The 143,700-nt window shown below is 49.3% G+C and overlaps 1 protein-coding gene across 1 annotated transcript; it reads left to right on the top strand.

Moving 5' to 3' along the window:
- Window positions 1-30,286: 30,286 nt before the first annotated feature.
- On the top strand, window positions 30,287-130,767 carry INSYN1 (inhibitory synaptic factor 1). The gene is made up of 3 exons (XM_030578747.1): window positions 30,287-30,806; window positions 31,343-32,170; window positions 130,071-130,767. The coding sequence occupies exons 2-3, from the start codon at window positions 32,012-32,014 to the stop codon at window positions 130,764-130,766; spliced, it is 855 nt and encodes a 284-aa protein (XP_030434607.1). The 5' UTR covers window positions 30,287-30,806; window positions 31,343-32,011; the 3' UTR covers window position 130,767.
- Window positions 130,768-143,700: the final 12,933 nt, after the last annotated feature.

Raw genomic sequence — 143,700 nt, 5'->3', positions numbered from 1 at the left:
AAATATAAATAAATATCACATATTGTGATCTCATTTATCCTTTTGAATTAGCTACCCTCCAATTCTGGTTTGGCTTCAGCCCATCCCCTGCTTTACTGCGCTTTACTGTGGCAATTCTTTTCAAGATGATGATACTTCTTTTCCTTCCCCTCCCTCAGGGGTATAGATGCTGAAACTGGGGTGCTGGGAGTGTTGGCTTGAAGTGGTTTCCATCATATACAGGGTTACAGTTTGGTTCAATGGCTCTCAGCACCCCCCACTATACAAGTAGTTCCAGCCTCCCTGCGCTGAGGTAATTTCTTGGTGGCACAAAAGGGGATCCAGTTAAAGCTCTGCTAGAAGATGTAAGTTGCTGAAAAAAGGACTCTTATGATGATTATTTTTGTGCTGGCAGGATGACCTACATTAGAGGAACCTGCCCGGCATACTCAATGATGCTGCGCTGGCTTGTTAGCACCCTAGTGGCATTGCTGCCTGATCTGAGATCACTGCCTGTTATCTGACTGCTTGCTGCAATTCAATTACATTCATTCATTGCTCTTGGTAAACTGCATTTCCCCTCTCTCCCCTTCCCATATTTCTCCTTTTCCCCACTCTGCTTTTTGCTACCTCCTCTATTGATCCTTTATTCCCATCACCTCCAGGACGTGCTTACCACACCACGGGGCCAAGGGTCAGCTAGGACTCCTGGTTATTAAAGGAAACAAAGGAAAGAAACAAAGTCCACAGGCCAGATAATTGCATTAGGGACTGTTATTTTTTCAGACTAACATTTGGTGTCATTCACCAGCCCAGGGAAACCATACCTGAGAAGTAGCCTTAGAACAACTCTTACACTGAGGCTATTGCTTCTTATAACATTTCCAGCTGGCTTCACTAAAGCCCTGTGTTTTGTGAAGGCCACACAGTGAGTCAATAGATCACCAGAACCGGGGATCGGAACTGGGAAAACACAACAACAAACACAACAACAAACAGGGGATTTGTGAATGAATTCACTTCCACCATCCGCACACCCTCTTTGCCTTTTGCTTGCTGCAGTAGTCTAGCAATCAGCTAGAATGGATAGTACAGACATTTTTGGTGAGTATTTCCAGGTTCAGTTTGCTAAGACTCATCTTTATCTTCCCACATCCTCAAATGCACAGGGTGTCCATCATTTTCCATACCTCCTCTATTAACTCCTTGAGTATTCTAGGATGCATTTCATCAGGCCCTGGTGACTTGCAGGCATCTAACTTTTCTAAGTGATTTTTTACTTGCTCTTTTCTTATTTTCTCTTCTAAACCTACCCTCTTCCCGTAAGCATTCACTGTACTAGACATTCCTTCAGACTTCTCAGTGAAGACCGAAACAAAGAAGTCATTAAGCATCTCTGCCATTTCCAAGTCTCCCGTTACTGTTTCCCCCTCCTCATTGAGCAGTGGGCCTACCCTGTCCTTAGTCTTCTTCTTGCTTCTAATGTATTGATAAAAAGTCTTCTTGTTTTCCTTTATTCCCATAGCTAGTTTGAGTTCATTTTGTGCCTTTGCTTTTCTAATCTTGCCTCTGCATTCCTGTGTTATTTGCCTATATTCATCCTTCGTGATCTGACCTAGTTTCCATTTTTTATATGATGCCTTTTTATTTTGTAGGTCACGCAAGATCTCAAGGGTAAGCCAAGGTGGTCTTTTGCCACATTTTCTATCTTTCCTAACCATCGGAATAACTTGCTTTTGGGCCCTTAATAGTGTCCCTTTGAAAAATTGCCAACTGTCCTCAGTTGTTTTTCCCCTCAGTCTTAATTCCCATGGGACCTTACCTATCAGCTCTCTGAGCTTACCAAAATCCGCCTTCCTGAAATCCATTGTCTCTATTCTGCTGTACTCCCTTCTACCCTTCCTTAGAATTGCAAATTCTATGATTTCATGATCGCTTTCACCCAAGCTTCCTTCTACTTTCAAATTCTCAACAAGTTCCTCCCTATTTGTTAAAATCAAGTCTAGAACAGCTTCCCCTCTAGTAGCTTTTTCAACTTTCTGAAATAAAAAGTTGTCTGCAATGCAGTCCAGGAACTTATTGGATAGTCTGTGCCCCGCGGTGTAATTTGGTCTGAACCTCTTTGCCTGTGATGAGTGGCTTATACTGCAGTCTGCCCCAGTGAACGGGGGCTAGATGGAGACTGGGCAGCAGCTAAGACTGAGGTGAAGTGGGGATAGTGGGTGGAGCATCCCCTGGGAGGGGGAGACCCAGAACTGTGGGGTTACTGCCAGGGGGTATCACCCAGTTAAAGGAGCACCAGGGTCCTAGGAGGGACATGGGGGCCAGCAGTGGTGGCGAGACACTGGCCTGAAGAGGGCGCTCTGGAGGCTGGATGCTAATTCCCGAAGACTCCCAGCAGGAGGTGCTGCTGGGTGAGTCTGCACACCTCTACAGTGGCATGCTCAAAGTGTGTACTAAATATGTCCTTTGTTGTCCTCTTACCATATTTGATGCTTTAGATTGGTTTGCTCACCTTAGAATGTCTGATGTTTCAAGAAACTCTTTCCAATGGACCCTGAAGATCTTCTGCAAGCATTTACTTTGGAACGAGTTGATCTTCTTCTCAATTTCTGTTGTATATTTCCATGACTCTGCTCCTATTACTTTGTTATTCACAATTATTTGGATGAACATTCATGAAAGCTTCAGCAAATCTCAAAGGTTGCCAGAATTTTAACACAAATGATCATTCATCTGGAACTTTGAACCAGAAAATGCCTCATCTGCTATTTGTTGCTCTTCTGTTTGAAAAAGTTTCAGTCATCCAATCTAGGAGAGGATCCAATGCCACAAGACTTAAATGACTAGCCGCGCAGCACAGTCAGTGAAGAATTGGCATAAACAGCATGTGGATGTGTCGTCTGAAAGGAATCCCCCCTCAGAGTACTTGGGGCAAATGCACAGAGGTGTTCCTAGGAAATCAGGATCCATTTATAAAGGTTTCACTAATTGAAAACCAAAGGGCGAGATTTCAAAAGCACCAGAATGACTTAGGAGCAGAAGTCCTGTTGACATCAATGGGTCTCATCTGCCTAAGTCACTTCAGTGCTTTTGAAAATTTCACCTTAAATTCTTAGGGGCAAAGTATGATGACTTTGCTCACACTGAGTAGAATCTTGCTCTACAAATAGGTCAATGGGACCACTCCAGGAGTCAGGTGTTCCTCACCATACCCCAGGGCAGTGGTTAAGGTATATTGGTGGTGTTGAGGGCAGGGGTGGCTCCAGGCCCCAGCATGTCAAGTGCATGCTTGGGGCGGCATGCTGCGGGGGACAATCTGCTGGTCGACGGGAGGGCGACAGGCAGCTCTGGTGGACTTCCCGCAGGCGTGCCTGCGGAGGGTCCGCTGGTCTCGCGGCTCCGGTGGACCTCCCGCAGGCTTCCCTGCTGAGGGTCCACTGGTCCTCCGGCGGACCTCCCGCAAAGCCGCGGGACCAGCGGACCGCGGGACCAACGGACCCTCCACAGACACGCCTGCAGGAGGTGCACTGGAGCCACCTGCCGCCCTCCCGGCGACCGGCAGAGTGCCCCCCGCGGCATGCCTCCCTGCTTGGAGCAGCGAAATGTCTAGAGCCGCCCCTGGTCGAGGGATAGTCGTGAGAAGAGAGCTATTTTGTTCCTATCTCTGGTGTAGACTGTGTACATATGTACAAACTTCCTATGTGTTTAAATAGACCACGGAGTTCCTTAGGAAATGTAATGGCCAGCTGAAGGTTGTCCTTATCTTTGTCTGAATGAAAGTGAGGAATAGCTCTCTGTGCTGGGAATGGCACCTCAGACCAGCGAGTGAGCGGGAGTAAAAGTTCTTGTGAGAAAATCAGTAAAGGGCAAGAGGAATTTTCGTTCTGGGTTTTTTTAATTAATATGCTTCCTATGCATGCACACACACATGCTCCCCATGCACACACATGCTACAGATGTGGCCTTGCTGGAACATCATGTCCAAGCCCCCACCTCTCCCATGCATTCTGGGCAAGTTCAGATCCCCAGTTTCAAACCTACCTCTGTGGTTCTGATCCTGAGCTGGAGCTGCACCCAGGGTCTGATTTGGTTGCAGCCCCAGAGGGTGGAGGCACTTGCAGGGTAGCTGACCTGGTGAGACTGCCATTGTCTGCGGCTGAAATCTGGGAAGAACAGCTCTCTGGAGCTCAGCAGGATCTGAACTGACCCCTAGTCCAGTTTGGCTTTGAACATACCCTCCAGAGGCTGTCCTAACCCTACCCCAGATCCACACGCCAACACCTGGACCCATACACAGACACTCCTGCTGAACCCACTCCCTCCCACACAGTGCACATACCACAGCCATAGGCTCACATGCTCTCTCACATACTTCCACACAGACACACTCTAGCCCATACACAGTGTAAACACACCTAGACACCGGCTCCTTACACACACACACTAGATAGACACACACACACACTCGTTATCTCTCTCTCTCTCACACACACACACACACGCAGTGCACACATAGCCTGCACATAGACACACCTCCACAGCATGCAAACGGAGAGGGGGAAGGGGCGGAGAAGACCCTCTGTGCTGGACACTGGGCAGGCGGGAGCAAGTGGCAGTCATCTCAACGCCATTGCAACTTTACTTGTGAGCCAGGGTTGTGGGGTGAAGAAGCTAGTGAGACCACAACAGCATCATGGAGCCCCTCCTCCTCACCTGTCACGAGGGGAGAAACATCCTCGCAGCAGCTGTTTGCCAGGCAGCTGGGGTTGCTTGACAGTGCAGGTTTTAAAGGGACTGTCAAGGATTTCAGGTGCCTCTTAAAACTGGCCTTACTGGGCAAGGCAAATCCTATGGGTCAGAAACCCAGCCCTGGCTGTGAGAACTGAGGAAGAGCTGAACCAGGCCAGATCCCATTCCCAAGTACCCCAGCACCACTGCAGGCTTCACCCTGGGGTTCCTGACAGCAGGATCTGCCCAACGGCCTCAGCTATGTGTCTCATAGCCAGAGTGTGATGTGTAGCAGGTCCTGTGAACTCTCTGGGCCTCGGTTCCCCCTCTATAAAATGGGGGCACAGTAATTCACAGAGATATTGCGAGGTGAGTTCATTACCACGTGTGAACTGCTGGAGGCCCGGGAACTGTCTGAACAGATCACATGAGTCCTGACCTTTCCCTAGCTCTGCTCTCCCAGCACTGGGGGATGAGGCTCCAGCCCTGTGTTTGTTTGGCAAGAGATTTAATGCAGCATCGCTGCCTTTGTGTAGCCAGATGTGATGGAAGGGGACAGTGACAGGCACTTTCCCCCCATCTGTTTCCATTTGCTTTTCCCCTCCATTGCTTCCAGCCCATTGAGATGTTCAGAAAGAACACTTCATTCCTTGCCACTTCTCTTTGTCTGTTGCTTTGTCAGCATCTGACTTGGCTGCTTCTTTGCTGCGGCTGAGACCAGCACGGCTGCCTTCAGATTCCTTCTGTCTGGGCACGAAAGAGATGATGCAAAGGACATTGAAATCAGTGAGCAGCTTTCCATTGATTCAAAGGAGCTTTGGATTGGCCATAACTTCACAGTATCAATGCAGAGGGCAGCAGTCGGGGGCTTGGGAATCTTAGTGTCTCTTGGCTTATCTGGTAAATGGCCACAAGTTTTGCCTAGATTAATGACTCTTCTCAGATACAGTATCTTGCAAACCAGTAGGGCTGGAAACTAATCCACTTGCTTTTTCTACCTCCACTGGTTTATGCCATATTGGGCCTTGAAATCACTTCATTCTGATTACCATCTTGCATTCTGCTGTTCCAACTCCAGTCTGATTTTAGTGGCTAATCTTAACATCTGAAACCAAGGGTGGGTGACATCCGACAGTTTGTATTCCAAGCTTACAAATGGTATAAAGCCTAAAGGATTAGTGAGAAGAATGGCTGGTAATATCATACTGCAATTTAGCTAGTAAGGTGGAAGTTGGAATGAACGGACTGTAGTGTGTGTATTGCCTAATACAAGGGTTCTAAACTGAGGAGCGCTTTCAGGGGATTGTAACCACTCTCTCTTGGTTTTGGTTAAATGGCAGGGAAGGCTTGGAACTCACGGAGCGGTGTGGGGTTTCCCAAAATTCATTTTGCTTGTAACATAGCGTTAGTGTCTGCAGGAGGCAGAGAAACCTTGACCTAGTATACTCCTAAAACTTTTTTTCAATATTTTTGTCACCTCTGTAAAATATCTCCGTAGTTGCACAACTCTTTAAAGGAAGTGAACAAACCTGGGGCTAGCCAAGGAGTTTCTGGCAAATGCTCATTCACACAGGAGGTAGTGCAACTTAGTGATTAGTGCCTCAGACTCTAGTGACCCAGGTTCTATTCCCAGCTTTGCCCCTGGTCTGATGTGCGACCTCAGACAAATCACTTCATCTCTCTTTCACAGCTATGTGTACCACAGTGTTGTGAATGGTGGCTAGTCTTCACTGGATTATACCAAGTTCATTGGAAAGTCAAATTTTTGCATTAACACAGATGATGATGGTGTCCTTAACAGCACAGGATCCTAAATACTCCATTAATTTTTATTAATAATAATCAGACATGTTATGGTAGTGCCTAGGGGCCAGCCAAGAAGAGAGTCCCATTGTGCTTGGTGCTGTACAGAGGAGCAGACATTCCGCTCCCTCTCCCAGTGAGTTTACAATCTAATAGACAAGTCAGACATGGGATAGGGGAAAGGGATATAACTCTCAATCTCTGTTACTCATGTAAACAGTGCTTGGTTTATGGCCTGGAGTTATTGGTTGTGACTCCCCAAATGAAAAAGGGTTTCTCTGTCCTAAGGCCTGATTCCATGAGCTCCCTGGGCACATCCCACAAAGCCAATGGCTGCTTTGCTATGGGGAAATCAATGGGACTTCTTACGTGAGTAAGCAATACTCTGGGAGGGAGGGTTTGCAGGTTTTAAAGGTCACAAGGGGGAGTTGGGCACTGGGGACAGAAAAAAGCAGATTTCAAAATGAAGCTTTAAGCAGAGAAATCTGAAGAGAAAACATTTTTTTTCTTTCTTAATGTATTCTCTGCAGGTTTCCTTCTAGCTCCTGGAATCTGAGGCTCTCCCAGGTTAGAAGCTGACAGCAGATATTTATATATTCTCACAGATAATCTTTAGGGAAAGGGAAATTGACAAATGGGTGAAAAACTGACTGACGTTCTGATCAAAATACAAAAGGCACAGAAATAAATGGCTCTGAAAAGAATTGTAATTTAATTGGAAATTACATCTCTGCCAGTGAATCACAGCAGAGTGCAATGCTGAGCGGAGAGAGGCACCTGCCACTAGTATGAGGGCTGACACTAAAGCCATGCAGTGAGACTGCTAACACTGGTCTTTGTGTGTCAGTGCCCTCTGCCTACGAAAGTGGACCAGCTTCATGTGCTTTGGATTCTCTTGCTCTCTGGTGGCTGGTGGCCTGAGAAGAGGTCTCACAAGAGTGACTGGATATCAGCACACCATGTGCTTGTGCAACAGCTGACCTCAATCGCAGGGGGGAGGGAGAGTTCAGTGGTTTGAGCATTGGCCTGCTAAACCCAGGATTATGAGTTCAATCCCTGAGGGGGCCAGTGGGGAATTAGTCCTACATTGAGCAGAGGGTTAGACTAAACAACCTCCTGAGGTCCCTTCCAACCCTCATAATCTATGATCCTCCAGGTCATTAACAAAGGTATTGAACAGGATCAACCCTTGGGGCACTCCACTTGATGCCAACTAGACATGGAGCCATTGATCACTACCCAATGATTTAGCCAGCTTTCTATCCACCTTATAGTCCAGTCATCCAGCCCATACTTCTTTAACTTGCCAGCAAGAATACTGTGGGAAACTGTACCAAAAGCTTTGCTAAAGTCAAGGAATAACACATCCACTGCTTTCCCCTCATCCACAGACCCAGTTATCTCCTCATAGAAAGCAATTAGGTTAGTCAGGCATGACTTGCCCTTGGTGAATCCATGCTGACTGTTCCTGATCACTTTCCTCTCCTCTAAGTGCTTCAGAATTGATTCCTTGAGGACCTGCTCCATGATTTTTCCAGGGACTGAGGTAAGACTGACTGGCCTGTAGTTCCCTGGATCCTCCTCCTTTCTTTTTTTAAAGACGGGCATTATAGTAGCCTTTTTCCAGTCATCCGAGACCTCCCCCGATCGCCATGAGTTTTCAAAGATAACGGCCAATGGCTCTGCAGTCACATCCACCAACTCCTTTAGCACCCTTGGATGCAGTGCATCCAGCCCCATGGACTTGTGCTCATCCAGCTTTTCTAAATAGTCCTGAACCACTTCTTTTTCCTCAGAGGGCTGGTCACCTCCACCCCATGCTGTGCTGCCCAGTGCAGCAGTCTGGGAGCTGACTTTGTTTGTGAAGACAGAGGCAAAAAAAGTATTGAGTACATTAGCTTTTTTCACATCCTCTGTCACTAGGTTGCCTCCCTCATTCAGTAAGGGGCCCACACTGTCCTTGACTTTCTTCTTGTTGCTAACATAACTGAAGAAACCTTTCTTGTTACTCTTAACATCTTTGCTAGCTACAACTCCAAGTGTGATTTGGCCTTCCTGATTTCACTCCTGCATGCCTGAGCAACATTTTTATACTCCTCCCTGGTCATTTGTCCAAGCTTCCACTTCTTGTAAGCTTCTTTTTTGTGTTTAAGATCAGCAAGGATTTCACTGTTAAACCAAGCTCGTTGCCTGCCATATTTACTATTCTTTCTACACATCAGGATGGTTAGTTCCTGCAACGTCAGTAAGGATTCTTTAAAATACAGCCAGCTCTCCTGGACTCCTTTCCCCCTCATGTTATTCTCCCAGGGAATCCTGCCCATCAGTTCCCTGAGGGAGTCAAAGTCTGCTTTTCTGAAGTCCAGGTTCCGTATTCTGCTGCTCTCCTTTCTTCCTTGTGTCAGGATCCTGAACTCGACCATCTCATGGTCACTGCCTCCCAGATTCCTATCCACTGATCCTAGTTCTCAAGGGCTTCTACTTCAATCTGTCAGTGTATGATGTCATGGGTAAAACCTGAATTCCATCACATTCCAATGCCCAGAATGAATTGGAGGCATTTTCCTGGCCTGCAGGCTTGACTTTGCAATGATAATAAATTGTGCAACTATTCAGGAGAGCAAAATTCCTAGCAGCTTCCTGAGCCAGCTCCATGCTGCATGGTGCACATGCTGTCACAACAATCCAGAGTGCATTTATTGTTTTCATGGACTGGGTTTGAGTCCTTGATTCGAATCCTGATCAGCTCATTAAGAATCAAGAAGTCAAAGCCACTGACAGCTTTTAGGAGCTGACAGAATTCTCTGCTGGGCTTTCCAGCTCCCTGTATACTGGGGCAATCTTGCAATACAAAGGCCTTTAAGGTGATGGCTGATTTGGAGGTGGATAGATCCACAACTCCAGAGGAGAGCTGAGTTCTTAGCACTCAACAGGAGGCACTAAGCACCTCATAGGATTGGGCCTCAGGTATCTAAAACATCTGGAAGGTCCAGGATGCATGGAATGCTAATCCCACCGAGGTCTGGATTAGCCATCACCAACACTGTGTGCTCTTTCCTAGGCTGTTACTATGCAGAGTAAGGAATTCACTACAGGCCTTGTCTGACTGCCACTCTGAATACAGAAAGTCAAAGGTCACCCAGAACATGACAGCGGAGGAGTCCAGATTCCTAGAACCTGGTAACAGGCAGGAGAAAATGGCTTAAAAATTTACAGTTTAAGAACCCGTTAACGCTGGCACTGATTTAAATAAGCCAGCAACAGGGTGTTAAAATCTGGTACTTCCAAACCAGAGGCAAACAAAACCTGATGCCCAAAGAGCAAGATTTGTGGCTGTCAAGGCTGATTCCCCACTCTGGCACTTTGAGTGCAGAAGGTGGGGCATGCAAGGATTTTAAAAATTAATACTGGCATCTCTAGGCTTGTGTTAAACTCCCAAAGTTACAGCTTCTCTCTGACCTTGGATGGGTAGATGCTGCCACCACCCAAGTGCAAAATAGAACCAATCCTTTGGACCCAGGAAGGCGCACTTGGGAATTCCTCCCTCTGGGGTACCCTCAAGCCCTTCACTCCCCCCAACCCCTGCCCCATGGAATAGCCGAGAAAGAAAACAAAGGAAATCAGCTGTTGCCACTAGCTAGTTAAACATGTGCACAAACCTCTTAGGACACAAAAATCTAATCCTGTTCTTAAAAAAAAAAGTAAAGTTTAATAAAAACAAAAAGAGAAAATACATCTAAAAACTCAGACTATTGCTAGATTTTAAAAAGAACTACTTATAAGGATTAAGCATCAAAATAATTTTCTTTAGGTCTAGCTTAAAAGTTACAAGCAAAACAAAACCACCTGGGGTTAGCACAGAGGAGTCCACAAGCCTTACAAAAATAAAAGATTGAAACCTAATCATGCCTTCCTAGACATTGCCTGATCTACTTACATATCTGGGGTTTCAAATAAGTAGTTCTAGGTATGATTTGAAGATTTTTCATACCTGGTGCAAGCTTCTTACAGCATTGCTGCTCTGTGTCTTCTCTCTGGAGAGAACAACAGACAGACAAAGGGAAAGTTTTTTCCCAATTTTAAAAAGTTCTAGCTTTCCCATTGGCTCTTTTGGTCATGTGCCCACTCTCTTCATTTTACCTATGGGCTTTTTTAACCCTTTACAGGTAAAGCAAATAGAGAACAGCTACTGACAGGGATTTTGGGTATGTCTACACTATGAAATTAGGTCGAATTTATAGAAGTCAGTTTTTCAGAAATTGTTTTTATACAGTCGATTGTGTGTGTCCTCACACAAAATGCTCTAAGTGCATTAAATCAGCAGATTGCAGCCACAGTACCGAGGCTAGCATCGACCTCCGGAGTGTTTCACTGTGGGTAGCTATCCCACAGTTCCTGCATTCTCCATTGCCCATTGGAATTCTGGGTTGAGATCCCAATGCCTGATGGGGCAAAAACAGTGTCACGGGTGATTCTGGGTACATGTCGTCAGGCCCACCCTCCCTCCCTCCATGAAAGCAATGACAGAAAATCGTTTCATGCCTTTTTTCCTGGGTTACCTGTGCAGATGCCATTCCATGGCAAGCATGGCGCCCACACAGCTGACCGTCACCATAAGTCTTCTGGGTGCTGGCTGACATGGGACTGCATTGCTACACAGCAGAAGCTCATTGCCTTTTGGCAGCAGATAGTGTATTAGGAGTAGTAGCCATCATCGTCATACTCCTGGGTGCTCTTTTAACCAACATTGGTGAGGTCAGTCGGGGCCCCTGGGCAGACATGGGAGTGACTCAGCTAGGTCATTCCCATCTTCTGCTGAGCACCCAGGAGATGATGATGGCTAGCAGTCCTACTGCACTATCTGCTGCTAGCCAAAAGATAGATGGAGTGGATCAAAACAAGAAATAGACCCGATTTGTTTTGTATTCATTTGCTTTCTCCCTCCATGAAATCAATGGCCTGCTAAACGCAGGGTTTTGAGTTCAATCCTTGAAGGGGACATTCTGTGTGACAGTTGTCTGTGTTTCTCCTTGATGCAAAGCCACCCCCTTTGTAGACTTTAATTCCCTGTAAGCCATGTTGTCAGTCACCCCTCCCTCCATCAGAGCAGACAATTGGTTTGCACCTTTTTTTCAGCCCAGATGCCATAGCACTGGGATCATGGAGTGCACTCAGATAACCGCGGCAATTATGAGCACTGTAAACACCATGTGCATTATCCTGGAGTATATGCAGAACCAGAACCTGCCATAGCAAAACCAGGCGAGGTGGTGATGAGAGTGATGAGGACATAGACACAGACATAAACTTCTCACAAAGTACAGGCCCCGGCAATGTGCACATCATGGTGTTAATGGGGCAGGTTCATGCTGTGGAACACTGATTCTGGGCCCAGGAAACAAGCACAGACTGGTGGGACTACAAAGTATTGCAGGTCTGGGACGATTCCCAGTGGCTGCAAAACTTTCACATGCGTAAGGGCAGTTTCATGGAACTTTGTGACTTGATTTCCCCTGCCCTGATGTGCCAGAATACCAAGATAAGAGCAGCCCTCACAGTTGAGAAGCGAGTGACAATAGCCCTGTGGATTCTTGCAATGCAAGACAGTTATCGGTCAGTCGGGCATCAGTTTGGAATGGGCAAATCTACTGTGGGGGCTGCTGTGATCCAAGTAGTCAACGCAACCAAAGAGCTGCTGATCTCAAGGGTAGCAGCTCTGGGAAATGTACAGGTCATATTGGATGGCTTTGCTGCAATGGGATTCCCTAACTGTGGTGGGGCGATAGAAGGAACCCATATCCCTATCTTGGTACTGGAGCACCAAGCCAGCGAGTACATAAACCAAAAGGGGTGCTTTTCAATGCTGCTGCTTCAAGCACTGGTGGATCACAAGATACATTTCACTGACATCAATGTGGGATGGCCAGGAAAGGTACATGATGCTTGCATCTTCAGCAACTCTGGTCTGTTTCAAAAGCTGCAGGAAGGGACTTTCTTCCCAAACCAGAAAATAACCATTGTGGTTGTTGAAATGCCTATAGTTATCCTTGGGGACTCAGCCTACCCCTTAATGCCGTGGCTCATGAAGCCGTACACAGGCAGCCTGGACAGTAGTCAGGAGCTGTTCAACTATAGGCTGAGCAAGTGCAGAATGGTGGTAGAATGTGTATTTGGACATTTAAAAGCTCACTGGCACAGTTTAATGACTCGGATAGACCTCAGCAAAACCAATATTCCTACTGTTATTACAGCTTGCTGTGCGCTCCACAATATCTGTGAGAGTAAGGGGAAGATGTTTTTGGTGGGGTGGGAAGTTGAGGCAAATCACCTGGCTGCTGATTATGCACAGCCAACACCAGAGCAGTTAGAAGAGTACAGGAGGGCACGGTACACATCAGAGAAGCTTTGAAAACCGGTTTCATGACTGGCCAGGCAAAGGTGTGAAAGTTCTGTTTGTTTTTCCTTGATTACCCTCTTCCTCCCCAGGTTCACTCTACTTCCCTGTAAGTTAGCCACCCTCCCCTCCCCCCCTTAAATCACTGCTTACAGAGGCAATAAAGTCATTGTTGCTTCACACTCATACATTCTGTTGCTTGGGCAATCCTCTGGGGTGGAGTGGCTGGGTGGCTACAGGCCCCCCCACCGCGTTTTTGGGAGTCTGGGTGAGGAGGCTGTGCTCTGTCAGTGTGGGAGGACAGCAGGAGCTCAGAGAACATTTCATGCCAAGTTCATTTTTTTTCGCTTTCTAATCTTCGCTAGCCTCTGCGAAGGAGAAACATTTGTAGCTGGTGGAGGAAAAGGGAGAGTGGTAGTTAAAAAGGCACATTTTAGAGAACAATGGGTACACTCTTTCATGTTAAACTTTGCTCTTCACATTACACAGCACATGTGCTTTCGTTACAAGGTCACATTTTGCCTCTTGTATTGAGGGCCTGTCGGTTTGGTGTGAGAGATCACTCACGCTTCATCCCTCCCCCCCACCACTTGGCTAACAGCAGGAAACATTTCTGTTCAGCCACAGCCAAACAGCCGAGCAGGAACGAGCACCTCTGAATGTCCCCTTAATAAAAGCACCCTATTTCAAGCAGGTGACCATGAATGATATCACTCTCCTGAGGATAACACAGTGAGATAAAGAACTGATGTTGTTTGAATGCCAGCAAACACCGGGACCATATGCTGCAATGCTTTGTTATGCAGTGATTCCCGACTACATGCTACTGGCCTGGCATGGTAAAGTGTCCTACCATTGTGGATGGAATAGGGCTGCCCTCCCCAGAAACCTTTTGCAAGGGCTTTGGGAGAACATCCAGGAGAGCTTTATGGAGATGTCCCTGAAGGATTTCTGCTCCATCACCATACACGTTAACAGACTTTTCTAGTAGCTGTACTGGCCACAAATGTCAGGGCAAATTAACCATTAAACATGCTTGCTTTTAAACCATGTGTAACATTTACAAAGGTAAACTCACCAGAGGTCCCTTCTCCACCTTCAGGGTCCAAGAGCATGCCTTGGGTGGGTTCGGGGATTACTGGCTCCAGGTCCAGGGTTAGAAACATATCTTGGCTGTTGGGGAAACCAATTTCTCCGCTTCCTTGCTGTGAGCTATCTTCAATCTCTTCATCATAGAATCATAGAATATCAGAGTTGGAAGAGACCTCAGGAGGTCATCTAGTCCAACCCCCTGCTCAAAGCAGGACCAATTCCCAACTAAATCATCCCAGCCACAGCTTTGTCAAGCCTGACCTTAAAAACCTCTAAGGAGATTCCACCACCTCCCTAGGTAAGGCCTGGCCAGTAGCATGCAGTCAGGAATCATTGCATAACAAAACATGGCAGTGTATGGTTCCGGTGTTTGCTGGCACTCAAACAACATCCGTTCTTTATCTCACTGTGTTATCCTCAGTAGAGTGATATCATCATCTTCCTCGTCCCCAAAACCCGCTTCCTTGTTGCATGATTCTCTATTGAAGGAGCATGGCATGCAGCTCATCATAGAAGTGGCATTTTTGGGGCCTCTGATCTGCTTTTTTGGTAGGCTTGCCTTAGCTCTTTAGTTTTCAGGCGGCACTGCTTTGCATCCCTGTTATGGCCTCTGTCCTTCATGCCCTTTGAGACTTTTTCTAATGTTTTGGCATTTCATTGTCTGGAACAGAGTTCAGCTAGCATGGATTCGTCTCCCCATATGGCAAGCAGATCCCGTACCTTGCATTCTGTCCATGCTGGAGCCCTTTTGTGATCCTGGGACTCCATCATGGTCACCTCTGCTGATGAGATCTGCACTCACCTGCACCTTGCCATGCTAGCCAAACAGGAAATGAGATTCAAAAGTTCATGGGTCTTTTCTTGTCTACCTGGCCAGTGCATCTGAGTTGAGAGCGCTGTCCAGAGCGGTCACAATGGAGCACTCTGGAATAGCTCCCGGAGGCCAATACCATTGAATTGCATCCATACCCAAATTCAACCCAGCAAGCCCGATTTCACCACTAATCCCCTCATTGGAAGTGGAGTAAAGAAATCGATTAAAGAGTCCTTTAAATAAAAAAAAAAAAAAAGGTCTTCGTTGTGTGGATGGGTCCAGGCTTAAATTGAGATAACGCTGCTAAATTCAACCTAAAATTGTAGTGTAGACCAGGCCTTTGTAGCTAACTGGCTAGCTGGGTGTCCTTAAAAGGGAGCTACCCGCCCCCTTCATTCATCACAGTGACCAAATGACCCCATGTGAATTGCATGCTAGTTGGCTGCATTGCCTCTGATATCACCCTCTTCCCACTCAACAATAAATAAAAAGTCTCCCAGTCTAAAGCCGGGAAGGAGAGATCTCATCTGAGATACATCTCTCCCGTAAAGGGAAAATCTCCAATAAAGCAGCGCTAATGAAAATCATAAATAAACGCTGCGGCATGGAAAGAGAGAGAGAGAGATCCTGTGCAGAGATATGTAAAAATGCATCTCTCATTACAGTCCAGAGTGATTCATTTAGAGGCGGGCCCGAGTGACAGAGGTTGGATCCACAGCCGGAGTCTGACTTTCCCAAAGTTCGATAGTGCCCAGATATGGAGTGTGCGGTTCATCCTTGTTACAGAGATGGGGCCGGCTGTGGATTTTGAGCACAGCTCAGTTCTCCTGCAGCTCAGGCGGGAAAGGGGGCCTGATGCAGGGTTTGGTATGGATTTGTCTACTGGCCACTTTTGAATCGCAGTAAAGGAATCAGGGGAGCCTAACCCCAGTACACAAACTCAGTACAAGCCCCCTCGCCTGCACGACATTAGTCCTGAGGTGGGAGACTGCAAGAGCAGCAGCCGGGGGGAGCCTCTGCCCCCACACTGCTGTGAAGGGGTGTGTGACGCTGGCAGACAGCAGGACACAGGGTGCCTGCCCAGCCCAGGCTCTTTCGTGCAGAGGGCAGTCATGAGAGCCAATCCATGTATAGTGCCAGCAGCCCAGGGGCAAGGGTGTTCTTGGAGCACATTGGCTCGTAGGGTGTCTGCATGGCAGCTCTGCTCCAGCATTAGGAAGATGCAGTCACCACCCTGGCCCTGGTTCACCTGGGGGCCAAGTAGGAGGGAGGTGAGACTGGGGTCAGAGTAGGGCTAAGCCAGGTGTCCTTGAGGCCTGCTACTTGGTATGGACCTGCTCACCCCATCCTACTCTGCCCTGTCCTGCCCCCGATCCTGTCAGCAGCACGGGGATACAGCTCATCTCCTTCCCCACTGGCAGTCAGGCAGGGCCTGAGGGGCAAGCTTGGGGCAGTGGCTCCAGGGGGAAGAAAGGGCATGTGGGTGAAATGGCAGGCCAAAGGGCAGGTGTTCAGGGAGGTGAGGGAAGGGCTGCAAGCTGTGGAGCAGAGGGAGAAGGATGGGTAAAAAGGCAAAGGAGGGAGAAGTCCAAATGGGTAGAATTGTAAGGGGCACAGAAGGGGAGAAGGAGAGATGGGCAGGGAGGCTGGGCACCACAGGGGCAGGTGAGTGCAGGTTGAGGGGAATGGATGGCACTGCAGGGGATAGGCAGCCTTTTGGGAGAAAGGGCAGGACTGCTGAGGAAGGGATGGGCATGTGGGGGATGGGTGGAACACCAGGAGGAGGTGCAGCCTGGCAGGAGGAGGGGCAGACAGGTAGGGAGTGGGGGGAAGAGGCAGATGGGTAACACAGCAAGAGCAGTCAGGTCAGGGGAGAGGAAGGCAGGCAGGTAGGGGGTGGGTGGCACAACAGATGGAGGAGCAGTCAGGTGTGGGGGGATGGGGCAGGTGGGTGGCACAGCAGAGGGAGGGGCCAGTGTGTAGAACTGTGGCAAAGCAACACTAAGGCACTGACAACAGTGAGCTTGTATTATTTTCCTGGGCAGACAGGCTGTTCTCTCCCGGCCCAGTCACCTCTCAGCCCTGGGGCATGAGCTGGCTCGGAGCAGCATCACTTTCAGTGTGATAGGGGAGGTCAGCATGGAGGATCTGGCCTTGGAGTTTATGACTGTCATTCAGAGGAGAGAGGTGGGTTTGTAAAGCTGCAGCTTTGCCAGTGTAAAATCCCATCTTTCTATTCTATCTCCACAAATGATGAACTCATGAGCAGCTGGGCTCTTCCACTGTGTAGCCAGTGGAGCCAGGAGAGACCCGTGCAGTACTGGAAAGCCCCAAGGCGTTCCTGGCAGCAGGACTGCTGTCATCACAGGCATGGCTTTTTCCTGGGTGTGGCAGTGCAGCCTAACAGATGTGGTGCTAGATGGGAGCCTGTGTCAAGGCTAATTCCCCACTCTGGCACTTTGAGGGCAAGGATTCTAAAAATAATAATGGCCACTCCAGGCTTGAATTAAACTCCCAAGGTTACAGCTTCTCTCTGACCCACCCAAATGCAGAACCCCTTTGAGAGCCCAGGAAGGCACACTTGGGAATTCCTTCCTGTGGGGTATTCTCAAGCCCTTTCACCCTCCCCCCCCGCCCCCCGAAGAGCTGAGAAAGGAAAAAAAAAAGGGAAATCAGCTGTTGCCAGTAGCTAATTACACAACATGTGCACAAACCTCTTAAGACACAAAAATCCAGTTCTGTTCTTAAAAAAGGTAAATTTTATTAATTAAAAAAAGAGAGAGAATACATCTGGGAACTCAGGATATTGCTATATTTTAAAAGAGCAATTACAAGGATTAAGCACCAAGATTATTTTTCTTGAGGTCCAACTTAAAGGTTACAAGCAAAAAAAAAGCACAGAGAGGTTAGCACAGAGGAATCCACAAGTGGTAACTAATTAAAAGGGATAAATCTAATCGCATCTTCCTAGACATTCCTGATGTACTTACATATCTGAGGTTTTAAATGAGTAGTTTCTAGGTATGATAGTGATGATTTTTTCATACCTGGTCCAAGCTTCTTACAACATAGCTGCTGTCCTGTCCGCCTCTCCCCAGGAGAACAACAGACCGACAAAAGGGGAGTCTTTTTATAATTTCAAAAAGTTCTAGCCTTCCCATTAGCTCTTTTGGCCAGGTGCCCACTCACTTCCTCTTACCTATGCATAGCAGTGAGACTTTTTAACCCTTTACAGTTAGAACAATTGAAGAACAGCTACTAAGAGGGATTTTATAGCTACTGGCAGGTTGGGTGTCCATAAAAGGGAGCTACTCCATTCCCTTCATTTATCACACCCTGCAAACCTGTGTTCTTTTCCCAGCTGTGCTGGCTGACTGTGGGCAACTCACTTCCTCTCTCTGTGCCTGTTTTCCCTCCCACCCCTTTTTTTTTTTTCAGATTGCAGGGACTGTCTTAATAGGTCCCATAAGTAGTCCTGAACTCAGTAGGGACCCATAGGTGCTACTCTAATAGTAATCAGAGCTGGGGGATAGCAGGGGTACTACAGGTACCACACCATTTTTGACTCTTACATCTTAAAGGTATAGCTTGGACTGCTGGTGTACAGAACTGACCTCTGGGTTGGGGGGAGGCATGGAAGTAAGCGTGTGTATTTATTGGAGTGTATGGGGTGTGGCTGCATGCACATGGGTGTCTGTATTATTTGTGTATTATTGTATGTGTGTGCATATTTGTGTATGTGTTGGAATGTGCATGTGAGGGTTATATGAACATGTATATTTGGGTATGTGTTCACGGGGGAGATTGTATTGTCTGTGTATATTTGTGGGTGCAATTTAATGTATCTCTGTGTATGTGTTTCATTCTCTCTCTTCCAGGGCCAAGTCAGTCACCCAGCCAAGCTCTCACCCGGCTCCTTCCCTGGTCACTTGAACAGAAGAGCAAAGGCAGGGAGGAGATTAATCATCGCTCATTTGCATGTCTGGCCTTGGAGTGGCTTTGGCACCTTCCTTTTCTTTCATGTAAAATAGACCCTGCTTAGCGAGAAAGTCCTAGAGGACAGAATACAAACTGAGCTGGTGGGGCACGGGGGTGTAGAGCAGCCCCACACTGAGGGTATATCTACAGTGGCAGAGTTACAGTGCCAGGAGTTACAGCAGCGATCAGAGAGTGTTGAAGGGAAACTGCTGTTGTGTGTTCACACTATCAGCTGCCTGTGCAATAGCATGTTCACATTTGGGGCACTTGCAGCAGTATTTGGAGAGGTGCACTCTGGGAAGCTATCCCACAGAGCATCTCTTCCTCTTCTGCCGCTCAGAGTTGTGAGAAAACAAAGGGAGTCATGGGGCATCCTGGGTCCTGTCCCAAAGCCCTGTGATGCATTGCTTCACATCCCAGCAATCCCTGTGCTTCCGTCCGCATTTGGCACCATCTTTCAATGGTTTGTGTACTCTGTGCCCTGCCTCTTCGGTCTGCAGAAATGGATCCTGAACTGTTGACCAGTATGCTGCTCGCTCTGACCAACATGTCATGAGTGGCAGTGGAGTTATTCCTTAAACTAGGAAGGCAAGAGGTGTTTGATGTTGATCTCGCCATGTGTACTTGCTAGGACACGAGATTGCTTGTGGCATTCACGGAGGTGCTGACCACAGTGGAACATCACTTTTGGGCTCAGGAAACAAGCACTGAGTGGTAGGATCACATCGTCATGCACATCTGGGATGACAAGCAGTGGCTGCAGAACTTTCGGATGAGGAAAGCCACATTCAGGGAACTTTGTGATGAACTCGCCCCAGCCTTGTGGCACAAGGACACGAGAATGATGCCTTGAGGCAGCAAATTGAAGCTGGAAGCAACTAATATTTGTTGCTATACGTGGTAGTGCAGTGTTTGTAATGCTAGGAGGTGATTGTGATTGGTGCAGACGATGCAATATGAAGGTTTAACATAATTGTTGCTTTGCAGAGCTCTTTTTGCTTTCAATTAATAGAATAAAGATTGCTTTCAAACCAGCACTTTTTTTTAATTAAAAAACAACAACCCAAGGATAGAGTCAATCAAAGAAACACATCAGCACTAAAGGGGATGGGGAAGGTCCCATGAGGAGGGGGGGTCCCAGGATGGCTAAAGATTTATGTATGTCCCAGAATTATATCCAACCTTCTCCTTTGGAGTACAGTGCAGCGCATACTGTACTTCAGCAGGGCCAAACTGCAGAGGGCTGGGTCTTGAGTGCAGTGGGTACTGGAAGTCCGCAGTGCTGGACCATGAGGGGAGAGGAATGGAATGCCGTGGGTACAGAATGGAGCCAGGAGGTTGATAAGAGTGTGTTGGCAGTGTCTGGGGGCGCATGGAAAAGAGTTTTGCAACAGTGGCTGCAGGGGAGGGCGGGAGCAGAGCTGCTTGGTTTGCAGTGCTTGTATCGCCTGGAGTGTGCTTGCTTAGCTCTCCATAACATTTAAGAGCTGCTCCATGGCTTCATTCTGGTGTGCTGTGTTCTCCTTTCGGTCCTCTTCTCCCTGTCCCACCACTCCTTCAATTCCTGTTCAGCCACGGAGTGTTTCATAATGTCATGCAGAAAGTCCTCCTTAGTTCTTCATGGCTGCTTTCTAATTCTGTGCAGTCATTCAGCTGGCAATAACAAACAGGGATGCTGGGCTCCCAAGGTCATCTCTGTGAAGTTTAAACGCAACATTTTACAGAAGCAGTATTGTTTGCAACACAGACAACACTGATTCAGTGATTTAAAACATAGCCAGTATTCACACACCTGTCACTAACTGGTTGACCCCAGGCAAGCACACATGAGCCACAGGACCCCCAAAATGGTGAGTAGCTACCGGGGAAGAGTAAATCACTCTTCCCAGAACCTGCTGTACACTGGATATGTGGCTCTCGGGGAGAGCGAGCACTGTAGGGAGGCCTGATAATCATTCCTGTCCCCACATTTTCCGCAGAATGTGATCATTATGGAAGATATCTCACTGCTGAGGATGAGCAGGGAATCAAGGGAGGGTCTTCTCCAAGACTGCGGCTTCCGCCCTGGCCTTTATGCAGCTCGCCTGTGTGCAGCACAGGAAAGTTACCATTAATGGGGCAAGAAACAAAGCAGCTCTGCCAAAGAAACTGAGGCAGCAGATTGCCCAGTAACTCCGGGAGAGTTTCCTGGAGGTCTGAGACAGATTCCCGTGAAGTGAGGGAGTCAATCAACAGCCTGTTTCGCCTCTCAGACTAGGCATGTGGTACCTGCATCATAGAGACAAGCCTGCTTTCTGCAACCCTCCTGCCCACAACAACATGCCTCAGTGATTCCCAAAATCAAATCCACTTACCAGGGGCCTCTGTTTGTGCTTTGCCAAGATCTGACAGCTGTGACGGGCTAGCCTCCTCCAGGTAGAAAAGAGCTCCTGGCTGCATGCATCTCTGACCTCCGAGTCATCCTCTGCTTCTGGGTCCCCCTCCCCCTCCATATCCTCATCCAAGATTTCTTCCTCCTGGCTCAGTCCACTCTTGACTGGCACACGAGCCACCGAAGTATCCATGGTGGCCTTCACAGTGGAGGTGGGGTCACCACTGAGTATCGCGTCCAGCTCTTTGTAGAACCGGCAGCTCGTGGGCACAACACTAGAGCAGCGGTTTGCCTCCCATGCCTTGTGGTAGGCATTCCGCAGCTCTTTCACTTTGACCCTTCACTGCAGTGTGTCCCAGTCATGGCCCCTTTCTGTCATGCATCGTGAAATCTGTCCAGAGGTATCATAATTCCTACCTCTGGAGCTCAGCTGGGACTGGATAGCCTCCTCTCCCCAAATGCTGATGAGGTCTAGCAGCTTCGCATTGCTCCAAGTGGGGATTGCCTGGTTCATGGAGCAGGCATGGCCACTTGGAAGATGTGCTGAAGCCACTGCACAGATCACCGAGCAAACAGGATGACTTTCAAAATTCCAAAGGCATTTATGGGGTGGGGTTGATGGTTGGTCACTTGAGGGCAGAGCAGTAGAATTCAAACCAATGACCAGAGAGGCAAGAACAAGCATTGTGGGACACCTTCTGGAGGCCAATTGCAGCACTGTAATCAACTAGGGTATCTACACTGGCACTACAGTGCTGTAAAAGCTGTACAGCTCTTGTTGCAGTGCTGTAAAAAAAACCCTAGGGCTCTTCCTGTGGTTTATTATGAAGCGAGTACTGGGTGGGCTGTGCTCACTGGGCAAGGCTTAGGGTTGCCAATTTTTGTTGGACATATTCCAGGAGATTTCATTACATGACAACCTTTAATTCCTGGAGACTCCAGGACAATCTTAGAGGGTTAGCAACCCTAGCCGAGGCTTCAGGGACCTAGTGACACTAGGGCAGGGAACCCCTTTCCTGGCTGGGGGGCAGCAGGAATAAACTCGGGAGGCTTTTGAATCTGACCCCTGCCTTAGTCTGCTCTGTAGTTTGCCTTGCAGCCTGCAGGGTGCGGTCACGTCCACCTTCCAACAGTGGGTTGCACCCACATGCAGGAGGTAGGGTTGCCAGATCTCCATTTTTTGACCAGAACGCCCAGTCAAAAAGGGACCCTGGCAGCTCATGTCAGCACCGCCAACCAGACTGTTAAAAATTTGGTCAGCAGCGCAGCAGGGACCCAGGGCTAAGGCAGGTTCCCTGCCTGCCCTAGTTCTGCGTAGTTTCTGGAAGCAGCCGCCACGTCCCTGCAGCCCCTAGACACATAGGTGGCCAGGGAGGTTTTGCATGCTTTTCCCACCCTGAGTACCCATTGGCCGGGAACCATGATCAATCGGAGCTGCAGGTGCGGTGCCTGCAAGTGTGAGGGCAGCGTGGAAGGCCTCCCTGGCCACAGATGCATCTAGGAGCTGCAGGGACCCCACACCCCAAACCCTCTCCTGCAATCCAAACCCCTTCCCCAGCCCGCAGTCCCCTCCCACATCCAAACTCCCTCCCAGAACCCTCTCCCACAACCCAACCCCCTGCCTCAGCCCCCCCTTTACCCCAAACCCCTCATCCTTGGCCCCACTCCAGAGTCCACACCCCCAACCAAAGCCCTCATGCACCCCAACCCCTTGCCCCAGCCTGGATTCCACTCCTTCATCCCAAACCCCTCATCCTACACCCCCACAATGAGCCCTCACCCCATCCTGCACCCAACCCCCCTGCCCCAACCCAGAGTCCACACATACCCTGAATCCCCCACTTCTGGCCTCACCCCAGAGCCCACATTTCCAGTTAGAGCCCTCACCCTCTCCCACACCCCAACCAGCTGCCCAAGCCCAGTGAAAGTGAGTGAGGGTGGGGAAGAGTGAGCCACTGAGGGACAGGCAATGTAGTGAGCAGGGGACAGGGCCTCAGGGAAGGGGTGGGGCTAGGGTATTCAGTTTTGTGCGATTAGAAAATTGGCAACCCTAGGATGGCCTGGAGAACACTAAGCCTGGTGTTAAGGTGGCTCCACACACCTACATAAAGGCTCTCGCTCCCCAGTAACGGTTATTGCCATCATTCTAGGCCCCTAGAGCACTGGAGCAGGCTGTTCCACAAGGGAACAGGGTTAGGGCTGTTATTACTGAGTTGATTTGTGATGCACCAACAGGCTGTGCTGGTCACAGAAAGAGACCTGGAGCCTGATACAAATCCCACACCACAAGGGGCCCTGTCCCAACAGCTTGTGCTCCCAAGACTGTAGAGGATTAAGGGGCTGGAACACATGACTTATGAGGAGAGGCTGAGGGAACTGGGATTGTTTAGTCTGCAGAAGAGAAGGATGAAGGGGTATCTGATAGCTGCTTTCAACTACCTGAAAAGGGGTTCCAAAGAGGATGGATCTAGACTGTTTTCAGTAGTACCCAATGACAGAACAAGGAGTAATGGTCTCAGGTTGCAGTGGGGGAGGTTTAGGTTGGATATTAGGAAAAACTTTTTCATTTAGAAAGTGGTGAAGCACTGGAATGGGTTACCTAGGGAGGTGGTGGAATCTCCTTTCTTAGAGGTTTTTGAGGTCAGACTTGACAAAGCCCTGTCTAAGATGATTTATTTGGGAATTGGTCCTGCTTTGAGCAGGGGGTTGAACTAGATGACCTCCTGAGGTTCCTTCCAACCATGATATTCTATGATTCTATGCTGCCCCTGCACCCCTCTGTGGCACATCACCTGCTCCCCACACATCCATGCATGCATCCATGCAGTCAGATAGATCCATGGGCTGGTGCTGGGGGGCACAGCCAGGGCCCTGTCACTCCCTTGCCCATCCCCACTCCCTGGGGGGCACAGTGTGCTCCCAGTGGAATAGGGAGGGGGCAGCTGCTGTGTGCAGGGACTGCAAACTTGACTGGCCCTTATGCCTGTCAGTCAAAGTGTGGGGTGGGCTCTTAGCTCCCTCTCCAGGACCATTGAGCACCCATGTCAGGCGCAGGTAAGGCCCTAGAGGCCATTCCTGTTGCACTTGGGACATCATCAACCAACTGGATCGAGCCTGGATTACGCCTGGATGAGCAGCAAAACTCTCCAAACCTTCTGCTGAACTCACCCTCTCTGTGAGGTTCCCCCAACCTTGTCAGGGCCTTGAGGCCACAAAATCACTGGTGGGAACATCAGCTTCCAGGAGTTGTGCCTGCTGCCCAGCGCAGCCACTCACCTGCGGATATGCTGCTTTCTCCATCTAGCTAGTGGAACAAATGACCGCTGTCCGGGAGCTGCTTTCACAGGTCACTGGCCTGTCACAGGCAGTGAGGCAGGAGGGATCTCCAGGTAAATGGTCACTCTGGGCCTCCAAAGCGTCAGCTGCAATACAGTGTCCTCTAAATTACAGTTCTCTGCTGCCCGCAGCTCCTGTCCCTGCAGAATAATCTGTGTGCATCCCCAAATGTGTATGGGCCCGATCCTGCTCCCATGGATGTCAATGAGCGTTTGGCCAGCAATTTCAGTCCTTGGGCTTTCTGCAGAGACTGCCAACAGTGGAGCCAGTTGCAGAGATGTATTTATGTCATGTAGACACTTGCCTGCTAGGAACTGACTTTGAGATCCACCAATCCACTTCACCTACACACTGAACAGACAGACAGACACCTGATGGGGTAATTTTCAGGTGGTACCATCGTACTGTTGAATGGGAAACAATGGCTTAGTGTTAAGAGAATCGTCTAGCTACTTCCCTATGCTATCCATCCCTGAACTGGATTGGAGCTAGTGCAGAGACCAAGCATTCACTCATATAACAAGATGGCCTGCCTTTTAAAGGCCAGATGGCAGCCAACTCTAGTTACTAACTAGACATACCTGAGCAGGGATCAGGTGATGCCTCCTGAAGAGCAGAAGGAAGTGGCAGACAGGGCCTCCACAGTGTGGTGAGAGAGATGATAGCTCCTGCTGGGAGAACCCTGAGACATCAGGGAGAGTAGGCTCCAGCAGGCAGCCTAGCTCAGGGAGTGAGGCTACAGGCAGGAAAGGCCTGGGAGTGACCCGGTAAGGGGATGAGTGGCTGGACTTGAGAACTTTATTTTGGATGTTTGTTAATTGAATAAATCACACCCAAAAAGGGGTGACAATGGACAAAATGATCTGGATTATTGAAGAAGCCCACTGAAAGGAGAAACTAAGGCAGGGACTACTTGCGAGACCACCCTGAGGTCATGAGGGGGCACATGGGAAGCTCACAATAACCTGCTACTAGAGAAAACATCTGCATCAGGGCTGAGTGCAGATGGCTTTTATAGTTGGGGGTATTTGTGTGTTCATTTGGGGTTTGGACCAGTTGAGGTTTGGGTACAAGTACATAAAAATGATCATCTGAAATGGCTGGACATCATCTGGGTTTAAGTCACACCCTTAAGGAGCTGTTGATTTGTTATCCCAGCTGGTCCTGTGTTCAGAAACCTTCATGAAATTTAAATCATTCTGATCTAAGGCTCAGGTCTGCAACAAAACCTAAGATCAGGTGAGTTTCCTTTGTGGGTTTCAGGTTTCATTGTGAAAACATCACATCAGCTGTGCTACACAAATAAAATGCATCATGTGCTTGGCTACCCAGAGCTTTGTTATGGTCAGCGTGTTAACACACAGCATCACTGATGCATTCCTAAAAACCTACTTTTTGTTTATACTCCATGCTGCTCTCCAGCTCACTTCTCCTGCCTCTTCACATCCTGATACAGACAGGCTGTGTCCACAGTGCTGTGCCACTGTGGCTCTCTAGGTCATCATTGCAACAGTAAGGCAAGGCATCAGATGTTCCTGCTCCAAAAACAAAGGTGCCTATAACAGGAGGATCAGCAGGATCTGGACCCATACAGGTGCCTATAACAGGAGTCAGAGGATAATCTGTTAGCAGTGCAGGGTGTATGACACACTGTTGAGCAATTTGATTCCATCCAGTATGTTGTGTGTACATACACTAGCCAGTTAATTATAGACAGTAGGTAGCAGCATTTATAGGTAAGGTTGCCCAACATTTCCCATTATAAAACCTTGGTTTTGGTTTCTTATCACTTGGCCAAATTTTAGCAGTTTGGGCTGAAATTCCCCATGCCAGATGTCTGCCTCAGGCTGATTATATTGTTGGGTTGGTTTTTTAAAGTTTCAGCTAAAATGGTTCAGCTATTTCCAAGAACAAGGTTAGGGGAAATACATTGTTTTGTCCATGATAAAAACAAAAAATACAACTGAAGCAGGGACTCAGATTTGGCAGACGAGCTGCCCTGGTGCCATGGATGTGCTTTTTGCCATCCCCATGAAAGGTGGCCAAGTTCTGAACCTCTGCAAGATCTAGTTTAGCAGCTAAAATCTCTGAAGTTTGTTTGCACTGAGCATGCTCCACTCTCTCCCAGCTCCTGTGTGCTAGTGGCATAACACATCTAGCATCTCCTGAGAATGGCTGTGCATGCTTCATCTTGAGGTTGCAGCAGCTGAGTGGGACTCCACGCAATTACTTCTCCTGGCCATAAGAACTGAGAGCAGGGAGTCTGTTTGTCCTGGGCTCTTGATGCTCTCCCCTGGCAGCAAGGCGGAGAAGGAGAAAGCCACCTGACTGACACACAGAGGGGGGAAGAATGGGGCAGGAGGTTGCAGGGTCTGGAGGGTGGGGATGAGCAGAGAGAGAGGGGGACAGGAGTTGGTGGAGGGATGGATGGGAGTAGTGGGAGGGGTGTATAGATGCAGAGAGGGGGAGGGAAGGAGCTGGCGTGTGGGATATGTGGATAGGAGCAGAAGGGGTAGAGGCAGAAGCTGGGGGGATGAGTGTGATGGGGTGCAGCAGGCATCTGATGCCCCATGGCAGATGCCCTGGGACACTCTGCCCTATGAAACTCTCCTTGTGGAAGAGAGGACCAGCAAGAGAGAAAGGCCTCCTAGGATCAGCTGCGGGTGGAACCAGTGAGTCTTGATCTTCCAGTGGCTAGAAGGGCAGGGACATGCCAATCAGGGTCCCAAAGGCCAGATAAAAAGGACTGGCTGCTGCTTTCAAATGCCAGTTGTGGGTAATGCTGTGGCTGGGATGGGAGCCTCAGGAACTCACCCTGGTCCAGTGCTCAGCTCTGATGGTATTTGGTTAGGATCAGGGTCTGCAAATGCCTGGTGCACCCTATAATACTCCTGTCCACTCCCAGCTCCTGCCTCCCTGATCTGCATTTTGGAATTTAATGCCCATGTGAAGTATTACCTTAATTTTATGGAAAATGAATTAAGACTGCTCCATGGGATGCTTGGCTCAGGCAAACTTGTTACAAGGAGTGGAAGTTCAGGGTAGATACATGGGAGGGGGAACCAGGCTGATGAGTCTACAATCTCTAAAGCTCATTTCCCTCCTGAACCTGGATTTGAACCCAGGCTTTCTGACTCTGTACATTTCTGTTCCTGTGGCAGAGGCAAATCACCTAAACCAAAATGTTCACAACTGGCCACTAGTTGTGTATGGTTTGTTTTCTGGGTGTTCAAGATGAGATGGCCATGGAGGTGCTCAGATACTATTGTGAAAGCACCATACAAACGCCCAGGAGGAAATTAATAATTCTGTATTCATTGCAGGATTTGGATGGCATGTGGGTCACACACTGAATGAAGAGGATTAAAAAAAATTGAAGAATTCCTCATTCACTGAAAGCGGCAAGGGTCCTGTGGAGGAAGTGGTATGTGATTGTGTCATTAAAGACTGTATCATCATGTGTACATACACAGGGGCTGAATTAAGGTGACACAGGCAGCCTTAATTCTGGCATTTCCTAACTTTTGATTGCTGAAATGTGAAACCTTAGTGTTCTTTTCACATAGCATTTTGGGGGATGTAATTATATAGCTCACAGCATTCCAGGTATGTATAGCACACTACGGAGAGAGTGAAAGCCTGGTCCATGCTTTAAGAAGCTGCAGTCGAAGGGAGGTGCAGCAAGAGGTGATGAAAGGAGGATAGATGACACTGGGCCAGAGTCACTGTCAGAAAGAAGTAGGGTTTGGAAGTGAGATTCGGAGGAAGGATGCAGGTTGTGTGGTGGACAGGCCCAGGGATTAGTCCTCAACTATCATTGATGAGCAGCATTATGAACCTCCAGAGAGGCCAGAGACAAGCTAGGCGACCCCTCCTTCCCCCTGCAGGGAGGAGTTGCCTTTCATTGAGTTTGTCCATTGGTATGCCTTGCTCTTTCCTAACCTGGCCCTTATTTTAGAGATCTTCCAGGGAAGGCTGGGGGCATCTGAAAGCAGGACAGTGAAACTGATAGACAGAGGCTCCTCTGAGGTGCATCTACACTGCATCTGCGACAGTGTTTCCCGGCTCAAGCAGACAGACATGCTCCCTTTGCTTAGGCTAGCTGTAACCAAGAGTAGCATGGGCAGGGCTTGGGCTAGCCACCAGCCTCCAGTGCAGCCTGACCAGTGAATACTCGGGTATCTAGCCTGAGCCTCTGCCCATGTTAACCCCAATATGCAGCTAGAGCAGACCTAGTGTGTGCCTGCCAACCCGAACTGGTCACACGCTCCCAGTTGCAGTGGTGGCTCCCCAACACATGCATGCACCTACCTTGTTCTGAATCTCACTACTATCGTTACCCTTCCTGGGAGCTGCCTCTGGGTACCCCAGCTCCTTGCAGCTGGACGGCTCACTGCTGTGTGTTTTCACAGATGAAGAGCTTAAAAGTAAAGGGCTGATTGCCTCCTTGAGCCCAGCAGCTCTGAGGTTCTACTTTGTACAGTGTGCCAGTGCCACATGGCCTGAGTCTCCTCTTACTCCCAGCAGTGTAAATCAGACCAGCCTATGACCAATCTGGTGGGAGAGGAGACCCTTTAACCCTTCCTTGACTGCAGCAGGGCAGAGTCCACATGGGCATGGGAGAGAGGACCCATGGAAGAGCAGGACCGTCCCTTCCCCTAAGCAGTGGTTCTCAACCTATTTACCATTGTGGGCGGCATCCAATACTACCCGTGTGGCCCTGAGGATGTCACATGGGCCGCCGATTTTGTGCTGATTGGGCTACAAGCAGCCCATGGGCTGCAGATTGGGAGCCACTGCCTGAAGGGAGGGCATGGGCACCTGTGCAGCAGGGATGTAGCTGCTTTACAGTCCATGGTAGGTAGGTGTGTTCAGGGCTAAGTGTCAAATCTAGGGGCCTCTCTCTGGAGCACCACACAGGCCCCACTCTCCCCTGCACTTTTGCAGTGGCCAGAAGAGGCTGCTGACCGCAGTTATGTGGCTTCTTTGCAGGAGAAGAGGAAGGCCTTGGGTGGGCACAGCAGGGTGGGGATTTGCCCTGGGAATGTTAATTAATTCCTGAAGCACCATGTAACTAGTGAGTTTGGTCCGGTGGTACACATGGGGAAACTGAGGCAGCGAGTGTGACTTGCCACAAGGCCACCTACCAGTTTGTAACAGAGGCAGAATTAGGCTCCAGGTATTCCTGGCAAGCAGGTCTGTGTGCAGACCACCAGCCAAGATGCCTTCCCCGTGATCGAGGAGATAGACCATGGGGCAGCGCAGACAGGGCCTCTAGTCCCAGCTCTACCATTGGCTGCTGGGGGACGCAGCATGGTTCTGCCCCTCTGTATGCCTCAGTTTCCTGCCTGTCAAGTGCCACCGCCCTCCGTTGCGCAGTGGTCCAGCTGAAGCTGACCAGCCCTGCAGCCAGCCAGGGGCGGGAGGGGTTCTCGCCTGGCAGAGTCGGGCGCTGCCCCTCCGCCGTAGGCGGCCAGGCGCGCTCTGCCCCTTTAAGGCCGGCTGCTTTGCCTGGCTCTGCCCCCTCGCTGACAGCACCAGCCACACGCCCGTGTGCTGCAGGCGGCACCAGCCCGGCTGCAGGCAGGACGCGCGGCGCGCTCCCACTGCAGCTCCCTCCATGGCCGCCCCTGCCCGCGCGGAGCCGGGCGCCAGGGGCCGGGCAGCAGCCTCCCGGGGCTGGCGAGAGGGCGGGATCTGAGCCGCTCGCCGCCGGGCCCCCAGCCATGTGGGCAGCTCCGGCGCCCCCCCGCCAGCAGCCCAGCCGGGGGCCGAGCCCCGCGCTCAAGGAGCGGCAGCTGCAGCGGGAGCCGTCCGGGCTGCCGTACCCAGCCCACTAGCTCCGGCGAGGCGCGGAGCCCCCAGGAGGGCGGTTTGTCGGCCGGAGACCCTGGCACCTGTGGAGCGGCCCGGGGCCTCCGTGCGCACTATGGGCCACCGGAGCGAAGGCGGACGAGTGGCACTGCACCGCGGCGCTGGCGGCGGGGGGAGCGCGGCCGCCTCCCCCGCACACGGCGTGGCAGCTCCCCTCCTCCTGTGAGCAGGTTCCGCTCCTCCACTCGCGGCGATCCAGCCAGAATAACAACAGGGCGCTCCCCCTCCCCCGCCTGTCTCCCCTCTCCGCGTTTCCTGCCCGCCGGCAGGCTCTGCTCCAGGGGGCAAGGAGGGGACAGATCAGCATGGCATCTCCCGGGAGCAGCAGCCAGGAGGAGCCGCCGAGCTGGCCCTGGTGACCCCGGGGCAGCCGCAGCCGGAGCCCCTGCGCTGGAAACGGGAGAGCCGGACCGGTTTTGCTCGCTGCTGGGCTAGTAAGTGGCTGATTTCCGTGGCTTGTGGCTCTCGCGGGGTGGCTGATAAATAAACTTTGCTGTAGCAGAGCCGCCGGCCCGGCGGCGTTTGACAGGCCGGTGTTGTGTGGTTACACTGGTGCGGCGCCCCAGCTGCGCGCAGAGTCGGCAGCCAGAAACTGGGGTGCAGCTTCCTCGTTTAACCTCCCCCAGCGATGGGGGCTTGTGCCTGGATACGGGCATGGAGAGAGTCCCGGGGGGGGGACTGGTTCCTTTTGCTGACACGAACAATACCTGCGGAGCCGGCCCCAAATCCGGGTCACTTCCCCCCTCCCAGGAAAGAAAGGGTGGGGGATGGGAGGGGGGACCCTTGCGATCCTGGCTCGGAGGCTGGCGCCCCGGCGTCCTAGCTCAGGGGCTGGGCTCCGGGCGCTCCGCTGGCCCTGGAAGGGATGGATGGGGCGAAGCTGTCCCGCCCCGCACAGCCAAAGGCCAGCCCGGCCCTCGGGGCCCCTGCCCGGCTCGCACCGTGACGCGCTGCTTGTCTCTCTCCGCAGGAGGCCGGAGAACTCCAGAGCCCCAGGACACCCGCCCCAGACGTGGAACTCTCCGTGGATCTTGCGAGGCGTTTTCCGAGCTCGCCCCGCTGCGAATATCCCAGGATCATCGGTCGGTGCCCTTGAGCCAAGTGGGCGAAGCTCGCCAGGACAGGTGGCCGCCGTGCCCGGAACCGGCCCATGGGGGCTCCGTGCGCGGCACAAGCGAGGCGGGGAGGCTGAGCAGGTGGAAGAGGCGGCGCTGCTTCCAGCCTCTGCCGGACATCCGGAGCTATGCCCTCTCCGGCGAGCCGGCGAGCCCGGGGCAGACGGGCAGTGCCCGCCCTCTCTTGCTAGCCGGGAGCAGGGAAGGGATCGCTCTGGGCCCGTCTGCCAGTGGATCTTTCCCGGCCATCGGCTGAAGGCTGCTCCCTGCGCGCGGGCAGCGCTGCAGTCCCATGGCCGTGCGGCTGGGTCCCGGCGCGGAGCTCGGTTAATCTTGCCCCGCGCCCCGCTGCTGTGAACTGCCGGTGCGGAGAGCGGCGGGAGGCAGAGCGCGGCTGCGGCTCTCTGGCGCGTGGGACGTTAAGATGGTGAGCTCTCCCCGGCCTAGAGCGGCTCCGCAGAGGCAAGGCCGGGCTGGGGGAGAGCAGCATGGACAGCGCCGGGCGCCCAGGCAGCTTGTGAAGGATGAGCTCCGGGGGCTCGCAGGACACGCAGCCCAGTGAAGACCCCGCCGGCAGCAGCAGCAGCGAGAGGGAGCGGATCAGGTGCCGCATGAAAATGGTGATCGGGCAGCTGGAGGGGATCCTGCAGGAGCTCAAGGAGGTAGCCAAGGAGCTCCGGGAGGTGAGCGCCGCTGGGGTGGGAGCGCCATGGGAAGCCCCAAAGCGGGCCAAACTTCCAGGCTTTGCCATGCCTAAAGAATTCCCCTCATGGAGCAGGGCTGGCTCGTAGAAGCAAACCGTTGTGGGCACAGCCTGTGTGTGTGGTACTGTGTGTCTGTTTGCTGTCTCCCCCGCCCCTATTGTGAGTGCAGCTTGTGTGTGTCCATCCCCTCCTCTATTGTGGGTACAGTGTGTGTGTGTCTCCCTGGCCCTATTGTGGGTACAGCTTGTGTGTGTGTGTAGGGGGCAAATTAGATTCCCCTGTTGCCCTGAACCCCAGACAGTCAAATCACCAGTGCATATCCTGACTGCTGTCTGATTTGCACTCTTTGGCAGAGAAGGCCATGACACCCCCCCCACATACCATGTCAGTGGAAATCTGGCCCCCATTTCTATGCTTTCCTCTATCTCCAGGTTCAGGATAGCCTTTCACAGGAGAGGTGATGCCCCCCAAATGAGCGAATGCAATAGCTCAGTCCCAGCAGTGCCCTTAGCATGGCCACCTGTGCCCGTTTTGTATTTATGGTGGATGATTTCCAAGGAGCAAGAAGGGCTCCCGATTGCCCTTGACTCCATTGACTTCAATACCATGGGTCTGCCCAGTGCTACATAGAATCAGGCCCAGTGTAGAGCTAAGGGCATCTGATCCCTGGTGGATTCGGTCCTAATATACCAAGGTGTGCCTGTGAATCACAGAAGTAACCTAGACGTTGCATCTGTGTGAACAGTGTAGTAGAGCTAGGGCTTGGCTACACTCGAAACTCCAAAGCTCTCCCGCGGCAGCGCTTTGAAGTGCAAGTGTGGTCGCGGTGCTAGCGGGTACTCTACCTCCCAGTGGGGATTAGGTCTCCCAGTGCTGCAGGTACTCCACCTCCCCGTGGGGATTAGCTTGCAGCGCTAGGGCATTGTTTACACTGGCGCTTTGCAGTGCTGTAACTTGCTGCTCTCAGGGGTGTGTTTTTTCACACCCCTGAGTGAGAAAGTTGCAGCGCTGGAAAGCGCCAGTGTAGCCAAGGCCCTACTGTTGTTTGGGTTCCCCACTGGATGTTGTGACTTGCTGTGCTTTGGACTGTTAAGTGCTGCAGTTGGGTCATTTTTTTACATTTAATTTAAGAAAGAAAGAAAAGGGAGTGGAAAGAGGAGACACATTCCCTCTTCTTAAATGATACAAATAGACATTGCTTCCTTAAGGTTGATCTGATGAATCCAATTGAATGTTTAGCTACGGTTTGCTGCATGCTGCCCTGGGTGAAGAGAGTAGCAGCCTGCGAGTTTGGCATTGTGAAGACTGGATCTTTGCAGCAGAAAGAGAGAAACTTAATGATTTGTGGAGAGGGAGAGTTAATTGGGAGTTGGCATAAAATTGTAGAATGCAGCAAATCTCATAGAGAAACCCTGAAATCAAAGGATCCAGGAGGCCCCCGCCTAACCCTCAGGCCAACAATTCTGTTCCCCATACAAGTGAATTTTGCCATGGATGCAAGTTATTTCCAACCTCCCTTGGCTGGTTTGTCCAAATGGCAGGCCTGCATCTATCAGGCCAGGCAGGAAGCAAGTGCTCTGATGTCACAAACTGGGTGGTGCATCAATAGGGTCAGCTAAAATCTCAAGGCCAGATTCTCAGCTGGTGTAAATCAATGTAGCTCTGTTGATTCCCACAGCCTTTTGCTGGTTTACACCAGCTGAGGATCTGGCCCTTAGATGGTGAATAAGCATGCTTCAGGGTTTTTGTTCCACTTCCCTGGCCATGAAGCAGCAGTAGCTGAAAGGGCTGGCTCAGCTTTTCCAAAGGGTGTGGCACCAGCTGTGGGCAGAAAATTGGGACATTTCCCTGTGTGAAAATAGAAGATCCTACTGGGAATCATTTGGGCATGACTAGCTTTTTCTATAATGTGTCCATGAGAAAACATACTGAGCCACATTCAACTCTGGCTGACCTCCAAGGGTATCCTTTTTTGCTCTTGCTGCCCGTCCTCCCAAGGCTGGATTGTGCCAGGGCCTGTGTGGTGGGCAGCATTGCAAGGAATTCCCCTCCCAAACCTTCCACCCCTGTGCTGGGGAAATGCATAGAATGGCTGGGAAGCAGAGCTGCTGCTCCAGGGACCGATCCAAACCATTGGAGTCAATGGGATTCTTTCCGTTGACTCTAGTAAGCTTTGGATCAGACCCCATCTTAGGACAGCTGGCGACACTAATGATGTGGCAAAGGCAGGGCCATGGATGCAAAGGGGAGTGCACACAGCTCGCAGTCAAAGTGGGGAGGAGCTGGCTGAGCCAGCCAGCTAGCCAGATCTCCACTTGGCATTGGAAGCTGTATACCTCTCCGTGCCTCTTCTTGGCCAGAGCTTACAGCTACAGTCCAGCTCTGGTGCCTTGCCCAAAATAACCCATGTTGGAAAATAATAGCACAGAGCTTTAAAAAACCAGCCAAGGATCAATGACAGTGTGGGGAGATGCAAGCAGCAATTGGATAGGAATTTGTGGGGTAAATCCTGCTGCACTTATCCCTTGGCTCACTGGAATTCCATCGAGGTGAAGAATCTGTGGGCATGAAGGTTGAAAAGGGTTTGCAGAGGACAGAGGGGCAGGTTGCTTATTGTGGCTTGTTGCTTTTCATCTCTCTCCTGACTCAGCCCAGCCTGTGCTGTGGGAGGTGCAGGCAGCAGGAGAAACCCTGCATGTCTGAGCAATGATCAAACCCTTCTTGAATTACTGCTTTCAGCACCAGAGAGTCAGTGAAACACAGGCAGTCCCCTCTTTGCCCTAAGGGCCACTTTGGAGCTTAGAAGGCATCATGCACCATCAGGACCATCCAGCTGATATTTGCCTATGAGGTCACATTTGTTTTTTTGGGGGGCCTTTAGTCAAACTTGTAGCCCTGCTGTGGAGATGCAGTTGGCCAGAATCATGGGCGGCTTGATGGAAGGAAAAGGCCAGCCAGCTTGCCATGTGTTATGTGACTAACAGCTAATCCTTCTCCCGTTTGGAGAGTGATCGATACCTGCCAAAGGGGAAGATTAGAAATGATAACACTAGACTGGGGAGCAGAGTTAGGGCTTGGTGGGAAGGAGAGAGAAAGCAGGAGCATTGGTAGCTGCTGTCCTGTGGCTGGAAACACAATAACCACTCTACAAGAGAAGTGTCTTTCAGCTCCCCAGAAAGGAGGCTGGGCCACGTGGTTAAGGCATAGGAAGGTGTTCTGGCCTAGTCCTGGCTCTGTGGCCTTCAGCAAGTCACTTGGCCTTTCCATGCCTCAGTTTCCTCCCCCGTAAAACAGGGAGAGTGATATTTATCTGCCTCACCAGCGGAGGCAGCTCCAGGCACCAGTGCATCAAGCACGTGCCTGGGGCAGCAAGCCACGGGGGGCGCCCTGCTGGTCCCTGAGAGGGCAGCAGTCAGGCGGCCTTTGGCGGGATGCCTACGGGAGGTCTGCCAGTCCCGCGGATTTGGCAGCAATTCAGCGGTGGGGATGCTGAAGCCGCGGGACCGGCGGACCTCCTGCAGGCATGCCGCCGAATCTGTGTTGCCAGTGGACCTCCTGCAGGCACACCGCCGAAAGCCACCTGACTGCCCTGCTTGGGGTGGCAAAATACATAGAGCTGCTCCTGCTCACCAGGCTAAATCCTGTCATGTCCCTAATGTGCTTTGAGATCCTCAGAGGGAAGGGCGAAGCACTGTTCTTGTAACAAATCCTGAGAATCGGCCTAGCAGAGGGATTCAGACAGAAAGCTCTAGTAATGGAGGCTGAGCTGGGAAAGCGCCTAAAACGGGGCACCCTTGCGCTGGAGATGATGTCAAACGAAGTCTCCCCAATGGGTTTCCATGTGGGCACATAGTTCATGCCCACTTGAGATGATCAGATGCTCTTGCTTAGTTGGAGTCCTTCATCTCGAGGCAGGATTCTTGGCTCCTGTGTGTTTTTGACTGCAACTGAGACTCCCGTAGGATCCTGTCTGAACTGATAAACAGAGTAGGGTGTGGTCAGCTCAGTGCAGGGATGAGGCCAGGTCAGTGGTGGAATGAAGACCTCCAGGGAAAAGCCTAGGGGTGGGGTTGGATGATTCAGTGCCTGAGTTGCCCTGATTCTGCCAGGTCGTGATTCTGAGAGAATGCACATGTGAGCTGCATGGCAGAAGCCAACCCTCTTCCATCTAACTCAGGACTGAACCAACGCAGTTGCAGTGTTTAATGAGTGAGATGTTACATGGAAATCCTGAGCACTTGTGCACTTTCAAGGCCTGCTGGAGCTTTTCACAATAGCAATGGGCCTTATCGCCAACCTCCTGGCCAAATGCCACTATGGCTAATTATACCCAACCGCTGCCGTTTCAATCAGATGCATTTTTCTTCTCTTCCTGGCTCTATAGCTATAGCTCATTGTTGCTCCAAGCTGTCACAAGTAACACAGCTGCCAGCCTCAGCCAGGAAGAGAGAGAATGTCAGGGGCTGCTGAAGCGTTTGCTATATGTTTAATCTGTAACGTGTTTTAAGATCCTTCAGACTGGAAGGCAGCAAGATCTGTGGGGAAAAGTGCTCAGTAAGAGCCAGTAGTCATTATTTATTACCACACAAAGTTTCAAAGAAGCTGCCTGTTCCAAGCTGAAACCCCCAAGAGCTGGGATAAGCCTTCCTCATCCGCACCTAGCACCCCAGTTTTGCCAGCAGGTTGGTCATTGTCTTCCCAATGTAATTCCCCTCCTGGGAAAGTGCTTTATGGTTAAAATAGGGGACATGGTCAATGTCCATTAAGCAAAGCTTGAAGTGGCACTGGCTCCCACTGAGATCCACAGCTTGGCCTACTTCTGAAAGGCTGTGCTCTGACAGGGGCTGACCTCAGCACTGGAAGCACTGTTTTGAAAGGGTAGTTTGAAAAAGCACATTGTGCCTGACCATGGAAGCCAAGGCACACCTATGATTGCTGAATCTGAAAGGAATACAAGGGAGAATTTTTCTTCCATTTGTTTTCTTTGTGTACTTGAACCCACTTGGTGTAGAATCAGTTTCACTGATTTCATGGTATACTCCATCAGTCGTTATCTCCCTTGCAGAAAAGACCCTTCTAAACATCCACAAAGGAGCTGAAAAACCGTTATAAAAATCTTATAAAGGATTTAAAAAAATATTCAGAACTTGAAGCTTGTTTTTCATCTACATGAGATCTCTGTACACAGTCCCAGCAGCTTAAAGGAGGCTTACAATGAGAGTGGATGTAATTTATGCTCACTTTAAGGCCCCTTTCATAGATTCATAGATATTTAAGGCCTAGTGGGACCATTCTGATCATGTCTGACTTCCTGCATAATATGGCCAGAGTCGTGTACAGAGGGCTGAATGTAAAGGACAATCTGGGCCATGCTATTTAAAGGGTGCACTCGCAGAATCAAAGTTGTGGGGGTTTCAACTGGAATTACTGATTTAAAAAAATGAGGTGGATGATGTTCCGTTGGAGAAGAACGAACACTTGATCACCCACTCACGGACTCTGCCCACCAGTTCACCCCTGCCATGTCATAACCAAGACTATTTGAATTGGGCAAAATCATTCTTGAGATTCTGCACTGAAATTTTTAAACTTTTCTGTGTGTTTGTGACCCATTTGTGTTGCTGTTGCCCCAAAATTGCAGACAGTTGCTGTATTATTTATATTACACTAACACCTAGAGGCCTCAAGCGAGATTGGAAATTGTATTAGGTGGCTTTGTGGTAGCTATTGTACAGACATCTAGTGAAAGATAGCCTCCTGACAAAGAGTTTACAATTTAAACAGAGACAAAAGGTAAGAATGGAAACTGAGTCACAAAGAGAGGAAGTAACTTGACCAAACTCAGCAGCTCAGTGGCAGAACTAGGAATAAACCCCATGTCTCTTGAGTCCCAGTCCAGTGCCCTGTCTACTAGACCACAGTGCCTAGCAGTTGGGGGGGGGGGGGGTTGAGGGAACAGCTAATAGTCAATAAATAGTGCAAAATATTTCTGTAAAGTGACTTTCACTTTTGTAATAAAACCACAAAAATGAGTTTAGAATAAAGTTTGTGAAATCAGAGCTCTCTAGCTTACCATATGACTTATGTGGCCAATCAAAACAGCTAGAATTTTGACAACACACTGCTCATGTGTGAGGTACAAGCTAAGCATACTGAGTAATGAGTAAATCGCAGAAAACTCCATTAAGGCCCCTTTACGGCTCTCTGGTTAAAGGAACGAGGAGTACTTGTGACACCTTAGAGCAGGGGTAGGCAACCTATGGCACACGTGCCGAAGGCAGCATGCAAGCTGATTTTCAGTGGCACTCACACTGCCCAGGTCCTGGCCACTGGTCCGGGGGGCCTCTGCATTTTAATTTAATATTAAGTGAAGTTTCTTAAACATTTAAAAACCTTAGTTACTTTACAGACAACAATATTTTAGTTATATATTATAGATTTATAGAAAGAGACCTTCTAAAAACATTAAAATGTATTACTGGCATGCGAAACCTTAAATTAAGAGTGAATAAATGAAGACTCAGCATACCACATCTGCTGACCCCTGCCTTAGAGACTAACAAATGTATTTGAGCATAAGCTTTCATGGGCTAAAACTTACTTCATTGATGCATAAAGTGGAAAATACAGTAGGAAGATATATATACACATAAGACATGAAAAAATGGGTGTTGCCATACTAACTATAACAAGAGTAATCAGTTAAGGTGGGCTATAATCAACAGGAGAAAAAAAAAACTTTTGTAGTGATAATCAGGATGGCCCATTTCCAACAGTTGACAAAAAGGTGTGAGTAACAGTAGGGGGAAAATTAGCATGAGGAAATAGGTTTTACTTTGTGTGATGACCCATTCACTCCCAGTCTTTATTCAAGCTTAATTTAATGGTGTCCAGTCTGCAAATTAATTCCAATTCTGCAATTTCTCGTTGGAGTCTATTTTTGAAGTTTTTTTGTTGGTGTATTGCGACTTTGAAGTCTGTAATTGAGTGGCCAGGGACATTGACGTGTTCTCCAACTGGTTTTTGAATGTTTTGATTCTTGACGTCTGATTTGTTTTCCATTTATTCTTTTGTGTAGAGACTGTCCAGTTTGGCCAATGTACATGGCAGAGGGGCATTGCTGGCACATGATGGCATATATCACACCGGTAGATGTGCAGGTGAACGAGCCTGAATAGATATGTGGACAGAGTTGGCAATGGGCTTTGTTGCAAGGACAGATTACTGGGTTAGTGTTTTTGTTGTGTGGTTGCTGGTGAGTATTTGCTTCAAGTTTGGGGGCTGCCTGTAAGTAAGCACTGGCCTGTCTCCCAAGATCTGTGAGAGTGAGGGATTGTCCTTCAGGATAGGTTGTAGATCCTTGATGATGCGCTGGAGAGGTTTTAGTTGGGGGCTGAAGAATGCCAGTAACCATCATCTCACTCTCACAGATCTTGGGAGACATGCCAGTCCTCACTTACAGACAGCAGATGCCATGGGCCTTGTGGGAGGGATAGTTCAGTGGTTTGAGCATTGGTCTGCTAAACCCAGGGTTGTGAGCTCAATCCTTGAGGAGGCCATTTGGGGATTAGTCCTGCTTTTAGGAGGAGGTTGGACTAGATGATCTCCTGAGGTCCCTTCCAACCCTAATAATCTATGATTCTCAGAGAAACATCCCCATGTCTCACTGCAAAAAAAGCTGTGAAATCACTGGGGTAGTGGTAAAAAAAAAAAAGCAGTGAGTAAACTAACCATTTTGGCATTCTAGGCCAAGCAGTAGCCTGGCAGACATTGTGGGTGAGCCAAGGTGCCCGTATTCTGATTTGGATTTAGGCTAGGATGACATCAGGCGAAAGCCAGAAGAGCCATTGGACAGCTTTTTGGGCACTCATTTTCACATACAAGTGACCATGCTGTGTTTTAATCCTTATTTAATGATTTGGTGTCACGGAGTCACTGGGCGATGCTCTGGAACTGCTCCCCACCAAGGCAGTCAGGACTTTGGGGAGCCTCCTCTCCCTTGGAGAAGACTTGTTCAGGGCAAGAAGCTCACACGTCTTCACCTCCTGGGTCTCTCCTTGGAGCATTCAGCATCCTCTGCCCCTCCGTGCGCTTCCCACAGCGAGCCTGCCCCAGCGGGGTCCTGGGGAAGCCAAAGGGTCCTGCACCCCCACTTTGCAGTCAGACGTGACTCTCAGCCAGCCAGTAACACAGAGGTTTATTCGATGACAGGAACAGGGTCTAAAACAGAGCTTGTAGATACAGCGAACCAGACCCCTCGGCCGGGTCCATTCTGGGGGGCAGTGAACCAGACCCCCCACGTCTGCACTTCCCTCCTCATCCCCAGCCAGCTCCAGCCTAACGACCCCTCCCAGCCCCTCCTCTCTGCTCAGCTCCTTTCCCGGGCCGGGAGGTCACCTGATCTCTTTGTCTCCAACACCTTCAGCTGGCACCTTTGCAGAGAAGGGGCCCAGGCCATCATTTGCTAGGAGACAGAGTGCCAGGCATTTAGGTGCACTGTCCCTTTGCTCTTCAGCAATCACATGCCCTTATCCCACCACCTAGATACTTAAGAACTGCATAGGGGACACTGAGGCACCAACACAGTATTCAGAGGAAACATCAAGAACATTCCCAGTTCGTCACATTTGGATAGATTTTGTAAATAAAAGAAAATGTGAGTAAACTCCAGATTCCTCAGATGAGCAGTGGTACGCTCTGTTCAACCATGTGTGATGGGCTGTCCACCTCACGCAAGCCTTGAGTGGGTTAGTGGGGGCTGGGGGCCAATTAACTTTAGACACAGCACCTGGAAGGGAAACAGGGCCTGACAGGGCCTAAAGGCAGAGGAAGCCCAGCTGGGAGGAGCTGGGATAGGCATGTAAAGCCAGGAAGGCAGAGCAGGAGGAGGCTGCAGAGAGGAGGCCTGTGGTCACTTCCTGGCAGGAAAGGGCATTTGTTAGAGGCAAGGAGAGGATCCAGGGGGCGAGTGAGCCAAGAGGTCCTGCCTGGTCTAGGGAGTCTTACAAGATGCCTACAGGGGTGGAGTAACCATGAGGAACAGAGGAAGCTCCAGTTGCAAACTCAGAGATAGGGGAGGAGATAGAGGCTGAGCAGAAAGGAGCCTAGGGAATCAGCTACCAGGACTTGAGAGTGAGCAGAGCTGGATTGCTAGTCAGAGGGTCCGTGGGCTGGAGCTCACAGTAGTGGGTAGACCTGGGTTCCCCTGCCAGCCACTGGGACATGGCCCAGGATCTGGAGTTGGAACGGAAGGCTGCCTGAGGCAGCATGTGGACAGCTGGTCCAGGAGGACTGCATAATGACCTGGCCAGAGAGTTGAGTGAGGGGTGGAGGGTGTCACAATGAGAATAACCAATGGTGAGCAGTGCCAGATGGAGAGAGAGCTAATTTCCTGACCTCACCACAAAGATGCACACCTGTGGTGAGTGGGGCACTTTACACCATGTTTACCTTGGTCCACAGCCATGTATGAAATGACAATGGATCCATCTGTGGAAACTGACTTCTGGGAAAGGAAAACAAAGGCTTCAAAATAGAAGTGATTCCCCACCCCACCCCTTTAATTCGACATTGTTTCCTCACCCTAGAAATGGGACCCTGGCATCCAGGGATCTGGATTCCATTGTCAGCTTTGATTCAGGGTGCCCTTAGCCTGGAATAATTCATAAGTAACTGTGAGACTCCATTAGTGAATGGTGAGCAAAGCAGGCAGAGAGCTGCCCCTGCAAGGTGCTAAAAAGGGTGAAATGTCATTAGTATTATCAGTGTTAAGGTTTTGTTGGGTGGGAGAAGCAAAGTTCTCACTCCATATGGTGTTGTTTCTGTCCCGGGGGGCATGTTACAAATGCCAGATGAATGAGCAGCAACTTACCAGCAGCATGTAATGTCAGCATGAGAATAAATGCCCTAGCTAGAGATGAGCCCAACCTACAAAATTCAGGCTAAGAGGGGTTCTGATACAGTGGTTTTGTGAGACCCATTATAGTCACAGGGACTTATAACAGGATGGCAGGTAGTGGGGCTCATATGGAGGCGGAAAATACTGGGAGTTATAATCAATGATGATAAAAATATTCTGGCAGGGCTATTAAACTTCATGCTTCCAGGTTTAAACCAACCCTTAGCTACTGGTGAGCAGAGTGAGACCTTCAGTGGGGGCAGATTATCCCCATCTGTCTAGTGTGGGGTTCCTGTGCCTTCCTCTGAAGCAGTTGATGCTGGCCCCTGTCAAAGATAGGCTGCTGAACTAGATGAACTTTGGGTCTGATCCAGTTTGTCCATTCCTATATTCAGGTGCTTGAACCTTCTCAGAAGGTGAACTGTAATCACTGCTGACCCATGCTGAGAAATGCATCTATGAATAATACTGAGGTCTTGTAAACCTCACTTCCTGCAGGTCAGGAAAAACTTCAGGGTCCAGGCTGGTGCAGTGGGGCTCCCCAGGAAGTGGGCTGGCCCATGGTATATTTGCCATGAACCTGTGGCACCATTATTAGATATCAGCTCCCTGGAAGTCTTTGTCAAATCAGCCTTTGGTTGCCCTAAAAGAACCACACAGGATTCACAAATGCATAAACTGCTTATCTGTCAACACAGAGCCCTCAGCAGGAGAGAGGCCCTAATGTGGAACTGTTTTACAACATGCCCATATAACTGAATGGAAATGTATAGCTCTGATACAACAATGCATAAAATCCTATCCAAATGCATGAGCTGGCAGCACAGCATCCAGGCACGAAGACTCGCCAAGCAGCCAGCTGAAGCTAGGAACAGACCAGAGCCCTACTGTGCCCTGAGGCGGAGAAGCTGTGAAATGGCTTGTAGGAAACATCCTGGCCTAGGAAGCCAAGACATGAAGGGAACATCATGCAACTAAGCCACCACTGAGAGAGTCCACCAAGGGGTGCTAGCAGAGGAGGTGAAATTCCTTGGCTTCAGTTCTGTTTCTCCTGAACCTGAAATTCAAAGTGGAACTTGGGGGCTGCAGCCCCATGGGGCTAAAACACAAGTTAAAGAATTGCATGAGCCTCTCTGTAACAAAACTGAAGAGAGGGGTCTGAGTCTGCACCTTGGCGTCAATATCCAGACCATCCAGCAGCTAACCATATTTGCAGCTAACAATTTTTAAAACCGATCTGCTAATCCAAAACCCCAGAGCCGAATACCTGCTTGATCTGGGGGCACTTGAAATCGTGTGTGTGTGTGTGTGTGTGAGAGAGAGAGAGAGAGAGAGAGAGAATATGAGAATGCCGCCATACAGAAAACTTTACGTTAGCGGTGTGACGGTGATGGGTTCAGTCACAGAGATCCTCTTGGGACTGTCACCTGATATGCTGAAATTACCTCTGAGCCCGTTTTCCCTGCCAGCTTGGGACTCCAGAATCCTGTCTTGTTGAGCCAGACATGCTAGCCTGCTGCAGCACAGACCCAGGGCCTGGGCCATGCCTATGGAGCTGCAGACTTTACCTAAAAACATCTCAGCAGGTTACCTCTCTCCAGCACCCAAACACTTAGCTCCCAATGGGATCCAAACCCCAAATAAATCCGTTTTACGCTGCGTAAAGCTTATACAGGGTAAATTCATAAATTGTTCCCCCTCTATAACACTGATAGAGAGATATATACAGCTGTTTTCTCCCCCAGGTATTAATTGGGTTTATTAATAAAAAAAGTGATTTTATTAAGTATAAAAAATAGGATTTAAGTGGTTTCAAGTAATAACATCCAGAACAAAGTAAGTCACAAAAGCAAAATAAAACAAACTCGCAAGTCGAAGCCTAATACATTAAGAAACCGATTACAAGTAATATCTCACCCTTAAAGATATTCCAATAAGCTTCTTTCACAGACTAGACTCCTCCTTAGTCTGGGCCCAATCCTTTCCCTTGGCACAGTCCTTGTTAGTTCCAGCAGAAATCTCAGGTGGTAAGCAGGGGTTTTTTCATGACTGGCCACCTCTTTTGTCCTGTTCTACCCCCTTTTATAGCTTTGGCACAAGGCAGGAATCTTTTGTCTGTGCTTGTCCCCACCCCCACTTCATCAATGGAAAAATACAAGGATTAAGATGGATTCCAGTATCATGTGACAGTCTCCAGTCTTCCTGGGTCAGCCCACACATCCACAGGAAGGCGTGCAGGTAAATAAACCATTTACAATCAATTGTCCTAGTCAGTGGGAGCCATCAAGATTCCAAACCACCATTAATGGCCCACACTTTGCATAATTACAATAGGACCTCAGAGTTATACTTCATATTTCTAGCTTCAAATACAAGAATGATATATGCAAACAAATAGGAGGAATATATTCTGTAGGTTATAACCTTTGTTATGATACCTTACAAGAGACCTTTCGCAGAAAGTATATTCCAGTTACATCATATTCACACTCATAGGCATATTTCCATAAAACATATGGAGTGCAAGGTCACACTTTCCTCCTGGAGTTACTGCCATAGTCTTGGACACTGTCCATGGCGGAGGCTGTACATGTAAAATCCCTGTTTGTCTCTGGTCACACCCGCTCCCAGTACCTTTAAACCCTAAAATGTCATTCATAGGTGTTCTAGCAAAGTTCTGGGTTCCTGGTCCCTGGGTGCTTGAAAACATGTTGGGGTGTAGTATTGCTAACAGTATGCAGATAGCAATATCTGTTAAAGTGTAGATGTCTTGGCATTTAGCCACCAATGCCATGAGGCAGTGTGCCTCAGTTTCCTCTTCCACACAGCAGTGTAGGTCTGTTATGCTCTAGCTGCTGTGCCGAGCTCTAAACCTGTTTACAAGTATTAGCTGAGAAGCATCATATTTGTGGTACTGTCTTGTTACCATCCCTAGAATGTACAAATTTTTTTCCCCAAAGATCAGGTATGTTACATTTTCATAGGGTTTGTCTGTAGCATCAACTCCATTGTCTTGATCCCTAGATGAAGCAGCAAAAGATATGAGATTAACAGCCAAGTTATTACAGACTCTGTTCACAGAATTTGGCTTGTTCAGGGTCTATTGCATTTCCCAATCCCTTAGTGTACCATGGTAGGTGTTCAGATACAGATTCTCCTGCTTCTTTGGAGAAGGTTCTCAATTCAGGTATATGTTTGGCATTTTGGCAAGGAAAGGGTGCACTGCAACCATGCCTGCCCTCAGCCCCTCCCTCCGGAATCTCTTTGTGTTGGGCCCCAACAGCTTGTGAAGCTTCCCAAATGCAAAGTTTTTCCTTCTCCTGCCTTGAAGAGACAATGTTAGTGTATACAAGCATAGCGGAACAACATCTTTCAGTGGAGTGCTTTGGGTTGGTAAGATCTCTTTGGACATCCCACTCTCTGTTCACAGAAGGTCAACTGGGTGGACTCTCCCCTCCAGGAGTTCTGAACCCCAGTCTTCCCTTAAAACCTGATCCAGAAGTGAGGGGTCTGGTATTTCAGATGCAGATCCTTCACCCTTCTCCTGGGGAAAAGCCTTTCTACAAAAGGTGGGCAGATCCTCCTGTTCTCCCTCACCTTCCATCTGGACTTCCCTCTCTGGGCTCCTCTCTGAGGCAGACACCCCTCTGTCCCCCAAAAGGGAATGTGACCCTGATCCAGTTGTGGGCTCACAGCTACCAGCTGTGACAGACCCTTTACTGGCCAGCAAATTCCAACTCCCCTTTCACTCAGCTTGGGCTCACTTCCAGCAACAGAGGCCTTGGAGTCTGTTCCCACTGCAGCAGTCACAGGACCCTAACTTCCATCTCTGGGATACATGTCCCTATGCACCTAGGGCAGAGCCTGTCCCCTGCTGACCTGCAACTTCCTGGCATTCAGCAGCTGGGAAGGCCTCCTTGTTACAAGGTGGAACACCCCCCTCCCCCAGGGAGATAATCACAGGACAGGAACTGGCTCTATCCACCCCCTCCTGCAGGGACCTGCCTTGAGCCCTGGGGCTACAGAAACTGGTCTTGACCATCCCTGCCCCCAAGGGCCCATTTTCCACTGCTACAGAGGAATTAAAGAGACAATCTCCTATTTCCCCAGCAGGACATGTGACTTCACTCTCCCCCATGGGAATCTTTCAGCACAAGACTCCTTCTTGCTACTAACAAGATTCTGCCACATCAGAAAAATCATTCCCCAGTAGAAATAGTGCAAAATTGTGTGCCACTACTGCAACAGTTAGTTCAGCCTGCAAATCACCTGTTTCCACGTGTACCTTAGCTAAAGGTGAAAGGACTTTGTAACCTCCCACCAATTCTAATTCTGCCATTTTTCCTGGTAACAAATCCTTCTCATGGATCACAGGGCAGGCTTTAGGCCGATTCAACCGATTCCCCTGAATTGGGCCATGCCCCAAGAGGTACCCGCGCCCAAGCCCCGTTACGGTGTACCAGCAAGAGCTGGTGCACTGTACCGGGGTGGCCCGGCTTCCCCAGGGGGTAATTTAAAGGGCCTGAGGCTCCCAGCAGGGACTGGAACCCCAGACCCATTAAATTGCCACCAGAGCCTCACTGCTGGAGCCCAGGAGTAGGGCTGCGGGGCTCTGGGGGCTATTTAAAAAGTCCGGAGCTCCTGTTGCTTTTACCAACCCAGCCCTTTAAATAACCGCGGGAGCCTCGCCGTGTCCCCAGGGCTCCCACGGCTATTTAAAGGGCCGGGGCAGTAGAAGCAGGGGAGCCCCGGGACCTTTAAATAGCCCCCAGAGCCCTGGAGTAGTTGGGGGGGGCTCCAGATCCCTCTGCTGCCCGGTCCTTTAAATAGCCTTCAGAGCTCTGCCGCTTCCCCAGGGCTCCCGTGGCTATTTAAAGGGCCGGGGCGGTGGAAGCCGGGGAGCCCTGGGCCTTTAAATAGCCCCTGAGCCCCAGCCTGCTCCTGCTACCCCGATGTGGGAGGGAGGAGGAGGGGCACTTACCATACAGAGTAGGCTATACCCCCGTACCCCTACCTCCTGCCCGCAGCCAGTCCCTGCTGCATCCCTTGCCCGCATGAGCCCCACACCTCGCACCAGCCCTGCACCCCCTGTCCTGCGCGCAGCCAGCCCCTGCCGCAGCCAGCCCCTGCCGCAGCCCCTGCCCTTCCCGCACCAGCCCTGCTCCCCTGCCCTGCTGCTGCCTGCAGCCAACCCTGCACCCTCTGCCCACAACCAGCCTCTGCTGCACCCCTTGCCTTGTCTCCAGCCAACCCCTGCCACACACCCCTGCGGCCCTGCCCAGAAGTCAGCCAGCCCCCCACACCTCCTGCCTCTACCAGCTCTGCACCCCCTGCCCTGCCTGCAGCCAGCCCCACACCCCCTGCCTTGTTTCCAGCCAACCCCCGCCACACACCCCTGCCTGAGGCCAGCCAATCCCGCACTCCTCTGTCTCGAGCCCTGCCAACCTATGCCGCACCCCCCTGTGGCCCTGCCTGATGCCAGCCAACCCACCCCACACCCAGTCTCCAGCCAGTTCCGCACCCCTTGCCCTGCCTGCAGCCAGACCCTACCTCCAGTCAGCCCCTGCCCTGTCTCCAGCCAGCCCCATGTCCACTGGTGCCCTGCAGTACTCAGGGCAGTAACCCTGCACACTTGCTTCAATGAGAGGAGCAGGAAGCAGCTTGAACCCACACATGTGCACACCCTAGGGTGACCAGACAGCAAGTGTGAAAAATCGGGATGGGGTGGGGGGTAATAGGATCCTATATAAGAAAAAGGCACAAAAATCAGGACTGTCCCTATAAAATCAGGACATCTGGTCACCCTAGCACACCCCCAGGGAGTGGCGGGGACCCACATGTGAAACGGAGCTCATTTCTAGTTCAGGCCCATCTTTTTAAAAAAGAATTTTAGGTAGGGTTAACATACAGCCATATTTTCCGGGACATGTCAGGCTTTTTGGTTCTTAAATCGCCATCCGGGAGGAAACAGGGGGTAGTGGGGTGGGCTGGCTCGCTTCAGGTAGGGTCACAGGGGGCCCTGGGAAAATACGGACGTATGGTAACCCTATTGGTACAAAAAATACATACTGTGGCACATCCCTTAAATCAGAACTTTTTATAGGGAACCGGTTGCTAAGAAATGAAAGGCTTTTTTTTAACATGTTTTGTTTTGTTTTTTTAGTCATCCCTGCTGGGGCCCCGTCGAAAATGTTTGAATTGGGCCCTGCACTTCCTAAAGCCGGCCCTGTGGATCAGTTCTCTCTCCTGACCACAGAAATCTCTGCACCGGTATCCCTCCAACCTTAGAGCACTTTGCCATTAAGCTTAACAGCATGCATGTGCTCACTGCTTGGTTGTGTAGAAGCAACCTTTACAAATCCTGTGTGGTAATAGGCAGCGGCCTGGGATACCCCTGTGCTCTGAGAAGCAGCAGTTCTATGTGTTACCTGCTGCCTGTTCCCACTCAGCCCAGGACATTTATTCCTCAAGGTGCTCAATGGAATTACAATGATAGCACCTTCTGGGCTCCTCTGCTTGTACAGGAGATTTGGGATGAGTAACGGGAATGGGGAGATGAACACCCAGCCTCTTTTTTTCCAGGGGTAAAACGGTGATTCTGCTTTCCACCAACCCTGTACCCCTCTGCCAGTGGTTTATGTTTAATTGCAGCTTGTGATTGCTCATAAGGATCTGCAAACTCAGCTAATTCCCCCACTGCATTTGCCTTTTTGTCCCACAAATACTGTTTTACATCATCACTGCACATATTCAGGAACTGCTCCTGAGCAACTAAATCACACATTTCTTCAAAGTCTGTAATGCCTATTCTCCTCACCCACTTGTCTACAAATTCCTCATTTCATTTACATAAGCCACATTACTTAATCCAGTTCCCCTCTTAAGGCTCCTGAATTTAATCCTGTAGGTTTCAAGTGTAATCTGAAACTATTTCAAAACCACTTCCTTAAATATTTGAAAGCAAAAATGTTTGAAGCATCAACAGTAGGCTGTGTAGTTCTGTACCTATTGGTGTTTGAAGTGGCGGTGAGATACTTCGCCTGGGACGTTATAGAGAAGTCATGTGGCAGGGAGAGCTGTGCTGTTAGCAGCTTTGTTCTAACTCCCTTATGTTTCATCTGGAAAGGGAGCACTGTGTTTGGTCAGAGTTATGGCAGCACATGGGTTGTGTGTGTTACATAGGCCACACAGGTGGCAACACTAGTAGTTAATGCTTCCCAGTTTTCCGCTGCTGCTATTGCTATTGGTTAACTCAAGTGGCAGAGATCTGCGTGAATCTAAAATTTCCAGCCCTGCTGATGATCCATGTAGGTGTCAATGTGATTCCTCATGATGGAATTTCAGCACGGAAGGGAAACGTTTGGTGTGTTTGCTTGTTTGTTTTTCCAATTTCATTCTTTAAAACCCTAGAAAATTACACACAAAAATTGTTACAAGATTTTGCAATGTCACGGGTGGTCCCTAACTGTGTTCCTCATTTTCTGGGTGTCCAGCTTGATACACTGGGCTCTGATTTGCAGGAGCTCCGAATACTCCCAGAGGTGTCTGTAGTCAAGGGGAGCTGGGCTTCAAACATAGAAGTGCTACATAATGCCAAGCACTCTGAAAAATCAGGCCCCATGCAGGACCAGTACAAGGATTTTTCGCGCCCTAGGTGAAACTTCCACCTTGCACCTCCCCCCACACCCCTCCCTGTGGCAGTTCCCCCCCTCTGCCCTGAGCCCGTGGCAGCTCCCCACCCCCCACCCTCTGCCCTGAGACACCCACCACCCACCCCAGCTCACCCCTGCTCCGCGCACGAGCACCCTGAGCACGCCGTCACTGCTTCACTTCTCTCGCCTCCCAGCTGATTGGCGCTGTAAGCCTGGGAGGTGGGAGAAGTGAAGCAGCGACGGTGTGCTCGGGAAGGAGGTGGGGCACGGATGAGCTGGGGCGGAGAGTTCCCCTGCCTGCTGTGCTGCCCCTCCCCCCCTTGCTGCAAGTGGCCCTCCCCGCGTTCTCCTGCCCCAGCTCCCTCCGCCTAAATGCCGGCGGTGACCAGGGCGGCTAAAGAGCCAGCTGCTGTGGTCACTGCCGAAAAAAATGGCGGCCCCCCAAATCCTAGCGCCCTAGGAGACTGCCTAGGTCGCCTAAATGGTTGCACCGGCCCTGGCCCCACGTGTGTCAAATTAGACTTAGTGGAAACTTTTGCTGTTAATGTCTCTGTTCCAGCTCCCCATGTGTGAAAGGGGAAAACATTGCTGCTCACTACATGGGGGTGCTGGGAAAATGCATTCAATAAGGTTTTGTGATGCACTCAGGTACTACAGTGATGAGCTCCATTAAGAAATGAATAATCCTGTCTCGGAGCAAGGTTTGACTAGTGGATGGTAAATAGGGCCTGGACCGCACGCTGAACAATGAGGAGAAAACAAAATGTTGAACAGCAGCTCATTCAGTGAGCGGTATCCATTCTGTACAGTGAATGAGGCAGGGATCTGGGGGAAATCAAATTCTGAAACCATGTAATTAAAGACTTACTCCTGAGGGCATTCTGTACCAAAAAAATAAAAATTCTGTGCACAATATTTTAAAATTCTGTAAGTTTTTATTTGTCAATAAATAAATGCAGAGGCTCCAGAATGGCAGCGGGGAACACAGACTATTGGCTGTATGAAGATGGAAGATCACCCTGCAGCCCCCACACCCCTGGGACATGGACTCAGCTGTGAGGCTGCACCCGACCCTGACATAGCACAAGGCCTGGGCCTGGCCCAGAAACACCCTGGAGCCCTGGCCCTCTGTGCCAGGTACACCAGGTGTGGGGCAGGCATGCTCAACTAAACAAGATTCAAGTGTAGAGGGGCTCAGTGTGGAGGGATCCAGGTGTGGGGTGAGAGGATTCTGTGTGGGACAATCTGGTTGCATGCAGCTCAGTGGTGGGTTTAGGTGTGGGGAATCCAGGTGCAGGGACAATAGGACTCTGCAGGAGCTTCCAGGTGAAGGTCGTTGGGGCTCAGCAGAGGGGTCTGGGTGCTGGGGAGTGGGGATTGGAGGGGTGTGGGTCTGGTTGCAGCTAGTTACGGGTCAGTGGTGTGGGGGTCTGGATGTGAGGTCTCAGGGTGGTGCAGGGGGTGGGGCATCAGGGTGGGGATTTGAGTGCAGGGAGCTCAGTGGGGGATGGTATGGGTGCTGGGGAGTCCAGAGTTGGGGGGCTGGGTGTAGGGGGCTCCAGATGCAGGGGTTGAGGTTCAGTGGGGTGGGGTTCAGGTATGGACAGCTAGGGGGGTTCTGGATGTACCAGGTGAGGCTTGGCAGGGGTGTCTGAATATGGCAGGTCTGGATGCATGGGGGTTAGGTGGATGGGGGAGCAGCTCCCCATAGAGTGACCCCTCCCCCCCACAAGTGAAGAGTGATAGGACAGGAAGAAGGGGAGGATGCTGAGCTTCCTGCAGCTGAGGGAGGTTTCTGGGGGTGGGTCTGCCACAGCCCCAGCCACTTTTTGCAGGAAGAGGAAGTCTCGTCCTCTCCTGCCTCCAGCCAGCCAGGACTAGCAGCAGATCCTGGCTCAGGGTAGGAGTCACTGGCTGGGGTGTCCCTAGCCCTGTGGTGATTTACCTCTCTGTGGGCTGCTCTGGGTGCCTGAAACAATGTATCTGCTCTGCTAGGGAGTGGTGTGTGACTGCTCTTGCAGCTTCCCTTTGCTTCCCTGTCAGAAAGTCATTTTTCTGCAGGGAAGCAAAGAAATCTGTGGGGGACATGAATTTTGCGCACATGCAGTGGCATAAAATTCCCCCAGGAGTAAAGACTGTATCATATGAACACACTCCATGGGACTGAACTGAGATTGTAGAGGCAGTCTTCATGCTGGCATTTCCTACTTTTTGAGTGCTTGACTTTGCAACCTGAACATTCTCTTAACCCAGCTTTGTGTGTATTTACATATTATCTCAGACTTGGGAGCATAACTTTAGGCATCCACTTCCACATGTAGGCACCTAAATAGACTGATTTTTGTGGGTGCTGCTAACTTCAATAAAACTGCACCTTGTTGCACCATCCTTTATCTGAGAACGATGAAGGGCTGAATTGATCCAAGCTGACCTTAAATTGACCTGACCTTAGGAGCCTCTTCATTCCATTCGTTAATGTCAGTGGGAGCTGTGCATGCAACTGACATGTCAGGGCCAATCCTTAGTTCCCCGACTTCACTTAGAGCTATGTTGCTTTCTGCCAGCTGAAGATTCCAGCTAGCTGTGGCCTAGACCATTAAGCTGGGCATCTAGCAGGAAAGCTGCAGATAGGTCCAAACTGCAGAGCTGAGACTCTCATCCAGACCTGAGTTTACCCAGAGTTTGGTTCACAGTGTTCTAGTTCAGAACTATCCTCAAGAGCCAGCTAGCTCAGAGCTTGACTCAGAGCAAAGTTGTAGGGACAGCACTGAGAATGAAGTCCCAGCGGGAAAGCAGTGCTGTGATAATCCTCAGAGATTGCACAAAATGACAGGCTAATGGAATCACAGAATTGTCTGTGAACAGCAGGGAGGGTGATGAACTGGTGACAGGGGTAAGAGAGAGGTTCTCAGAGCTCTGAAAACAGCCAGAGTCAGCAGCAGGAAGAGCCACAGGACTGGAACTCAGATCCGTGGGTCCCCAGGCAGCCTTTGCAGCCTGGCTGGATCTGGAGGCTTGCTACTAACTAATGGGCTGAGTGGCTACTGGAGCCCTCGCCCCAACAGAGACACTACCCATGTGAGTCCTGACTGGAGGAGAGCCTGGCCCCATCAATTGGTCCAGCAGTATTATTTAAGCATGAAGGAGGTACAGGACGTTTCTGTGTAATTGATGAATTCCTGGCTGGCTGCTACTATGCCTCCTGCCTTCTCACCTGATACCTGTTTCCTGCTTCCCTGACCTGTTCCTGGTTCCTGCTCCAGTTTCTGACTGGTTCTGGCTCTAATCCTTGGATTGGGTTACTGATGCTGACTCCTGCTCCAAGCTCTAGGTCTGACCACCCAAGCCCCAGTCATGACTTGTTGCTTCCCACTGAGCAAAGCTGGCAAATTGGTGAAGGTGATAGCTGAATGTGCTCTGAGGCCATGAGCCATCCCTGATGTGGCTGGTAGTTGAGAAGCAGGCAGTGGCAGAGATGGTGACGCAGGGAGGCTAGGAAGGGACAGAAAGGCTGGATTCCATGCTTTCTCTCCTGGGCTTTCTGCAGCAGCACTGCTGGATCTAAGGCAGCAGATCTTGCTGATCTCTCTGTAGCGCCGTTAGCTGGGCTCTGCTCCAAGCAGCATGCATCACTTACCAAACCCAGGGAGGCTGCTAAGAATGCAAAACCAAGCAGCTTCTGCAGTCCTAGGGGCTCACTTCCATTCAAGGGAAGTCTTAGTTACAAAGAAATTATATGTGCTGGGCCTGAAAGTTCCCACTGAATGCAACAGCATAAACGAGGTCCTATCAGTGGCGCAGGTGGAGTGAAATGCCAGCTGGGCCTTTAGGAATGACTGCTACAGTGTCACAGCTGTGTTGAGCTGGTGGGCTCAGTCAACGGGCAAGTAGAATGGACATTGTCTAATTCAGGGGTGGCTGACCTGAGCCTGAGAAGGAGCCAGAATTTACCAATGTACATTGCCAAAGAGACACCGTAACATGTCAGCAGCCCTCCATCAGCTCCCCTCCACCCCCAGTGTCTCCCACCCACCAGCAGCACCACCAATCAGCACCTAACCCTCCTTCCCTGTGCCTCCCGCTGCCATGATCAGCTGTTTTGTGGCGTGCAGGAGACGTAGGGGGTGGAGGGGAAAGGAGCAAGGGCACGGCAGACTCAGAGGAAGGGGTGGGGCCTTTGGGGGAAGAAGTGGAGTGGGGCTGGGGCCTGGGGCAGAGCCAGGGGTTGAGCAGTGAGCACCCTGTAGCACACTGGAAAGTTGGCACCTGTAGCTCCAGCCCCGGAGTTGGTGCCTATGCAAGGAGCTGCATATTAACCTCTGAAGAGACACGTGTGGCTCTGGAACCACAGGTTGGCCACCCCGGTCTAATGTAATGAGCTGGATGGTGGCTGTGTGTGCCGCTCTTATGGATAGAATCAGAACTGCTCAGCTGCGTGACAGAAGCCTTATCAGCTTGGGACTGTTGCTCTAGTGCCGGTTCTGTGCTTCTGCAGTGCAGCATGGGGCACGGGTCACTTGCTGGAGGATTCTCTGCAGTTTGAGGTCTTCAAACCACAATTTGAGGACTTCAGTAACTCAGACATAGGTTAGGGGTTTGTTATAGAAGTGGATGGGTGAGATTCTGTGGCCTGCATTGTGCAGGAGGTCAGACTAGATGATCATAATGGTCCCTTCTGACTTTAAAGTCTATGAGTCTATGAGATCTCAGCTCTGTCCCAGCTGGTATGAGAAGGTCTGAATAGCCCTGATGTGCAGCACAGCCGTGCTGGTCAAGTGGCTAGGTGGCCACTGATTTGCGCTGGTATAAATCCAACCCCCTCAAAGGTTTTTTGGGTGTTTTAATGGAGATATTGTCTTGTGTCATGGAGCTTTCCCTGGATTTCTCCCTTTCGTGGGAGGGGTGAGGGCAGGGAAACATTTGTTTTTTTGTCTGTGATTCTGTCAAGTGGATTCATGCCCTTGTAAAATCAAGGCAAGACCAAAGATCGGTGGTAATTAAAGATGGGCCTAAGAACCTCAGATCCACCCTTGGCCCCTCTCTCTCCTCTTCAGTTTCAGGAAGTCCTGAGTCCGACTTGTGTCCCTGGATGACTTGCACCCCTTAAGTGGAATGGGCCTTTTTTTTTTTTTATTATGACGCAATATGGCAGAAACCAAGGGAGATCAACCGATGGCAACCTCAAGGGCCTGGCATCTAGGATTTCAGACCCAGAGAACTCTGATCGACCTCTAACCCGAAGTGTGCACCTCAGCCGAGCCCTAGTCTGGAGCTGAGGAGCACCTTGTTGGCCTGTCATGGTCCTTTTCTTTAATTAATATGTCTAAGAAAATAACTTTTATTTGGATTTGACCCTCCCCTGCAAGAGCCTTTTTCTGCACATTTATTTCATGGCCTAATTTGCATATTTGCAAATACTTTGAATATAATTAGGCTTTAGCTTATTGCCAGCACACCTGCCTCCAGCAGTGACGGGGTACAACTCACAGATGCACAAAATGTGGCAGTTTTATCAGGAGGTGAGGGGGGCATTAGGGCAGGCGTGGGGGAGTGTGTGTTGCAGTGTTGGATTACACGGATGGCTCAGTGGGTGCTGGATGGTGTCTGATGGGTGCTTCAGACTGGGGGCTGCTCAGTGCTAGTTGGGTGCTACTGAACGGGTGAATGTGTCACATGGTGGCTGGGGGCCCTGGAGTGGGAGAGTAGTAGTGGTCTCACTGGGGGCTGTAGGTGTCTGATGCCAGTGCCGCCTCCACCCATTCCTCTCCATTGCTCCTTCCCTGCTTAGATTCGCCACCTGATTCCAGCAGGAGGAACGCTGCAGGGGGGGTGCTGCCTGGCTGCATCCAGAGTAGGTGCCATGGTGACCCAGAGGAGCCATCACAGCTATGGCCTGCAGTCCGGCCAGCCACATGGGCATCTCAGTGGGGCTACAGGAGAGTGTGGCCAGGCTGCTGAGACATGAGTGTTACATGAGATGCCTGGCACTTGGCAGCCCTGAGTTTGCAACCCAAACATTGCCTGCAGGAAAGCCAAACTGGCTGCAAAAACCTGTGAAATTGACTATTTCATTTTCCAAGAGGAGTGCAATGCAGAAAGTGATTTCAAGATTATGTGCACTGCAAGAAATCTGATCTTAAAAATTATTTCTGTTGACATAATATAGTGTATTATGTTTTCTTGTTTGGTTGGTTTTTTGTTTGCTGGCACCAGCAGCATAGATCCATTGAAGTTAATAAAGCTAGGCCAATTTATATCAGATGAAAATCTGTTCTCAGATTTTTAACCTGAGAGTGATCCATTAAACTGTCTCTCTGGTACTTGGAGCACCTTCACTCAGTGTTTGGGTGATATGAAGAGGCATTTTGTGCTCCATGATATTTCCTGTACAGCTCACAAGAAGATCTGTGAAACTCCTTACCCTATGACAGTGGAGTGCTTTAGAATTCTACAGAGACAGACAACCTTTCTACAATAAATGGGGGGTGGCTTTTGGCTTTGATTTTGTGAAAAATGTGCTAGCTGGGTTTTGGTTTTGTAAATCCAGAGATGAATTTGGTTCTGGATCATGTTCACTTATTCCCCCCATACTGCATGGGCAGGCTGGGATAAATGGTTCCAGTTTTGGCCCATCTCTATTTTGTAAATTAGAAATGAGTCTGAGTCACATGCTTCAGTCCTGGATGTCAACATCTGTATTTGTACTATGGTAGCACCAACAGGCCTGAGCCTGGTAGATGCTGTACAAACACATGGTGAAAAACAGATCCTGTGCTGATGAGCAGGGCTGGCTTCAGGCACCAGGGAAGGAAGCAGGTGCCTGGGGTGGCCAATAGAAAGGGGGTGGCACTCCGTCCATGATTGGGGTGGCACATCCGGGTCTGTGGCAGCAATTCGGCGGTGAGTCCTTCAGTCCCTCTCTTCCTCTTCGGTGGCAGCTCAATTGGAACGCCTCTAGTCCTCAGCGGCACTTCGGCGGCAGCTCGGTCGGAACGCCTCTAGTCCTCGGCGGCAGCTCGGTCGAAAGTTGGAAAGCCTCTAGTCCTCGGCGGCACTTCAGCGGCAGCTCAGTTGGAAGTTGGAATGCCCCTAGTCCTCGGCAGCACTTCAGCGGCAGCTCGATTGCTCCGCTTCAGCCTTCGGTGGAAATTCGGCAGCGGCTCAACAGTTTTTTTCTTTTATCTCTTTTTTTTTTTTCACCACTTGGGGCGGCAAAAAAGCTGGAGCCGGCCCTGCTGATGATCTTTCAGTCTTTTAAGCAAGCCAGATAGAGATGGCTCGCTCAGAGAGCCAAAGCCCAGCAGTGGCCCCAGCAGGGTTAGAACCCACTGCTTAGCAGCTTGGCCTGGTAGCTATCCATTGTACCATGCTGCCTTCCTGACAGCCTTTTTGCATCCAGGTCTGTTGGTTAGTTCAGCCTGTTACAGAGACATGAGGCAGCCGTAAAGTCTAGACCCAGACCTGCATTTCACCAGAGTTCAGGGGTGTTCAGATGCAGGATTCTAGTTCAGGCCTATCTCTGTAAAATCCCTCCCAGTTTTATCCATTGATTTATAACAGTATTATCTAAAAGGGAAGTGCCATCTTCTTATACTCAGCCATTCATGTATAAATCTTGGTAAATTTCCCATGCAGTTTTAGGTGTCCGTTTTATTTCTGATTATATTTTACCACTCTTTTTTCTCCACCCACCCTCCTCTCCTTTCTTTCCCTCTCTCCTTTTGTGTATATAATTATTCCCCAGAACTCCAAGATAGGCCTGTACTATGTGTAGGGAAAATTATTATTAAATCTTTGACTGAGATCACACAATTGAAATAAAATAAAGCAGAGAGTCAGGTAATGAATGGGCTTCCACGCTGGCATTTCCAAATTGACTAACCCTCATCTACACGGTGCCCCTCCGGGCCCTGTGAGGGCGGCAGTGCCACGTGTCAGCACCATGAGAATGGTAGCGACATGCCTTAAAAGCTGTTTGTGAGCTTGCAATTACCTTCTCCACAATTGGCAGCAAAAATCCAGAGGAAACCCAGGCAGAGGCATTTAGTCCATCAATCCCACACCCTTTTGACTTGTTCCGGACAAGGTGGCTGTTCAGTGATGTGGGATTGTAAGCCTGGGCATAGTGCAGGTTGGTCTCTGCCCACTGCACCCTCTAGTAGTCAAGTTCTGGATTCTCCACCCTGCTTTGTAGATATCCCTCAGTCCCAGACTCACAGCCCCTGGCTACCCTGCAGCTCAATCACTGTAGTTCCCACCCAGCTCCGCTGATGCACATCAGTCCTGACCTGCAGCAGTTTCTGCCGTTCCAGCCCTGGCTTCTCCTGCACATTAGGAAGTAGCATGATGGTTCCCTCTGCCCCAAGCTCCTTTAGTTTGTGTTTTGAATAGGATCTGAATGGGGGTCCCAGTGTCCTCTGCCCTGTTCAGAACCCAGTGAGGGGGAGGTCAGGAGCTGTCTATTGTCTCTTGTGGTGCTAGAAAGCTTCCTTCTCAGCAGCTGTGCTGCTGACACCCGCTGAGAGGAAGGAGAGATCCCTGCACACTTGACTGGCCCTGGGAGCACAACTCACCTCACCCAGTCCCTCTGCCCTCCCCAGTCGCTTGGCTCCTCCAGGCTCCACGTAGCTACTCTTTGAGCTCCTTTTCACAACCCTTGCCTGCTGCTTCAATTTCCACCTAGTCCTCTGACTTGCTCTGTTAAGGAAGGAGTGTTTCTTCATTGTCTGTGCTCAGCACCCAACATGTGGTTCCTTTGGTGTCAGCACAGCAGTGCTCCATTCTTGGCTCTGTCACTGCCGCAGAGTGTGACCTTGGGTCAGCCCCTTAAATGCTCCATGCCTCAGTTTACCCATCAGCTCTGACACAGTAATGCTTGTCTCACAGGGGGTTTTATGGGGCTTAGCTAATTAACTTACCACAAAGTTGACATCTGGATCAGATCTCCCCCACTCTTTGGCGATGATGGGAGCTGTTGTTATGCATATAATGCCGGGGCCGCCTTGTTTCGTGGTTTATTCATTGTCTCTAATTTTACTGTTGAACTGGATCTGGTTAATAGATCTTTTTAGTGCTCTTCATTGCAGATTTTTCCTTTACCATGACTGAGTGACTGTTTGCACCTCTTAGATACCATCAGCATGACCTCTGAGATAGGGTGCCTCTATATTGTCACCCATGTCCTGTACTCTGGGGGCAACTGGGGTCTCGGAGCCCTGCCTTGATGCACAGTGTAGCCAGAGAGGGGAAGAATGGCACAAAAAACACTGACAAGTTAATGGAAAGACATGTGGGCCCAGATCCTCATTGGTGTTTAAGTGCCTAACTCTCCTAGAAACCAGTGGGAGTTAGGCAGATAAATACCTTTGAGGATCTGGCCCTTGGCAACCAAACCTCTTAATCTCTATGGGGCAGATTCTGATCCTTATTAATGCTGAGGGGTACCTTGCTATGTAATCAGTATGATTTTCCCAGGCACTGCTCCAGGTGCTCACAATTTGTCTGTTTTACTCATCTGTGAACTGACTTTAATGCCTTCCTTACCTCTCTGGTATGCTGGGAGAACTATTTACCGTTCCTAAGCTTTCCACGAGCCTTGGCTGACAGGCACTCCAGAAATGTTACTGTTATTATAATAAATCCCGTAATGATATTGCAATCAAGAGCTGATGAATAGAAATTGCTTTGAAAAGTAAAGGGTGAGAAGATGGTTTATTGTTCTAATCGCATGTTATAGAGAGCTGAGTAAATGATGTTAAACTGAGTAACAGCTGCTGCTATCGCAAATGATCTGGTGCACTCTAATACACTGGAATAGACAAGACAGCACAATCATGCTGTGAGACAGTGTAACTGAAACCCATCTTCTCACCATTCACTCAGAAACAAGCTCCGATTAATCATTTACCCATCATTAATTGTTTCCATGCCTCGCCACTTGTGGAAGGATTTCGGGGAATGCAGATAGGGAGGGCCTTCCCCGAAAAGTTGGATCTTGTTTACTCCCTGTTGGTTGGTGGAGGTGAGCATCTATGAATGAATTTTCCAGGTTACATTATTAGGTCTGATTATAATGCTGGTTTGAACAGTATAACTAGGAAGACTGGTTGTATACATAGGGAATGCACCCAGTATCTGAGTATTAGACTAAGATTCTGATAACAGAGGTTCTAGTCTCACTTCTGCCATGTGAGCTTGGGCAGTGCCTTTCATCTTTTTGTAGCTCAGTTTCCCCACTGGTATCACTCTCCTTGTAAAGTATTTTAAAAGCACTATGCAACACCTAGCTGTTGTTGTTGCAGCGCTGGCCTGGGTTCAGCTCCTGACTCTGCTATAGACAACTTGGACAAGTCACTTCATCTCACTGGGCCTTGGTTCTCCATCAGGAAAGTGGCCATGAGAGTAGTGACTGTTGTGTGAACTCTGGGCAGGGTCTGGCTCTGTGTCTGTACAGTGCCTAGCGCAATGGGTTCTCTCGATGCTACTGGGGGACAAACAATGCTGATTCCCACGTGCACAGAGCTGGGGGAGGTGCGGTTCCCACTGAGGTTAATGGTAACAATCCCCAGGATATCAGCGGTAGCAGAGTTAAGCCACTCAAAGCAATGCACAGGTGCTGCGACTACTCCTGAGCTCACTGTCCAAAAGGGGGGAGGCCCATTCATCTGCTGATTTCCACAGCCCTGCAGGTGTGTGCAGGAAGCAACTGGGTAGAGACAGACTGCACTAATGAGTCTGCCAGTGATGCGTAGGCCTGTCCAGATGGGGACTGATTTGGGAGTTAGTATTCAGAAGGGCTGCACCTCCCAGTGCAAGTCAGAGCCTTGGAGCTTACCAGCCTGATGGCCACTGGGTGCCCCCTGACTTCAGCGCAGGCTGCAGGTGCTCTGGAACCCTGCTGTGACTGTGGATTTGAATGATCAGCTTTGTGCCATGCTGACAGGTGACCTCACAGTCAGCAGAGCTGGGAAGAGAGCTGTTTTAAATGCCCTTCCCTCCCCGTGCCTTGCTCCGGAGCAATCTGGCAGTGAGAGCCGAGGAGCAGCTGACACCCCACAGATAGACGGGGCGGCTTCCTTTAAAGTAGATGAAGCGCCATTTTGGATGTTCGTGGATCGAACTGTTGGTGCTTTAGATTGGCAGCTGTGCCTGGCACCAGCTTTCAAGCTCACACTCACATTTGCTTCACTTGACAACCAGCACTTACAAGGGGGCTTTGAGTACGTCCACAAGAGGGTTTCTCAGGCACATCACAATACACTGTGGTCCCTTCTACATCAGCAGGGCCTCTCGAGCAGGATCTGGGCGGGAACTAGCTCTAGGGCCCAGTTCTTATTGGTGGTGCCTGCATGGTCACTGAGTGCTCTTAGACATCTGCCTGTAGATTGTCAATGCTAGAGATGGGCCAGCACTAGACTCCCACATCCACAGCTCCTGAACTTGGGGGAAGTTCGAGCTCAAATCCCTCTGAGTCCACCTCAGATGGGGAGCTGGGCAAGCCCCAGATGGGGAATTGGGGGCCTTAACTCAGACACCAGCGTTTGCAAACTGGGGCCCTGATGTTGCCTGACAGGAAAAATGTGTGAGTGTGTGTTTGTGTGCACAGGGGCTGATGGGGGAGGAACTTCCTTCTGCCCCAGCAAGTTGGTGTTTCTGACACGGTAATAATGGCACTTGGCAATTCTCTTGAGCTTTGCATCCATAAATCTCCAAGCTCTTCCTAGAGGTGGGTGAGGATCACTAGCTTCCTTTGACAGATGGGGAAACTTGGTCTACATGTTCAAAAGTAGCATCTGATGTTAGGTGCTTCAGCTCATGGTGCTTGATTGGAGACCCCAGAGCCCTGCATGTCACAAGTGCTGGATAACCAGAACTGCTGTAGATGTCAGTGGGAGCTGCCAATCTGCGGCACTGAGTGTACAGCTGGCCAGGAATTGCCCAATACATCTGTTTTTATCAGAAAATGCCGATCTAATGAATTTTTTGACTCGGAAAATTGAGTTTTGAAATTCTCTAAATGTTTTAGAGAAAAATTCTAGTTTTTTGGTTTGAAACAATGTTTTGTTTAGAAATGTAAGCTAATTAGAGTAAGATTTAAGTTAATAAATTAACCCTTTTTTAAAATGCTCAAAATGAAATGGCCTATTGGACTTGACCATTTTAACTGACCCTGATCAAAATTCTTCTCAGATTTTCCAGATTTTTGACTTTCTCTCCTGATTTGGATCAGGAACATTTTTCAGTATCTTGAAAATTGTCATGAGCTGGAAAACTCGCTTCCCACCCAGCTCCACCTTGGCATCTTAGATTGAGCCCAGAAACTGAAACCCTAAAATCAGGGGCCACTTTTGCAAAGTTTGTCTGTGTGTGACTTGCCCAGTGTCAGAGAGGATGTGTCTACACAGCAAAAAAAAGCCCTCGCAGTAGCAGATCTCAGAGCCTGGGTTAACGGGCTCAGGCTCGTGGGGTTTGTGTTGGGGGACTCCAAACAACAGCATAGACACTTGGGCTCCAAGACCCTCTCCAGGTTTCAGAACCCAGGTGCTAGCCCAAAGTGGGAAGTTTTTTTTGAGCCCTGTGAGCCCGTCAGTTGACCCAGGCTCTGAGACTTGGTGTCATGGGTTTTGTTGGGCTTTTTTTTTGGTGTGTAGATGTATTACAGAGGCGGAGCCTGGACTGGAACCGAGGTCTCCAGACTGCCACCCCCAAGTGCTATCCAGTGCTGACAGTATGCGATGTTGGGGAAGAGGTGGGCATTCCACTTCTTCTGGATGGAGTGTCCATTAAGCAAATTTCTTCTGCATTCCTTTTGCTCAGGCCTCACATCTGAAGAACAACACGTCCTCCCCAGCTGCTCTCTCAGTCCCTGATCCCTGCACATCCAGAGCTCAGGAACTCATCTCATTGCACTGTCCATATCCCTGTGACCTGCCCACATCTCTCCAATGGCTTTGTTCTGCTCTGCGTTGAATGCCACTGATTGCTGTGGCTGCAGTGTTCTCTTGCTCTGGGGGACTTTAGCAGTCCCCTACGTGCCCCACCAGGAACCTTGAATCTACCAGGGGGTCAGTGAGAGCAGATTGGTAATCGAGCCACTCGCTGGGCAGCTTCCATCTTTGCTAACCTTTCAACTACTCAGTCAGCCTGGGATTTCATGGAGCCAATGCCTCAGCAAACGGGGGCCTGGAATGGGGGTTTTTGGGGCAGCACTCTCCTTTTGCATTGCTTTATCATGAACATGCAGGCTCAGTTAGTATTTGGGCAGCGTGCTGCAGCCAGTGACCCAGGCTGGCAGCCATGGCAGCCCAGCTCAACTTCCTGCTCATTAGAGTTTGTTACAGGAGCAGCATGCATGATGAAAGGTGATCAATGGCCTGCTGCTAATAGAGGCCAGAGCCTGAGCCGCGGGCCATGCGAAGAGCAGGGAATGGCTAGAAAAAGCCCCACACTGCTCCCAGCTGGAACAGATCCCGGCGCAGGGCCAATGGCTCTCAAATTCCAGTTTTTGGGGCTAGATATGAAGTAAAGGATCTCTCGCTTTGCTCCAGATGGGAACTGGTGCACCTAGTCTCCAGGATCAGGCTGCTATTGGTGCCTATCTACTGTAACAATCAGTCCTCTCTAGATACCTTAGGGAAGGAGGAAGTGTCTGCCTGGCTAGATCCTTACAGGGACCCTCATAAACATGAATGGATTTCTCCTCACAGTACCATTGGGAGGTAGGGGAGAATGACCCATGTTTTACAGCTGGAGAACAAAGGCCCAGAATAGGGTTAAGAAAGTTGCATGAGGTACGACAAGGAGTCTATGGCTGGGCTGTTAGCTGAACCCAAGTCTTCTGAATCCTAGGCCTGCCTGCTCCCCACTAGGTTGTCCCTCCTCCCGAAGCATCGGCCGTTTGCTTTGGATAGTGTGTTGACAATGGATCAGAACTGAAGCACTGGAACCAGCCATCGCCTGGACATTAGGTCACCTTCAAATTCCAGATCTGAGTTGTCCACACTCTGTCTATCTGTATGAGCTGAACCAGAATCCTAGCATCACTGCCCCACATCTCCAAAGTATACCCAGACCTCTTGGGTCTGCATAATTTAGTTGCAAAAGCCAGGTGGAGGGACTTTCCCATGAGCTTGCCTGGGCCATAGACCTCTGATTCACCCAAACACTCAGCAAACCCAAGCTTGTTAGTGCCCCCAGGGCTTTGGCTGACTGTTCTCTCTTCTCTGGGTCCCCCAGCCTGGCTGCACAACCAGATGGAACCTGTCTAGAGCCAGGACTCCTAATTGGTAGGGGCAGGGTTGGAGAACATGGACTGATTGGACCAACCACCAGTGACCTGGCCATAGAAGGAATCACAGGCACAGGGGAACTCCCCTGTTTCTACCTTCTCACATGCAGAATGTGGAGGGTTTTGGCTTTCTGCTGCTTCTTGGATTGTCAGTTTTCCAGGGTGGTGTCAGAAGCTTTGCTGGGTGCTCTGTTTGATTGATGAAGGGGGCAGGGGTTGTTTTCTAAGGCCTGTGCTCTGTCTCATTTTCTTAGGTTTAACACCATGTGAACACTATACCCTTACTGCCAATTTCCTTCTATTCAAGCCCCTGAGCATAAAATGCTAGTTAATCAGAATGGCACCATTTTGAACTCATGGCAGAGAATACACCAGGAAAAGACAACAGAGAATGGCAGTGTCTCCAGTATTAGACCCACTGAGCCAGAGACTTATTTCATTCATTGCACAGCTGTGAATCTGGAGTAACTCCACTGACATCGGTGAAGTGCCTCTGAATTTATACCACTGTAACTCAGAGCAGAGCCGGCTCAGTTACTTTATGGATTAGAAATACCTCGAGTAGATTCACAGCTATAACCCAGGCATCTATGTCTAAAGCATACAATAGACTCAGTACACAGTGCAAATAAGATTGTAATATAAACTCAGCTCCACGAGTCTCATTCACAAGCCTTCAATAGCTCTTTCTGCAATGTTTTGTAACCAGAAATATTGAGCAAGATATTTCACTGAATTGGACAGAGTCCAGTCCCCCTACAGCAGTCTTGGAACTCTGGTGTCATAGCTTATATTTATAGACTCATAGAACCATAGATGTGTAGGACTGGAAGGGACCTTGAGAGGTCATCTCGTCCAGTCCTCTGCACTCATGGCAGGACTAAATATTATCTAGGCCATCCCTGACAGGTGTTTGTCTACCTGCTCTTAAAAATCTCTAGTGATGTAGATTCCACAACCTCCCTAGGCAATTTATTCCAGTGCTTAACCACTCTGACAGTTAGTGAGTTTTTCCTAATGTCCAACCTAAACTGCCCTTGCTGCAATTTAAGCCCATTGCTTCTTGTCCTATCCTCAGAGGTTATGGAGAAAAAATTTTCTTCCTCCTCCTTGTAACAACCTTTTATGTACTTGAAAACTGTTATTAACTCAGCCTTTTCTCTTCCAAACTAAACTAAGCCAATTTTTTCAAGCTTCCCTCATAGGTCATGTTTTCTAGACCTTAAATCATTTTTGTTGCTCTTCTCTGGATCTCCAATTTGCCCACATCTTGTAGAAAGTCCAGAGAAGAGCCTTGTGCTCCCAAAATCCAAAGCAGTTTGCTGAGTGTCTAGATCCAGGAATCACTTCACTCACCACACAGGTGGACCTTGGTACCAATTAACACCATGCAGCAGTTTAGCACAGGAAGTGAGGGATTCTGTATCCAAGGGCAATGAAGTAAGTGGAAGGCAGTTGCTTACCTTGGAATTCTGCCTTGGAGACACTAGAGCGAATTACCTGCTCCTGCATGATGTATTTAATAATCGTGTGTGGTCAGTACCCCTTAAAGATGACATGTGCGAGTAGCACAGTGCCCCCTAGTGCCATGTTGCGGTGCCTCCAAGGGATGTGTCCTACATCACCAACATTGCTTCTTGCAATACCCAAAGGGTTCTCAGCCAAGCCCAGCCCTGGGTTGCAAGATCTGACCTGATCCTGCCCCTGTTTCCACTTCTCTCCAGAGCTCCCTGGTTCCACATTTCAGGGACCCTGGCTTTGATCCTCTTCATCTAAATAAATAACTCTCCTTCCCAAATGGTTTGCTTTCAGGAAACACAGAGTTGCATTGCTGGAGCAGGGCAAACTTGCTTCAGTGACTTCATTGTGAGGAAGTAGTCAGCTCACAATGCAGTGATTGTGAGCATTTTCTATTTGCTTCTCAGTCTGGTCCTTCTCCCATCCCACCTCTGCTGTTTTCAGAAATAGATGCATCCTCAGTTACAGACCAGATCTCTGCCCTTACTATTAGCTAAGGAATCCACACAGCCCACTCAAATGGGAGCCTTTGAAGTACCTTTTGTCTTTGTTCTTTGTCCATCGATTACTCTCCCCAAGGCAAAGAACTGAATGGGCTAGGCTCAATAATAATCGTAATGGCCAAATGTTGAAACTGGGGACATTGATCCTCAAATCAGCCGCCTAACTCCAGAGATAGGCAGCTGAATAAAACACAGCTTGATTTTCAGAAGTGCTGATTACCCCAAACAATAGGAGAAGAGAATGAGGCAGATGCCTAACGTCTGCAGTACAGGTGTGTGAAGTCTGATTCCCCACTCTGGCACTTTGAGTGCAGAAGGTGGGGACATGCAAGGATTCTAAAAATTAATACTGGCTACTCCAGGCTTGTATTAAACTCCCAAGGTACAGCTTTTCTCTGACCTTGGATGGGTAGATGCTGCCACCACCCAAGTGGACAAACCCCTTTGAGAACCCAGGAAGGTGTATTTGGGAATTCCTGTGGGGTACCCTCAAACCCTTTCATGCCCCCCGATCCCCCCAAGGAAGAGCTGAGAAAGAAAAAAAAAAAGGAAATCAGCTGTTGCCACCAGCTACTTAGATAGCAAGTGTACCAACCTCTTAGGACGCAAAACTCCAATCCTATTCTTCAAAAAGGTAAACTTTATTTTAAAAAAGAAAAAAATACGTCTAAAAACAGGGGACACAGTCTGAGTCCTTGGAGAAGGCTCAGGAATGGAGGTAGGTGTTTAGCCTGGCTGTAGGTGACCATTCCCATCCTTTTTGTTAACCTTACATGGTTGGCTAAGTCTTCTTCCAGCAGCACGAGAATGAGATAATTGTCATAGACTCCAAAAGTCCATATTCCTGACCAGTCGTTGTACTGGACAGGCAACTTGGCTGTAGGCAAATTAAAAGAGTTGCCCTTAAAGGATTGCACCATCACTTGGGCCTCTGGGTTGATGAATTTGGAGTCCACCAGGGATTGGTGGATAGCTGACACCTGTGCTCCAGTGTCTCTCCACACAGTAATCTTCCTCCCACCCACACTCACAGTTTCCCTTCGTTCTGGGGGTATTTGTGAGGTATCTGGGCCTGAAGGCTCTCGTTGATACCCAGTGGTGATGAGCTGCAGTCAGCTGGTGCTCTTGGGGCACTTGGTCTTCACATGTCCCAGCTCATTACATTTAAAGCATCACCCAGCTGACGGTGGGCTGGAGCGAGGTGGGTGGTTGCAGAGTAGGGTGGTGGGATGAGAGGGCATCTGGGGTCTCCCTGGCTGTGTGGAGGGCTCCTTGCGAGATGAGGCCTTGGTCTGACTCTGATGGTGGGGTGTCATCTCGGGTTGTCCCTTCTCGTATCCCCACCTACTGCTACTAGCTTTCTTCTTCTCCGCCATCTCCACCCATTTGGCTCCAATCTCTCCCACTTCAATTACAGTTTTGGGCTTCCCATCTAGGATGTACCTTTCTATTTCCTCAGGAGCACCCTCTAAGAACTGCTCCATTTATATTAGGGGAGACAGATATTCCAGAGACTTAACATTTGCTCTTGATATCCAGGCATCCCAATTTTTTACAATGTGGTAGGCATGTCAGGAAAATGCCACATATGTTTTCCACCTTAGAGCTCTGAACTGCTGATGGGCATGCTTGGGTGTTAGCTAATCCTAATTCTGGCCTCGTGTTTCAAAAGTTTGTACTCGTTCATGTGTTCTTTAGGCAGTTCAGCTGCCACATCTGCTAAGGGTCCACTGAGTTGTGGCTTCACTCTACCATATACTGGTCTGGGGGGGAGTTTGTACCCAAGGCAGACTCTTTCAAAATTTTCTAAGAAGGCCTCTGTATCATCGTCTACCCTGTATGTGGGGAATTTCTTGGAATGGGGAGTGGTACCTGGAGAAGGACTGTTAAGGCTACCTGATTGATCCAGCTTAACCTTTTCCAGCTCTAAGCGCTTCATCTCGAAGCTCTTCGTCTTTCTCCTCTCCTCTGCTTCCTCCTCCAAGTGCTTCTCCTCCACTTCCAAGCGCTTCATCTCTAGGAAGAAATTCCTGACTTCCGCAATTAGAACTTGTCTAGGTTAAGGGCATCCCTCCACCTTGGCCATGGAATTCGGGTGAGGGAGGGCTGGCCCTTCTCTCCTGGGAAGTCTCCAGTCTCCCATTCCCTCCCTGCATTTCTGTCATGGAGCTGGATGTCTGGGCTTGATCTGGATCTGTCTTCTCCATGGCATGCTGCTTTGGGAAGACTGGTTACTCTAGGATTTTGGTGTCTGACCAAACTCATGCACAGGGATGCCCTATTCTAGCCTAGCTATTTCATTGCAATGAAGCTAGAAAAAAAATAAATTGCTTGTTGGACTCCATGGCTTTTCAGGCTGAACCCTTTTCGTGCCTGTTCCCCCTCAGGAAGCAAAAAAAGAAAGGAAAAAAAACCTCCCTGGCTTTGCAAGGTGCCAAAAGGAAAAAAGTGTCCTTTTAAAATGCTGAGGTCTGTGCTTCTGGCTGAAAATGATACCACCGCTCTGCCACCAGGTGAAGGTTCATTTCCCCCTTCTGGCACTTTGAGTGCAGAAGGTGAGGGCCTGCAAGGATTCTAAAACTTAATACTGGCCACTCCAGGCTTGTATTAAACTCCCAAGGTTACAGCTTTTCCTTGAATGAGTAGATGCTGCCCACCACCAAAGTGCAAAAATCTCTTTGAGAACCTAGGAAGACACACATGGGAATTCCTTCCTTTGTGGTACCCTCAAGCCCTTTCACCCTACCTCCCCCGCCCCCTCTCAGGAATTGCTGAGAAAGAAAACAAAAAAAATCCGCTCTTGACACCAGCTAATTAGACAACATGCACCAACCTCTTAAGACACAAAACTCCAGTCCTGTTCTTAAAAAAGGTTAATTTTATTTAAAAAAAAATCTAAAAACTTGGGCTATTGCTAGATTTAAAAAGAGCAAATACAGAAATTAAGAAGCTTAGCTTTCTTGAGGTCTAGATTTCAGGATACAAGCAAAACAAAAGCACCTGCGGTTAGCACAGAGGAGTCCAAAAGCTATAAAGAAATAAAAGAGAGAAACCTAATCACGTCTTCCTAGACATTTCCTGAACTACTTACATATCAGGGGTTCCAAATGAGTAGTTTCTAGATATGATCTGATGATTTTTCATACCTATCCCAAGGTACATACATCATTCTATGATTTTTCTTACCTGGCCCAAGCTCTTACAGCATAGTTCCAGCCCTGTCTCTGCTCTCTGGGAGGACAACATAGACAAACAAAGGGGAGGTTTTCCCCCAATTTTAAAAAGTTCTAGCCTTCCCATTGGCTCCTTTGGTCAGGTGCCCACTCCCTTCCTTTTATCTGTGGACTTCTTTACTGCTTTACCTGTAAAGGGTTAAAAACAGCTACTAAGAGGGATTTTATAGCTAACTGGCTGGCTAGGTGTCCATAAAAGGGAGCTCTCCTGCTCCCATTTATCACAAGGTGGCTTCTTACTGAGGAGTTAGCTGTCCACCTTTAGGCAGCCAGATTTTGAAAATGTCAGCCAAGACATCCTTGGGCTAAGTGACAACTGTGAAGAAAGATGTGACAGTAGAAATCCATTGGGATGAGTACTGCACAGCCTAGTAGAGGGAAACCAGTGTGGGTTGTCGGGGGAACTTGTGCCTCTCCAGCTTTTTGAAAGTGGGCCAGTGACCAGGGTGGGCTTGTGACTAAAGTCCAAGCAAATTTGAGAGGCAGAAAAAAAACGTTGATTAAAAACCTAAAAATAAGCAACCTGCAAGTTGCAGGACTTGCCAAAGGGCAGATGGCCAATGAGTGGCTGGAGTATTTTACTGGTGACACTGTTGCTTATTTGTATTGTGGTAGTTGAATTCTCAGTGACTCAGAAAGTTGAAAACCCTTGTTTCAGATCAAACTAAATGTTTTGCCATTGAAAATGGCAGAAAAAGGAGAAAATGGAAAGAAAGGGGAAAAATCAAAATCTAATGAGTGAAAACTTCAAAAAAAATTTGGGGGGGATGCGAGGGGGACATAAAATTTTGAACTTTTGGCAAGAATTTTCAAAAAAGAAGATTGCTTTATTAATTAATTAAAAATTGCACAACATTCTGTCCACTAGTTCAGGAAATACAGTCATTACAGAGACCAACAGCTTCTCCTTAGCTGCAGAACAGCTGCCTGCATCATCTTCCCTCCTGGAAGGAGTGTTTGTTAACATTGAAAAGGTCCAGGGAAAAGTAGCAGAAATGGCTAAAAGGATGGCCCCATTTGCTATAAGACTGCACAGGAACTTCCGACTTAGCATGGTAGAGCAGCTCAATGGGCCACTGAATCTGGCTCATTGTCTCTGAGAGTGGCCTTTGGCTATAGATTCAGAGGTAGACACCCTCTCCACCAATCAAGCATTTGTCTAGTTGGCAGTCTCATACTTTAGAGGAATTCTCTTCTAACTTCTCCTAGTGATTGAGCCATGCTCTTAAGTATGAGAAGTAACAGCCCCTATCTTTGCTAGTGTGACAGCAAAGCGTATTCTAATAAGCATCAGATCCTTGAAAACAAAGCTCAGTTGACTATTTGCATCAACATTATCTTGTGGCAGGGAGTTCCAGAGGTGAATCCCATGGGACCTACTCTGAGAAGTAAAGAGGCTTCACTCTTTTGCAAAAGTGCTGAAACACAATAGGGTATTGGGAGTCAATTCTTAGCCCCACTCTGTGGAACCCACATGGCTGCCCGCTGCTGGCTACTGCCTTATACTGGGAAGCGGAGCCTGCTGCTCCCCACCATGTGCTATTTTGGCTGTATGGATCCAGGCCACGCAATGACCATGCCCCTGTTTGTGGAGGTAACACCCATGTGATCCACTATGGAGACCCACTGCCCAGAATGTCAAGGGTGAGCAGAACGCCTCTGAATGGACTTTTCATCATCCACATTCTTGCCTGTTACAGATGCATGGATCATCTGGTGGGAGGGGCCTTGCCCAGGTCTCAGAGCCATTCAGGAGAGGACAGCTGTTTAACAGAACCATTCCCTTTAGGCCATATTAAGGGATAAGTCCTGCCCCTATTGAGGACAATGCTAAAGCTGCTGTGGACCTCAGGGGGACCAGGACTTTGCCCTTTACTTTCCTGGTGTTGTGTTAGGGGATGGGTAACGTAATCAGGGGATTTGGTACACAGAGGACCCCAGCCAACCTCCTGGACCATTTTACACTACTTCTAGCAGATCCTAGGCTTCAGCTCACAAATGGGAGGAAGGATGATCTGGACTGGGAACCACGAGATGTGTGTTTAACTCCCAGTTCTGCCCTACCCTTTCTGTGTAAGTTGGATGAATGACTAAATTTCTGTGTCTCCGTGCCCCATGGAAACAACAACAGGGTTATTGAGAGGACAAATGACTCAATGACTATGATATGGTCAATGGGGTTGCCCCATCCTTGTGCGTGCTGCCCTTCTCCTGGACCTTTGTTATTTTCACTGTGTGATCTCAAAGGGGAAGAGACCTGGACTGAATGCCCTGTTGCAGCTGAGGAGGTAGCACTGATTTATAAATTGCCCTTGTAATGGATAGTATTCTTTAGTCCATAAAGGAGATGAGTTAAAGCAGGGAAAGGCTGGTGGGTGGGGTGGAATTTATGACGAGATAGCTCTCACAATACCAGTAATTGAAGGCTCCTAAGATTAAAACTTTCTTCATCTTTGAGGCATGAAATCAGGCTGGGTCACAGCTTCCCGGCTGCCGAAGTCCAGGATAACAATGAAAAGAATACTTTTGTACTCAAAGTGTGATTAGACTGTGAAACTTACTGCCACAGGAAGTCATGAGGCCAAGAATTTAACAAGATTCAAAACAGCCTGGTGCTTTCCATGGCTGTTTTATAATGATTGTATGATTCTATAATCAATACAATCCAGAATTATCATCCTTAATGATAACAAAAATTCTGACAGAGATATTAAACCTCATGCCCCAGGATTTAAGCCAATCTCTCACTATTAGAGATTGGAGAAAATCTAATATGGGAGGCAGATTATCCTACATCTACTACTGTGGGGCTCTTATACATTCCTCTGAAGCAGCTACTATCAGAGACAGACCTCTGCTAGATCAGCCCAGGTCTGATCTGGGCTGGCTGTTCCTTCTGCTCCTGGAGCTCTTGGACCATCTGGCCTCCTTGGTGTTTGTAGCTGGAGTGAAATCCTGGCCATAGGTTGGGGGCTTAGCCACTGCTTGAGTCCCTGTTGGCTACTTTCTGCCATGCCTGTGACTGCTCCCACTCCCTCGGCTGGCTGGTCCCCTAAGCCAAGGGAAGAGTGCCCTGCTGAGCAGAGCCAGGTACCCTCTGGGGACCTCACTGCCAAGCAGCGTCTGTATCCATGGCCAGACAAGAGGGGAACCACTAAAGGGTGAGATGGGGGCAGGCTTGGCTGAGCTGATCACTGAGCCTCTCAGTCAGGGTAAAGGCAAGGCTGCTTGTAAAGGGAAGGGATGTAAAGACAGATTGCTGCAGTGATCAAGGAAAGGGGAAGCACCTTCCATCCTCCATTCCAATCACATCTTCTCTCATGCTCTCACACATACGAGAACAGGAGAGATGAGTCAGTTCTGAACCTGTGATTGGGATGTGAGGGCCCAGAAGGGTCCTTCTTCCTGCCCCCTGAAGAGTAAATCAAACCAGGGAAGGGAGACTCCCTCCTTTGCCATGCATGTTCCCTGCAAGGATTAAGGGATGAACTTCCCCATCCCTGGGGTTGGGCTGAGAAGCCCAGAACTGGCCATGTGCAGTGAAAGCTGCTCAGTGCCTCCCTTCCACCATGTCAAGCAGTGGATGAGCCAGAGGGCTTTATGTAGCAGTGTTATGCCAGGCCCTGGCTGGCTGGCTGAAATGAGGATTGAACTGGGACCTCTGGATCTAAGAGCATGACCTCTACTGCCTGACTGGAAAGTCCCATCTCTGTTAGGCAAGGCTATAGTAGCATCAGTCTCTGTTTATGGCCCTGCCACCACTGCAGGGGACAGGGCGCCACCCAGAGAGGCTGTAGGATATAGCGGCAACGAGAAGGTGTTGTAGAGGCAATTAAAGGGAATCCCCCGTTACACTGTGTTTATAGAGAGGCAGCCACTGAGGCTGGAAAATTTGATGGCCCCTGATGTTGGGTGTTTTCTGTGCTAACCCAAGGGGAAGCAGCTCTCATGCTTCAAGCCAATAGGGTCAGGCAAAAATTGTACCTGGGCCCCTCACAGTATAAGACTCCCCCACATTGGCTTCAGGGGGTGTTCCTCATATCCCTCAGGAGGAGGGCAGCCCTGAAGTAGAGGAGAAGGGAGGCTTGGTGATACCCAAGACACTAAGTTCCCCCAAAGGGGTGCAAAAGGGCTGTGGCACATACACTGGTCAGCCTGGTTTCTGGAAGCAGGTACTGTGGCATGGTGCTGCTCAGCCTCACATTGCCCGAGTGCCCAGTGCATTGCTCCTGCCTCAGGAGCAGTCATCAATGCCCAGCTCCTCCTCACCCCGTTTCCCAAAGCTGGAACTGGACCTGTGGCTGAAGGTCTGTTGACTGCTGTATAAGTAATGGAGGGTAGGGATAAGCAGCAGGAGCATTTGACCCTAAGTGCATCTCCCATGGTTTGGGTGTGAGCTTTGGGTCTAGCTGGATCAGGATACAGGGACTTTGGCAAAGTGAAGTGGGGGACAGATCTGCAGGTCAGGATGGTGATGGGACAGCTATGGGGGGTCCAAATGTAGAGCAGCAGAATGCGGTGTGGGTCAGGACTGGGCTGCATGGACACAGCTGTGGGGAGCCCTGGGCTGCAATAGCAGAGGTGCATGAGGTCAGGATCTAGGTGCATTGACAGAGCTCTGTGAGGAGCCCAGGGCTGGAACAAGGGGTGTGTAGTGAGCCATTGCCCAAGGTGCATTGGCAGATCTACAAGTGGAAGTGCACAGCTCTGGCCTGTGAGCCTCTGCCTGGCTCTGTTCTGTGCTAGTGCTCTCAGTCCCTCTCTCTCACGAGCCCTGAATTCCCTCCAAACAGAAACCCACCGGCCTAGTGCCCCACAGTGTGCCAAGCTGGCTGACCCCTGTTCTATGTGGAAGCTGAGCTTCCCTGTGGCTCCCAATCAGTATCTCTGCCATAGCGCCTGCAGGGCCTTGTAAATGTAATCCTTGAATGGAACAGAATTGGGAAGATTAACTGGAGAACAGCTAAGGGAGTCCAGGGGAATTTGTTGCTGCCCCCTGGTAGGGCATTTCACCCCCAGCCCCAGCTGGACAGCATGAGGGACTATTCCCTGGTGTTGCTGCTGGGAACCCTGATGAAGTGCCATTAACTAAGGAGCATGGTGGAGGCAGGGCATTGTCAGAGACGCCCGCAGTCTGATGTCCTGGTATGAGGGCAAAGGCAGGGCAGTGTCTGATGCAGTGTGCCAACATGTGGCAGTGTTTTTCGCCCTAGTCCTCCAAAGTGAGGGAGTGATCACCCCCATGATGCAGATGGGAAACTGAGGCCCAGAGAGAGGATATGACTTACCCAAACTCACACATAGACTAGGTGGCACAGCTGGGAATTGACCAGGGCCTCAGCCTCCCTAGCTTGCATCTTGTGCATTGGGTCCTGCCTAATTCTGTAGAACAGAGTCCCACTGACTTTCCCAAACTTGACAGACAGTTCCACAATGATACCCAGTGCCCTGCTCTTTGAAGAGAGCTGGGCTATATCAGGGTGATCTCCCATCCGGGTAGTGCAGTGCTGGGTAGTGTTGGGGTAATCTCTGATCTGTGCAGTGCACTGCTGGGCAGTATCAGGGTGATCTGTCTGGGCAGTGCAGTGCTGGGCTGTATCTGGGTGACTTCCCCTCCAGATGTTGTCTCTAAGTCCTCTCTGGTCCCTGGACCTGGACAGCCTGGTGCTATGCTCTGTCTGAATGGGGCTATTGCATTTGGAACCTGTGGAGCTGTTTTCAGGTATTTTTGCACCTCACTTCAGCAGCGCTGAGCAATATCCAAGTGATTTTGCATCCTGATAGAGCAATGCTGGGCAGGATTTGAGTCCCCTCCACACCGTGCAGCATTGCACAACTGGCACATTGTCTGAGTTGTATTGTATCTGGAAAGAACAGCACTCGGCAACATCTGGCCCTGCCATGTTGTTCTGGATCTGATCGGGCTCCAGACAACGTCATGCTGGGCAGTGTCTGAGTGGTAGCGTCCAGTCCTGCTGTGTGCTGTTGTGCCAAGTCCTCTCCAGATAAGGCTATGCTGTGATTTTCCATTTGAGCAGTGCCATGTTAATTCTATGTGTCTTTCTATGGTGCAGTGCGGTATTCTGTTATATCCACCTGCTCTTCTGTCTAGACACTTCAGTGCTAACTTGTGTGAGTGATCCCCATCTATGTTGGGCAGTGCTATGCTGTGAAAGTAAAAGTAGCCCACGCTGCAATGTCTAGCATCTTTTCAGGGACAGGAACTCTTCAAAGTGACTTCATTGCCTCAATGGCATGCATCAGGAGCTTCCTTTCACGTGCGCTGCATCAGACCGTTTGCCTTTGGGATGGCAGAAACATTTGCAAAATAGCTTCAAATGGTTGAAATTTTTCTTTGAAGCTCCCTCCCCTGCAGAAAATGGCTTTTCAATGGAAATTTTTCATTTTGCACCATTGTTTTTAATGAAAATCTGGAAACTGATCATTTTTCAAGAACAATTTTCAGATTTTGTTTTACCCAAAACAGTTTTGAAAACCAAAATTTTATCCCAAAAATGCTAAAAAAAACAAAACAAAACAACAAACCTAAAAAGGGTTTTCAAAAAAGAAATCGGGGAGGGGGATTTTGGTTTTATTTTTTCATGTAAAAAACCCCAAAATATTTTTGTGGGGAATTTAGAAAAATTTTTTATTTTTTTTTATTTTTTAGAAATGTCTCTCAAAAAATAATTGGTATTTTTCCATGTGTGCAATATCAGAGTAGAATAGAATAGAATACTGAGAACCCTAATCTGACATGAATTTTCTTCCCAGGCCCTTTTTACAAAGATTCTTCTTTGCAGTGATGCCAATTGTCTAGTTAATAGGTGTGTGTAATGTATTCCTGTGTATTTAAAATAGTATAGCTGATCAGTGTTGTAGTTTTTTTTTGTGCTTAGAACACAGGAGTGAAAACCAGGGCGCCTAGGTTCTCTACCCATATCTGCCACTGACCTTGGTTCTTATGTCTCCCTGCCTATGAAATGGAGATAATATCATTTATCCACTTCAGAGCAGGGTTGGGAGGCTGAGTGAATTAATGTTTGCAAGGTGGGTTTTGATCACTGGTGAAAGATGCTGCAAAGATGCACTTTAAGACTATAATAACTTAATTAGTATGTGCATACTGCTCTCTGCTGAACAGGATTGGAACTGCTCAAATCTGTGTCATAGATACTGTACTGCTGGCCTCTGAGGAAGATCTTCTTTTAACTCAAGGGGTTTGTGCCTGATGGTTTGTAGCAGGAAGATCTGAGTTCAAGACCCACTACTACATGAGGTTCCAGGTGGCACAGTGCCAGCTGCAAAGCCCCAGATAGGCACTGTAGAATTATTAATTAACATTGTCACCACACCAGAGAGGGAGTCAGAAGGGCGGATGCTGAATAGTGCATGAACAATACTAGGGATTTCTCAAAGCAAAAAACCAAGCACCATCAGGCTGTGTCCTTGAAGGCATCCATGTTCACTCAGCTGCAGACGTGCTCTGAGACTTGACAGGTAGTGAATGGCTCTCCGCCACATAACTCAGTTAGCACTTATATAACTACTGATCTGTAGGTACTTTACCAAGTATCATCATCTGCATGTTACAGATAGGGAAACTGAGGCGCTGAGCAGGGAAGTGACTTACCCACAATCACACAGAAAGCTGGGAATAGAATGTTAAGTCTCTGGGCTACCAGTCCCCTGTTCTGGCCATTAGGCCACGCTCCCCCACATTAGGCCACACTCCCCCACTTACTTTGGCTAACCTTCCAGAGCCACGGCTGTTCCACCCAGCAGCTTTCCTTTAATGGTCCATGAAACACAGCCGTGAAATGGCCTTGCTAATTAGAGCACGAGTCCACCTGCGCTTTGAAATACCTTCCAGATGTGGCAGGAAGCTCTTGGGTTTTCGCATGATCAGTTTAGCACGCTGCTTGACCTGAATGGGAAATCGGTGATTACTTTCCCACTGAAAGCAGGAGTTTGGAGGTATGGGTGGAAACTGGGTATGAGCACATGAGCCCTTTCCCTACCTTAGCACTTTGAGAAGTGCAGTAATTTAGTGGTTAATTTCACCATGGAATACTTCTCGCTTTGGCAAGTGATCAGCAGAATGCTGCCTGGTTTAGTGCACTCATTACGCCAGGACTTTCTTTGTGAGATGCAATATTATGCTTTAGCAATTACAGCACCTGAGCTTTTCACAAATTACTTGGAATCTCTCTCTCACTCTGATTCTGATTCTCTCACTGGCAAAGTTCTTCAGGTTTTGGGGTTTTGGGTTGTTTTTATTCACCTAAATAATTGCACGTCTCCTTGTTATGTCATGAGTGCTATTCTTCCCCCCCACCCCACTACCCCCACTTCCCTTCCCCCTCTCAATATGCTGTTGCTGCTGCATGTGGAGAGAGAAGTGTAGGAACAGCACACTAAACAGTAAGTAATATTGTACTGGGCTCACAAGGGTGTATTCCTCTCTCTTCTTTATATCTGTACTCATACCTATGTGCTGAGCCACACAGTAGGTTTCATGCCAAGCAGGCTTTTGTGAGCATGTACTTAGCAGCGTGAAGCCTTCAGAAATCTCACAGAGAGAATTCAGTTTGCTGGTGATACTGAATGAGCCATTGTGATGCTTGGCAATTCTGCCTGAAGATCTCAGAAACATAAGTGAACTAAGCCTCCCAGCCTGCGAGGCAGGTAGCATCATCCCCATTTTGCAGGTGCGGACACTGAGGCAAGAGACACTGATGCAAGGCTGCAGAATGAATCAGTGTCAGAGCTCAAAATGAATCATAGAATTAGAGAATCATAAAATATCAGAGTTGGAAGGGACCTCAGGAGGTCATCTAGTCCAACCCCCTGCTCAAAGCAGGACCAATTCCCAACTAAATCATCCCAGACAGGGCTTTGTCAAGCCTGACCTCAAAAATCTCTAAGGATGGAGATTCCACCACCTCCCTAGGTAACCCATTCCCGTGCTTCACCACTTTCTGAGTGAAAAAGTTTTTCCTAATATCCAACCTAAACCTCCCTCACTGCAACTTGAGACCATTAGTCCTTGTTCTGTCATCAGGTACCACTGAGAACATTCTAGATCCATTCTCTTTGGAACCCCCTTTCAGGTAGTTGAAAGCAGCTATCAAATCCCCCCTCATTCTTCTCGTCTGCAGACTAAACAATCCCAGTTCCCTCAGCCTCTCCTCATAAGTCATGTGCTCCAGCCTCCTAATCATTTTTGTTGCCCTCAGCTGGACTCTTTCCAATTTTTTCACATCCTTCTTGTAGTGTGGGGCATAAAACTGGACACGGTACTCCAGATGAGGCCTCACCAATGTCGAATAGAGGGGAACGGTCACATCCCTCGATCTGCTGGCAATGCCCCTACATATACAGCCCAAAATGCTGTTAGCCTTCTTGGCAACAAGGGCACACTGTTGACTCATATCCAGCTTCTCATTCACTGTAACCCCTAGGTCCTTTTCTGCAGAACTGCTTCCTAGCCATTCGGTCCCTAGTCTGTAACAGTGAATGGGATTCTTCCTTCCTAAGTGCAGGACTCTGTACTTGTCCTTGTTGAACCTCATCAGATTCCTTTTGGCCCAGCCCTCTAATTTGTTTAGGTCCATCTGTATCCTATACTTACCCTCCAGCATATCTGCCACTCCTCTAAGTTTAGTGTCATCTGCAAACTTGCTAAGAGTGCAGTCCACGCCATCTTCCAGATCATTCATGAAGATATTGAACAAAACCGGACCCAGGACCGACCCTTGAGGCACTCCACGTGAAACCAGCTGCCAACTAGACATGGAGCCATGGATCACTACCCGTTGAGCCCGATGATCTAGCCAGCTTTCTATCCACCTTATAGTCCATTCATCCAGCTCATACTTCTTTAACTTGCTGGCAAGAATACTGTGGGAGACTGTGTCAAAAGCTTTGCTAAAGTCAAGGAATAACACATCCACTGCTTTCCCCTCATCCACAGAGCCAGTTTTCTCCTCATAGAAGGCAATTAGGTTCGTCAGGCATGACTTGCCCTTGGTGAATCCATGCTGACTGTTCCTGATCACTTTCCTCTCCTCTAAGTGCTTCAGAATTGATTCCTTGAGGACCTGCTCCATGATTTTTCCAGGGACTGAGGTGAGGCTCACTGGCCTGTAGTTCCCTGGATCCTCCTTCTTCCCTTTTTTAAAGATGGGCACTACAGTAGCCTTTTTCCAGTCATCCGGGACCTTCCCCGTTTGCCATGGCTCTGCAATCACATCCACCAACTCCTTTGGCACCCTTGGATGCAGCTCATCCAGCCCCATGGACTTGTGCTCATCTAGTTTTTCTAAATAGTTCCGAATCACTTCCTTTCTCCACAGAGGGCTGGTCACCTTCTTCCCATACTGTGCTGCCCAGTGCAGCAGTCTGGGGGCTGACCCTGTTTGTAAAGACAGAGGCAAAAAAAGCATTGAGTACATTAGCTTTTTCCACATCCTCTGTCACTAGGTTGCCTCCCTCATTCAGTAAGGGGCCCACACTTTCCTTGACTTTCTTCTTGTTACTAACATACCTGAAGAAACCCTTCTTGTTACTCTTAACATATCTTGCTAGCTGCAACTCCAAGTGTGATTTGGCCTTCCTGATTTCACTCTTGCATGCCTGAGCAATATTTTTATGCTCCTCTCTGGTCATTTGTCCAATCTCCCACTTCTTGTAAGCTTCTTTTTTTGCATTTAAGATCAGCAGGGATTTCACTGTTAAGCCAAGCTGGTCGCCTGCCCATCAGCTCCCTGAGGGAGTCAAAGTCTGCTTTTCTGAAGTCCAGGGTCTGTATTCTGCTGCTCTCCTTTCTTCCTTGGGTCAGAATCCTGAACTCGACCATCTCATGGTCACTACCTCCCAGGTTCCCATCCACTTTTGCTTCGCCTACTAACTCTTCTCTGTTTGTGAGCAGCAGGTCAAGAAGAGCTCTGCCTCTAGTTGGTTCCTCCAGCACTTGGACCAGGAAATTGTCTCTTATACTTTCCAAAAACTTCCTGGATTGTCTGTGCACCTCTGTATTGCTATCCCAGCAGATATCAGGGTGATTAAAGTCTCTCATGAGAACCAGGGCCTACGATCTAGTAACTTCTGCTGGTTGCCGGAAGAAAGCCTCGTCCACCTCATCCCCCTGGTCTGGTGGTCTATAGCAGACTCCCACCATGACATCACCCTTGTTGCTCACACTTCTAAACTTAATCCAGAGACTCTCAGGGTTTTCTTCAATTTCATACCGGTGCTCTGAGCAGTCATACTGCTCTCTTACGTACAATGCAACTCCCCCACCTTTTCTGCCCTGCCTGTCCTTCCTGAACAGTTTATATCCATCCATGACAGTGCTCCAGTCATGTGAGTTATCCCACCAAGTCTCTTTTATTCCAATCACATCATAATTCCTTATCTGTGCCAGGACTTCCAGTTCTCCCTGCTTGTTTCCCAGGCTTCTGGCATTTGTGTATAGGCACTTAAGATAACTCGCTGACTGTCCCGCTTTCTCGGTCTGAGACAGGAGTTCTCCCCTCTTGCACTCTCCTGCTCGTGCTTCCTCCCGGTATCCATTTCCCTACTTACCTCAGGGCTTTGGTCTCCTTCCCATAGTGAACCTAGTTTAAAGCCCTCCTCAGTAGGTTAGCCAGCCTGCTTGCGAAGATGCTCTTCCCTCTCTTCGTTAGGTGAAGCCCGTCTCTGCCTAGCACTCCTCCTTCTTGGAACACCATCCCAAGGTCGAAGAATTCAAAGCCTTCTCTCCGACACCACTTGCATAGCCATTCGTTGACTTCCACAATTCGATGATCCCTACCCAGACCTTTTCCCTGCACAAGGAGGATGGACAAGAACACCACTTGCTCCTCAAACTGTCCTCTGGGGGTATAATTATAACACCAAGTGTCGAGACGCACAAATGTTTGTTCCAGGACACAAACATTGGTTGTGTTTAGCCCTGAATTTGCTATTTGTTGTCTTTAACTCTAAGCTGCAACCCAGGATTAAACGTGACTAGCCACAAATATTTTGGTCTCGTCTGTTCTTTGAATTTATAGTTGTTCTAGTCAATGAGCATGTGTTAAAGCACAGCGAGAATCCCAGGTGTAGATACATGTGCCCTCAGCCCTGCTCTTTTACCCCATTGTCGCACAGTGAATTTGCAAACTGGATGGGGTAGAAATTGATGAGATGTTTGTGGCTCACTGGAGAATTCTAGAGATGTGAAAGCCAGAGAGGAAAGATGTTCTTGTGGTTAAGGGATTCCAGAGCTGGCCCTTCAGTTCCCCGCTCTGCTACAAGGTCCCTGTCTAATGCAAGTCACCTAATCCCTCTGCATCTCAACTCCCCATCTGTAAAATAAGGCTGCTTGTTTATTTAGATTGTAGACTCACTAGGCCAGGGCTGTTTCATACTATGTGTCTGTACAACACCCAGCACAAGAAGTCCCTGAACTCACTTGGGGCTGCCAGGTGCTACTGGGATCACAGATTCACTAGTAATAATTTTCTACCCTCCCCCTGCCAATCAGGTAGTACACTCTGCTCAGGAACAACAGCACCCTCCACCCCTCACTCCGCCCCCCGTGGGATGGGTCGGTGCTCACAGCTGCACAGGAGATTGCCCGACTTCTTCCCACCCCTGGGCTGTTCAGCTGCAGCCATATTCCATGCATGGTCGGGATGCCATCTGCCCATCCCAGAGGCAGTGGTGCTGGTCATACCCTCCGCCCAGTTCTGGGCGCAGCAACTCCTGGCATCCCCCAGGCACACTCTGTGTCATTCAATGAAATGAAACAGCAGATTCAAAGCTGATGAAAGGAAACACATGTTCACACAATGCATAATTAGACCAGGGAGCTCACTGAGTTTAGCAGGAGTCAGAGAGGGATTGGCTATTTACATGGATAATGAGTTGCGGCTAAGAGAAGTTATGGAAGGGAGATAAAACCTGGTGCTTCAGAGCTTAAGCCGATTTACTAGAAATCGGGATGAGACCAAATGAGGCTGATTATCCCACTGCAGGGTTCTACCTACTTTCTCTAGCATCTGGTGTTGGCCTCTGTCGGGGCTCTGATCCTCACACTATGCCTGCACTGACAGTGTGTGGAGTCCTTACAGGGAAACAATGCCAGATCTTTGCATCCATCTGTGAATTCACACATACCTCATTGCCATACTTGCTGAGCGCTGGGCACTGGGAGCAGTGTTTACTGGTGTCTTGCACGGGCAGGAAATTCTTGCACAGCTATCCAGTGTCTATCTGGCTAATGGAAGGCCAGGAATTTTTTTTGGACTATAACACATGGCTGGGTCTCCGTCAGCTCCTGGCAGTGTGTTAGGGATGCCAGCTGGAGCGAGGCAGGGAGCCTGTGACAGTGGGTTCTCCATTCGTTCCAGGAATCCTGTGGCTAAGCTCTGACCATAGTACTGCAACCCCACCTGTGCCTGGCTGACTGGTAATATTACACTGCGCAATCAGCTTTAAAGCTGTTTTTTAATTAGAGGAATAAAGTGCCAGCGTGGGCTTGGATTCTGTCTAAAAGGACTGGAGGCTCAGCACAGCTCCTGGCTCCTGGTTCACTGCTCTCTTTTACAGTAATGGGAACCCTTGGTTTGTTGCCTTAAATCTCCCAGCTGAGATCACTGCATGCCTTCTCTGTCACCTGTCAGCAAAGAGGACACAAGCCAGTAGCAGACCTGGCATCTGTTCCAGGTGAGCTCAAGAGTCCAGTTCAGATTCTGAGCCTCCTAGGAACTTCACCCTCAACATGCTCCAGGTGGAGACAGAAATCCAACTCCTGTTCTGACTGGAGAGCTGACTCCGTGCCCTTCTCCCTGCTGCAGAGTCTGGTGCTTTCATTCCCAGAACCCTGGAACCTCCTCAGAGCAGCGGCCCCAGGAGGGAAGGCCAGTGCACTCAGAGATAGACTGTTTCCCCCTTCTCTGCCTCCTCCTCCTCTTGGCCCTACAGCCATGCAGGGCAGGGAGTGAAGCAGAGCCACAAAAGGCCATAGAGCCCCCCTCAGCCCCAGAGATCCCTGCTCAGACCTGCTGAAGGACATTCATGTTGTCTCCCACCCCTGCCATGGCAGCCCAAACAGCTCCTGCTCAGGGCTATGCCTAGGGACCCCGGGGAGGATCTCTGCACATGAGAAAATTAACTAGTGGGGCTTCAAGCAGCATCAGTGCACCTTGTGCATTCTGTGCAGATTTCACTCCTTGCATAGTTGGGATGGGAAGGGGGGAAACTGGCACCCAGCTCCTCCTCTTTCCTCCCTGGCTACGACCCCTGGCCCAGAGGTGCTCATGGGAGAGGAGCATCCATGCTATGTAATTCCCATGCAGTGTTCCCTCCTGTGGCCTTGGTCCTCTGCAGGGGCACTGAGAGACCTAAGGACATGGTGTTCCTGGCCGGTCTCTCCCAGCCCTCTCTCTCGCTCACACCATCTCATTCATATTCTCGCTCTCTCTGTGTCAGTGATCATATGGGCTAAGACACTCTGACAGTCTGCTTCACTAAAGTAAAAAAGCCAAATCCTACTTTAAATTTAAATGCAGCTCCCCGCTGCTGCTGGGTCACAGCTCTAGCCGCATTTAGCCTCGTCCCCCTTTTAAATAAAAAAAGCCAAAAGCACATATCTAAAAATAGCTCTGGCCCAGTTGCCTTAGCTCAGCACTAATCCTTGGGTGCTGCTGCCATGCGCCAAGCGCACAGGGCTAGAAGTGCTCACGCCCATGCCTGGTGCTGGCCAGGCACAGAAAGGCTTGTCTTGGGACTTTAGGGGAGCAAACATCCCCAGGATTTTCCAGTGGAAGGTAATATCAGGCACTCACATCCATTACAGATCCCGTGGCACTTTCTGTGAGAGAAACAGTGCTGAGCCCAGCATCCTGGCCAGATCCCAGCAGGAAGGATTGCACTCTGCCTCCTTCAATTCCCCTGCCATCTCAGAGGAGTCTGCAGGGGACATCTACAAACAAAAATCCACAAAGTCAAGTCTCAGAGCCAGGCTCAGTAGATTTGGGCTACAAGGCTAGGGCTGCAGGGCTGAAAATAGCAGTGGAGATGTTTCTGGGTCTGGAGCCTGGGCTCCAAGACCCTCTTTCCTCTCCAGGTTTCAGAGGCCAGGCTCAAGCTTGAGCCCCATTGCAATCTGTAGCCTCACAGTGCCAGCCCCACTCCTGCTTCTGGGCATAAATCAATCCTTAATTAATGAGATCGAGGAAGTAATTTCCCCTGGGGGCAGGTTATCCCATAACTTTGGGGATTGTTGCACCTGCCTCTCAAGTTTCTAGTGCTGGCCATTTTGGGAGACGAGATACTGAGCTAGATGGCCCCCCAGATCCAGTCTGGCAATCCCTGTACTCCCATATGTATTGGTGATTCCTCTACTAACTCAGCTGATAAAGTACTTGGAGATCTTTAGATGAATGGTACTACATGCACACAAAGTTCTTATTATCAGCGTTACAGCTGGTTGGAAAGATTTTTTAGGAAAAATTTCAAAATCAGTTTCATTCTGCAGGTTTTGAATTGGAACCATTCTTGGTTTGTTTCAAATCTTTCATGGATTTATAATAGAAATATTTCAGGGTTGGTTGATTTTTTTTGGGGGGGGGGGGTCCTCGTTTCTTTTGTCCATGAAAAATTGGAGGGATAGAAAATAAAAGTGGAGAGAAAAAGGAAAAATCACAAATATTTTTTCTCTTTTGGGTTGCACTCAACAAAAATAAACAATTTAGGAGGTGAAATTTTTATTTAAAAACTGCCTTCTTTAAGGAAAAAAATTGGAAAATGTCAGCCAGGTGTTGTTGTTTGCTGTACTTTTGGATCAAAGGGCTTGGAAGGATTAGATTTTTTATTGGTAAATGTTGATTTCACTGTATACACACAAACTGATTAAAGATATTTCCATTGGATAATATTCAAAATTTACAGGTAGGCAATATAAGAAAAATGCTACTTGAGAACTTATTAGATTTAAGGATATTTATAATGTATACTTTGAAAAGTGATGTTGACAATTTGTGTTTTAACAGTTATAAAGCTTTACCTTTTTCAATCTCAGTGTCTACTGCTGTTGAATAATTATTGTCTAACTCCCCTATAGTCTGGCCTCCTCTTTTAATTTCTCACAACTGTGAAAATTTAAATAGATAAAATAAAAAAAAGTCTTAAAAATAAACATTGATATTATCCATCGAAATTATACAAAGTAAACATCGAATTCTGCCAAGCCTATGTACACATATCATCCCTTCTCAGTGTCATTGGAATGAGCTATTGTCTTGTATTCTTTTTTTATTAAAAAAGTATTTTCTGAGTTATTGAGCTGGGGATAAAAGTATCATTTAAGTACAAACTGATGATTGTGTAGGAGAGCCCAGAATCCAATCCCTATGTAACTCAATCGTATGAAACTTATCATGTAATATTCCAGCTATCCATTTTGTGAGCTGTGACCTTCCCTAAGTATTAACATTGTTATTATAGGAGCCAGGGAACTTGTATATCTGTGTATGTGGGTGTGTCTGCATTCCATGGCCTTTACTGACTGGAATCAGAACCACCCAACTATGTGTCATAGACAGTACACTGCTTACAGATCATGGGGATTCTCTGTCAGTTCAGGTTATAGGGGTGATCCTTTTTGGGACAGGAAGATGTGAGTTTGGTGCCCATCGAATGCAGATAGTGGGCTCATCGAGGCATGTAAAAATCCATGGATGTCTGGGATGCCTGCAGAGGGGTTTGGAATGGAACCTCTCCAGTAGTGCCTTTCCATTCTCTGCTCCATGGCTGCTGCTGACCCCACTTCCCTTTCTGACTCAAGGCACTTTGCAAACTGTCATGAAATCGCTCATTATCATTTGTCCAAACACATAGCTGGGTCATAGGGCAGTTAAGGGACTTGATCATGGATATACTACAATTCAGTAGTTCAGGTACAGAGCTAGGAGCAGAACCCAGGACTCTAAGACTCCTGCTGTAACCACCAGATCACAATTTCCTCCACTAAATTCATTAGATCTTTTGTCAAAGAGGCAGCCTTCAGAGCCTGCTTCAGGCTGTGCAGGAAAGAGAATTTGAGCCCAGCAAAGGACCCATCCTATAATGCAAAGGTTACGTAGTGATTGGTGCCTTGAGTTGAGCAGCACCACCTAGTGGCTCTGGGTGTGCAAATCATGTGTCCGTCTCTAGGTGCCCTTGCCTTGTGTGTTTATCTCTTGTAAGCCCCTTCCCCACTGCAGTGCGGAGAAAGCGTCTATTTCTCTTGGCTTTGCACATGGTCAAGAGGCTGTTTCAGCCCAAATTGATTGTTAGCCCTGCACCTGCCTCTGACCTTTCCCAAGTGCAAGACACCACATAGCTCCAAGGTTTTGAACCACAGTCAAATGCTTTGCTGCTTTGTTTTAATTTGCTTAACCCCCTGGACTTCATTCCTTTTAGCTTCCTCTAATCCTTTGTAATCATCTCAGCTTTCCCCAACTCTCCTTCTCTAGTCTGCCCCAGCATGGCAAAGTTGCTTTACTTGTTTATTTTTTAACAATCACTGGTGTACTGGAGGGCACCTGTGCTGGTAACCCTCACTCCCACAGAACACGCCAAAAACTCACATCCTCCAAAGGACCCTCCATGCTGTGAGTCGACTGGAGTTGCATGACTGAGCTTGAAGGTTAAGGGGAGATCATAGAATCATAGAAGATTGGGGTTGGAAGAGACCTCAGGAGGTCATCTAGTCCAATCCCTCTGCTCAAAGCAGGACCAATCCCAACTAAATCATCCCAGCCAGCACTTTGTCAAGCCGGGCCTTAAAAACCTCTAAGGATGGAGATTCCACCATCTTCCTAGGTAACCCATTCCAGTGCTTCACCACCCTCCTAGTCAAATAGTTTTTCATATGTCGCAGGCTGGCTAGCCCCTTTAAATGAAGCAGGTCCAGGTGTGCCCAGGCTGGGCCTAATGAGGGATGAGCTGACACCTGTGTCAGAGGATGAAGAGGAAGCCACAGAAAGGAAATGGGGGTAGCCGAGGAAGGGGCTGAGGCTAGAGCCTGGAAAGAATCTGGAAAGCTGAGCCCCAGAAAGAGACTGGCAGGAAGAAGCTTGACTGTTCTTCAGCCCGAGGGAGCAGAGATCTGGGCTCCGAGTGAGCCATGTTATGGTTAGGGGACTGTTGTGGGAGGGGAAATGAAGACTGCACCCAGGAAATGGCATCTGAGTGCCTGAAGAACCTGGTGTGGATGAGGGGGCCGTAACAGAGCTCCATGGGTGGAGAGTTCTCTGCAGTGTTAATAAATAAACCAGCTATGGGGCTGCTTAATGCAAAAACGGTTTCTGTGCAGCAACTGAAGAGCAGGTGCAGTAGTGGCTGGAGTGGTAGGTTCATACTCAGGCAGAAGAGGAGTGCATGGACAGCCCTGACTGACAGCCGGTGTAACAGCCACTTCCAGTGTTGCCTAGTGGATAGAGCACTGGCTCTGGTCTCAGGGGGTCTAGTCTCAACTCTGATGCTGGGTGACCTTGGGCAAGTTGCTACATTGCTCTGTGCCTCAGTTTCACCAGCTGTAAAATGGTGCTGGCCTCATTTATAAAGTGCTTGGAGATCTCCTGGTGAAAAGAGCAGGGTCTGGTTACACTCCAATGGCCAGCTCCTCCTGGGAGGTTGTAGTGCCGGCAGGACTCAGGTAGCTGCGGGTATTTTCACCTCCATCTTGTGCTCCCCCTTGCTCAGAGCAGATGTCAAGGACAGCAATGTCAGGAGAAAGTCAGCCTAGTGTGGCAGGGCCTAGTGGTGATGGGGGAGACAGAGCACAGGACAACGCCAGTCTGAACACGAGGAGAAGCTTGCTGTGGTGAGATCCCTCCCCAAAAGAGTTCACCATCAAATCAGACAAAGGGAAGCAAGGGAAATAGAGGGGCAAGTGATCTGCCTGAGGCCACACCAGGCAGCTGGGAAGAGACCCCCATAATTTGTGCCCTCTCCCCAGGCCACCCTGCCTCTGCCATCTCTTGCTTCTGGGGCACCAGAGATCAGATGGCCCAAAGGCTCTGCAGCATGTGTGTGCTGCTACAGCAAGCCCCTGCTTGCTCACTGGCTGCCTGGCCTGGCGGTCAGCATAGTGGGCTGGCAGTCAGGAGGCCCATGTGCTGTTTGTGACACTGAGCTGCAGTGCCCACTGTCCTCTCCCTAGTTAGTCACTTACAGCAGTGCAATGGGGGTGAAAAGAGCAGCCAGGGCTGAGACTGGCGAATGCTGAAGGGCCAGTATTTTGTGCCCACTTTTCCCAGTGTGGTCAGCTGCCTGGGGGAGATTGGTGGGAATGGAGAGGGATTTGAGGAGCTATGTGGACACTGGGGTTGTGTGTAATCCTGAGCCCTGCCCCTATTGCATCCGGAGGATGCTGCAGGGTAGATGAACCGGGCTCTGCATCCACAATCCCCTGGTTCCAGGGAGCCTGCCTCTGAGCAGGATCTGAGGATGCCAGTTTAACCTGAGCGCTCTACACCCCAGACCCTCCAGAAAACCCCCACACACACACCTGAGAGCACTTGGGCAGCTGGCAGGCTCTAGGGCACAGTGCTGTCCCAGGAAGCGATAGACCAGCCTGAAGGTTGGTATCATCTGATCAGGGTCAGTCAAGATTTGAGGTCCCCCCAACCTGTTTCCTGGGGCCATCTGCCCCCCTTTGCTACTCCTCCCCTGGGTGCTTCCCCTACAGCCAGCACACCCCACTATGCTTGTTGTTGCCTTAACCCAGCCAGCTGGAGCAGCTGTCCCAGCTAGATGGAGAGGTACCAGGGTCCGGTATGTGGCACTGGCCCTTCCGTGCCAGATGAGGCACCAGGGAAGGGTGGCGAGGAAAGCCATGGAGCTGGCGATCTCTCCTCACATTACACATAGGCTGGATGTGCGCAGCATGGTCAGAAAAACTGCAACCTGGGGTTTCTTTTTCTGCTTCTCAGCTGTAGCACGGAGCTGAGGAGCTGGTTGTGTAACAGTGGCCTGTGGACAGACTGCAGCAGCTCAGAAAGCAGAAGAGGGAACCTTCTTTCTTCTGGGGACCGGGCTGGTCTTAATCCCTATTCCAACCTGTTTGCTCAGGAAAGGGGCAGCTGGACAAACCAAGCAGCAAGGGTTAGTCATTATATCACCAGAGTCTCATCTTCCACATCAGCCACAGACTCCAAGCCCCGGTGTTGTTTTAAGCCCCTGTATGACTCCACTGAGAGGATGTGCATGTGGGACCAGGGAGTGGAGGGATGTCCTTTCACCATTGGGGCTGTTAGATCAACCCTCGCTTAAGGCACAATGAGAAATAAACTGGGGGAGTCTATACCTGATCAGCCTTTGTTTACTTTGCAAAATCATCCAAGAATTATACTCCCAAGAGACACAAAGCGAGAACCAGGGCCGGCTCCAAGGTTTTTGCCTCTCCAAGCTGCAAAAAGAAAGAAAAAAAAGAAGCCGTGATCGCGATCTGCAGCTCTACCGCCGCCACTTCAGTCTTCGGCGGCAATTCGGCAACAGGTCCTTCGCTCTGAGAGGGAGTGAGGGACCCACTGCCGAATTGCCGCCGAAGACCTGGACATGCCGCCCCTCACCATTGGCCGCCCCAAGCAGCTGCTTGCTGGGCTGGTGCCTGGAGCCGGCCGTGGCCAGAATAGGAGGTGTTGGGGGAACCCAGGACTGAGGAGCACTGACCGAGATATAGGAGAGTCCAGGATTGGAGCAGGAGGGGGCACTGCAAGTCAGAACGGAGGGGCATTGGTAGAGTTGGGGGTGGCCCAGGGCAGGAATAGCTAGATCCAGATAACACATCAGCATCTTGAGCAAGAAGGCTTTTTAGAACGGCAGGGCTGTCCAGAGAATTCAGGAGGCCTGGGGCAAAGCAATTTTGGGGGCCCCTTCTAGAAAAAAAAGTTGCAATACTATAGAATACTATATTCTTGTGGAGGCCCCTGCGGGGCCCAGGGCCTGGGGCAAATTGCCCCACTTGCCCCACACCCCCTGGGCTGCCCTGTGGAAGGGATCATGTGGGAGCCTGCATTTGAGGTGAAAAATCCCCCTACATAATTAGGGACCCACCCATTCTACTACTCCAAGGGCTTACGAGCAAGTGCGCGTAAAGGACTAGGTTAACCCCGTGATGCCAGGAGCTGGACCTGCCTGTTGTGAAACACGCATCGAGCCATGGGCGCATCTGCAATCATGTGGGTTAAAAACAAATATTTCCCAGTGCCTTTGCAGCACATCTCCTTGCAGTGGAAGGGCGCAGTCATCTGATGTTCCTCAGGAACTGATGTTCCGAGCTGTCATCTCCTGCACATCACTGACCTACACCAAAGGACTGCCTGTAGATGAGTGAAATGTGCTGATTGTATACACAACGAACAGGTGGGGATGGAGAACGCAGAACGCTGCCAGCAGCAGATTATATTTACCAGTCTTGGACCTGCTGTGAGGATGGCAGTTTCCAAGAGAATGAAGGTAGCAGGATCAAATGCAGAGGTGAATAGCAAGAGCATTTGCAAAGGGAAATGATGGGAGAGGATGGACGGTCGATCCGGAACTTGTGCTTTGGATGGAATGTTCTGGTTTGTGGAAGGCCCTTGCTGATAACTCAGGAGATCAGCTGTTTTGCTTGGCTGAACTTCATGGGAACGTTCTGTTTGCTTTCCATGTGTGTGAGTCCACATCTCACATACCCACATGGCCCCTGCTCCTGGGTTTGGCTCTCAGGTGAGGTCCAAACAAACCCAAAAGACTGAAAGCAAAATTCATTGGGAATCAATGACTTTCAGCTTTTTTTCTTTTTGGGGGATGGGGGGCAGAACCAGAACCACAGATCCAAACCCTCCTGTCCTTGAAGGTTTGAAATCCAGGTAAGAACTTTAGGCTTTCTGGCATCCATTTGAGGGTCTCCAAACATGTTAATTTATTAATTGAGCCTTACAATCCCTGTGTGAGGCAGTCAAGGATTAGTATATCTGTTTTACATATGGGGAAACTGAGGCACAGTAACTTGCTCATGTTTACAGAGGGAACACATGATTGACCATTTGAAACCACTAGACTACACTGAATCTCCTGGCTTGGACTAAAACCCAGGAGTCCTGACTTCTGAAACTGTCCTATCCCCTAGACAACATTCTTGAGGAGGCAAAGCAGATGACAGTCCATGTCCCTTTCACTAAAGAGCCAGCGCATTCTGAGATGTACAATTAGTGGCTGTGTTTCTGCTTCCTGTACGTGCATCCCCTGGTGTTAATTGATGCTGAGGTTAGCAGCACTTTCTCTAGTGTAATCTGGACAGTGCCTGTCACTTACAGACAGAGACAGCTGTAATGTGTGCTCTGCATCCTGCTGGCTGCTCTGGCTTTAAGAAAGGCAGGGTGTGAGGTTTCAAGGAGCCTGAAATGTCGTAAGCATCCCTCTCTGAGGCTTGCTGGCTGTAACCTCTAGCCTTGGATTTCACTTGGGCAAGCCAGATTGGAGTCCATTGTTGGCTGAAATGTATAAAAGTGGGCTGAGAGGATATATGGCCTGTGGATAGGAGCAGGGAATTGAGTGCCAGAACTCCTAAGACATGGAGCAGGACCCATCACTGATTTGCACCATGATCTTGGATGTTGCTTCACCACTCTGTGCCTTAGTTTCCCCCATTGGTAAAATGAGGATAATAAAATACCCCTCCTATTTCACAAGGAGGTCGTGTTGCTTGCTTTATGCCAGTAAGAGATCTTGGGTAAAAGAAATGAGCAGGATCAGTTATCATTATTGCAACAAGTCAGTGAGCCTCTAGGTGCTTCAGCACAGCTGTTTAGAACTTCTCAGTGACAGTGGGGATAAAACATCCATTCTTCTACTCTAGAAGCAGTGGCCTCTTCCACCCAAGCTGAAGGAGAATTACCTCTTGCTTGCAAGCAATGTAGGGCTTATGATACATAGCTGAACAGTCCTGGTTCCATGCAGCAGAGGGCAGTGGCGCACAGACCCACCAGCCAATACAATATTCTTATCTAAATGAATGACTGTTACAAATGAGCAAAACTAAAGAGTTTCCTATTAGACCTGGCACTTTCCATCCAATGGTCCCAAAGCATTTTATAGACACTAATGAATTAAACCAGCTACAATTATCCCCATTATACAGAACAGTTAAATTATTTGCACTCATATAACATGTCAGCGTCAGAGGCAAGAAGAGAACCCAGGTATCCCAGTGCAGCTGTTCTAACCATTGAACTGTGCTGCCTCCTCAGCCTGGCTGCTCTGATTGCCTTTTGTGTCCTCTGAGCTTATTAATGATGTCCAACAGGTTGTTCTAAGCAAAAAAAAGAGTGATGGGCCCCAGCTTGCACTGATCCTTAACCCCTCACTGTAGGTAATAGCAGCTATCTGCTGCACCTTGACGGGACCTCACCTGAAGCTCTCAGCTCTGATTAAAACCACCACTTACATTCACACCACAAAACCAAGGAGTTGCTCTCCCATGTGCCATGTTGGTGTCTGCAGGAATGGAGGGTCTGGGCCAGTTGGTGGGGCTAGACACTCAGGTACATGCATGCCACACAGCCCGCTACGCACCATGTCAGACGTGGATGTGGTCAGTCCAAGGGAACTTCCCTTTGGATAGTGTCTTTCAGATTGAAAGAAACTGGCTTGAGCTCCCCTGCCCTGTGCTAGATGGAATCAGAGTTGCCCTACTGTGTAGTTCTAGGATCAGTACTGCTAGGATTCTTTTAGCTTAAGAATAAAGGCTTGGATCCTGAATGGTACTTAGGGTCTGAACATCCATTGAATAGGAAGTTAGAAGCTTCAATATCTTTGAAGATCTGGGCCTTTAAAGTGCATGGTCCATCCCTTTGGACAGCAGGAAATAGCAGAAGATCAGAAATAATGGTGACAGGAGGGAGAAATTTAGCATAGGCAAGGGCAGAAAAAGGTATGTTTTCCCTTGACACCTAGAATAGAATGGGGAGTTGTGGGGAGAGACACAGAGAAGTTTGATTTAGTTGGTGTTGGTCCTGCTTTGAGCAGGGGGTTGGCCTAGATGACCTCCTGAAGTGTCTTTCAACCCTAATTTTCTATGATTCTATGAAGCAGTTCCTGGTGTTGAGTGCTGCAGCCTGCAGTGGAGAAGGCTCTCGCAGTGGCCTGATCCTATGGAATGACCAAAAGGAGGCCAGTCCTAGCCAAGTCAGGTGAAGCAAGGGCCTTCTGGTCAGGGAGGGCGAGCCCGAGAAGGTCCATTTGCTCTCAAAACCTGAAATCATGAGGTCAAGCTGGCTGCGTGTGCAGCCTCTTGCTGAGTGGCAGCCCCAGTCCCCACTGCAGTCTGCGGTGCTGTGTCTCTGCAGCTGGGCCCTGGATGCAGAGGGCCACAGAGCCTGGTGGGAACAAGAGCCAGAGCCAGTTGGAGGGGAGGGAGCCACCCCAAAATGGCAGAACACAGCTGTGAAATCCTCCTAGGAGCAGTTAAAAACATTGACAAGAGTCAGGCTCCAACCACCAGAGCAGATTGGGAGCAGGGCGCTCACCTAGGACTGGAGTTATTGTGGCACCTTAGAGACTAACAAATTTATTTGAGCATAAGTTTTTGTGGGCTACAGCTCACTTCATTGGATGCACAGAATGGAACATATAGTAAGAAATACATATACATACAGAGAACATGAAAAGGTGTAAGTAGCCATACCAACTGTAAGATGCTAATTAATCAAGATAAGCTATTATCAACAGGAGAAAAAAACTTTTGTAATGATAATCAAGATGGCCCATTTTAGACAGTTGACAAGAAGGTGTGAGAATACTTAACATGGGGAAATAGATTCAATATGTGTAATGACCCAGCCACTCCCAGTCTCCATTCAAACCCAAGTTAATGGTATCTAGTTTGCATATTAATTCAAGCTCAGCAGTTTCTCGTTGGAGTCTGTTTTTGAAGTTTTCTGTTGCAACATTGCCACCTGTCTCCTAAAGTCTGTGAGAGTGAGGGGTCATCTTTCAGAGTAGGTTGTAGATCTCTGAAGATGCGCTGGAGAGGTTTTAGTTGGGGGCTGAAGGTGACGGCTAGTGGTGTTCTGTTATTTTCTTTGTTGGGCCTGTCCTGTAGTAGGTGACTTCTGGGTACTCTTCTGGCTCTGTCAATCTGTTTTTTTCACTTCAGCAGGTGGGTATTGTAGGTTTAAGAATGCTTGATAGAGATCTTGTAGATGTTTGTCTCTGTCTGAGCAAATGTGGTTGTATCCACAGGTCTGGGACTTAGGAAACCTGAGGTTTATTCCCAGCTCTGCCTCTCGCCTGGTGGGTGATCTTGAGCTAGTGACTTTCCCTTCTTTTGCCTCCGTTTCCTTGTCTGTGAAATGGGGATCATTATATTGACCCCCTTTATAAAGCACTTTGAGATCTAAAGTCCTTTATAAAAGCTAGGTATTATTAATACCTCTATGCAGTGTATAATGATAGCTATCTACCATAAAACTCGTCCCTCTCCCCCATCTATCACTGTGTAATTTGGCCAGCAGACCAGACACCAGTGAGGGTATAGGACCCATCCTTTTTATCTTTGCCATTTAAGAGATCGATACCCACTCTCCGGTATCCACAACCATACTGAGAGGAGATTTGTTCCGAAGCCTTTGGACTAGTGCTACCTCCGAGGTATAAATTAAGGAGGAGCTGATCTAGCTGCAATCTTCCCTGAATCGATAAGGAGTAAATTGGCTCATAAGATGTGATGATAGCAAATTACAGGCCTCTACCCAGAGATCAAAACCAAAGCAGCGGTGAGCTCGGCCATTGTTCTCAAATTGGGCAAGGGGGATGAGAAGGGCCCTAACAAAACAGGAAATCTAGTCCTAAGGAAGAAAAATGGACAATACTAAGAGATGGGAGTTTGCTATCAGAGCTTCAGAGTGTGAATTACAGGTGGGCTCACGGGATGGCAAGCAAGCACCATTGAGAATGGCAGTGATCAGGAATCACACAAGGTTTCCCCGGGAAGCGTTGTCCAAACAGCTGTGGCGGTGGCCTCTTTTCCTAGAGGACAGGTAGGGACCATCGAATTGTGGAGGTGAATGTGTGATTGTGCAAGTGGTGTTGGAGAAACAGCTTTGGATTCTTCGACCATGCGATGTTGTTCTGGGAAGAAGGATTGCTAGGAAGAGATGGGCTCCATCTAACACAGAAAGGGAAGAGCATCTTTGCAGGCAAGCTGGCTAACCTAGTGAGGAGGGCTTTAAACTAGGTTCACCTGGGGACGGTGACCTAAGCCCAGAGGTAAGTGGGGAAGTGGGAAGTGGGAAACACAAGGAGGAGAGTACAAGACTGGAAGCCTCCTGATTCATACTGAGAAAGCAGGGCAATCGGCTAGTTATCTTAGGTGCATGTACACGAACACAAGAAGCCTGGGAAACAAGCAGGAAGAATTGGAAATCCTGTCACAATCAAGGAACTGTGATGTGACTGGAATAACAGAAACTTGATGGGGCAGTTCACATGACTGGAGCACTGCCGTGGATGGGTATAAACTGTTCAGGAAGTACAGGTATGGGAGGAAAGGTGGAGAAGTTGCATTGTATGTAAGAAAGTGGTATGATTGCTCAGAGCTCCAGTATGAAACTGGAGAAAAGCTTGTTGAGAGTCGTTGGGTTAAGTTTAGAGGTGAGAGCAACAAGGGTGATATCGTGATGCTGTAGACCACCAGACTATAGGAGGATGAGGTAGACAAGGCTTTCTTCGGACAACTAACTGAATTTTCCAGATCACAGGCCCTGGTTCTAATAGGACACTTCAATCATCTTGACATCTGCTGGGAGAGCAATATAGCAATGCACAGACAATCCAGGAAGTTTTTGGAGAGTGTTGGCGACAACTTCCTGGTACAAGTGCTGAAGGAACCAACTAGGGGCCGTGCTCCTCTTGACCTGCTGCTTACAAACAGGGAAGAACTGCTGGGTAAGTAGAAGTGGGTGGCAACCTAGGCAGCAGTGACCATGAGATGTTTGAGTTCAGGATCCTGACGAAAGGAAGAGAGGAGAGTAGCATAATACAGACCCTGGACTTCAGAAAAGCAGACTTAGATTCCCTTACGGAACTGATGGGCAGGATCCTCTGGGAGGCTAATATGAGGAGGAAAGGTGTCCAGGAGAGCTGGCTGTATTTTAAAGCCTTATGGAGTGTGCAGGAACGAACTATCCCCAAGTGCAGAAAGAATAGCAAATATGACAGGCAACCAGCTTGGCTTAACATGAAATCTTCAGTGAACTTAAACTCAAAAAGGAAGCTTACAAGAAGTGGAAATTTGGACAGATGACTAGGGAGGAGTATAAAAATATTGCTAGAGCATGCAGGAGTGTAATCAGGAAGACCAAGGCACAATTGGAGTTGCAGCTAGCAAGGGGTGTGAAGGGTAACAAGAAAGGTTTCTACAGGTATGTTAGCAACAGGAAGGTCAGAGAAAGTGTGCGACCCTTACTGAATGGGTGAGGCAACATAGTGACAGATGATGTGGAAAAAATTGAAGTACTCAATGCTTTTTTTGCGTCGGTCTTCACAGACAAGGTCAGAGCCCAGACTGCAGCTCTGAGCAGCACAGTATGGGGAGGCAGTGCGCAGCCCTCAGTGGTGAAAGAACAGGTTAAGGACTATTTAGAAAGGCTGGACATGCACAAGTCCATGGGTCCAGATCTAATGCATCCAAGGGCGCTGAGGGAGTTGGCTAATGTGATTACAGAGCCATTGACCTTTATCTTTGAAAACTCGTGGCAATCTGGGGAGATCCTGGATGATTGAAAAAAGGCAAATTTAGTGCCCATATTTTAAAAAGAGAAGAAAGAGAACCCGGGGAACTAGAGACCAGTCAGCCTCACTTCAGTCCCCGGCAAAATCATGGAGCGGGTACTCAAGGAATCCATTTTGAAGTACTTGGAGGAGAGGAAGGTGATCAGGAATAGTCAATATGGATTCACCAAGGAAAAGCCATGTCTGATTGCCTTCTATGATGAGATAACTGGCTTTGTGGATATGGGGAAAACAGTGGATATGATATATCTTGACTTTAGCAAAGCTTTTGATACAGGCTCCTGCAGTATTCTTGCCATCAAGTTAAAGTAGTATGGACTGGATGAATGGACGATAAGGTGAATAGAAAGCTGGCTAGATTGTCAGGCTCAACAGGTAGTGATCAATGGCTCGATGTCTAGTTGGAAGCCAGTATCAAACGCAGTGGCCAAGGGGTCGGTCCTGAGGCTGGTTTATTCAGCATCTTTATTACTGATCTGGATGATGGGATGAATTGCACCCTCAGCAAGTTCGCAAATAACTCTAAGCTGGGGGGAAATATAGATACACTGGAGGGTAATGATAGGGTCCAGAGTGATCTAGGCAAATTGGAGGATTGGGCCAAAAGAAAACTAGGGTGACCAGACAGCAAGTGTGAAAAATCAGGACAGGGGTGGGGGGTAATAGGAGCCTATATATGAAAAAGACCCAAAAATCAGGACTGTCCCTATAAAATCAGGACATCTGGTCACCCTAAAAGAAATCTGATGAGGTTCAACAAGGACAAGTGCAGAGTCTTGATGTAGCAGGGTGACCACCCGCTCCAGCCCGGAAGGGGTTGGAAAAGCCCTGCAGAGGGCTGGGGCTGGGCAAGGCAAAACCCTGGCTGATTGGGGGAAGTGGCTGCAGCTGGGGCCATGCTCCAAACTGAGCAATGGGGCCTTATAAGAAGGCCAGGGAAGCCAGAGAGTGCAGTCTCTCTCTGACTGGAGAGGGAGACAGGCCTGGCTGCTGGGGAACTTGCCCAGGGGACCTAGAGTGAGGCAGGGCTGGGGAAAGGCCTTAGGAGCTGGTAAGCCCTAGGCCAGCAACTCCCCAGGCTGCAGAGCCTAGTTCTAGGCCCACCTAGGTATTGGGCTTGCAGAGGGGCAGCCTGAGGATGAGTAAAGGCAGCCAGTCCAGACCCTTTTGCCGATGATGAGTGGCTGATACTGCAGTCTGCCCCAGTGAACGGGGGCTGGATGGAGACTGGACAGTAGCCAAAACTGAGGTGAAGTGGGGATAGTGGGTTGGGGGTTCCCCAGGGAGGGGAGACTCAGATTGGTGGGGCACTGCCAGGGGGCAGCACCCTAGATAAAGGGGCACTGGGGTCCAGGGAAGGACACGAGGGTCAGAGGACAGGTGGATCACCGGCCTGTAGAGGGTGCTCCTGAGGGGATCAAGCTAATTCCCAGAAGTCACCAGCAGGAGGCGCCACTGGAGTGAGTCTGCATGTCTACACCTGCACTTAGGATGGAAGAATCCTAGGCACCACTACAGGCTGGGGACCAACTGGCTAAGCAGCTGTTCTGCAGAAAAGGGCCTGGGAATTACAGTGGATGAGAAGCTGGATATGAGTCAGCAGTATGCCCTTGCTGCCAAGAAGACCAACGCATATTGGGCTGTATTAGTAGGAGCATTGCCAGCAGATCGAGGGAATTGATTATTTCCCTCTATTCAGGACTGGTGAGGCCACATCTGGAGTATTGCATCCAGTTTTGGTCCCACCACTATGGGAGGGATGTGGACAAATTTGAGGGAGTCCAGCGGAGGGCAATGAAAATGATTGGGGGCTGGGGCACATGACTTACGAGGAGAGGCTGAGGGAACTGGGGTTATTTAGTCTGCAGAGGAGAAGAATGAGGGGGGATTTGATAGCAGCCTTCAACTATCTGAAGTGGGATTCCAAAGAGGATGGAGCTCAGTGCTTCTATATCGTAATGCCAATTTTTCCCATTCTAGTGCTAAAAATTTCCCAAATCCTGTGAAAAATTCCCAGATAAAGTTTTTTATTTCAAAATCTCAAGGGAACTTAATATGTGTGTTTTTTAATAACTATATAATATATATTATATCCAAATTATTCTTATTTGTTTGAGATATTTCACATTTATTATACTTTTTATACATATAGACATGTTTTTCAATTTATGTTACTTATACAGTAAATAAAATATTTAACACATGAGTAGGATTGAAATGATAGAAAATATATTTTACTCAAATTTCACTAAAGTATTACAATACAAAAGTATTAATAAAAAGTATTAAGTACAGCATGTGCCCTGCAGTGTACTGTAAATCAGTTACTTTGAAAAAATAAAACGTAAACGTATGATTATAAAATAAGATACAAAAGCAAACAGAACAAATAACACTCTTTTATATAATTCTCATTATTATTATAATCTCTTGGTTTTACTCTTTAGGAATGCTATCCCGTTGTTTTTGTTTCAACGTGGATGGATCTTTGTCTACTCCTGTAGTCATCTTCCTCTTCTCACCAGCCTTATCGGTCTCTTTATTCATTTTTTACATTAGATAAAAAATGGAAAGAGGTCTCTGAAATAATGGAATGCAATAATTAGTATAAAGTATATTTCAATTTATATTTCAATCAAAGAAGGGAACATATTATATATTATTACCTAACACACTAGGCGAAGATATTTAATATTTGCCTGGAGGAAGGTGCTGTTATAAATTTATGAACAGCCGAATGCTCTGGGCCACGTTCTCTGTGCAACTGCAAGCACAAAAGACAATATTTTAGAGATTTAATGACAGATCAAGAAACTAATCATAATCAGTAAATATTGCAATATACTTAATTATTGGAAGAAACCTTACCTAGAAGATAAATCTGATAACCATCTCATTACCTGCCAGCCAGCTGTTGCTGAGGTTGGTTTGTTGTGAGTGCATGTGCGCACTTGTCACTTCACTTATGCCATCATGATATAGTACGTTGAAGCACCACCAATAGGAGAACAGCACAGCCCAATTATGAAAATCATGTGACAAATATTCACCAATGGAGGAACGCATTTTGAGGGAAATTTAAAAGCAGCACAAATATTTTACTTTTTATGAAAACTTCCCAGGATTTTTGAGATTTGGAAAGTCTTTTACTTTTTATGAAATTTTCCCAGGATTATTTAGGTTTTGAATGAAAATTCTTAATTTCCCAAGTTGAAACATTTTACTCAAAAATTCCCAGATTTTAGGAAATTTCCCAGGATATAGAAGCACTGATGGAGCTAGGCTGTTCTCAGTGGTGACAGATGACAGAACAAGGAGCAATGGTCTCAAGTTGCACTGGGGGAGGTCCAGGTTGGATATTAGGAAACATTATTTCACTAGGAGGGTGGTGAAGCACTAGAATGGGTTACCTGGGGGGCGGGGGTGGAATCTCTATCCTTAGTGGTTTTTCAGGCCCAGCTTGACAAAGCCCTGCCTGGGATGATTTAGTTGGTGGTGGTCCTGCTTTGAGCAGGGGATTGGACTAGATGACCTCCTGAGGTCTCTTCCAACCCTAATATTCTATGGGTGTGGCTACATTTGGAATTTCAAAGCGCTGCCCCAGCAGCGCTGCGGGAGCGCTGCCGCGGCTGCGCTTTGAAGTGTGAGTGTAGTCAGAGCAGCAGCGCTGGGAGAGAGCTCTCCCAGCGCTGCATGTAAACCACATCCCTTACGGGTGTAGCGTGCAGCGCTGGGAGCGCGGCTCCCAGCGCTGCTGCCCTGATTACACTGACGCTTTACAGCGCTGTATCTTGCAGCGTTCAGGGGGGTGTTTTTTCACACCCCACTTGCAGCACTGTAAAGTGTGAGTGTAGCCAAGGCCTGAGATTCTATGACAGGGAGAGCCTGACTAAGGAATTTGGAGAGCCATGGTGGGGGCAAGAGACCTAGCACAGGTCACACATGCAATGACTTACGCCAGGGCTAGCAAGTGGGGTGGAATGTAGCATGGATAGCAATCTCCCCTCAAGGCTAGGGTTTCCATGAGCCCATGCACAAGTGGGGCTGGCATCCCCTGGGGATGTTGGCCCCATAGAGAGCCCTCTGGGGCTAAGGCTGGGTAAGGCTAAGTGTGGGTTTTGGTGTGCTAAGGGCACTGTAACAATGGCAACCAGAGGGGCCTTCTTCAGAAGGCAACAGAGCTTGAAGCTGAATGGTGTGTGGGGCGGGGCCTGCTGGCAGGGGAAGCCAAGGGACAGTAACAAGGGGAAGCATGGAGCTGGAGAGGGAGGAGCCAACCAGACTCCAAGAGAAACAATCTGGAGTGGGCAATCTGGCGCTAGGACTAGAATGGCAGGAAGTGCCAGCCATCAAGGCTGCAGCTTATCAGGAGAGCTGTGTGGGATGTCAGGCCTGTATGGGTGCTATCAGGCAAGCCTTGGGAGCATTGGCAGAGGTGGTTAGTGGACCCAGGACTGTTCTTCAGGACAAGCTTACAATGTCTTGTCAGAGCTCGGGGGTGGGGGAAGGGAAGAGCAGGGAGGGGGCTGCAAGGCTGGAGTGAAGGGCATTGTCAGAGAGTTGGCTATCTTTCAAAGATCCAGCCTGCACTGCAATGGTGGCTACTCTCAGAATCCAGTTAAAGTGGGGTCCAAAGTCCAGTTCTTCATCTCCTTCTTCCAAACCCATTTGCACTCTGCTGGAGTCTTCGATCTATTCATCAGCAGTGGTTAATTAAAGCCAGGGCAACTGGTGTAATTGACCTGCAGATGGCTCTATGTAATTTCTGTGTGTGCTGTATAATGAAGTATGTCAGATAACAGAACACGTTTGCATGAGTGACTGGACATGAGCTCTTTCTAGGCTATTGGGAGGTAAAGACCAAGCTATTTGTATCTGGCAAGTGAGTCTCTCCTTAGGTCAGCAGTAAAAGTCTTGAACTTGTATTAGAAGCCTTTGGGCATTCTTTAACATCCCCATTATTGAGACACATAACAAATTTGAGAGAGTGAATGTGTGCATGTGTTCATCCATCTGTCCCACATTATCCCGCTGAGTCTTCATCCCCTGTAGTGTCTGGACCAGGTAACAAGTTTATGAATCTGTTACCACATCAAAAGACTTGATCCTTTGGCTGAAGCAGTAGAGGCTTGTTCTAGATCCAGCAACCTTGAGTTCAGTCCCTGCAGATGGCCGAACCCGAAGGCAGCATCATGTGTGGGCAGCTCTATCTAATGAGCATATGCAGAGAGATAAAAAGGTAATAAATTACATTCATGTAACTTTAAGGTTGCATATTTGTCCATGGAAAAGCCTGTCTAGGCAGTTTCTGGCCTTTGTGTTCATGTATGCAGCCCAAGGTGTGTCAGTGTCATAGGTGCCGACTCCATAGCTGGAGCACCCATGGAAAAAATTTAGTGGATGCTTAGCACCCACTGGAAGCCAGCCCCCCTACCCACCAGCACCTACCGTCCACCAGCAGCCCCGCCAATTAACCCCTCCCCCCAGCACCTCCCACCTGCAATGATCAGCTGTTCTGCAGTGTGCAGGAGGTGGTGGGGGGAAGGGAGGAGCAGGGATGGGCACACTCAGAGTAGGGGATGGAACTGGGCAGGAAGAGGCGAGGTGGGGGTGGGGGCTTGGGAGAAGGGGTGGAGCAGGGGCAGGAAGAGGCAGGGTGAGGGCTTGGGGGAATGAGGTGGGGCGGGGGGTTGAGCACCCCTCAGGGCCCAGAGGAAGCTGGTGCCTGTCAGCAGTGTAGGTTTTGACAATGAAATATAAGGTCTGACCAGTGTTTAATTTGTAATGAAAGAGATGTCAGGGCTCAAGCAGTTTTTTTTACTTTCATAACTGATGCGCCAAGCCCACAGGGGCTGGGGCTCTGAACTGCCAGACCTGGAGGGGCCTGGAAAAAATTAAGCACTGGTGTACACTGTAACCATTATGAGACTATATAGATCCAGGCCCAGGTTATCCCTGTGCTGTAGAGCCATGCTGCCAGCAGTGGAGTGGCTGTGGGTGTGGAGGGGGTCTCATGGCCATGACTGGCATTAGGGGTGTCATACATTCTGTTGAGGGAGAACTGAAAGGAAAGTCACCTGCTTACATGTACACTGCTGCTGGGAGCAAACAACCCATGTTTAGGCCCCGGGGGTCAAGGTGCTTGGACTCGAGTGGTTGGCTGTGCCATCATCCATGCCACAATATCCCCACAGCTATTTTTAGCATGCTAGTTCAAGCAGAGTTAGTGCATGTCTGTCCCAAGCTGCAGTGTAGTCAACTCTACGGGGTTTCTCAGCCTGCATCTACCCTGAAAAGTAGGAGGGTGAGAGCCTGTGTTAAAGTGAAACCCAGGGTCTAACCTATACAGCCAGCCAGGTAAGCAAGTCTGGGTTAAACCCCAGGTAAAAGGATTGTGTGTGTGTATGGTCAATAGATGGGGTTAGAGCTAAAAGCCAGGCAACAGCCTAGGTTAACTCTGCAGGTGTGAGAACAGTTTCTCTGTGAGAGCTGCTTTGTGGCTAGGAGCAACATGCACAAGTAGTGATATCAGTAGAATAATCAAGGATAGACCCTGCCTCTTATGTTGGACAGTAGAACTAACTAGATACTGACAGAGAAATCAATAGACAGAGAAATAAACTGCAATGAAACAACATACTCAATTGCTCTGTTAATTAGGGCCAATTGCAAAATAAGAATTTTCTGTGAAAAATTTTGAAAGAAACAAAAAAATCCACTTTGTTCAAAAATTTCCTTTGATTTTTGTTCTTTTTTTGTTTTTTTGTCTAAATGAAATGAAACATGTTTTGAAAATGTTTCTGTTTTTTCTCTTTCTCTCCTCTCCACCCCACTAGAAAAGAGGGAAAAAGGTGAGGGGGGAACACAAAAAAAACATTTTTATGGAAAAATGTTGAGCAAAATAAAAATGTGCCCAGGAAAATGTGTTAATTTCATATAGAGCTGGTTTTTTGGTTTTTTTTGAGGGGGAAAGGGAAGGGAAATGTTTTCAGCAAACATATTTCAACCAGTTCTTACTGATTGATATCAAGGGGTGGGGCTAGTCATGAGTGACAGATTGATAAGAAAGAAGACACACCCCTGCAGTGAGAACCTTTTGAGTCTGTAGCTCACCCACCTCCAGTCCATCGTATGCAGTGTTTATATCACATTGTTTTCAATGTGTTTATCTGTGGAGGGGGAAATTGGGGTTTTTTTCAGTTCACCTGCTATTGGGTTCTGTGTATTACACCTACCAGTCTGTGTGTCTGTCACATTCAGGGGTACAATGCAGACCAGTGGAGGGTTGCGTCACCACCTGCCCTGCAGCCTTGGGTACCTCACAATGCTTTGCTGTTGTAGCTCTCAACCTGTGCCACTCACTAACAGCCAGACAGTTTGCAGGTCACAACCTGAGTGTCTGTGTATAGTCACAGCTCTGGTCCAGCAACTCTGACCCCAGCAGCCTGTCAGCAACAGACGAGCCACTCTCTGGCTTCCATCAGCCTTGGTTACTGTTCACAGGGTCACCCCAACATGCCCCCAGTCCTGGATTCTCCCAAAAACGTGTTCTGCACTGTCCAACCCTCTCCTGAACAGTCCAGATATCAAAGGTCTGTTGCCCCCATCAAGAGTCAATATTCAACAGGCTGATACTCTAACTGGAGTTACCAAATAGTTCCATTTAAACACAGCACTGGATTGGTTTAGATTAAATATAAAAGAAGTGTATTAACAAAAGAATAAATGTACCTACACTATTATTATAAGTGAATTCAAGTATGGGAGATAGTCAGAAATGGTTACAACCAAATGAAAGTGAAAACATGTATCTACAACTTAATCTAGCAAGTTTTAGTTCAAGGCTTTAGTTCAGGATGGCCTTTCTCACCCCTCTCTTCCAGCCAGATGGTGACTGACCCTTCCCTTGGTCAGAATCTCTCCGCAAAGCCCAAACGTGCTGCATCTTTGTCTTCTTAAGTGAAAGAGAGTTGGGGTTCTGCCCCTTTCTTTTATAGTCCAGTGCACCTTTCACATGGATTCTTCAGAAAGTTACCCTTCGGTATCCAAGCAGTGAGGAAGGCAACATGGAATCTGGTGGTGAAGGAGGCTTCATGCTGTTTCTTCCCACCCATGTTAGCTGAAATGCAAATTTACTTTGTCTCCTGCTATCTCCTCCCGACTAGCTGAGGATGCTGTTTATTACATACATGTAAATAGAGGTGAACACACATTCCTGTGATTAAGACACACCCATCTAACAACTTTTGTTTAGGCAGAGCTGTCTGGTTTTAAAGTGCTCATAACATCACAGAGGGGGATTTCATAGCTTTGCATGTAATGTTGCTACACACATTTCACCATGATACTGTTGACCAGCAAGTTGTTAGTTACCAAATGAGACCTCACAAGGCACATTTTGTGCAAAGATTATTACATTGGTGTGTAGGATGTACAGTGCTGCTTTCATTCCTTGGTTCTAACCAGAGCTTGGCCCCAGGGGAGGGGGATATGGCAGGGGGTTCCCAGGAGATGTTGGGGGGGGGGTGGGCAGGGAGACTTCCCTGGGGTGTAGATGGCAGGAGAAGGTATGGCCATGAGGCTGATGTGGTAGCTGGTAATAGTGCAGTTACATTTATGCTGGATAAGACCCATGGTGAATAGTGCCCCATAGGCAGCAGCAGGGTGCCGGGGTTAGAGAAAGGGACAGAGCACCAGGACACCTGGGTCCTGGTCCTGCTTCACAGTGTCACCTTGGTGAGTCATGGCATGCCTGGGGGCCTCAATCCCCTCCTCTCTAAAAGCAGTGATACTAATATCCTGGGGGGTTGGGAGGGCTAATTACAGAGTATTTGTCAAGTTCCTGAGACCCCAGGTATTCCATCAGTGCAATTAGGTGTGTAAACACTGGCTGTTTGGAAAGCACTGTCAGATCCTCTGGTAGAAGGTGCTGCCGAAGCCCAGGGTCTTGTTACTGCCACTCGCTTTCTGGGGTGGAAAGAGATCTGGTTGGGAACACAACTCAATATCACTCTGCACTTACCTTGTGAGCCTGCTCGGCCCTGCCCTGAATCCATGGTAGAGCCCTGGCAACATGTTGTGAAAGGTGGGTGACTGTCATCGCAAATCCCTGGCTAGCTGGGGTGATGCTGTGCTGTGCCGTTCCAAACCCCATGGTAACAACAGGGAAAGAACATGGCTCTTCATTGCTCCAAGAGTCCCCACTCTGAGTGTTGGAAAATCTCCCTCAGCTGTTAGCACTAAAAGTCCTGTGACACACGTCAGAGCAGTTCTGATTGTACCCAGTAGAGGGCAGCGTGGCACACATTAGTCTTCCTTCCCCAGGGCACATGGATTGAGCTGCAGGAAGGCCGAGTAGTCCAGGAGATTCAGAAACAAAATCCAGCTCTTACCCCAGGACAGTCCAGAGTGCTGCAGTGAGCTCCTTCTAGCACCTCTTAGAAGAGTGGCTTCTGCCTGAGGGCTCCCTCTGGTCCCAGCCCCAATGCCACTTCTCCTCAGGTCACTCCCTTCTTACATGCCAGCATATTCCCAGGCACCCCGGAGCAGAGCCCTCCCTCCACATGTGTGTGGGGATCTGATCCTCCACAGCGTACAGGGCACTCTGCCGAGGGAAGGCTTCCCACGGGCCCTCTGCCAATCTCCATCAGCGAGAGCTGTGAAGGAGGGGAGGAAATCCAACCTCCCTGCCAAAAATACACACTTAAAAATGCTACTGATCTTAAATTTTGCTCCGTGCTTTGCCTCCCACCCAGGAGACAGAGAAATGCTACCCACACACACAGAGCTGTGCTGAAATAACAGGGAGGAGCCCCTGTCAATGAACCAAAACCAGAGCAAAGACAAAAATTCAGTCTGGAAACCTACCGGTGGGATGAAGGAAATTGAAACAGGACAAGCACCTGGGGGTTTCAGCCAACCCCAAGGCCCAGGTGGTTCACATACCCAGAGTAGCCGGCAGGCCTTACCCAGAAGAGCTCACAACCTAGACAGACAAGGTGGGAAAGAGACAAAGGGGACTTGCTCATGGGCACACAACAGGGCTGTGAATAGAACCCAGGTCTGCTAAGTGCCAGGCCCTGGACCCCCCCGTCTTTCCTGAAGGAGGCTAGTGTGAAGGGGGAGGTGAACACCACTCGTCCCCCCTCTGATATGCACAGGGGCTGCAATCTGGGTGGCACAAGGTGAGTGGAGGTGGAATTTGGCAGTTTCACTCCAATACTCGGGGGAAAATGAGTTGCAGGTGAGCAGACCCTAGAAGCAAAGGCATCTCTGCAGACATGGAGCACGTCCTGGACAGCGCAGCCTCCCTGAGCCTGGCCCTGGAAGGCCCTTCCCACAGTATGAGAGGCAAGTTCAGGCCCAGGCATCCCTTGGTTTCTCTGCCAATGAGGGAACCACCTGGTGGGAGGGGTAAAGCAGGCTGCTCTGGGACCAGCCACTCTGTGCATTTGATCACAAAACTGCTGGTCAGTCCTGGCTGGCCAGGGCTGGAGTCAGACCAAGGACCTGATTCAGTGACCAGCGGAGCTACTTGTGTGTGTGTGAGAGGGGGTCTGCATTGGCTGCAATGGCTAGCGGATAAGGGAAAGACATCAGGTCCCATTAACAATGCCCTGAGCCCTCCATCCAACCATTTCCTGATGGAACCAAGCACCTGTGTCCAGCCACATTACCCCACTGGTGGAGTCTCCAGACTGAGCGGCTTTGGTTCATCCACAGCAGATCTTCCCCACCCCCGCAGACGTCTAGGGACATGGAGTCCCTAACAGGGGATGGGATCTAGGGGGACACCTAGACCCTACTGGGAAATATCTGTTCTGAAATAGAGTCCCCAGTCCTCCACCTTGAGCTAGCAGCGCTGACGTGAGCTCTGGAGTCCTGTTCAGCAAACTCTTTGGGCTTCTGCCTTTCTCTGTTCTTGTGCTGCATCCCTCTGTCTTATGACATTCCTCATTTCTTTGGGTAGCTGAGCCAGGCAGCTTCATTTAATCGGCAGCAGAGCCACGAAGAGACCTTGCCCTTTTCTCATCAACCAACCTTGGACTGTAGACGTCCAAAATGGAAAAGACCGTTTCATCCATCCCCTTCCCTTGGCCACTGCAGGACACTCCATGGCTTATCCACTGTATTTTTAAATGCCCCAACCCATGGAGCTGGAAGGCTCAGGCCCATTCCCAGTTCTTACAGCCATCCCAGCATTACAGTAGCACCCAAAGGCCCCTGAGGAGATCAGCAGCCTATTCCAGTCTATGCAGGTTCTTCTCTTACCCTCCTCACCACAGTGTCAGCACCTTCCACAAGGGCATTTGTCATGTCTGCTTCTCTTCTCCCCCAGGGAAAAGCCTGGGCTGGGCACTCTACAAACACAGAGTAAGAGACAGTTCCTGCCTCAAAGAGCTGCCAGGCTACAAGACAAGAGAACCAAAGAGGGGGAGGGGAAAGAATCATAGACTATCAGGGTTGGAAGGGACCTCAGGAGGTCATCTAGTCCAACCCCCTGCTCAAAGCAGGACCAATTCCCAACTAAATCATACCAGATAGGGCTTTGTTAAGCCTGATCTTAAAAACCTCTAAGGAAGGAGATTCCACCACCTCCCAGGTAACCCGTTCCACCCTCCTAGCAAAAGGCTTGGTCAACACTACGCATTTAAACCGATTTTAGCAGCGTTAAACCGATTTAACACTGTACCCGTCCACACTACAAGGCCCTTTATATCAATATAAAGGGCTCTTTAAACCGATTTCTGTACTCCTCCCCGACGAGAGGAGTAGCGCTAAAATCGGTATTAACATATCAAATTAGGGTTAGTGTGGCCGCAAATCGACGGTATTGGCCTCCGGGCAGTATCCCACAGTGCACCACTGTGACCGCTCTGGGCAGCAATCTCAATTTGGATGCAGTGGCCAGGTAAACAGGAAAAGCCCTGCGAAATTTTGATTTTCATTTCCTGTTTGCCCAGCGTGGAGCTCTGATCAGCACGGGTGGCAATGCAGTCCCAAATCCAAAAAGAGCTCCAGCATGGATCGTACGGGAGATACTGGATCTGATCGCTGTATGGGGAGACAAATCTGTTCTATCACAGCTCCGTTACAGAAGATGAAATGCCAAAGCGTTTGAAAAAAAAATCTCCAGGCTACACAGTGCTGTGTGACAAGCATAACGGGAAGCCAGAGACTCAAATGGATGCTCATGGAGGGAGGGAAGGGGTACTGAGGACTCCAGCTATCCCACAGTCCCCAGCAGTCTCCAAAAAGTATTTGCATTTTTGGCTGAGCTCCCAGTGCCTTAGGTTCAAACACATTGTCCGGGATGGTTCAGGGAATAGATCGTCAATTTACTCCCCCACACACATGAAAGAAAAGGGAAATAAATCATTTCTTGACTTCTTTCAATGTCACCCTATGTCTACTGAATGCTGCTGGTAGACGCAATGCTGCAGCAGTGAAGAGCAGTATCCACTCCTCTCCCCTGCCCGGTGGCAGATGGTGCAGTAGGACTGGTAACCGGCCTTATCAACCCATGAGTGCTCCTGGCTGGCTTCAGGTGAGGCTGGCCGGGGGTGCCTGGGTGAAAATAAGAATGACTCTCGGTCATTCCCAGTAGAGAGTACAGAATGGCTGGTAATGGTCCTCATCATAGCATCTGGGGGCTGACCTCCATCAGCCCCCTCCCTTTCCTGTGTAAAGAAAAGATTCTGTACTGCCTGGACTATCATAGCAGTGGCATGCTGGGCTCCTCTCCCCCGCACTGCTTAATTTCCTGCCTGGACTGTCATAGCACGGGGAGGCTGCCTCCCTCTCATTTTATCTCACTAACAGGTCACTGTCTCTTATTCCTGCATTCTTTATAACTTCATGACACAAATAGGGGGGACACTGCCACAGTAGCCCAGGAAGGTTGGGGAAGGAGGGAAGCAATGGGTGGGGTTGTTGGAGAGGCACCCCCCGTGAATGGCATGTAGCTCATCATTTCTGCAGGATCTGACACGGAGCAGCTGTGCTCTCTGATACACTGGTTCTCTAGTACACTTGCCTCATATTCTAGGCAGGACTGACTCTATTTTTAGAAACCATAAAGGAGGAATTGATTCAGGGAGTCATTCCCATTTTTGCCTTTGTGCTCCCGGCTGATCTTAGCCAGGGGCACCTATGATAGCAGCAGACAACACAAAAGGACAGATAACCATCATCTTATTGCCAATTTACACCAGCAACAGATGGTACAGAACAACTGATAACCATCTCTGCTATTATGCAAGTGAATGCTGCTGTGTAGCGCTGGAGTATCGCCTCTGTCCGCAGCATACAATACACATACGGTGACTAAAAAAAAAAGCTGAACGGGCTCCATGGTTGCCATGCTATGGCATCTGCCAGGGCAATCTAGGGAAAAAGGGTGCGAAATGATTGTCTGCCGTTGCTTTCCCGGAGGAAGGAATGACTGACGACATTTACCCAGAACCACCCGTGACAATGATTTTTGCCCCATCAACCACTGGGCTCTCAACCCAGAATTCTAAGGGACGGGGGAGACTGCGGGAACTATGGGATAGCTACAGAAGAGCTACCCACAGTGCAACACTCCGGAAATCGACACTAGCCTCGGACCATGGACGCACACCGCCGAATTAATGTGCTTAGTGTGGCCGCGTGCACTTGACTTTATATAATCTGTCTTAAAAAAACGGTTTATGTAAAATTGGAATAATCCCGTAGTGTAGACGTACCCAAAAAGTTTTTTCTAATATCCAATCTAAACCTCCTCCAATGTAACTTGAGACCATTACTCCCTGTTTTGTCATCTGGTATCACTGAAAACAGTCTAGATCCATCCTCTTTGGAACCCCCTTTCAGGTAGTTGAAAGCAGCTTTCAATTTCCCCTCATTCTTCTCTTCTGCAGACTAAACAATATCAGTTCCCTCAGCCTCTCCTCATAAGTCATGTGCTCCAGCCCCATAATCATTTTTGTTGTCCTCCGCTGGACTCTTTCCAATTTTTTCACATCCTTCTTGTAGTGTGGGGTCCAAAACTGGACACAGTATTCTGTATGAGGCCTCACCAATGTCGAATAGAGGGGAATGATCATATCCCTCGATCTGCTGGCAATGCCCCTACTTATGCAGCCCAAAATGCCATTAGCCTGTCTTGGCAACAAGGGCACACTGTTGACTCATATCCAGCTTCTCATCTACTGTAACCCCTAGATCCTTTTCTGCAGAACTGCTTCCTAGCCATTCGGTCCCTAGTCTGTAACAGTGAATGGGATTCTTCCATCCTAAGTGCAGGAGTCTGAACTTGTCCTTGTTGAACCTTATCAGATTTCTTTTGGCCCAATCCTCTATTTTCTCTAGGTCTCTCTGTATCCTATTCCTACTCTCCAGTGTATCTACCACTCCTCCAAGTTTAGTGTCATCTGCAAACTTGCTGAGAGTGCAGTCCACACCTTCGTCCAGATCATTAATGAAGATATTGAACAAAACCGGCCCCAGGACCAACCTTTGGGGCACTCTGCTTGAAACTGGCTGCCAACTAAACATGGAGCCATTGATCACTATCCGTTGAGCCTGATGATCTAACCAGCTTTCTATCCACCTTATAGTCCATTCATCCAGCCCATACTTCTTTAACTTGCCGGCAAGAATACTGTGGGATACCGTATCAAAAGCTTTGCTAAAGTCAAGGAATAACACATCCACTGCTTTCCCCTCATCCACAGACCCAGTTATCTCCTCATAGAAAGCAATTAGGTTAGTCAGGCATGACTTGCCCTTGGTGAATCCATGCTGACTGTTCCTGATCACTTTCCTCTCCTCTAAGTGCTTCAGAATTGATCCCTTGAGGACCTGCTCCTTGATTTTTCCAGGGACTGAGATGAGACTGACTGGCCTGTAGTTCCCCGGATCCTCCTTCTTCCCTTTTTTAAAGATGGGCATTACATTAGCCTTTTTCCAGTCATCTGGGACCTCCCCCGATCACCATGAGTTTTCAAAGATAATGGCCAATGGCTCTGCAATCACATCCACCAACTCCTTTAGCACCCTTGGATGCAGTGCATCCAGCCCCATGGACTTTTGCTCGTCCAGCTTTTCTAAATAGTCCTGAACCACTTCTTTCTCCACAGAGAGGTGGTCACCTCCTCCCCATACTGTGCTGCCCAGTGCAGCAGTCTGGGACCTGACCTTGTTTGTGACGACAGAGGCAAAAAAAGCATTGAGTACATTAGCTTTTTCCACATCCTCTGTCACTAGGTTGCCTCCCTCATTCAGTAAGGGGCCCACACTTTCCTTGACTTTCTTCTTGTTGCTAACATACCTGAAGAAACCCTTCTTGTTACTCTTAACAAGGAGTTGCTAGCTAGCTGCAACTCCAAGTGTGATTTGGCCTTCCTGATTTCACTCCTGCATGCCTGAGCAATATTTTTATACTCCTCCCTGGTCATTTGTCCAAGCTTTCACTTCTTGTAAGCTTTTTTTGTGTGTTTAAGATCAGCAAGGATTTCACTGTTAAGCCAAGCTGGTCGCCTGCCATATTTACTATTCTTTCTACACATCGGGATGTTTTTTTCCTGCAACCTCAATAAGGATTCTTTAAAATACAGCCAGCTGTCCTGGACTTCTTTCCTCCTCATGTTATTCTCCTAGGGGTCCTGCCCATTGGTTCCCTGAGGAAGTCAGTCTGCTTTTCTGAAGTCCAGGATCCATATTCTGCTGTACTCCTTTCTTCCTTGTGTCGGGATCCTGAACTCGACCATCTCATGGTCACTGCCTCCCAAGTTCCCATCCACTTTCGCTTCCCCTACTAATTCTTTTCGGTTTGTAACTAGCAGGTCTAGAAGATCTCTGCCCCTAGTTGGTTCCTCCAGCACTTGCACCAGGAAATTGTCTCTTACACTTTCCAAAAACTTCCTGGATTGTCTGTGCACCTCTGTATTGCTCTCCCTGCAGATATCAGGTGATTGAAGTTTCCCTTGAGAACCAGGGCCTGTGATCTAGTAACTTATGCTAGTTGCCAGAAGAAAGCCTCGTCCACCTCATCCCCCTGGTCTGGTAGTCTGTAGCAGACTCCCACCACGACATCTCCTAGTTACTCACACTTCTAAACTTAATCCAGAGACACTCAGGGTTTTCTGCAGTTTCATACTGAAGCTCTGAGCAGTCATACTGCTCTCTTACATACAATGCAACTCCCCCACCTTTTCTGCCCTGCCTGTCCTTCCTGAACAGTTTATATCCATCCATGACAGTGCTCCAGTCATGTGAGTTATCCCACCAAGTCTCTGTTATTCCAATCACATCATAATTCCTTTACTGTGCCAGGTTTTCCAGTCCTCCCTGCTTGTTTCCCAGGCTTCTTGCATTTGTGTATAGGCACTTAAGATAACTCACTGATTATCCCACTTTTTCAGTCTGAGATCTCCCCTCTTGCACTCTCCTGCTCGTGCTTCCTCCTGGTATCCCGTTTCCCCTCTTACCTCAGGGCTTTGGTCTCCTTCCCACAGTGAACCTAGTTTAAAGCCCTCCTCAGTAGGTTAGCCAGCCTGCTTGTGAAGATGCTCTTCCCTCTCTTCAATAGGTGGAGCCCGTCTCTGCCTAGCACTCCTCCTTCTTGGAACACCATCTTGTGGTCAAAGAATCCAAAGCCTTCTCTCCAACACCACCTGCATAGCCATTCGTTGACTTCCACAATTCAATGGTCTCTACCCAGGCCTTTTCCCTGCACAGGGAGGATGGGCGAGAAAGGAAGGATTGTTTTCCCCCATTATACGGATGGGGAACTGAGACCCAGAGAGGTCAAATGATTTAGTCGAGCTTATGGAGAACGCAGGTGCTGAGCTGGGAACTGAGTCCCAATCTCAGGCCTCATTGGCCCCGTTTCCTTCCACCACGCCCTGGGCTCACTACACACTGATGTCACCTATGTGTCCTGCTCCCCCAAGGAGCATTTACCTCCCTTGTGTGGGAGCACAACACCTCAGTCAGGGACTCTCCCCTCCCTGGAATTCAGAGATTCCAAGGCCAGATGGGACCACTATGACCCTCCTGTATAGCACAGGCCCTAGCTTTTATCCCCATCGGAGCAGCTCATGCACTTCAATGCATTTATCCTCTGCAGGATACTGCTGTTATCCCCATGGTAAAGATGGAGAGCTGAGGCATAGGGGCACCTAATGGCTTGCCCAAGGTGCCCCAGGAAGTCTGTGGCAGATCAGGGACCTGACCCAAATGCTCTTAAATCCTAAACTAGGAGCTTATTCACCAAACTATCCCTCCTCCCTTTTCACCTCCATGGTGGTGCACAGCGTTTCTGAGATGGGTTCTGATCTCACTGCCAACGCACAGCAAATGCCATCTACTTCCTTTAAAATGACTCTGCACTTGCACCACTTCAACTGGGCTCAGAGTCCAGCCCTGGGAACTTGCCATCTAGGTAAGACATGAGGGACTGGGTGAGATGTAGGGAGAGGTGACACAAGACTGGGGAAGGAGAGAGGGAGGGCCCAGATGGCTGTGAGGTTGTCTGAATGCATAACATATAAACAGGTTGGCTTCCCATTGTTATCATAGTTGAGACTTCCAAAGCTGCCCAAGGGATCTGAACACCCAGCTTCCCTTACTATGTAGGAACTGGGTGTCCGAATCCCCTAGGCACATGTGAAAATCACATCCTTAATTTATAAATCATTGTTATTTCATTTCTCTTTTCATCTATTTAGTTTTGCAGCTGACCCCAGGGCCCAGGCACTTTCATAGGGAAGTGCAACTCCAGATCTAAGGAAATGTGTGACTCTGAGAAACTGCTCAGGCAAAGCAACTATCTCTCCTCCCCCACTAGCCACAGTGCCTGCCAACCACTGTCAGCTGAAAGCTTGCTAAGCAGCTGCTCCTGCAAGGGTAGTAGAGAGAGGAGTTAACTCAGTAAAAAAAATGCCCCTCAGTCCTGCTCCCCAACCTTTTGCAGTTCCAGGCTTGGGCTCCACCCAGCTCTGCAAATGCACCTTCGTCCTGAGTTGCAGTATCACCTACTATCCCATAAGAACATAAGAATGGCCGTACTGGGTCAGACCAAAGGTCCATCCAGCCCAGTATCCTGTCTACCGACACTGGCCAATTCCAGGTGCCCCAGAGGGAGTGAACCTAACACTAATGATCAAGTGATCTTTCTCCTGCCATCCATCACCACCTTCTGACAAACAGAGGCTAGAGATACCATTCCTTACCCATCCTGGCTAATAGCTATTAATGGACTTAACTTCCATGAATTTATCCAGTTCTCTTTTCAACCCCGTTATATATAGTCCTAGCCTTCACAGCCATCCCATTTTGTAAACAGCCAGAATGCAGTGGGAACAAAATCCTATGCATGCCCCTTGTCCAGCCTATGGGGTGGATTTGTTCTCAAAGATTTTGCGGTTAGAAAGAGCGCCTGCGCTTCACCCTGTCTGAAAGCCAATCTGGGGAACTCTTCACACAGCACAGGTGGTATCAGACTGCTGTTAATAGTTCTCTGAGTGAGCACACAGCAGGGCGGGCCCATATCTCAGGGCACTTAGGAGCATTCTCTCCAATGTACTGCCAGCTCTCCTCTCTCTCCATCCTGCAGTTGCAGGAAAGCAAGCCCATCCCCACTTCCCACTCCCTGGGTCGAACACTCATTGGCAGATCTGTCAGGCTTTCATGCCAGCTTTCCAAGTGAAAGGCCCGGATGCCAGAACCTGATTGCAGCTTTAAATACAGCAGGGAAATGAGCAGCAGACTGGATTGTAGCCCAGCGGGCGAGGGGGAGGGGAAGTGGAGTGGAGTGAGGAAGAGGAGCAGGTGGAAGAGGAAGCTTTCTTAGGAACAGATCTTTGCAGAGGTGAAGCAGACTACTCTATTGTAATTTCCACCATTCCCCTGAGCTCAGACTGTAACCGAGCAGAGCATCTCCCCCCCACCCCATCCCCATCTTTTGATGTTGATCTATTAATGTCCCCAGCCCTGGGTGACCTGGCCGTATGACAAAGCTGGAATTCCTGATTGGGGTCTGATGAGGTCATGCTGCCCAGGGAGGAATCACCCTTATCTATTAACAAGGCAGGGAGTGGGAGGGAGCATGTACATCCCTGACGTATCAGGATATAAGCCGGCATGAGTTATTCAGCGTAACAAATGCACTTTTGCCCTGAGACACAGCCGAATGCAGCTGGCTGGCTGCCACCCCCTGCACTTGTGCTCCAGAAGGGCTAGCCATGCTCTTCCCAGAATGCTCAGCAAGTGGTGCTGAAGAGTGCTCGATACCTGAAGGCTGTGGTGACAGGGCCAGCACTGCTTATCCCTATAGGCCATGTGAGTGCTGCCCAGGAAAGTGGGAGTCTTGGCAGCCCTGGCTAGGCCCACCCCAGCCCCATGCTAGTGGGATCAATGGCTGGGCTGCCAAGCTGCACGCCAAGGGCGTCCTGTGCAGTGCTGCTGTCATAGTATAACCCCCAATCTGAACCTTAGCGTCCAAAAGATGGGGTACCAGCATGAATCCCCCTAAGCTTAAGTACCAGCTTAGATCTTGTAGTGCTGCCACCAACCAGGACTTGCAGTGCCTAGTATACTCTGGCCCCCCCCAAACCTTCTCAGAAGACCCCAAGACCCAGACCCCCTGGATCTTACACAAGGAAAGTAAATCCTTTCCCCCACCATTGCCTCTCCCAGGCTTTCCCTCCTTGGGTTACCCTGGAAGATCACTGTGATTCAAACTCCTTGAATCTTAAAACAAAGGGAAATGCACCTTCTCCCCGCCTCTTTCTCACCCTGTCTCCCACCAATTCCCTGGTGAGTACAGACTCAATTCCCTTGAGCCTCAACAAAGGGAAAAAATCAATCAGGTCTTAAAAAAGAAACGTTTTTAATAAAAGAAAGAAAAAAAGTAAAAGTTGTCTCTGTAATTTAGATGGTAAATGTTACAGGGTCTTTCAGCATATAGACACTAGAGAGAAGCCTTCTCCCCAGCACAAATACAAATTAAAATCCTTCCAGCAAAATACACATTTGCAAATAAAGAAAACAATCAAAAAGACTAAACCGCCTTTGTACTTGTACTTACTATTTGAACAGAAAATTATAGAGCCTGTAGGTACATCTAGTTACTCTCAGAACCCAGAGAGTACAACAGACAAACAAACAACACAAAACAAAGACTTCCCTCCACCGAGATTTGAAAGTATCTTGTCTTCTGATTGGTCCTCTGGTCAGGTGGTCCAGGTTCACTGTTTGTAACCCTTTACAGGTAAAAGAGACATTAACCCATAACTATCTGTTTATGACAGCAGCGGGTGTAGACTGCACCTGGGAGCAGAGCGCAGGTCTCTTCCAGTCCCTGTGGCCCTGCCCCTCCCTAGCCAGCCCAGCACCATGGGCTCAGGAGAAGCTGGGGCTGCCTTCACTGAACTGATGGGTGGTTTTGGCCAGTGAGAGCATGGGACTGTTAGCACTGCTTAGAGCAAAATAGGTGCAGAGCCAGCTTTCCTGTCACGGCCCTGCCAATGCCCCTCCGTCCTCCCTGTAATCTACTGCTGCTCTCCCAGACCCGGGACCCCTCATGGCTCTGCCAATGCCCCTCCATCCTCCCTGCAACACCCTGCTGCTTTCCCAGGCCCAGGACCCCTCATGGCTCTGCCAATGCCCCTCCATCCTCCCTGCAACGCCCTGCTGCTCTCCCAGGCCCAGGACCCCTCATGGCTCTGGCAATGCCTCTCCATCCTCCCTGCAATTTCCTGCTGCTCTCTCAGGCCCAGGACCCCTCATCGCTCTGCCAATGCCCCTCTGTCCTCTCTGCAACACCCTGCTGCTCTCCCAGGCCCGGGACCCCTCATGGCTTTGTGTGGATGTGTGGACTCACCCCTGTGGCACCTCCTGTTGGTCTGTTCTGGGAATTAGCTCTCCAGCTCTCCGGAGCGCCCTCTGCAGGCCAGTGATCCACCTGTCCTCTGGTCACGTGTCCCTCTCAGGACACCGGTGCCCCTTTATCTGGGGTGCTGCCCCCTAGCAGTAACCTCTTTCTTTTTGGGTCTCCCCTCCCCAGGGAACTTCCACTCACTATTCCCACCTCACCTCAGTATCAGTCTACTGCCAGTCATCGTCTAGCCCCCACTCCCTGGGGCAGACTGCAGTATCAGCCTACTCATCACTGGCAACCCTGGGTTTGGACCTGCTGCTTTGGCCTAGCACTGGGCTGCCCTCTGCAACCCCCAGTACTTGTTGCCTTCTGCTAGGCCACAGCTAAGTTGCTGAGCCTCCTGCCGCTCTGGGGTTTCCGCTACTGGCTCCTGCCAGCCGGGGTCCCGCCGCCGGTCCCACTCAGTGCCAGCTGCTAGCCTGGGGGATGGAACCCCAGGCTGGCAGCGGGCTGAGACCCCAGCTGGCAGGAACCCGTAGTGGAAACCCCAGAGCAGCGGTGGGCTGAGCTGCTGAGCCTGCCACTGCCCTGGGGTTCCCGCTGCTGGCCCCTTCCCTGCCGGGGTCCTACTCAGCACCCGCTGTTAGCCTGGGGGAAGGAATCCCAGGCTGGCAGGGGCTGAGACTCAAACTGGCAGGAGGCAGTGGTGCAAACCCCAGAGGGATGGCGGTCAGCCCGCCGCCGCTCTGAGGTTCTGGCTGCTGGCCCTTGCCAGCCGGGGTCCCCTCCACAGCTCCACTCACCTTGCTTCCAGTTGGAGTTCCAGTGCAGGCCCCCTGTCAGACAGGGTCCAGGCTTCCGGCCCTGCTGAGCCCTACCAGCCACCAACTCCAATCACCTCGGCTGCCAATTGGGGTTCCAGCCGCTGACCTCCTGCCAGCCAGTTATCAACTTATTACTCAGAAACCTGTGTGCAGCTTCAAGTATCTATATAGGTGCCATCAGACACTGGAAAACTCAGCAAGGAAAAGCAAGGATGAGGATCACACTAAAATGATAAGATCTGCATTTTAATTTAATTTTAAATAAAGCTTCTAAAACATTTTGAAAACCTTGTTTACTTTACATATAACTGTAGTTTGGTTATATATTATAGACTTATAGAGAGACCTTCTAAAAAACGTTCAAATGTATTACCGGCACGTGAAGCCTTAAATTAGAGTGTATACATAAAGATTCGGCACACCACTGCTGAAAGGTTGCCGACCCCTGGAGTAAAGGCAGAATGCTCTGCTTTAGCAGGAGTGATGGGAGGGTTTTTGGCACCCTAGGCGCAGGGCCGGCTCGCCGGTCCCGCGGCTCTGGTGGACCTGCCCCAGGCGTCCCTGCAGACGGTCCGCTGGTCTCGCGGCTCCGGTGGACCTGCCGCAGGCGTGCCTGTGGATGCTTCACCGGAGCCGCAGGATGAGCGGACCGTCCGCAAGCATGCCTGCGGCAGGTCCCCCAGAGCAGTCTGCCGCCGTCCCAAATCCTGGTGCCCTGGGCGACCGCCTAGGTTGCCTAAATGGAAGCGCCAGCCCTGTGCTTTAAACTAGCTGGAGCCAGGAGCATGCTGCAGACCCTGCTCTGCTATAGCAAGCACCAGGAAAGCCCCTGGGCCTTCTCCTACATAGTGTGTGTGAGCCACTAGCCTAAGGAGAAGCCCCTTTGCTCCCACCCTCCATGGGCCTGGTGGAATGGGGAAGAGAGCTGGGCTGAGGGAATATGTGGAAAGAGCAGGAGGAAAGTGGGCAAGTGGGGTCCAAGTCTCCATAGGCCATAGATGGAAGAAACTGGGTGCCAAGACTCCCTCTCCTCAGTCCCCTACGTTCTGCACTGTTAGGCCTTGGCATCACAGCATATGTGGGAGCCCTGATCCTGCCTAAAGCTGTCCCTGACAGTGATAGGCATTCAGGGGCATGCACCATGAGTGCAGGATCAGGCCCTCTGAAGCACCAGGAGTGATCTAGAAGCCACATGCTACAAGGCTAGCAGGGCTCCGAGTCTTGATCATGGCTCAGGCATAAACTCTTTCTGTTTGACAATGAATTCCCTAAGCAGTTGCCATGACAGGTTATTCACAGCATGTGGATAGGTTCTTCCTCAGCAGGACTTGCCCTTGGCATCGCAGCACCGCCCTCTAGTGCTTGAACTACAGAAACTGCTAGTCACAGTTCAGGGCAACTGCCCATGGATTCCCCTGCTTGCGGTCCAGCAAAGGCCCCACAGCCATCAGCTTTCATGGATGGAGACGGTGTCTCTCTCTTTCCTGAGCAGGGCTCTTCCAGACTACTCAGCTCCCTACTATGCTGAGATATTCCTGAAAGCCAGTCAGCCTCAGCGGCCTAGGTCTGCCTGTTGCTTTCTCCTCAGAGTCTCTGAACAATGTAATCACCCACAGTGACAAGTTACCACCCTGCCCTTTCTAAGCAAGCCCATTTATTCTGAAGGTGAAAACGTTAAGAGAAAGCACATTAAAAACAGTACAGGAACCTATACGCTTGCTGCTAAACTGACCAAACATCACCCCACAGCTCCAACAAGGGATCGGGGCAGTGAACTGTCTTTCTAACCCCATCAAGGAGTGGTTCTGTGGTTACAAGTGCACAGTAGCTGCTAGCAGAACAAGCACCCCCCTTGACTCTGGGAGTCCCTCCTTCTGACATCTCAGACCTTTGCACTTTAGGGTCCAGGAACAGGTAATCAGCAGATAGCAGGTTTCTTCTCAGAGAATAGCTTCAAAAGGTTGGGTCCAGAGGTAGGAATCTGCCTTTCCCTCCTCCCAAGCATGTCCTAGGAAACTCACTTAACTTTGTCCCGAAAGTTCCTTCTTGTCTGGTACATGGATTAAAATGGCCTTGGACGTCCCTAACCCTTCCCAGAGTTTCCATTGCTCACATCTCCTCTTAGAGAAGTTACACACAGTCCCACAATAAGACATACATTTTGCATTTATAATACAACAGACTCTAAAGCTATTTAAACTTAATTCCGTAAGAGCTCCCAAGCATAGTGCAGGAATTGCCATATCTATTTCACCACTTCCTTTGCTGGCAGCAGTAGTAGACCAATACTGTCTAATAGAGCAGCCATTAGAGGGGGACATGATGTGCACTCTGCTAATGTGTTACAATGGAAAAGAAAGATTAATCAGTTTCAGGGTTTTCTTTTTATTCCTCAGCCCGCAGTGATTTTAAAATATAGTTCCACCGGCTCTGTTCTGGCCATAATGTGAACTAGGCCATTATAGTCTTTCAGTTTTAATTTTTAAAAGGCTTGTTTTATTAATGCCTAAAACGCAGCTACTAGACTGTGCATTCTCGCTGCTCTTTGAGTATGGATGTCCCTAATAAGTACACCATAAAAGCCTCACATTCAGAGAGATTGTGGTGCTCTCGGGTCATGTGCACAGAGAACACCACATGGGCATATCTCTGCATTAGCACCAGCTTTGTGTCATCTGCAAATATGATCAGTAGGCTCTCTATTCCTACATCCAGGTCACTTGAGACCTCCCTCCAATCTGACATCTTTCCATTAACAGTTACTCTTTGTTTGCAATTGTTTAACCAACTATCCACTTAATGGTAGTTCTGTTGAGCCTGCATTCTCCAGTTTACTTATCAGAATATCATGTGGGACTGTGACAAAGCCTTGCTGAAGTCCAGGTATATTAAGTCTACCTCATTCCCCCATCCACCAAACCAGTTACCTTGCAAAAGAAGGAAATCAAGCTGGTTTGGCATGATTTCTTCTTAGTAAATCCATGCCTGGTTGGTAATCTTAGAATTTCATGGTTGGAAGGGACCTCAGGAGGTCATCTAGTCTAGCCCACTGCTTAAGGCAGGACTAATCCCCAGACAGATTTTTATCCCAGTTCCCTAAATGGATTGAACTCACAACCCTAGGTACAGCAAGCCAATGCTCAAACCACTGAGCTATCCCTCCCTGACACAAGCACCCTTTCATCCTCCAGGTATTCACAAATGGGATGTTTTGTAGCTTGCTCTAGTAGCTTCCCAGGTACAGAGGTCAGGCTGACTGGTCTATAGTTCATTCCCTGGCTCCTCTTTCCCCCCCTTTTTAAAGATTGGCACTGTGTTAGCCCTTCTCCAGTCTTTCAGGACCCCTCCTAAGGCCTTCCTTCCTTTTATGACCCCTCACAGCTGTCCTGTTACCATTGGCAGAATTAGATTATGGTAGCATCTATTGGCCGGTTATGATCGAGGCCCCATTGCACTAGGTGTTGAACATGCTCATACAGACAGACAGTCCCTGCTCAAAGACCTTCCAGGCTAAATAAACAAGAGGTGAGAGACAGGGAGTATCTTTATCCTATCTCATAGGTGGGGAACTATGATATAGCGAGACACAGGGACTTGGCCAAGGTCACAGAGAGGATCTGTGTCAGAGCTGGGAATTTCCCTAACACCATATGAGCATCTGTCCTCACTCTAATCCCATTGCTTTACCTTTAGAAAAGTGCAAGAGAATGTGAATTTCACTTAAACTCCTCTCACTTCTTCCTCCTTGCTGGTATTTACAGGACTGGCTAGAAATCCAGGACCCACTGTGCTAGGCTCTGCACTCACACAGTATGGCCTTGGCCACATGGGAGAGGTTTTCCTGTACAACCTTCAGTGTGAATCAAAAGCGATCTCATTACACCAGTATAGCCCCTCTAGATACGCTGTCCTCTGGGACAAGAGGAGCTTTTGGGAAGGTGTCACTTGGGAAGGAGTTTAAGCTAAACTGAGAAAGCAACGTATACCAGACTCCATGGCGGGGTAGTACTGTCTGACTATACCTATATAACTGCATCTAGATCTCTGCCCTCTGGACACAAGGCCGCTGAGACAGTGCCTGGTCTGACGGGTTATAACCAGAATAGCCAAGAGAGACAAAGAGTTGGAGGGGGTGTGATTTGCCCCAGGGTGCTAGCAGGGCAGAGGTAGGAATAGACCCCAGGCTGGAGGCCCACTCCAGCCACCAGAGCCTCCTGGCACTGCAGACACATGCCTGAAACAAACAAGACCGTGAGATCATCTCCACAAGCTGCTACAACTAAACACACCCCCCAGCCCACGAGCTGAGGGAGGCAGCTGAAGCCAGAGCTTTCCATTCCCTGACATCTCTTGGCTCACTTCCCTGCCTCAGCATCAGCCACAGCTTCTCAGGTTTCTCTCGGGGCCTCCCACCCCCGGATTTTGTTTCTGAATGGTTGGGATGAGGGATGTGCCAGCTGATTTTGCACAACTGCCCTCGGCCCATTCTGAGCACCGTGGATGGCTCCTCGGCAGCCCTTTGTGCTTCCCAAGAGCTCTTCTTGTGTCTGAACAAAAAGCCATCTTCTTACTGAATGGAGGGACAAAAGCCGCCCACAGTCGGGCCTCATTAGAGCCCCCTTGACAGAAACAATGGAGGTGGCTGCATCCCAGAGCGGGTTCCCCTACAGGAGCGTGTGGGGTGGAGGAGGCTGCAAGGCAGGCAGGGGGGCCTGGGGAAGCTCATGGGATGAATTGATTCGTTCTGTTGTCAGTATTTTCTTCTACCCCACTCCTCTCTACCAGATGGAGCACCTGCCAGTCATGCCTCGACCTTCCCTGTCCCTCCCCCTGCCTTCTCCATGGGGTCGTGCCTCCCCTCCTGCCCACACCACGCCTGGGATGAGCTGGCACCAAGGAAGTGGGATGAGTTGGCTTAGCTAACCCATAGGAGACACAGGCTCAGGATCAAACAAGAGCAAGGTCATGAGTGCATCTGCTCCCTCCCTCAGGAGGGAAAGGGGCCAGCAGATTTTGTCACAAGCTTCTCCCATAGCTACAGATCCTGAGACCCCTCCCTGCCCAGGAGCCAGCCCTACTGGCCCTACTCTGTACTGCACTGCAGCTCTGTATTGCACAATAGTAGACCCCATTGTGCTAGGTGCTGTACAAGCGAATAGTGAGAGACAGACCCTGCCCCAAAGAGTTGCCAGGCTAAAGCATACAAAGCATGGGAGGAGAAACTGAGGCACAAAGTGGGGAAGTGACTTGCCCATGGTCATACAGCAGCTCAGTGGCACAGCTGAGAGTAGCCCTGAGGTCTCCTGACTGATCTCCTAGCTCCATACCATACTGCCTTCCCCTTGCTTTGGCTGACTTGTCCCAGTTGCACCATTTCACTCAGCACTGCATCAGTTCTGCTTGCCTGCATGGCCAGTCCATGCTGCCTGTGGCATCTGTCCCATCTGGCCAACTGACCAGCCCAGCCACAGCAAGCCATCTCCTGACAGCTGTTTCCTCAGTGGCCTAATGGATAAGGCATTGGCTTCTAAAGCCAGAGATTTGTGGGTTCAAGTCCCATCTGGGGTGAAAATCAACTGCTGTTTCTTTCTGCTACCCTTGCTGCACATGTGATCCACTGACAGACTTGCTCTGTGCCCTGTATTCCTCAGCAGGTCTCCTCATAGGCCTGTGCAGCTCAAAGGGTTCCGCCTTCCTGGTTTTCAGCTGTGCATGACCCCTGATCCCCTTGCTGTGCCTACTAGGTGCCCTCTACCAGCCCCTGAGATCTTTCTCAGCTGATACTGGTTCTCATACAGGCATGATTCTTGTTTTAGTCCATGAGGATTTTGCTTTGCATAGGGACTGTAGGAAAAATGAGACTCTGCTCTACTTATCCTCCCTGGGGAAGGATGAGCTGGGGGGAAAAGTACAGCACTAGGAATGGGAAGAATTAGGTTGTACTCCTGGATCTGCTGGGCATGTCATTAACCCACTCTGTGCCTCAGTTTCCCTGGACATAAAATAAGGCTGATGACCTTGGTCTGTCACTGGGATGTGATCAGCTAATGTCTGCAAAGCACTGTGAGAAAGGCACAGCATCCTGATGACATGCCAACATATCGATTGCCCTCCCCCGAGCCCCAGGACTGCCCTGCTAGCCGACTGTGTGCAAACAGGCCCTTGCCAGCTAAAGAAAGAGAAGCCAGGGATTACCCAGTGTCTGGTCCTGGGGAACACAGGAATCCAATGTGGAGGACCTGGGAGCTGCATGCACAAGTATCAGGCAGACCTAGATGTCCCTGCCACTGTGCATGTGTTTGGAACATGGGCCAAGGGAAGGACCAGGAGTGGATTCCTGCCATGATCCGGAACGGGCTCTGGAGCCAGCAGGCAGGAAAGTAGGAACTTGAGCTGGACTTTGTTTTCAGTTGAAAATACGTCCTTGATTTGAAGGAGCAAAATCTTTGACAGCCTCTGGTGCTGGAAGAGCTGAGCTGGGTCTTTGAAGCTGTCGCATCCCAGGCTGTGATAGTATTAGGGTCTGGTAGCAAAACCGAGTCAGGTGCAAAACTCAGGCCCCTGCAAAACTCAGGCTCCAGGTGCTCTATTAGCACACTGGTAGCAGATGCAAATCACATGCAATGGAGCCACAAAGCCAGAGCACAGGGAGGGAGGACCCAGGGGTGCACGGAGCTGGTGCCTGCCATGCATCCCCTGCAGAGACCCTGGTTGCAAAGAAGATGGTTGGGTGAAGATTTGCACCCCCAGGGCAGGAGGGGCTAGTGCGATGCTGCTGTATTTTGCAAGGCTGCTTACTCTCTCTGCCATGAGGCTCGCTCTCCTCCTCTGAAACCGCTCTGCTCCATGGGTCTCTGGTGCACCTGGCAGGCAAATCCTTTCCTGCCAACCAGTGCAGCAGCTGGGGCTGCTGGGAAGCCCCTTTGGAGGGGCTGCTTGGCTCCCTCCTTTCCCAGCACACTCCCCAGGGGGAGGGGAGGCTGGCATTGGAGAGACTATACCTTAGGGAGCTGCTTAAAGTCTGATCCTGCTGGGGCCTAATTGTAACGCCTGACCCAAACCCTGTTATACCATAGCCAGGCAGAACCTGACCTGAGGCCCAGAGTGCCGAGGAGTTTTCATATCCGACTGGCCTGAACATGACACCTCTAGTTGGCTTGGGGTTGGGTGCTCCTTCCTCGGCCTAGGGGCACTGTGTTGTTGGGGGTGCTGGGTTTGGGAGGATTCAGAAGCCTTGACTGCTTCTCCGATGTCCTGGCCAAACTCCACTTGGGCAATAAAGTGCTGAGTCCCCATCCCACTCCAGCCATCCCTCGTGTCCTCCATCAGTGCGGTGTTTGGCTCTGGCTGGACAGGGAGTGTGGCACCAGTGACAAGCCTCAGCACAGATGAGTCATGCTGCTATCTGGTGCGACTTGCACTGGGTTAGCCTCTCCGGGACAAAATCCCTGGCAAAGAAAGGACCAAGATGGTGTCATCATGGCTTTTGCATTACACCCCAAAGCAGTCTGTAATCTAGGGCGGTTGGAGTAAAACATGCCCCCTACATATTAATGTATTGGACAGAGCCTCAGCTGGCGTAAATTGGAGTAGCTCTAGATCTGGCCCATTGAAGTCAATGGAACTATGGTGATGTACTCCAGCTGAGGATCTGTCCCCTTGCAAAGTGTTTGAGTGCGTGCAGAGCCCCCCTAGACCTTATCTGCATGCTGCCCTTTGGGGAGGAGGAACTTCAACTCAGCTGACGGGGAGTTGCTCTGGGTTCACCCAGGCCAAGCTGCCGAGCAAAGCTCCACAGCAATGCAGCCTGCTCTCCCCAGGCCATCAGGCTGGGGATGAGTTTCACAGTACAAAGTACTAGTTCTTGGGAGAGCTGAACTGCGGTGGACTGAGCAGCAGGGCAAGCCAGGCAGCGAGCTGCAGGGAGAGTGGGTGACTGTAGATTACACCTGTACAGAAATCTAACCGGAGTGCAGCCAGGGCGGTGCATGCTGGGCAGGCATCAGCCAGGCCCGGGAATCCTCCTCAAGGACAGGGAGAAGGAGAAGGCTGGGCTTTGCTACTGGTGTAAATCAGGCATCAGGAGAGTTACATACTGGTGTAAATGAGAGGCGAATTGGACACAGCATGTTTAAATACAGTGGCTTCCAGGCACCGCCTTTGCTAGCGCACCCCTCCGGCAACCAGGGCCGGCTTTAGGCCTATTCCACCAATTCCTCCGAATTGGGCCCCGCGCCTAAGAGGGCCCCGCACCCAGTGAGAATCCCTTCCCTGGCTAGAGGCGCCTTTTTAATTTTTACTCACCTGGCGCTCTGGGTCTTTGGCAGCACTTCAGCAGTGGGTCCTTCAGTGCCGCCGAAGACCTGGAGCGAGCAAAGACCCGCCAGCGAAGTGCAGCCAAGGACTCAGAGCACCGCCCGGTGAGTACAAGCCCCACGTGTTTTTTTACATTTTTTTTTTTTTTAGTCATCCTGGCCAGGGCCCATCGAAACTGTTTGAATTGGGCCCCGCACTTCCTAAAGCCAGCCCTACCGGTGACTCTGTGCCTCCCCATGCTGGCTGTTCTCTAATCTGTCCATTTCTGACCCGCCTTATCTCAGCCCAATCAGTTGCGTGACCTGTCTGAATGCTTCAGGCTTTGTTCTTCTTCCACAGGGGGCAGAGAGGGAGAGTGAAAGAGATGAGGGCTGGCAGAGCCAAAAGGAGAGAGCTGAAGGAAAGAGAAAGAGACACTGGGAGCAAGGGGGCAGAGAGCAGCCAATAGATGAATGCACGCGGAAGAGAAAACCATTGTAGGAGAGCATGAGACAGAGATGGAGAAACAGAGACATTAAGTATATCTCAGAGCAAGGGAAACAGCCAGATCTGGATACAGTCAAGGGAGGCAGCCAGGGGCCTTGTACCAGTGGGAAGCACAACAGGAAGTAGTTTGACCCATGCAATCTCTTAACCCTAGTCATACCACACTGGGTAGTGCAGTTTGGTAGAGAGATACGCACACGCTTAGCATGAGACACGTGGTTGTCAGCTTATATTACTGGCACGTCAAAGGAAACACCAAGCAGGATTCGTGCACCCTGCTGCAGCACCCCGGCGTGTCTTATTACTTGTACTGGAAGCATCACTGTTCACATCCACTAGTATAAATCCCGCCCCTAGCCTAGGCAGTGGGAACTTGCTACCAGGACACCACTGGGAGCTCTGGACCCCCACATATGTGAAACTCTACAAAAAAAAAGGTCTTCCAATGTGCCATACTCCTTCTCTGCAGTTCTCCTCCAGCCCCTGCCAGTCAGGGACTTAGGGGCATCTGCCACTGACTTTCTCTCCTGACTCCCGTCACCACTCAGAGGTGGTTGCAGCCCATCAGAAGCTGTCCTGCCATGTGTCCTTCCAGTCCCCGAGCCTTTGCCTAAGCAAAGTTCCTCCTGCATGCTCAACTGGATGTGAGCAACCTTCCCCGAAGGCAGGTCCTGGGGGAGCCACAAACAAGTCTGGGGAGCGTTGCAGAAGCATGATCCAGCTGATTAGCTGGAGCTTCTCCAATGACACAGGCCTCTTGGGCCAGTGAAAACAGCCTGGAGAACAGCCTTGCTCCTAGCATGTCAATACTTTCAGGCCCAGCCTGACAGCTAAAAATACTAGCTGGAAGCTTTCAGGAGTTTCAGTGACATTTCTATTTGGGTTTGGCAGTTGAGGGTGTGTGCAGTTTAGTTCCTGACCCATCTTGTCCATCTTTGCTAAAAAGTAGAATGAGTCTATCAAAACTCATCTCATCTGTGGCCCCCAATCCAGCACAAACCTAGCTCTGCGATGGACAGGAAATGCCAGTGCATCACACACCTGCACAGTGCTGCTCTGTCTCCCTCTCGGGGCCAGGAGAAAGAGCAGTTTGAGTCTGCTGCTGGCTCTGAGAGCACAGAGTCTTTAGCTCAGGCAGTGGAGTCTTTCGCTTTCAGATCCAATGGTCCCAGGTGTGATGAGTTCAGGCACAGAGATCACCTTGGGACTGCCATCTGACATGCTGAGATTACCTCTGAGCCCATTTTCCCTGCCAGTTTGGGACTCCAGAACCCTGTCTTATTGAGCCAGACATGCTAATCCGCTGCAACACAGACCTAGGTCTGGTCCATGCACCCAAGCTGCAGACTTTAACCAAAAAACGCTCAGCAAGTACTCCTGTCTCCAGCACCCAGACACCTAGCTCCCAATGGGATTGAAACCCCACATAAATCCATTTTACTCTGTATAAAGCTTATACAACGTAAACTCATAAATTGTCCACCCTCTATAACACTGATAGAGAGAGATGAACAGCTGTTTGCCCCTCCAGGTATTAATCACTTACTCTGGGTTAATTAATAAACAAAAGTGACTTTATTAAATATAAAAAGTAGGATTTAAGTGATTTCAAATTATAACAGACAGAACATAGTTAAGTTACCAAGCAAAAGAAAACAAAACATGCAGGTCTAAGCCTAATACATTGAAGAAACTGAATACAGGTAAATCTCAGCCTCAGAGATGTTCCAATAAGCTTATTTCACAGACTAGACTCCTTCTTAGTCTAGGCCCAATCCTTTCCCCAGTACAGTTCTTGTTATTTCCAGCTCAGGTGGTAACTAGGGGATTCCTCATGACTGCAGCTCCCTTTGTTCTGTTCCACCCACTTCTATAGCTTTGGCACAAGGTGGGAATCTTTTGTCTCTCTCTGGGTTCCCATCCTTCCTTCTAAATGGAAAAGAATCAGGTTTAAGATGGATTCCAGTACCAGGTGACATGGTCACATGTCCTGTGAAACTCCAACACTCCATTCTTTCCAGGCTGACTCACATGAACACAGGAAGGCTTACAAGTAAACAGAGCCATTTACAACCAATTGTCCTGGTTAATGGGAGCCATTAAGATTCTAAACCACCATTAATGGCCCATACTTTGCATAGTTACAATAGGACTTACTTCAGAGTAATACTTCATATTTCTAGCTTCGGATACAAGAATGATACATTCATACAAATAGGATGAACACACTCAGTAGATTATAAGCTCTGTAATGATACCTTACAAGAGACCTTTTGCATAAAGCATATTCCAGTTACATTATATTCACACTTCTAAACATATTTCCATAAAACACACAGAGTGCCACGTCACACCAGGTTCAAGCCCTCCTACGGCTGGCCCGCCCAGTGGGACTGCGTTACATTAAGGCTGGACCACTTGCCTACTGTGGAACGGTCCTGCCAGCCCCCTGATTGCTCTCTCACCTTGTCTTCATGCAGGTAGTGAGCCAGATTGACAAGCTGACGTCGGATTTTGAGTTTGATCTGGAGCCGGACGACTGGACCACAGCCACAGTGAGCAGTACATCCAGCAGCGAGAAAGGGGGTGGCATGTTTGACCTCAGCCAGCTGGATTTCATGACCTCGGACATCCTCTCTGACAGCTGGGAGTTCTGCTCCTTCCTGGAGGTCTCCACCCCGTCTGACTCTGGGGACGGTTTGGAGCAGCAGCCAGGCCGCCAGCCAGACTACCGGCTGATGAACGGCGGAGTGCTGACCCCTAATGGACCCCGGGTGGAGACACCCGACTCTTCCAGTGAGGAGGCCTTCAGCTCCGGCCCCAACCTCAAAGCCCAGCAGCAGAGAACGCCGGGCATGAGGGAGCGAGTCCGCTTCAGTGACAAGGTGCTCTACCATGCCCTTTGTTGTGACGATGACGATGGGAACAGCCAAGAAGGTATCAGCGGGGTGCCACTGCCCGAGGACCTTCCAGAAGAGCCCATTGACGTGGGACACAAACCGCCAGCTCGGCCTGCTGCCAATCCACCGCTGCTGCAGCGGCACTCTCCTCACCTGAGTGCCACTCAGCAACAGAAACTGATGAGGAACAGCAGCACACAGACCGTGTCGGACAAAAGCACCCAGACAGTGCTTCCCTATGTATCGGCCAAGCAGAAAATCAAAGGCAAAAACTGAGCAGGGGTGGGGGTGGGGAGGAATCAGAGCAATGGGGACTGATCAGAGCGGGGGGAGGGGCAGAAATATATATATATATATTTAAATAAATCAAAATACTAATAATAAAAATCAAAAAAAGTGGAAACTAATAACAACAATGTTCAGCTACCTAACTGTCATTTTTGAGGCTCAGGGAATTTGAAATTATTTACTGAACGAAAGAGATCAAATAACCATGCAGAACAAGGGAAATAATATCTATACCTATAGACCCCACTTCTGAAGCAGAGGATGGGAGAGATATGTGGTCAGGGGCATCCTCAAATGCCAGCCAAGCATCTCAGTTCACTAACTAGGTCTGTGGGTGGATGGCGTGTGGGTCTCCCCCAAATAGGGATTGTGGGGAAACGGGGCTCGGGGGGCAGGGCGAGAGCCCAAGTGCACTAAGACTGAAAGAGCTCTCTGGGAAAGGAAGTCAGGTCAACCCCTTGTGCTGCTGGATTTGTATCCTACACCTCCCCACAATATTCCAGAGATGGGGCCGAGCCCCAGAATTTGGATCCACCTCTGGGTTTTGACCATGCCCTCAGCCCTCTTCTGAAAGAAATCAGCCAATCAGAAACCTGCTTGTTCATTAAAGAACAGTGAATTTTTGTATGCTCTATTTTTATGAACAAATTGGATTCTGATTGGCTGGGCCTCTGAGCAAATCAGTTCTCTAGGCCAATCAATGTGTTTTTGTCTTTGGCCATGGGTCAGCAAGTGACTCCTGGTCCATCAGTCAAATGACACTCATGCTGGTTAGATTTTCCTAGTCATTTGGTCAAATGGGACTAGAGTCAGAATGGGTGTGGCTACGGCAAGAAAATAGCATTGGAGGACTGATTGCCAGACGTGTCTGGAAGGGTTCTGATTCTTCGTGCCTGATTCTCATCTCACACCAATTGTACACCAGTATAAAATATGCCAGCTGACTCCCCTGGCACTATTCCTGATTTACACCCAGGGAAATCAGAAGAGAATCAGGTCTTCCATTTCAGTAAAGTTCCAGACAAAACCCTGGCATCAAAGGCCAGGAGCCCAGCTCTGATCAGGAAATTGCTGAAGCTCAGGCTTCATTTAAAGCACATGCTTAAGTCCCATTGATTCCAATTGAGTCTTAAGCAGGTGTTTGAAGTTAAGCACATGCTGAAGTGCTTTCTTGAACTCGGTCCTAGAAGGGCTAGATTCTGATCCAATTACACCAGTGTTCTGGAGACACTCACGGCATCACTCCAGCTTTACACGGGGTAACTGACATCAGGATTTAGCCCATGGGGTTTAATTTTCACACAGAGGTGCCTACACCGCCCCCGGGGCACATGCACACTGGTGATTGTGTGGAGTTTGCAGCTGCGCACGGTCACCTGTTTGCAGTCACACCTGTCCGCGCTTTCTGTGCAGAGCTGACAAGCACAACTGAGCCCCTTGGTTTGTGAAAATGTGTCCATTAGCAGCAAGAATCTGACCCCTTCTGGCATAAGAGCACATTCTCAAGCTAGTTCTGGACTATCAAAACACGGGGAATGAGCTGGAAGACCTGGGTGGTCCATTCCCAACCAAGAAATTGACAAGAAAAAAAACACATTCTTAACCTTTAGCCAGCCGCTCTTTTAATCCTGTCTGAAGCTTGGGCTCCTGACCGAACATAGCACCCAAACAGGTACCTTGTTAAACACTAATCTTGTTAATGATGAACTGACAAAGCTATTACACTAGCTACCCAGCACAATAAAGCTTGGCATATGCACTTTAACAACAACAAGAAAAGCCAATGTGCTTTGATTTGTTGTATTGCATGTGGCCTGGGGTATATAAACCATGTTACCAGTATGTCTACCTCTGTGCGAGGGGGATGGTGCTAAATTTCAGGGATTGGAAAGAAATGTAACAACCTGTGATGAAGGGGCTGGAGGCACTGATTTAAGAGGGAAGGCCAGCTGCTTGATCATAGAATCATAGAATATTAGGGTTGGCAGAGGCCTCAGGAGATCATCTAGTCCAACCTCCTGCTCAGAGCAGGACCAACACCAACTAAATCATCCCAGCCAGGGCTTTGTCAAGCCAGGCCTGAAAAACCTCTAAGGGTGGAGATTCCACCAACTCCCTAGGTAACCGATTCCAGTGCTTCACCACCCTCCTAGTGAAATAGTGTTTCCTACTATCAACCTAGACCTCCTCCACTGCAACTTGAGACCATTGCTCCTTGTTCTGTCATCTGCTACCACTGAGAACAGCCGAGCTCCATCCTCTTTGCAGCCCCTCTTCAGCTAGTTGAAGGCTGCTGTCAAATTCCCCCTCACTCTTCTCTTCTGCAGACTAAATAAGGCCAGTTCCCTCAGCCTCTCCTCGTAAATCATGTGCCCCAGCTCCCTAATCATTTTCATTGCCCTCTGCTGGACTCTCTCTAATTTGTCCACATCCCTTCTGTAGTGGGGGGTACCAAAAATGGACACAATATTCCAGATGTGGCCTTACCAGTTCCAAATAGAAGGCAATAATTACCTCCTTCGATCTGCTGGCAGTGCTCCTACTAATACAGCCCAATATGCTGTTAGCCTTCTTGGCAACGAGGGAACACTTGACTCATATCCAGCTTTTCATCCCCTGTAATCACCAGGTCCTTTTCTGCAGAACTGCTGCTTAGCCAGTCGGTCCCCAGCCTGTAACAGTGCATGGGATTCTTCCTTCTTAAGTGCAGGATTCTACATTTGTCCTTGTTGAACCTCAACAGATTTATTTTGGCCCAGTCCTCCAATTTGTCTAGGTCACTCCGGACCCTATCCCTACCCTCCAGCATATCTACCTCTCCCCCCAGCTTAGCGTCATCTGTGAATTTGTTGAGGATGCAATTCATCCCATCATCCAGATCATTAATAAAGATGCTGAACAAAACCAGCCCCAGAACCGACCCCTGGGGCATTCCGCTTGATATCAGTTTCCAACTAGACATCAAGCCATTGATCACTACTCGTTGAGCCCGACAATCTAGCCAGATTTCTATCCACCTTATAGTCCATTCATCCAATCCATACTTTTTTAACTTGCTGGCAAGAATACTGTGGGAGACCATATCAAAAGCTTTGCTAAAGTCAAGATATATCACATCCACCGCTTTCCCCATATTCACAGAAGGCAATCAAGTTTGTCAGGCATGACTTGCCCTTGGTGACTCCATGTTGACTGTTCCTGATCACCTTCTTCTTCTCCAAGTGCATCAAAATGGATTCCTTGAGGACCTGCTCCATGATTTTTCCAGAAAATGAGGTGAGGCTGACCGGGTTCTCCTTCTTTCCTTTTTTAAAGATGGGCACTATATTTGCCTTTTTCCAGTCATCAAGCACCTCTCCTGATCACCATGAGTTTTCAAAGATAATGGCCAATGGCTCTGCAATCACATCAGCCAATTCCCTCAGCACCCTCAGATGCATTAGATCTGGACCCATGGACTTATGCATGTCCAGCTTTTCTAAATAGTCCTTAACCTGTTTTTTCACCACTGAGGGCATCCTTTGGTGCTTAGGTTAAGTTATGCTGCCTGGAGCTGAGTGGCTATACAGAGATCCCCTGATGCCCATCTGCTCCATGTGGCCTGGCCATGGTACCCGGGGATTTCTTGCCTCCAAAGGCTAGGAGCTGTAGTTGAGGCTGAGGTGTGCTGAGCACCAGCTGCTCACACTGACGTCGATAGAAGCTGGAGGCCCTCTGCGTCTCTCAGGGTAGGGGGCCATCTCCTCCAGGGAACACTCCCACAGGATGGGGGCTCTGGTGGGAGGACTTCCAGAACATCAGAAAAGACAGGCCACTCTAACTCCACGGATCCCAAGAGTTCTGTGGGAGGTTTGGGCCATCTGTGTGGGGGCTCTGGAACTGCTCTGGGGATCCTGCTTTCCTCCCCTTCTACCAAACAGCATGTCATCTTTGGGTGGTGACTCTGCTCTCACCCCCACCTGAGGTAGCAGAGATCCATGGGTGACCTTACCTTATTGTTCACTTGGGCCCCAGCTGGAATCCAGTTTGGCCCTCTGTCCTATCTGAGAAGAGAAGAAGCAGTAAGTGTCCACATTTCCATCTGGTTGCTGCTGTAATGTTTAAGATACCCAGTGTGATGGGTTCCTCCCAGGATGCCACCTTGGAGCTAGGGTACCACTGAGCTCCCGGACCCACCAGCTTGGGCTCCCTCTCATAATGTACTGCTGTGACCAGCCGCCAAGCCCTCTTTCAGGCTCCAGCCTGGACTTTCACCAGCACACATACAGATAGGGACACACTCAGTTGAAGTTACACACAGATGCTGTGATCAGTTCTGCATGGGGAGGCACAGCTGGGCACCTCCCAATTCCTAAGGCACACACCTCCTCTCTGGAGTGTAAATCCAAAATTATACCATCTTGCGCTGCACAAAGAACAGTACAGTGTAAGCTCATGAAATCGCCCCCTCATTAATGTGGAGAAGGATATGCAATAGCTTTCTGCCCCTAGTTATGATTTACACACATACTGGTTTTAGACAAAGCAAAAACAAATTTACTAACTACAAAAGATAGATTTTAAGTGATTATAAGGAATAGCAAACATATCAAAGCAGATTACCTTGCAAATAAACAAAACACGGAAACTAAGCTTAATATACTACATAGATTGGATATGAATAGCAAATTTTCACCCTTAATGATGGTGGAAGCAGGCTTCAGGCTCTTAAGAGGCAAGCTATGCTGTTTTACAGCTTAAAATCCCCAGGTGTTTCATTCCCATGCTAAAAATCTCTTAAGTCTGGGTCCAGCACTTCCCCCGGTTCAGTCTTTGTTCCTCAGGTGTTCCCAGGAGTCTCTTTGGGTGGGGAGTCAGGGAAGAACCTCAATGATGTCATTCCACTGCCTTATATAGCTTTTGCATATGGCGGGAACTCTTTGTTTCAAAACTTGGTTCGCACGCTAGTCAGTGGAAAAACACTGGTATGCCAAGATGGAGTCCAGCACCAGGTGACCTGGTCACATGTCCCTGCAGTGTCACAGCAGCCATCCCCGACTGGCTGTTTGGAGCATCCTCAGGATCACCTCGCCCTCACCCCTGGTAGGAGATAAGCTTCTTATAAGACATATTGTTTTCTCCTAATGGCCCTTTAAGTTGAATGGGCCCTTCCCAGCCAGACATCTAGACTATGGGCTTGGCTACACTTGTGAGTTAGAGTGCATTAGAGCAGCTCCGGACACTCTAACTCACGATGTGTCCACACTGGCAAGCCACGTACAGCGCCCGGACTCTGCAGCTGGAGAGCTCCTGGTAATCCACCTTGGTGAGAGTCATAATGAATGCTTGCTGTGCCCCGGCAGGAGCACCGTGGCGCCAGTGTGGACACACTGGTCTGTTAATGCTCTCTGATCAGCCTCCTGAAGTGTCCCACAATGCCTGTTCTAGCCACTTTAGTTATCACTTTGAACTCTACTGCCCTGACCTCAGGCGACCAACTGTCAGACCCACCCTTTAAATTCTCGGGGAATTTTGAAAATCCCCTTCCTGTTTGCTCAGCAAGTCGTGGAGTGTTCTCAGCTAATCTTTCCAGGTGACCATGCCTCCAAGCACCAGGCAAGCTCCATTATGGTGCAATGGCAAGGTCCTGGACCCAGCAGTGTTGGGAGGAGGTAGCTGTCCAGTCCCAGCTGCGCTCCAGCCGTAGGAATTATGATACCTTTGGGCAGATATCAAGGGACATGATGGAAAGGGGCCATGACCAAAACGCACTGCAGTGCAGGGTTAAAGTGAAGGAGCTGCGGGATGCCTACCACAAAGCCCGTGAGGCAAACCGCCGCTCCAGTGCTGCTCCTGTGATGTGCCATTTCTACAAAGAGCTGAATGCAATACTTGGGGGGACCCCACCTCCACTCCGCGGAGCACCATGGACACTTCAGAGCCTAGTTCAACAAGGCAGGAGGAGGAGGAAAGATGGAGCAAGGGTGCTGAGGAGGAGGGAGACACTCTGGTATCCCTAGATGCATGCAGTCAGGAGCTGTTCTCAAGCCAAGAGGACGGTAGCCAGTCACAGCAGCTGGTGCTTGGGGAAGGACAAGCACAAGAGGAGGTGCCTGGTAAACAGCTTTTATTTTGGGAAGGAAATTGTTCAGTGTGGGCTTTTGGGGCAAGGAGGTTTAGAGCTGCATGCATGCCTAGATGTGGAATAGGGCATTGATGTGCTCTCTCACATCGTAGTAATCGGCTTCAGTGATCTCCTCAAAAGTCTCATGCAGAAGCTGGGCAATGGCTTGTGCAGGTTCCTTGGCAGAGCTACTGTGCTCCTTTTCACAGTAAGGCTAACACGTCCGCACCACTGTGCCATGAGGGGTGGGGGGACCATTGCTGCACACAGACAAGCTGCATATGGGCCAGGGCGGAAGCCGCATTGTAGTAGAAGACCCTCCCTTGCTTCCCAGGTCACCCTCAGCAGCGAGATATCTTCCAGGATGAACTCCCGTGGAAAATGTGGGGACAGAGTTCAGTATAGGGGCCCCCTGTAGCTGTTAGCTCTCCCCAAGGCACAGAACCCCAGAGGACAGTACAGCCGTGAAACAATCAGTCCCCCTTGCCCCTGTGCTTACTCACCATTTTGGGGCTCCTGCGCGTTATGTATGCTTGCTTTGGGATGGGAAATTCTGCTATTGTGTAGACTGTGCTTGTCTTTAAGTACAGGTGAATCATTGCTTTGTCTGATGTGAACAATGCTGCTTCTGTTAAGTGTTGCATTTTGCCTTTACAGATGATTTCAGCCGTCCATGTTATCACTGGCCAAAAGACTCCAAAGGACTGGAAGAGGCCACATACAAGCAAAGAGGACATGCTGCATGAAGTAATGCAGCAATCCCTTAATGAAAATCAAAAAGCGCAGGAGTGGCCGGAGAGTGAAAGGAGGATCCACCAGCAGAATGCGTGTCACCGGCACCAAAGCATGGAGCAGCTGCTAAGCATTATGGAGTGCCAAGCAGACTCGTTACAGGCGCTCGTAGCCATGCAGGTGGAGCACTACTGCTCTCACCCCTCCCCCTGAAGCCCTTGTCCCAAAACTCTTTCCCTTGTGCCTCCATGTCACCTCCAACTCACTTTCCCCCACATCTGGGTTCTTATTGCCCCCAGCTGCCTCCAGCACCTATAGCTTCACCATGCAGCCCTGCAAACTATGACCCTTACCCACTGCACTCAACCCCAATCACCCTGCATTTTAGCCAGCCTGAAGTGCATCACTCATTGCACAGCATTTCAGACAGGAAGGCAGAGTATGATAATAGGACATATGCAGATCTGTGATTGAACTGTTCCTCACTCCACCCCCTTGCCCTTTCTGTTTCCCAAGCAGTTGTGTTTCTTTTCAATAAATGAATTTTCTTTTAAATAAATGGATTTTTTGGGTTTGAAAACATTCTTTATTATTACATTAAGTAAAAGATACCTTAGCCCAGGAAAGCAACAGGCACTGCAAGTCAGTGTAGCAAACACAGATTCCTACTAACATTGGAACCACTGCTCTTCATTCCCGTTCAGGGCACCAAACATTACTCGTGGTGTTCAGCCTCAAATTGCTTCCTCAAGGCATCCCTAATCCTTGCAGCCCTGTGCTGGGCCCCTTTAATAGCCCTGCTCTCTGGCTGTTCAAATTCAGCCTCCGGGTGTTGAACCTTTGAGTTCCATATCTGAATGAATTTTTCTTCCCTCTCTTCACAAATGTTATGGAGGGTACAGCACACAGATATAACAGCAGGGATGTTGTCATTGGCCAGGTCCAGCTTCCCATACAGACAGCATCAGCTGCCCTTTAAACGGCCAAAAGCACACTCCACAGTCATTCTGCACTGACTCAGCCTGTTGTTGAAACTCTCCTTGCTGCTGTCAAGGCTCCCTGTGTAGGGTTTCATGAGCTACAGCATTAAAGGGTAAGCGGGGTCTCCAAGGATCACAATGGGCATTTCAACTTCCCCTACGGTGATCTTCTGGTCTGGGAAGAAAGTCCCAGCTTGCAGCTTCCTGAACAGGCCAGTGTTCTGAAAGATGTGTGCGTCATGCACCTCTCCAGGCCAGCCTGTGTTAATGTCAATGAAACGCCCACGGTGATCCACAAGCGCCTGGAGAACCATAGAGAAATACCCCTTCCAATTAATGTACTCGGAGGCTAGGTGGGCTGGTGCCAGAATTGGAATATGCATCCCATCTATCACCCTTCCGCAGTTAGGGAAACCCATTTGTGCAAAGCCTGCCACAATGTCATGCACGTTATCCAGCGTCATGGTTCTTCTGAGCAGGATGCGATTCATGGTCCTGCAAACTTGCATCAACATGATTCCAACGGTCGACTTTCCCACTCCAAAATGGTTAGCAACCAATTGGTAGCTGTCTGGAGTTGCCAACTTCCAGATTGCAATAGCCATCTGCTTCTCCACCGGCAGGGCAGCTCTCAATCTTGTGTCATTGCGCCCCAGGGTGGGAGGCGAGCTCAGCACACAGTTCCATGAAAGTGGCTTTTCTCATCCGAAAGCTCTCCAGCCACTGCTTGTCATCTCAGACTTGCATAACGATATGATACCACCACTCACTGCTTGTTTCCCAAGCCCAAAAGCAGCATTCCACGGTGGTGAGCATGTCTGTGAATGCCACAAGCAATCTCATGTCATATGCGTTACGTGAGTCGACATCATCGTTGGACTCCTCACTGTCAGTTTGTAGCTTAAGGAGTAACTCGACTGCCAAACATGACGTGGTAACGAGACTCATCAGCATACTCCTCAGCACTTTGGGCTCCACTCCGACAGACCAAAAGGGAAGACAGAGTGCACAGTACAAAAAACATCAAAAGATGGCGCCAAATGTGGACGGAAGCACAAGGATTGCTGGGATGCAAACCAATGCATCACAGGGCGTTGGGACAAGACCCAGAATGCCCTGCACCCCACACCCCCTTCCCACAAGCCACAGCGCCAGAATGGGAAGAGGTACTCTGTGGGATAATGCACCACTCCCAATGCCGCTGCAAGTGCCGCAAATGTGGCCACGCCAGTGCACTTGCAGCTGACAGCATGAACACACTGTAGCTCTTTCCCTACTGTGCTCTCCGAGGGCTGGTTTAACTCACAGTGCTCTATGTCTGCAAGTGTAGCCATTCCCTGAGTGCATTCTGCCTAACAGATACATAGACAATATTCCTAACTTCAGATACAGCAAAGATACATGCATATGGGTAGGATGATTATATTCAGTAAATCATAACCTTTCTAATGACACCTCACATGACCTATCTTGCATAAAATACATCATAATTATTATGATGATCTGATTATGGCATATCTCTATGAAGAATATGGGACGCAGTGTCTTATCCATGACCACGGTGAGGTGCAGATCGGACAGGAAAGTGGGGGCAGAATTAGTTTTAATGAAGGCACCTTAACTTCACCCTTCCTGAGTTTCTAACACCTTTTGATAACACTTTCCAAGGTAGCATGGAAGTCTGCCACAGAGACAGCTCAGCCCAGGGCTCTTTGGAGAACTTGAGCCTGCCAGAAATGCTAGTGGAGAAGTTCCAGCAGCACAACTTGGTAAGTAAGCCATTGTTTCACCCACAGCGCTCTGAGCAAAGGTTTCTATTGTCATCTGTCAATTATTCTTCTGATTGCTCCAGATGCATGCACGGTAAGGTACCTTGGAGAGGTCAATGGGAAGGCATTGAGGGCTTGATTCACCACTACGCTTCCTCTCAGGTAGTCATTTAGACAGCAGCTGCCAAGTGCCACCACTGTGATTTGGTAGCACATAGCAGTGCCAGGTGCATGTAATAAATCCCTGTATGATGAAGTTACTTGTGATGGTGGGGGCCAGGGCTCAGCAGCCCTGGGGCTTACTTCTGGTTTATATCTTGCACTCCTGCAAGCTCAGGCTTCAGGGTCTCAGCCTGCAGGAATCAGCAGGGGATTCATGCTCCCCCACCCATGCATTCTAATATTTTTTGTTAGGCGGGGTGGGGCAGTTTTTATCTTTCTCTGAAGCAACAGGGTTGGCCACAGTTGCAGGTGGGACACTGGACAAGAGGAGCAGGGCTCTGAGCTGACACCGAGCAGTCTCTTTCAGATGCTTGCTGGCAGGTCCATGCTTACATGATTAGGCTCTAACTGATCTCCATATATGGGCTGTTCTCAGTGGTACCAGATGACAGAACAAGAAGTAATGGTCTCAAGTTGCAGTGGGGGAGGTTTATGAAGGATATTAGGAAAAACTTTTTCACTAGGATGGTGGTGAAGCACTGGAATGGGTTACCTAGGGAGGTGGTGGAATCTCCTTCCTTAGAGGTTTTTAAGGTCAAGCTTGACAAAGCCCTGTCTGGGATGATTTAGTTGGGAATTGGTCCTGCTTTGAGCAGGGGGTTGGACTAGTTGACCTCCTGAGGTCCATTCCAAACCTGATAGTCTATGATTCTATGATGTGAAATCAACCGGGAGGAAACATAACACCAATGACTGGGAAGAGTGGAGTGGGGATGTGTCTGCCCCTGAGGACAGACAATAATTTGGGGGATAGACGGAGAAGGAAAAACAACACCCCTTTATCCTGCACTGTGACAATGGGCAGGGTGTTTTCAGGCATGACCACAGGTTCTCGGTCAGCCTGGGTTGAAACACTACAGAGGACACTTGGGGTGAGGCATATTCAGAGTGGGGGTTAGCCTGCTAAGTTCAGCCTCCAAGCAGCATCTCATAACTTTGTTTTACATATGACCCTTTTGTTTCTATTGTCCTTACTAGCTCTTGAATCTTTGATGATAAATGTGTTGTTGGTTTCATTGTAATGCTGTCTCAGTGCTGGGATATTGAACTAGGTGCTGGTCCTCAGCTGGATCATCCAAACTGAGGTGTAGACTGGTCTTTTGGGGACAGCTGCCCTAGTATGTCTGGACCCTATAGGGGAAGGCTCCAAAAGGGCATAGGGAGCAGGGCATAGGGAGCAAAGTAAGGGCTGCAGACACCCAGAGGAGACGTGGTGGGTGGCTGACAGACTGGATATGGCAGGGGCTGGGACCCAGTTAAGCACAGGAGAGAAAGGACCCTCACAGCTGGCAAACGCTGCACAGTGCAGCCAACATGAAGGGAAGTGCTGCATTGATACCCACCCTTTTTGGCATGACCTGCGACTCCCCTCCACTGAGTGCTGCCTGGGGCTAGCTAGCACTTTGGCCCTCTAGCTCTGTCCCCTGAGCACAGGAGAATGCTAGTGACCCAGGCTCATGCTACTGGCTACTATCAGTCATCAGCAGAAATTGAACCAAGTGTCACCCCCTGACATGTGAGCTAACAGAGCCTCCGCCAGGACTACAGCATGGCACAGTTGCTGCAGTCAGGGGGAACACAAGACAGTGTATTACACTCAGGCACCACCTTCACTCTTCAGCTTGCGGAGGGGAGAGGCCAAGGTAACCAGTAAGGGTGGATTTTGCCACAGAGACCAGGGCCCATGCTCCTCACTTGCAGCTAATATCACAGGATCTCGAGGGGCTAGGCTCAGGGTTCATGTCCCTTCTCAAAAAAGTAGCCCTCAAGCGCTGGACTTCAGTCCAGAATCCCAAGCACCATCCCCTGAAGCAACCTGGCCTTTCCAACCCCAGTAGTGGCCCAGTCTCTACACCCACCCCCACCTGAAGGGTAACAAAATGGCAGACAACTTGTGCTCCCTTGAGTTGTAACTGCTCTGAGGGACATGTTGGCTAACTAGAGTTAAAAGCAAAAAGGCACTCAAGTGTAGAGATAGAGCTCAAAGGAGGGTCAATACTTGCATCTTATAACTTGAGTCCCCTTCGCAGTGCAGACGAGCCCTGACTCTAACCCAAGAGTGTCTCTTTTTATACAACTCTCTTGCCACCATGTGTGGAGCATGTCATAGAATCATAGAAGATTAGGGTTGGAAGAGACCTCAGGAGGTCATCTAGTCCAACCTCCTGCTCAAAGCAGGACCAACACCAACTAAATCCTCCCAGCCAGGGCTTTGTCAAGCCAGGCCTTAAAAACCTCTAAGGAAGGAGATTCCACCACCTCCCTAGGTAACCCATTCCAGTGCTTCACCACACTCCTAGTGAAATAATTTTTCCTAATATCCAACCTAGACCTCCCCCACTGCAACTTGAGACCATTGCTTCTTGTTCTGTCATCTGCCACCACTCAGAACAGCCTAGCTCCATCCTCTTTGGAACCCCCACCAGGTAGTTGAAGGCTGCTATCAAATCCCCCTCTCACTCTTCTCCTCTGCAGACTAAATAAGTCTAGTACCCTCAGTCTCTCCTCATAAATCACGTGCCTCAGGCCCCTAATAATTTTCATTGCCCTCTGCTGGACTATCTCTAATTTGTCCGCATCCTTTCTGTAGCGAGGGGCCCCAAAACTGGACACAATACTCCAGGTGTGGCCTTAACAGTGCCAAATAGAGGGAAATAATCACTTCCCTCGATCTGCTAGCAATGCTCCTACTAATGCAGCCCAATATGCCTTTGGCCTTCTTGGCAACAAGGGCACACTGCTGACTCATATCCCGTTTCTCGTCCACTGTAATCCCCAGGTCCTCTAATCCCATGGGCAGTAGAGACCTGCTGCCTTGAAGTGTAGGGCTGGAGAGGGTAGTTCTGCAGGACTTGGTGTTTTGCCAGGTCTTCCTCATATTCTCCCTGAACAACGTGGGAATGGTGAGAACTGCACATGAAGTAAGTTGCCAGGTGCCACTAAAGGGGGTGGATTTGCACAGAGGGGTGAGGGCAGAGGAAAGGATTCAAAAGGAGCTGGGGGTATCAGAAACTGGAAACATAAACTGGTATACGGGGGAGGGGGAACAAATCCACAACACACGCAGCCCTGTTCTCTGTCTTCATGGCAGCAGAAAGACAGGGGCCCAAATCTCC

The sequence above is a fragment of the Gopherus evgoodei genome, chromosome 10 (genome assembly GCF_007399415.2).
Source record: "Gopherus evgoodei ecotype Sinaloan lineage chromosome 10, rGopEvg1_v1.p, whole genome shotgun sequence".
Lineage (NCBI taxonomy): Eukaryota > Metazoa > Chordata > Testudines > Testudinidae > Gopherus > Gopherus evgoodei.
This window is presented reverse-complemented; position numbering and strand designations above follow the sequence as displayed.

What these genes read in the sequence shown, in the direction of transcription:
- INSYN1 (XM_030578747.1), top strand. Translation starts at nt 32,012, where the DNA reads ATGAGCTCCGGGGGCTCGCAGGACACGCAGCCCAGTGAAGACCCCGCC. An exon ending in TAGCCAAGGAGCTCCGGGAG is followed by an intron (nt 32,171 to 130,070) that starts GTGAGCGCCGCT and finishes GTCTTCATGCAG; the next exon opens with GTAGTGAGCCAGATTGACAA.